At 40.6% G+C, this 144,179-nt stretch overlaps 2 protein-coding genes across 7 annotated transcripts; both read right to left on the bottom strand.

Moving 5' to 3' along the window:
• Nucleotides 1-46,913: 46,913 nt before the first annotated feature.
• On the bottom strand, nt 46,914-135,935 carry GPBP1 (GC-rich promoter binding protein 1). Of its 6 annotated transcripts, none has more exons than XM_033179612.1 (13): nt 135,835-135,935; nt 133,363-134,316; nt 95,944-96,063; nt 78,704-78,827; nt 78,349-78,572; nt 74,076-74,142; nt 72,951-73,010; nt 63,999-64,183; nt 63,266-63,406; nt 61,161-61,328; nt 59,762-59,949; nt 49,236-49,338; nt 46,916-47,900 (listed from the first exon to the last, which is right to left on the bottom strand). In XM_033179612.1, the coding sequence occupies exons 3-13, from the start codon at nt 96,004-96,006 to the stop codon at nt 47,742-47,744; spliced, it is 1,482 nt and encodes a 493-aa protein (XP_033035503.1). In that variant the 5' UTR covers nt 96,007-96,063; nt 133,363-134,316; nt 135,835-135,935; the 3' UTR covers nt 46,916-47,741. The 6 variants fall into 6 exon arrangements, with proteins under 6 accessions (XP_033035507.1, XP_033035503.1, XP_033035505.1 ...); XM_033179614.1 differs by lacking the exon at nt 135,835-135,935 and adding an exon at nt 135,554-135,807 and having other exon boundaries at nt 133,348-134,316; XM_033179610.1 differs by lacking the exon at nt 135,835-135,935 and adding an exon at nt 135,554-135,807.
• Nucleotides 109,826-110,695, bottom strand: LOC117065152 (60S ribosomal protein L7a-like). Its single transcript, XM_033179617.1, has one exon. The coding sequence runs from the start codon at nt 110,678-110,680 to the stop codon at nt 109,880-109,882; it is 801 nt and encodes a 266-aa protein (XP_033035508.1). The 5' UTR covers nt 110,681-110,695; the 3' UTR covers nt 109,826-109,879.
• Nucleotides 135,936-144,179: the final 8,244 nt, after the last annotated feature.

Below are 144,179 nucleotides of genomic sequence, written 5' to 3'. Positions count from 1 at the left end.
AGTATGGGGTAAACTACCCCCCATGATTCAAATTATCTCCCACCGGGTCCCTCCCACAACATGTGGGAATTATGGGAGTACAATTCAAGATGAGATTTAGGTGGGGACACAGAGCCAAACCATATCATTCCACTCCTGGCCCCTCCAAATCTCATGTCCTCACATTTCAAAACCAATCACGCCTTCCCAACAGTCCCCCAAAGTCTTAACTCATTTCACCATTAATCCAAAAGTCCAAAGTCTCATCTGAGGCAAGACAAGTCCCTTCTGCCTATGAGTCTGTAAAATCAAAAACAAGCTAGTTACTTCCTAGATACAATGGGGATACAGGTATTGGGTAAATACAGCCATTCCAAATGGGAGAAATTGGCCAAAACAAAAGGATTACAGAGCCCATGCAAGTCCAAAATCCAGTGGGATGTCAAATTTTAAAGCTCCAAAATTATCTCCTTTGACTCTGGGTCTCACAACCAGGTCACACTGCTGCAAGAGGTGGGTTCCCATGGCCTTGGACAGCTCTGCCCTGTGGCTTTTCAGGGTACAGTCTCCATCCCAGCTGCTTTCATGGGCTAGTGTTGAGTGTCTGTGGCTTTTCCAGGTGCACAGTGCAAGTTGTAGGTGGATCTACCATTCTGGGGTCTGGAGGATGGTGGCCCTCTTCTCACAGCTTCACTACATGGTGCCCCAGTAGGGACTCTGTGTAGGGGTTCCAACCCCACATTTCCCTTCTGCATTGTCATAGCAGAGGTTCTCCATGATGGCCCTGCCCCTGCAGCAAACTTCTGCCTGGGTATTCAGGCATTTCCATACATCTTCTGAAATCTAGGTGGAGGTTCCCAAACCCCGATTCTTGACTTCTTTGCAACCCCAGGCTCAACACCATGTGGAAGCTACCAAGGGTTGGGGCTTGTACCCTCTGAAGCCATGGCCCAAGCTCTATGTTGGCCCCTTTCAGCCATAGCTGGATCAGCTGAGACACAGGACACCAAATCCCTAGACTGCATGCAGCATGGGTATCCTGGAACCTGCCCTCAAAACCATTTTTTCCTCCTAGACCTCCAGGCCTGTGATGGGAGAGGCTGCCACAAAGGTCTCTGATATGCCCTGGAGACATTTTTCCCATTGTCTTGGGGATTAACATTCAGCTCCTTGTTACTTATGCAAATATCTGCAGTCAGTTTGAATTTCTACTCAGAAAATGGAATTTTATTTTCTATCACATTGTCAGACTGCAAATTCTCCAAACTTTTATGCTCTGCTTCCCTTTTAAAACTGAATGCTTTTAATAACATGCAAGTCACCTCTTGAATACTTTGCTGCTTAGAAATTTCTTCTGCCAGATACCCTAAATCATCTCTCAAGTTCAAGTTCCACAAGTCTCTAGGGTACAGGCAAAATGTCTCTTTGATAAAACGTAACAAGAGTCACCTTTGCTCCAGTTCCCAACAAGTTTCTCATTTCCATCTGAGGCCACCTCAGCCTGGATTTCATTATCTATATCATTATCAGTATTTTTGTCAAAGCCATTCAACAAGTCTCTAGGAAGTTCCAAACTTTCCCACATTTTCCTGTCTTCTTCTGAACCCTCTAAACTGTCCCAACTGTTGCCTTTTGCCCAGTTCCAAACTCACTTCCACATTTTCAGGTATCTTTTCAGCAATGCTCCACTCTACTGGTACCAATTTACTGTATTTGTCTGTTTTCACACTGCTAATAAAGACATACCCAAGACTGAGAATTAAAAGAGGTTTAATTGGACTTACAGTTCCACATGACTGGGGAGGCCTCAAAATCATGGTAGGAGGTGAAAGGCACTTCTTACATGGTGGCGGCAAGAGAAAATGAGGAAGACGCAAAATCAGAAATCCCTGATAAAACCATCAGATTTCATGAGATCTATTCACTACCAGGAGAACAGGTTGGGGGAAACTGCCCCCATGATTCAAATTATCTTCCACCAGGTCCCTCCCACAACATGTGGGAATTATGGCAGTACAATTCACAGTGAAGTTTGGGTGAGGACGCAGAGCCAAACCATATCAGATTATTACATTAAAAGGTCCTACGTGGATCATAGTACTGAGTTAGCTGGTAAGAGAGACCAAGGAGGATGAGTTACAGTCCCTACCTAAGTCTTACAGTCCAATGAATGGAGTAGACAGAGGATTCTCAATTCGGTTTCTCAATTCTCAAAATGTGGTTTCCAACCAGCAGCATCACATGGAAACTTGGGAGAGATACAAATTTGCAGACTCCAGGCAAGATTTACCAAATTGAAAACTCAGGGTATAGTCAGCAATCTGTGTTGTAACAAGCTCTTCTAAAACTCTCATACATGCTAAATTTTGAAAGCTAGTGCAGTTGACACTTGAAAAAAAATGAGAAACTATCATACAAATGCACAGTCTATATTACAAGGCAGTGCAAAAGTAGGCACTTGCTTTGCCTGAGCTACAGCTCACGTCTGGAGAGCATCGTTTTGTTGTCTTATCTTAGCCACCAGGTGCTTTCCTCACATTTCTCAGGCTTGGGATGTTGGCAACAGAGTGAGACTGTAATGGCTAATACTGTGCAAGACTCATGCAAGTTTTATTTTGCCTGGCTATGTGATATCAAATCACAGGGCCACAGGACCTCAGGCAATTTGCTTTATTTGTTGCACCTGAGGGCTCTGGTGGGCTCAGAGCTGACTTCTGATGGGCTTTGGAGCAGAAAGCAAGCAGCTGGAAATTTTTCTCTTTGAAGACAGGCACTAGCCAGCCTTTACAGATCTGTTCCCATATTCTATTTCCATTAAAGATAGACTGGATAATTCAAACCAACTCTTCTGCTGAATTGAATTTTTAAAAGCCAGATGAAATATACAAAAAAATTGTAAAGGATCAAACAGCTAACAAGAGAGTGAGGAATTATTTGGCCATGATCTAGTAAAAAATAAAAATTCAGAGAGAGGGACCCATACCTGGGCTACCTTTGTCCTGAAGAGACAGATAAAAGGCAGAGCAGGACTTCTGACACCTTATGAGAATAGCGGGGGAAAAGGCAGCATCTAGACCCTGTTAAAAGGAGACTTCAGTGCTTGGGGTTGGTATGCTGAGGGCTGCATCCTAGAAATAAGTGCAAACTGCAATTAAACCTGTTCTCATTTGCAATCTGACTGCAAGTCATTTGTGTGGCCCACAAAGTCTCAAGCCCTGCAATTAAATTAATGTGATCCTGGATTGCACTTCCAGGTACCTCTAACACCTAGCAGAAGCAAAAGAAAATTCTCCTTGGGAAAATATATATTCTAGGCCTCAAATTATTTCTGCAAGAAATGTTTTCAAAGACAATGGTCCAACACCCAGTAAAATATAATCAGTCCTCAAAGAGAAAGGGCAACATGAACAACAACCAGCACAAATGGCAACAGAATTGTACACACAGGTGTCCAGATAATGAAATTATGAGACACAAACTATAAAACTACTATAATTAATGTGCTCAAAGAGATCAAAACAAAAACTAAATGATTTCAGCAAAGAACTGGAAAAGGTAGAAAGTTATGTTGCAGATTTGAAAAGGAAACAAGTTGAAATTCAGGAACTAAAGAATACAATAACCAAAATTTAAAACATTGTACTGAGTTATCAGCAGTGTAGAAGAAGCTGAAGAAAGAATTAGTGAACTGGAAGATATGTCACAAGAAATAGAATGAAACACAGAGAGCAAAAGGAATGGAATGTAGAAAGAGGATAAGAGACATAAAGGCCACAGTGAGACGATCAAATGTAGGTTAAATTGGAGACCCAGAAAAGAGAAGAGACAATGGGCCAGAGCAGATATGCTCAGGTGACTTCCCTTTTCTGTCAGACAAGATGATCACTTTCATGGGGCTCTTGGAAGTGATTCCACACTCTACCACTTAGTGGTAGACATTGTGCCTGAAAGGGTTAGAGAGGGACCAATAGTATTTATCCATTTCAAATAAATATTTCTTCAATCAATACAGTTGAAATGCTTCAAATATTTACATTATTTTCTCATGACTACTTCAAATAATAAATTTGACAGCAGTGGTTAGTTACCAGATTATCCAAAAAGAAACACTCTAATCAAATGTATCATGCAGGGCTGGGCACAGTAGCTTACACCTGTGATCCCAGCACTTTGGGAGGCCAAGGTGGGAGGATCACTTGAACCCAGGAGGTTGAGACCAGCCTGGGCAACATAGTAAGACTTCATCTCTACAAAAAATACACAAAATTAACCAGGTGTGGTAGCAGACACCAATGGTCCAAGCTACTCTGGAGGCTAAGGTGGAAGGATCACTTGAGCCCTGGAGGTCAAGGCTGCAGTGAGCTGATATACATATAATATAATATATATTATTATATATTATATAAAATAATACATATGTATATAAATTCATCATGTACATTTATATACTATGTCTGAATAAATCCAGAAGATTGGGAGAAGGGTTTACAAGAGTTGATTTGAATTGGGCATTATCAGCCGAATGAGTACAGTTAAGGAATCTTAGGTGGCTGTGCCTAAAGGGAAAGACAAAAGAGGAGTCAACAGCACAGTCTGTCCATTGTCCTCACAATCAAGCACCCAAGACTCAGGACTGGACTCCATCCTGAGATGGCCTTCTGGCAGAAGCTATAGGAACTGCAGACTGCTTTGCTACACATGAGACAGAGGATAGTTCAGAGTCGGCAGTTGGCAGCCCCCAGTTCATCGAGGAACACAGCTTGGCAATTGTTCAGTCAAGATTTTAAGGAATGAAGCAATCAGTCAGCAACTCCGGAGGAGCAAGCAAGGAACCCTGGGCACACCTTTTAAGGACAGCCTGAAGCAGAGGCAGGAGCCATTGTGAAGCAGGTGCCCATTAGCACTTGAAGTGGATACCCAACCCTGTGCGTAGTGAATTATTATTGTGCATTTAGCTTCTTCATAACTCATGAGCAGGTGAGTCCTAGGAACACACAGGTGAGGTATTTAGGAATCACCATAGAAAACTGAGATCCCTGGGAATGATGTTACTGTAGTGTATTTACTCTGCACAGAGACACAAAGATCAATTGTTCATCTGACCAACTTTTCCCTCCAGAATTGAATGCAACATTAGAATACAGAAATACTGCACAGCCTTTATTTTGTGCTCAAATCAAAACACTGTGAAAGGCAACTCCTAAACAAAACAGAAGCCTGTGGAGAAATAGGATTCACAATGTAAGTAGAAATTTCTCACTCGGTTGTATTTTTTGAAAATACAATTGGTTGTGTTTTAGAAAAAGTCTAATGCAAACATGAAGCTAAGTTCTGGTGAAATACAGTAAAAGAGTCATTTTAGCATGTTTATGCTATAGATTTCAGTTTTAGATCAATGACTTGATAAGAATGATTTAGTTGTTTAAAACATCGCACTAATGTGTTCTGCCTTTAGGGCATGTAAAAACCTAAAACATCACCAGAAATAAGATATTCTATACTAATTAAAAGGAATAGTGCTCTTAGTCTAAAAGAAAATTTGTGATTCCTAAAGGAAAAGGTACATGGATTAAACGAGTTCTTGTTGTTTTTTAGCTTTGACAAAACAGTTTATTTTAGATCTAAACATCCCCCTGCCATACTATGAGTCTAAAAATTTTTGTATATTTTAACTAGAAAGAGAAACTAACCAGAAATAAAGAAGATAAACAGATTCGCTCAATAAAGTCTCCTTTTCCAAGCAAAAATACAGGCAAACTGTAAAAAAAAAGGAGAAAAACCAAAAGCCTAAAATGTTTGCAGTTCCAACAGTTGCAATGTGCCTAAATGGGTATTTGTAAGAAAAGGAAAGTCTTGCTATCCAACAAGAAGAGCACAAGTCAGGTGGCTCAAAACCTCAGGAGGCTCAGCTCCTATCCCAGTGATACAAACAGCCTCCAGCCTAAGGAGCTGATTGTAAATGAAGACTGATCACATTTGGCTCACACCTGAGCACAGTAGCCATGTTCTATTAAGAGGCACACGTACTAACCCATTTCATCTTCACAACAGCATCTCTATGAGGGAGGCACTGTCACCACCCCTGTTCTACAGGTAAAGAAGCCAAGGCACCGGGAGTGCGCCCTCTGCCTGTCACATGGTGGTGGGCCCCAGACAGGAGAGCAGGGCTTCCCAAAGTGTGGTCAACGCACCTGCCCCAGAGGGGAGAAACATTTGTTACTGAATTGTTTCCTGTAGTAATGTAAAGTCTCTTTTTTTAAAAGCAGGTGTCAAAGTTTATTTAAAAGCTTTAGAACCGTAAGGAAAGAAAAAAAAGAAGAAAAGTACAACTTGGAAGAGGGCCAAGTGGGCAGCTTGAGAAACCAAGTGTGCCAGTAATGGAAAGTCTTCTAAAGCTTTGATAGCAATTTGACAGACTATTATATCTGTTAAAAATCAAATAATTTTTTAAGTGGGGCTTGTATTGGGTTTCTTCATTTCATTTTTTACAAAGGCAAAAATTTCTTTTTACACAAATATCAGTCTGTGATGGATTGGGGATTTTGTTAAAGCTGTTCTTCCACCACAGAGAGTGTGAGGAGCCCTGATCCCAAAGCTCAGAGACTGCCCAAGTTCAGTGCTGACAAGAAGGACCCGATATCCCACCTGTCTTCAGTAGGAACCACTGCTAATGGCAGAGCATGTGTCCCGGGACAGAGCCACTGCCCCACAGAGAAGGTATAGGGGCTACAGGAGTTAGTGGTGCAGGGTACGAGGTTGGCCATCTCTTAAGTCATCTTTGGTAATCCCAAAATTTCCCCCACTAGTGTGTATGTAAAGTTACAAATAAATTGTGCTTCAGCTGCTCAAAGAGCCTTCATTCGAGCATGAATACTAAGAGTGACCCTGACAAGGTCATCTAATGCCTCCCCTTTCCCTTGGGGAGGAGAAACATGAGGAGACAAGGCACCACATTCCCCAGGAACCATAGCATCCTGCTGTGTGCACCTCCAGACCCATTGCATTAGTCTATCTCACATCAAAATGCATCTCTCAGTAAATATGCTGTTTGTGTTCATCCCTCTTGTAAGGCAGGACACAAATGCACCAACCCTTCTTCTCAATCCAGAAAGGAAGAGGGAGCACGATGAGGACCCTCAACATATGAAGCAGGAAAGGCTTAATTTGAGGCCCAAAATGGGGCTGCAAAAGTCCTCCATGTCTCAGGGAAGGGATAAGGAGGACAATGCACAAACACACTGAAGCCAGCATCTCTCCCATTCTGCTTTGTTTTCCTAGAAAGCCAGTCCCAAATAAACCACGATGCAGATTTTGTATCTCCACGGCCACAGCTCACCACAAGGCCTTACATTTACAGAACCATAGTGGAAAAGGCTTCAGCTGAGGCACTGGGGACCACAAGGTGCATTTTTTAGTGGATGAGGCTGGAGGAAGCTTTGGAGAGGTGTCAGTTAAGGCCAATAATATGAAGACATGGGTTGTTACACTTCATGGAAAGTGACAGAAAACCCAGAGAGATTATTCACCACTTAAAAACTAAAACCAAGATCAACTATTGCTACTTTTAAGAGTCATAACCTGAAAGGAAAATACCACTGCCCCTGCTTGATAGAGTAGTGATAGCAATAAGGCAAGATTAATATTAAGGGTTATAGCTCTTTATAATTCACAGCTATGCTGAACTGTAAGTCAATTAAATCTCTTTCCTTTATAAATTACCTAGTTTCAAGCATGTCTTTATTAGCAGCATGAGAATGGACTAGTACAGCTACTTAATTCAATTTTACTTATTTCTTGGTTTATGTGTCCTAGGAGGTCTCATTTTGTCAACTACGGTGAAGTCACTCTGACTTGGAAAATAAATAATGATATTAATGTAACCTAACCAAGTACTTATTACCATATTAAGTGGAACATACCAAAAATTGTGTGTGTGTGCCTGTGTGTGTGTGTGTGTAGGTGTGCTTGGCATAGTCTGTATAATCTATCTGGCAACTTTTTACTGTATCAGAATTCAAAATTGTCTCATAAAGACCTTTATATCAACATATTTTGATGAATATCTGATGAATGAATGAATGTCAGAAGGAATACTAGCAATGATCTAGCCTGGATGTTCACATCCTGGGGAGCAAACCAGAATTACCTGGGGGTCCCCCCACTATTACCACCACCACCACATGCAAATGCACACCAGGGGCCCACCACTAGAGACTGTGAAACTACCTTTGCAAAAGTTATAACATTGAGAAAATCATGACAGTGCAAGACACCTGAACTAACAAACTCCATCTTGCCTTTAACCTCCAAACAGCCGTTGGTCATTCCTGAGCATGGGCTGAACTAACTTTGGGAGAAATTTACTTTATAGTTTAAATGATAATAGTGCTTCCCAAAATTATACTACCTTTGTTAAACTAATAAAAGGTCAAGAGTTTAGGATTATGAGAGGGGCCTACATTCTGCTAAATGTAGGCATAAATGATTACCAGTCATTGTTTCAAAGGTCACAAGAATTACAGTTTCCCCAATTATTAGAACCTAAGATTGGCCTTTTAAGATGTCTTCTCAGCCTTTTGCATTTCTGACAACTGATGACTCCACCTGGACTAGCACCTCCTCTGGGGTCCCCACCCAGAAGTGGACTCAGTGCATGAGAACTGATTTACCCACTCCCCTGATTGCATCCCCAACCAATCAGCATAGCTCACCCTACTCACCAAACTATCCTTGAAAAACCTTAGCCTCCAAATTTTCAGGAAGGCTGATTCTGGTCTCCCGTTTAGCTGGTTCTATGTGTATTAAACTCTCTCTCTATCATAATTATCCTGTCTGAGTAAATCAATTCATCTGGGCAGTGAGCAAGAAGAACCCATTGAGCAGTGTAATTAGTCAGGGCTCTCTGGAGAGACAGGACTAATAGGATAGATGTATATATGAAAGAGAGTTTATTAAGGAATATTGACTCACACAATCACAAGATGAAGTCCCACAATAGGCTGTCTGCAAGCTGGGGAGCAAGGAAGCCAGTCCAAGTCCCAAAACCTCAAAACTAGGGAAGCTGACAGTGCAGCCTTCAGTGTGTGACCCAAGGTCCAAGAGCCCCTGGCAAACCACTGATGTAAGTCAAACAGTCCAAAAGTTGAAGAACGTGGAGTCCGATGTTCGAAGGCAGGCAGCCTCCAGCACTGGAGAAAGATGAAGAATGGAAAACTCTGCCAGTCTAGTCCTTCCACATTCTTCTGCCTGCTTCAATCTAGCCACGCTGGCAGCTGGTTAGATTGTGCCCACCCACATTGAGAGTGGGCCTGCCTCTCCTGGTCCACTGACTCAAATGTTCATCTCCTTTGGCACAGACACAGCCAAGAACAATACTTTGCATCCTTTAATCCAGTCAAGTTGACACTCAATATTAACCATCACAGGCAGTTACAAATGTGATCCTGTAAAAGAATATGGGGCATAGGGATCTACTTGCTTCAAATCAGATTCAGAGGTGCCCTTCTAGGCTCACTTCCAGGCTCACTTCTTCATTTTACAAATGAGGAAACAGAGGTTCCATGGTCTGTTCAAGGCCACACAGCTCACGGATAATGACACCATAACCCAATATTCTGGACTCTGATGGCACCTTAGCAGCACTTACCAGAAAACATCACATGGTACCAAGGCCCATATGAGTCCTAGCTGAAAAGCGCCTTCCTCTTGCCAATAACAGCTATATTTGATCACTTCATACAAGCAAAAGGCAATGTGCCTTCTTCCCCCGCCCCCCACCAACTTAGATAAATTGTGCAAAGTTTTAATTTGAAAAAGAAAATAAGAATTTAATTATGCAAAGGTATCCTGTAAAGAAAATGTGGTACATATACACCACAGAATACTACACAGCCATATAAGAGAAGTATATCATATCCTTTGCAGCAACATGGATGAAGCTGGAGGCCATAATCCTAAGTGAATTAACACAGGAACAGAAAATCAAATGCTGCATAGTCTCACTTATAAGTGGGAGCTAAACACTGAGCACACATGCATATAACATGAGAAAAACAGACTGTTAGAGTGGGGAGGGAAGAAGAGGGGCACGGGTTGAAAAACTATCTACTGGGTACTATATTCACTACAGGGGTGCAATATACCCATGTAGAAACCTGCAGAGGTACCCTCTGAATCTAAAGTAAAAATTGAAATTAAAAATGAATAATTAACTAAAATTAATATATATTATATAATATATATATCCTGGGACTAATTCCCAGAGTCCGCAGAGGAAATAGGCTTAGGTGATTTAGAATAAAATATCTAGCCAAACACAATGTAGCCTTTGCCTATATGGAACGTCCCTCAGGACAGTGCAAGGTCACCCCTGTGAACATGCTTACTTGAATAGGACCCCTAGAGTTCTCCTATCACCTGGGGGCCAGGAGGAGGTCTTGGCGAATCTGTATTAACTTAGAGACTGACACGGTTTGGAAGTGTCCCACCCAAATCTCATCTTGAATTATAGCTTCCGTAATTCCCACATGTTGTGGGAGGGACCCGGTGGGAGATAATTGGATCATGGGGGCAGTTTCCCCCATAGTGTTCTTGTGGTAGTGAATAAGTCTGGGGAGATCTGTTGGTTTTAAAAGGGGAAATCCCTTTTACTTGGTTCTCTTTTCTCTCTTGTGTGCCTTTCACCTTCCGCCATGATTGTGAGGCCTCCCCAGCCACGTGGAACTGTGAGTCCATTAAACCTCTTTTTCTTTATAAATTACCCAGTCTCTGATATGTCTTTATCAGCATTGTGAAAACAGACTAATACAGAGACCCAGCGGGTGGAGGCCTCCAGCTCCTCATCCCACAAGATGCAGGAAGTGAGCTGTTCAAGCCTCCTGTTCCCCCACGAGGTGCGTGGTTTTGGAGGATCAGTGGTAGCCGTCTTTGTGGGAGGCCCTAGGAGGGCTCCCTGTAAGAAGCCCAGTGTGCGGCAACACTGAGTATGGCATGTGAATGTGCTCCATGAGAAGATGGCAGATAACATGTGGAGGAAAATGAAAAGTAAAGACAGCGTAAAAGCAGCCTGACAGCAGACATCTCTTTTTAGATCATGTTTAACAAACACATCACGTGTTCAGGAAAACAATCTTTCCGCCTTACTAAATTTTGTGCAGACGCTCCTCCGAACAATGGTTTGCTGTCCCCTAGTGTTCGTTTATTTAAACAGTTTAACACACCCTGATAGGAGTCTCTCCTTTTCTTCTCAGCCTCTCCAAAGAAAATCGTCTCTTGACTGTCACTGCAATAGCCAAATTAAACCACAAATTATGTTAAAAGCATGGGTGTTTTTATCAACACAGAGCCCCTACATGACAGTTGTTTAGAACAGAAACATGCTCTTTCTGCCTCTCCTCCAGCCACCACCCACTCCACTGCCATGATCACTAAGGTGGGAAGGAATCCAAAGGGCCATAGGACAAAGCCAGAACCACAAAAGTCACATTTTCTGTCCCTCCAGCAGGGACTTTTTAAGGAGAGGACAACTCCCTACCTAAGGGAAGCTATTAGCTACCCTGGAGGTTTCCAAACTGGTTATTGGGGGAGCTGTGTCTAAAATACAGAGTTCTGAGCCTTAGCCCCAGGGCTGCCTTTTAAAACATTTTATGTTTTTATATACAAAAAGCCTTCTTGCATTAATTCTTTGTATTTGCAGTTTGACAATGTGCGTATGTCATTCTATATATAAGTTAAAATTACTTCTTTAAGAAAATGACCGCTATGGCATTTCTTGTTGGACACCAAATTTAAACATTTTTATATATGCTGCACTGTTAGGCAAAGGTGATACTGATGCTTTCTCTGACGCCAGGGAGTTTCCAAACCGTAGAAAGCTCTTTGGCCCCCTCTGCTGGTGAGTGATACACTTGTAAAAGAATATCGAAGTCCACTACTGGTGCCTTATAAGAACCTCACCTAAGCTGAGGAACATTTGTTGAGGAGTTTCATTTCTAGGAAAGATCCCATTAAGCTCTCCGGGTGTGTTCTACATTCACTGCCGAAGTCAGAGGAAGAGTCATTTCCATTTCATGTTTCTGTAAATTCCAAAGGCCTTTTCTTTCTTCAGCCAATATTTTCATATGCTCAACCAAAATCTTTTCTGAAACTCAGAAATGCCTTTCTCTCATGCTGGAGCTATAAATAAAACACCAAATGCAGGTTGAGCATCCTTTAGTCGAAATTCCTGGGACTGCTTGGGACCAGAAGTATTTAGCATTTCAAAACCTTTTGGGTTCTGGAATTCTTACATTATGCTGGCAAAGCATCCCCAGTGGGAAAATCTGAAATGCCCCAAGGAGCATTTATTTTATGCCGGTCAGCATTTTGGGGCCTTTGGGACTTCAGATTTTGAGACTAGGCATACTCAATATGTAGTAAATTTGTGACTTTTTCTTGCTTGTCAGGTAAGTTCCAGGGGACAGAAACAAGCTCTCTGAAGACTCTCATTAATCTTTGCTGTCTGAAGCTACCTTCTCCATCTCCTGCTCACCTGGGAGGACTCCCTGGAGGAAGCCAGGAAAGGTGAAAATCCACGTATCTCTTCTACACATTTGGAGAACAAAGGGAATTCAAGAACAATTTTATGGATTTTCTTTGTTTTTTATTACATAAGACATGCCTGCTTTAAATTAGACAATAATGTTTAAAATATCCTTCAGATTATAAAATATAAACTGTCATGGCCTCTTTTAAAGGCAGTTCTACAGAATATGCTGTAGTCTCTTTTGTTTTAAGTTTTTGTAGAAATGAACTCTCACTATGTTTCCCAGGCTGGTCACAAACTCCTGGCCTTAGCAATCCTCCTGCCTCGCCCTCCTAAAGTGCTGGGATTACAGACAAGAGACACCACACTGGGCCTGAATCTACTTTAAAACTATTTTTCAAATGTCATACACTATTACCCAGCAATTTTACTACTGGTGTCTCTCCTAGAGAAACGTAAACATGAGTTCAAGGAGGCTTGTACACGAGTGGCCCCTGTGGCACTGTCTCTAATAGCTAAAAAATGTAAACAGTCTAACTGCCCACCAGTAGAGGGATAGCTAAATAGATGGTTATTTGCTAAGGCATCCTATGCAGCAATTAAAAAGGGATTAGAGAGTTTACATGTACTAACATGGACACATAACAACAACAAAAAAAAAACCACTGTGGAGTGAAAAGGTGTATTATAGAAAGATCCATACAACGTGGTATCATGTATTTTTAAAAATTCTAAATTCTCCCCATGTACATATATACCCAGGCAAATACACAGAAAATCTCAGGAAACCCACATATAACAAGGGAGGAAAGAGGGCCAGGAGTGCATTTAATAGGGCCAGCCTTGGCTCTAAAGTTTTGTTTTCAAACATAATGGCTTTGTTAATTCCTTGAGTAATTTAAAAAGGTAACGACCTCTCCACCCCCATCCAATCACACCTTCCCAAAAGTGATCACTTTTAAGAGGCTTTCATAACTTTCTCTATGCTCATACAAAGATACACAAATACAGATGTGTTAGCAGCAGCGAACCCATATGGGTCTGCAGCAACTCAACTCTTGCCTCCTCAGAGCAAAGAATACATCCAAGGGGCATAAGGCAAGTTTTTTGAGCAGGAGTGAGACTCTATTATGAAAGTTTTAGAGCAGGAATGAAAGGAAGTAAAATACACTTGGAAGAGGGCCAAATGGGCAACTTGAAAGATCCAAGTGCCCTGTCTGACCTTTGACATGGGGTTTTATATATTGTCATGTGTGTCTCCTCTAATTTTTCCTTGGGCTGGGCTGTCTGCATGTGCAATGGCCTGCCAGCACTTGGGAGGGGCTGCATGTGCAGCGCACTTACTGAAGTTGTACACATGCTCATTTGAGGCATTTTTCCCTTACCAGTCAGTTGTTCCTAGGGGAAGGTCATATACCAGTTAAACTCTGCCATTTTGCTTCTTAGTGCACATGCTTGAGCCCACTCTTCCAACTCCCAAGATCTTATTAGGAAGCTGCTGATCACTAGCTTCAGGTATTTTCCATCTGTTGGAGATTGCCTTCCCCTGGCACCGCTGTGATCAATTATTGTAGAAAGACAGTTTAACAACCACCTGGTCATCACATGATGGTCGCCTGACATTCCTTTTGGGGGCTCTCTTGCCCTGCTCATGTCTGCCTAGCTACCTACCCTAATATATGCACATATACTTTTTTCTCTTTTGTTTTTTAATTTTCTAAAATAGGATCAGACTATACATAATATTCTACAATTTTCTTTTTTTACCTAATAAAATTTCAAAGTAATTTGAACTAATATATAGACATATTGGATTCTTTTGTTTTTTGTTTTTTGCTTTTGAGATGGAGTCTCCTTCTATCGCCCAGGCTGGAGTGCAATGACATGATCTCAGCTCACTGCATCCTCTGCCTCCCAGGTTCAAGTGATTCTCCTGGCCTCAGCCTCCCAAGTAGCTGGGACTATGGGCACAAGCCACCACACCCAGCTAATTTTTGTATTTTTAGTAGAGACAGGGTTTCACGATATTGGCCAGGGTGGTCTCAAACTCCTGACCTCAAGTGATCTGCCCACCACAGCCTCCCAAAGTACTGGGATTACAGGTGTGAGCCACTGCACCCAGCCAGATATATCATAATTTATTCTAAATTTCCTTATTTTTGAACCTTTCCATTGTAGAAACAACTGAAGAAACAAGTGATTTTTTTGCTATCATGATACATGTATATGATAGATATACATGTGTCTTTTTTTTTTTTTTTTTTTTGTTGAGACAGGGTCTCACTTTGTCACCCAGGCTAGAGTGCCATGGCATGGCTCACTGCAGCCTTGAGCTCCCTGGCTCAAATGATCTGCCCACCTCAGCCTACCAACTAGCTGGGACCACAAGCACATGCCATCATGCCAAGCTAATTTTCTTTTTAAAGACAGAGTCTCACTCTGTTGCCCAGGCCGGATTCCTGGGCTTAAATGATCCTCCTTACTCAACCTCCCAAAGTGCTGGGATTACAGATGTGAGCTACTGTGACATACATGTGTCATATATACATAACATGGCTACAAAGATTCAGATATATATAGAGAAATATATACTTATATGAAATAGCAAACAGAAAAAATAGAACTAATTATCTTTATATTCTGGCAGTTTTTTTCTGGGGGTGCTGGATCAAAGGTGTACAAATTTATGATTTGATTAGATAATGAGGCTGTATTCCCAAAAGATGCACATTCCCACCACCAGTGCATGAAGTTCTCATTCCACCATACGCTCACCAGCTTTGGATGCTACCCATCTATTACCAAATGTGAGATATGGGAGGGAGTCTAAGCAAGATTTCCCATTACAACTTCCTTGTTTTACAAGTGGGAAAGCTAAAACCTAAAAAGATTAAGTTATTTACCTAAATTATGCAGCTACCAAAATAACTGAATTGGAAACTAGCCTGCAGGTTCACCTGCCTAAGAATCTGATCCCCGCTTCACCTAGTAACAGCTACCTGATTTAAGGGATGTGGAAGGCAGAATCATGACCTCCCAAAGATGCCCACTTCCAAATGGCTGGAATCTGAATATGCCACCTTACATGACAAAAGGACTTTTCAGATGTGATTAAGTTAAGGGTCTTGGAACAGGGAGATTATCCAGGTGAGCTCAATGTAATCACAAGGATCCTAATAAGTGAAAGAGGAGGAGGAGTCGGGGGAGGAGAGGTGAGGGCAGAAGCAAAGATTGGAGCGAAGCGAATGCTGGCTTCCCAGGGAGAAGAAAACCATGAGCCAAGAAATGCAAGTGGCCTCTAGAAGCCACAGAAGGCAAAGAAACAGACTGTCCTGAGAGCCTCCTGAAAGAGCGCAGCCCTGCCAACACCTTGATTTTTGTCCAGTAGAACCCATTTCAGATTTCCGACCTCCAGAACTGTAAGATTAACCAATCTGTGTTGTTTTAAGCCACTCAGTTTGTAGCAAACAGTTACAGCAGCAATTAGAAACTAACATGGGAGGAAACACCGCTGCCCACTCCCATCTCTGTAGCTTGGATGGGGATTACAGAAAAGGCAGCCAAGGGCAAATGGCCCGGGCTCTGGTGATCAGCATATACACCATCTCAGGCCTCTGTGACTGGAAGATCTTCAGTATTGACCCATGAAAGTCAGACTCAGAACTTGTATTGGAACTCACTGGAAAACAGAATTTCTATTTTTCACTGGGCTTTGCTGGCAAAAATGTAAGCTTGGGGCTGCCTGGGGCCACCATGGGTGGACAACCTGTCTGAGAACAGAGTGATACAGAAATGGACAGAGCTGAGAGAAGGCAGAAGCAGGCCCCTCCCCTACATGTTATTTTAGAATTCGATCCATCTGAATGTGAAGACAATTTCAGCTTGTTTTTTATCATTTGTAGCCTAAAAAATTTTTACATCAACAAATTCCCAGTCATGTGCTTTCGTCGTTATGATTCTTTCTGAAGATCATCTTAAGTTTTATTTCGTTTTGAGATGGAGTCTTGCTCTGTCGCCCAGGTTGGAGTGCAGTGGCGCCACCTCAGCTCACTGAAACCTCCGCCTCCCGGGTTCAAGTGATTCTCTTGCCTCAGCCTCCTGAGTAGCTGGGATTACAGGCGCCCACCACCACACCCAGCTAATTTTTGTATTTTAGTAGAGACAGGGCTTCGCTATGTTGGCCAGGCTGGTCTTGAACTCCTGACATCAGGTGATCCGCCCATCTCAGCATCCCAAAGTACTGGGATTACACATGTGAGGCACTGTGCCCAGCCTTATTTTGTTTTTTTGAAACAGTCTCTCACTCTGTTGCTCAGGCTGGAGGGCAATGGTGTGATCACAGCTCACTGCAGCCTCAACCTCCCAGTTTAAGTGGTCCTCCCACCTCAGCCTCCCAAGTAGCTGGTATGATATGTACATACCACCACACCTGGCTAATTTTTTTTTTTTTTTTTTTTGTAGGGACGAGGTCTCCTGTATTGCCCAGGCTGTTTTTGTTTTTTGAATTCCTAGGCTTAATCACCTCACTTCGGACTCCCAAAGCACTGGGATTACAGGCATGAGCCCCCATACCTGGCCAGTTGTTTTTAACTACATTGATATGCTAGAAAACTATACAAAACAAAGAACTACCTGAAAGCATAAGAGAAGTAACTATTTGATAAAGTAATACCCAGGCTCCCAGGCTGGTGGACTCCTTTCCTTGAGTAGAATAAGAAGGATCATGTTTAAGTTAAAAGCAGAATGAATTTAAGTTTGACAGGAAAAAAAAAAAATCAAATGCATAGTTGGTAAGATATAAGCATATTCTAAAAGTACAATGTTCTGTAGAAATTTTCAAGATTATGCAGGTCATTTAGAGATAAATAAATACCAGGATGAATAGTACCTCTGGCTCTTTGTTCTGACCCTGGAAAAAAAGTTCATATTATGGCTGGGCGCGGTGGCTCATGCCTGTAATCCTAGCACTTTGGGAGGCCGAAGATCACCTTGAGGTCAGGAGTTCGAGACCAGCTTGGCCAACATGGTGAAACCCCCGTCTCTACTAAAATACAAAATTAGCCAGGCATTGTGGTATGTCTGTAATCCCAGCTACCTGGGAGGCTGAGCCAAATGGCTGGTTCATAACGTGAACCAGTTATCAGCCTGGTGATCCACAGCAAGAGTGACCACTTGTTTTGGTAAATAAAGTTTTATTCGAGCATGTCCATACCTACTTGTTTATATATTGCCTATGGCTGCTTTCTCACTACAAAGGTAAAGTCAATTCACTGCAACAGAGATCAAATGGCCCACAAAGCCAGAAATATTTAGTATTTGGTCCTTTACAGAAGTTTGGCAATCCTTGCTCTAAAGGGTTTCCTTATTCCGGGTCAGGCTAGAGAATACCGACTTTATCAGAAGTATAGTTAGGCCAGCGTTGAGGCCCATACAGATATCCTCACATCAAACCAAACATGCCACAATGCTTGCGTGGAGTGGACTCCCTTAATATACAAATAGAGTATGAGTACCCACTATGTGCAGGCACTATGCCAAGTGCTGGGAAGTGTAAAGATGAAGAGCTTCTAGTCCCTGACTTCTGTGAGCTCTCTGTCTTTTGGGAGAGAGATCAACAAACACAGCACAACATAAAGGACTGGGGAGCTATCCTTTTAAATGAAACAACGCGTGCTTGGCATGTGAAACAGCCACAGGCACTTTTGAAACCTGGTGAAGGAGAAGTTGAATCAGAGACACATTTAGTTTGGGTTTAGGTTTTAGTGGGACATAGTTATGTTAGTTTGGGTTTAAGGGACATATTTATGTTGTTCACTGCCAGTTATGTATATAGGAAAGTTACTGCTAGCAAGTTACTCCTGCTGCCATAGGTTAGCAAGTGACAGGGTCAGGATTCAGACCAGAGTTTTTCCAACTCTGCTGTTAATGACCTTAATATTTCCATGATGTTCTTCAACTGGTTAGGAGTCCATCTTGGGCCTTTGGGTTGTTTAACTTAAAACATGATCTCTCTTCAGCACAAACAGCACCTGGCTCCAATATACTTTTTTAGTCTCATTACCCACCTGCTGCCCTGCAGGTTCACTCTTCTCAGGCCCCCTGTAGCCCCTGTTTTGCCAGCCCACCCCTCTGCACAGGCTCCTCCTCTGCCCGACTCCATCTATGCATTTCTTGTTAATTTATTGCTGATTTTTAAAATGAAATACCTACTTAAAGAAAATACATAATTTATAACATATTCCTACAAGAACAGTGGCAATAAACTGGTTAATAAGTGTCATCATTTCAAAGATTATTTAACATTATTAACTGAACAAGAAAACTTTAAATGCCTAAGACCTAACAGCTCACTTATATGTGGAACACACTTGATAGAGGGTATCTCAAAGTTAACAGTTCTAAAAGTTTACAAGTCATTAAACCAAAAGAAACTTTTCTTAACTATCAATAATTAAAGAGGGAAGAGTGGATTATCTTTTTATTCTCTCTATTTAAAAAACACTAGGTTTTATTCATTCTAAGTATTTTTTTATACCCATTAACCATCCCACTCCTCTCCCCCATCCCACTACCCTTCCCAGCCCTGGTAACCATCCTTCTGCTCTCTAGCCCCATGAGTTCAATTGTTTTGATTTTCAGATGCCACAAATAAGTGAGAATATGTGATGTTTGTCTTTCTGTGCCTGGCTTATTTCACTTAGCATAATGACCCCCAGTCCCATCCATGTTGTTGCAAATGACAGAATCTCATTCTTTTTTGTGGCTGAATAGTACTTCATTGTATATAAGTACTACCACATTTTCTTTATTCATACGATGATAAGACACTTAGGTTGCTTCCAAATCTTGGCTATTGTGCTGCAACAATCATGGGAATGTTGATGTCTCTTCAATACGCTGATTTCTTTTCTTTGGAGTATATACCCAGCAGTAGAATTGCTGGATCACATGATAGTTCTGTTTTCAGGGGTTTTGTCTGGTTGTTTGAGATGGAGTTTTGCTCTTGTTGCCCAGGCTGGAGTCCAATGGCACGATCTTGGCTCATTGCAACCTCTGCCTCCTGGATTCAAGTGATTCTCCTGCCTCAGCCTCCCGAGTAGCTGGGATTATAGGCATGCACCACCACCACCAGTTAATTGTTGTATTACTAGAAGAGACAGGGTTTTAGCATGTTGACCAGGCTGATCTCGAACTCCTGACCTTAGGTGATCCACCCACCTCAGCCTCCCAAGTGCTGGGATTACAGGCATGAGCCACCGCACCTGATCCTATTTTTAGTTTTTTGAGGAACCTCTGAACTGTTCTCCATAGTAGTTGTACTAATTTACATTCTCACCAGCCGTTTACAAGGGTTCCCTTTTCTCCACATCCTTGCCGGCATTTGTTATTGCCTGTCTTTTGGATATAAGCCATTTTAATTGGGATGAGATGATATCTCATTATAGTTTTGATTTGCATTTCTCTGATGATCAGTGATGTTGAGAACCTTTTCATATGCCTGTTTGCCATTTGTATATCTTCTTTTGAGAAATTCAGACCTTTTGCCCATTTTTTAATCAGATTATTAGATTTTTTCCTATAGAATTGTTTGAACTCCTTATATATTCTGGTTATTAATCCCTTGTCAGATGGGTAGTTTGCAAACATTTTCTTCCATTCTCTGGGTTGTCTCTTCATTTTGTTGATTACTTCCTTTAGTGTGCAGAAGCCTTTTAATTTGATGTGATCCCATTTGTCCATTTTTGGTTTGATTGCCTGTACTTGTGAGGTATTAGCTCAAGAAATTTTTGGAGAGTTTCCACAATGTTTTTCTGTAATAGTTTCACAGTATGAGGTCTTAGATTTAGGTCTTTAACCCATTTTGATTTAATTTTTGTATATGGTGATAGTTAGGGGACTAGTTTCATTCTTTTACATATGGATATCCAGCTTTCCCAACACTATGTATTGAAGAGATTGTCTTTTCCCCAGCATGTTATTAGCACCTTTGTTGAAAATGAGTTCACTGTAGCTGTGTGTATTTGTTTCTGGGTTCCCTATTCTGTTCCCTTGGTCTATGTGTCTGTTTTTATGCCAGTACCATGCTGTTTTGGTGACTATAGCTCTGTAATATAATTTGATGTTAGGTAATGTGATTCCTCCAGTTTTGTTCTTTTTGCTTAGGATAGCTTTGGCTACTCTGGGACTTTTGTTGATCCATATAAATTTTAGGATTTTTTTTTATTCTGTGAAGAATGTCATAAGTATTTTTATAAGAATTGCACTGAATCTGGAGACGGCTATGGGTAGTATGAACATTTTAACAATGTTGATTCCTCCAATCAATGAACGTAGAATAGCTTTTCCTTTCTTCATGTATTCTTCAATTTCTTGTATTAGTAGTAGTGTTTTATAGTTTTCATTATAGTGCTCTTTTACTTTGGTTAATTTCTAGGTATTGAATTTTATTTATGGCTACTGTAAATGGGACTACTTCTTTTTTAATGCTACTGATTTTCATATGTTGATTTTGTATCCTGCAACTTTACTGAATTAGTTTTTTAGCAGAGTGTTTAGGTTTCCCCAAATATAAGATCATATCATGTGCAAACAAGGATAATTTGACTTCTTCTTTTCTAATTTGGATATACTTTATTTCTTTCCCCTTTCTGATTTCTCTAGCTAGGACTTCCAGTACTGTTGAATAACAGTGGTAAAAATGGGCATCCTTGTCATGTTCCAGATCTTAAAGGAAAGGCTTTCAGTTTTCCCCCATTCAGTATGATACTAACTGTGGGTCTGTCATATCTGGCTTTTATTATGTTAAGATATGCTTAGTCTATACTCAGTTTTTTAAGGATTTAAATTTTGAGGATTTAAAAGGATGTTGAATTTTATCAAATGGTTTTTTTAGCATCTATCAAAATGATCATATGGCTTTTGTCCTTCATTCTGTTGATATGATGTATTGCACTGATTGATGTGTGTATGTTTAACCATCCTTGTATCCCAGAGATAAACCCCACTTGGTCATAATAAATGATCTTTTAAGTGTATTATTAAATTCAGTTTTCTAGTACTTTGTTGAGGATTTTTGTATCAATATTCATCAAAGATATCAGCCTGTAGTTTTGTTGTCATTGTTGTTGTTGTTATGTCTTTGTCTGGGTTTGGTATCAGGGTAACCCTGGCCTTGTAGAATGAGTTTGGAAGTGTTCCTTCCTCCTCTGTTTTTCAGAATAGTTTGAGTAGGATTAGTATTATTTTTTATTTAAATGTTTGGTGAAACTCAGCAGTGAAGCCATCAGGTCCCAGGCTTTTCTTTACTGGGAGACTTTTTTTATAGCTTCCATCTTGTTACTTGTTATTGGTCTGTTCAGCTTTTGGATTTCTTCATGGTTCAATCTTGGTAAGCCGTATGTGTCTAGAAATTTGTCCATTTCTTCTAGATTTTCCAATTTATTGGCATATAGTTGCACATGATAGACAATAACGATCCTTTGAATTTCTGCACTATTGGTTGTAATGTCTTCTTTTTCATCTCTGACTTTATTTATTTAGATCTTCTCTCTTTTTTTTCAGTTAGTTGGGCTAAAACTTTGTCAATTTTGTTTAACTTTCAAAAAACCAACTGTTTGTTTCATTGATCTTTTGTATTTTCTTCATTTCAATTTCATTTATTTCTGCTCTATTCTTTATTACTTCTTTTCTTCTACTAATTTGGAGTTTTCTTTGTTCGTGCTTTTTAGTTCTTTAAGATGCATTGTTAGATTGTTTATTTGAAGTTTTTCTTCTTTTGATGTAGGTATTTAAATAGCTATAAATGGCCCCCTTAGTAACTTCTTAGCACAGCTTCTGCCATGCTATATATCCTATAGATATTGGTATGTTGTGTTTCCATTATCATTTGTTTCAAGAAATTTTCCAATTTTCTTCTTAATTTGTTACTTGACCCACTGGTCATTAGGAGCATATTGTTTAATATCCATATGTTTGTATAGTTCTCATAATTCCTCTTGTCATTAATTTCTAGTTTTATTCCACTGTGGTCAGAGAGAAAATGCTTAAAATTAGTTTAATTTTGGCTGGGCACAGCGGCTCACGCCTGTAATCCCAGCATTTTGGGAGGTCGAGATGGGCGGATTGCCTGAGGTTGGGAGTTCAAGACCAGCCTGGCCAATGTGATGAAACCCTGCCTCAACCAAAAATACAAAATATTAGCTGGGTGTGGTGGCAGGCACCTATAATCCCAGTTACTTGGGAGGCTGACGCAGGGAAAATCACTTGAACCTGAGATGTAGAGGTTGCAGTGAGCTGAGATCGCGCCATTGCACTCCAGCCTGGACAACAGAGAAGACTCCGTCTCAAAAAAAAAAAAAAAAATTAGTTTAATCTCCTTGGATGTTTTAAGACTTGTTTTGTGCCAGGCACAGTGGCTAGTGCCTGTAATCCTAACACTGTGGGAGGCTGAGGCAGGCGGATGACTTGAGGTCAGGAGTTTGAGACCAGCCTGGCCAACATGGTGAAACCCCATCTCTACTAAAAGTACAAAAATTAGCCAAGCATGGTGGCATATGCCCGTAGTCCCAGCTACTTGGGAGGCTGAGGCAGGAGACTCGCTTGAACCCAGGAGGTGGAGGTTGCAGTGAGCCAAGATCGCACCACTGCACTCCAGCCTGGGTGACAGGGTGAGACTCCGTCTCGGAAAAAAAAAAAAAAATTGTTTTGTGGCCTAATATATGGTCTATCCTTGGGAATGATCCATGTGCTTAGGAAAAGAAAGTGTATTCTGCAGCGATTGGATGAAACATTTTGTAAATAACTATTAGATCCATTTGATCCATAGTGCAGATTAAGTCCAATGTTTGTTGATTTTCTGTCTGGAAGATGTATCCAATGCTGAAAGCGGGGAGTTGAAGTCTCCAGCTATTATTGTAATGGGGCCTATCTCTGTCTTTAGCTCTAATAATATTTGCTTTATATATCTGGGTGCTCCAGCGTTCAGTGCATATAGATTTAAAATTGTTACATCCTCTTGCTAAATTGGCCTCTTTATCATTATATAGTGACCTTCTTTGTCTCTTCTTCTAATTTTGCCTTAAAATCTATTTTATCTGATGTATGTATAGCTGCTCTCTTTTTTGATTTCCATTGGCATGGAATATCTTTTTACATTCCTTTATTTCAGGCTATTTGTGTCTTTATAGGTAAAGTGTGTTTCTTGTAGGCAAGAGATCACTGGGTCTTTTTTTTTTTATATCAATTCATCTATTCTATGTCTTTTAATTGTTGAGTTTAGTCCATTTACATGCAATGTTATTATTGATAAGTAAGGACTTACTCCTGCCATTTTGTTATTTGTCTTGTGGTTGTTTTGCAGTCTTCTCTTCCTTTTTTCTTTCCTTTCTGTCTTCCTTTTAATGAAGGTGATTTTCTCTGGTGATATGATTTAGTTTCCTGCTTTTTATTTTTCGTGTCTCCATTGTATGTTTTTTGGCTTAAGGTTAACAAGAGGCTTGCAAATACTATCTCATAAACAATTATTTTTAAGCTAACAACTTAACACTGTTTGCATAAACAAACAAGCAAGCAAAAAGAAAACTAATAAAGACTGATGCCTTAACTTCATCATCCCACCTTTTTTTGTTGTTTGTATTTACATCTTATTGTACTGCCTATATTGAACAATTGCCATAGTTATTTTTGGTTGGTTCATTGTTCAGTCTTTCTACCTAAGTGTAGTTTATACACCACAATTACAGTATTATAATATTATGTGTTTTTCTGTGTAGTCACAATTACCTCTGAGTTTAGTACCTTCAGAGGATTTCTTATTGATCATTAGTATTTCTTTCTTTCTGATTGAAGTACTCCCTTTAGCATTTCTTGTAGGACAGGTCTGGTGTTGATCCAATCTCTCAGCTTTTGTTTATCTGGGAAAGTCTTTATTTCTCCTTCATGTTTGAAGGATATTTTCCCCAGATATATTATTCTAGGATAAAAGGCTTTTTTTCCTTCAGCACTTTGAATATGTCATGCCACTCTCTCCTGGCCTGTAAGGTTTCCACTGAAAAGTCTGCCATCAGACATATTGGATTTTGATTTTATGTTATTTGTTTCTTTTCCCTTCTTGCTTTTAGAATCCTTTCTTTATCCTTGACCTTTGGGAGTTTCATTTTTAAATGAAGGTAGTCTTCCTTGTGTTAAATCTGTTTGGTGTTCTATAACCTTCTTGTACTTGGATATTGATATTTTTCTCTAGGTTTGGAAGGTTCTCTGTTACTATATTTTTAAATAAACTTTCTACCCTGGTGCCTTATTTAGTTCACTTGGTGAGGGGGTCATATTTTCCTGGATGGTGTTGATGCTGGCAGATGTTCTTCAGTGTCTTGGCATTGAAGAGTTAGGTATTTATTGTAGTCTTTGTAGTCTGGGCTTGTTTGTACCTATCCTTCTTGGGAAGGCTCTCCAGGTATTTTAAAGGACTTGAGTGTTGTGATCTAAGCTGTATCTGCTTTAGGGGGCACCCCAAGCCCAGTAACACTGTGGTTCTTGCAGATTCATAGAGATACTGCCTTGATGGTCTTGGAAAAGATCCAGAATAATTATCTGGATTACCAGAGACTCTTATTCTGTTATCTTGCTTTCTTCAAAATGAATAGAATCTCTCTCCTTTTGCTCTGAGCCACCTGCAGCTGGGGGTGATGTGACACAACACCCCTGTGGCCACCACCATTAGTACTGCACTGGGTCAGACCTAAAGACAGCTAGGTCTCACCCAAGGCCTGCTGTAACCACTCCCTGGCTATGGCCCATGTTCAGAGCCCTGGAGCTCAAGGCCCTAGGGCTCTACAATCAGCAGATGGCAAAGCCAGACAGGCCTATGCTCTCTTCAAGGCAGCGAATTCCCTCAGGCCCCAAGTAGGTCCAGAGGTTCCCATCTGGGAGCCAGGGACTAGAGTCAAAAACTTTAGGTGTCTACCTGGTATTTTACTGTACTGTGGCTGAGCTGGCACTCAAACCACAAGATGCAGTTATTTCTTCCCTTCCCTCCGCTTTCCAAAGGTAAGGGAACCTCCCCCAATGATTACCACCAACACTGGCCCACAGGGAATACTGCCACGCCACCACCAATGTCCCCTTAAGGTCCAAGTGCCGTTCAGTCAGCTTGTGGTGAATGCTACCTGGCCTGGGACTCACCTTCATGGCAGTGGCTCCTCTCTGGTCAAGGGCAGTTCCAGAAATCCCATCCAAGGGTCAAGTCCTGGAATCAGAGACCTCCAAGAACTCGTTTGTGTTCTACTCCCCCATGGCTGAGCTGGTATGTAAGGTGCAAGACAACATCCCCTTTGCTTTTCCCTACCCTTTTCTCAGGTGGAAGGAATCTTGCCCTGCAGCAACCATAGCTGGAAGTGTTGCTCAGTCTTGCCTGAAGTCAGCAAGTCTCAGAGGCTCACCCAAGGCCCTTGACGTAGTATCTGGGTATTGCTGCTGGTAATTCAGGGCCCAATGGCTCTTCAGTTAGCAGATGATAAATCCTTCCAGAACTAGGTCGTCCTCTTCAAGGCAACAGGTTCCCTTCTAGCCCAGGATGTGTCTAGAAATGTCATCCAGGAACTAAGGTCTGGAAAGGAGACCTCACAGTTCTGACTGGTACCCTATCCTCCTGTGGCTGAGCTGGTATCCACGATGCAAGACAAAGTCCTCCCCATTCTTCCCTCTCCTTTCCTCAAGTGGAGGGAAGTGGTCACTTTTGGAACTGCAAACTGTGCAGCCTGGGGTTAGGGCAGGGGTGAGACCAACACTCCCTTGACTGCCCAGGTTGGGCTCTCAGTAGATCACATGCCCCCTTAGTCCACTGTCTCGGCCCAGTTCAGCACTAGAACTCACTTAGGAGTTTCAGTCCTTGTGGCCTCGACTGCCTTTCAAGTTTATTTAGGGCCCCAGAACACTTTAGCCCACAGTGGCTAGGCTTGTAGGAACTCAAGTTCAGATCACTGGAATCAGCAATTCCCCTCTGGTTAGGGCTGATTTAAATTCTGCCTCTATGGTGGGCATCAGCTGAGTTTGGTCCAGTTTTGTTTTCTGTTATAATAGGGCAGCACTGAGTTCAATGCCTCACAAATGCTGCAATCTCTCTCTCCCAAGAACATCAAAACACTTGCCACACCATGCCACAACTGCCAGGGGTTGGGGGAGGAGTGGCTGTATTAGTCTGTTCTTACATTGCTATGAAGAACTACCTGAGACTGGGTAATTTATAAGAAAAAATGTTTAATTGACTTAAAAGGTTCTGCAGGCTGTACAGGAAGTATGACTGGGGAGGCCTCAGGAAACTTACAATCATGGTGGAAGAAAAAGGAGAAGCGGACACATTTTACATGCCAAAAGAGGAGGAATAGAGTGAAGGGGGAGGTGTTACACTTTTTTTTTTTTTTTTTTTGAGATGGAGTTTTGCTCTTCTTGCCCAGGCTGGTGTGCAATGGCACAATCTCGGCTCACCACAACCTCGGCCTCCCAGGTTCAAGCGATTCTCCTGCCTCAGCCTCCTGAGTAGCTGGGATTACAGGCATGCGCCTCTATGCCCGGCTAATTTTGTATTTTTAGTAGAGACAGGGTTTCTCTATGTTGGTCAGGCTGATCTCAAACTCCCAACCTCAGATGATGTTGCCCGCCTCGGCCTCCCAAAGTGCTGGGATTACAGGCTTGAGCCACTGCGCCTGGCCTGCTACACACTTTTAAACAACCAAATACCATGAGAACTCTATCCGAAACAGCACTAGTGGAATGATGCTAAATCATTAGAAACCACCCCCATAATCCAATCACCTTTCACCAGGCCCCACCTCCAACACTGGGGATTACAATTCAACATGAGATTTGTGTGGGCACACAGATGCCAGTAATATCAGTGGCACTAATGATTCAAGACTGTTTTTTCTATGTCTTCAGTGCTTCTTTCAGTGATAAGTTAAAACCCGGTATTGTGAGTGCTCACCTAATTTTTTGTTCTTATGAAGGTGTTTTTTTACATAGATAGTTGTTAAACTGTTGCCCTTGTTGGGGGAATGATAGGTGGAGCCATCTATTCTTCGTTCTTGCCTGTCATCTTTTTAAATTTTGCAATTTTTTGTGATCTTTCTTATTCTAAATATTCTCTTTTGTGATTTTGAATTTTCCTTAAAGAGAGACCCCCAAAATGCATACATTTTAGGCTCCACAAAACACATATCACCCCAACAAAACTGGGATGGCATATTCGTTGTATATAGTTGCTTTAACAAACTACCACAACTTAGAGGCTTAAACAATACATATGTATTGTCTCATAGTTGTGTAGATCACAAGTCCAACATGGGTCTCACTAGGCTAAAATCAGTGGCAGGGCTGCATTCCTTCTGGAGGCTCTAGAGGAAAATTGGTTTCCTTGCTTTTTCCAGATTCTAGAGATTTCCCCCATTCCTTGGCTCATGGCCCCTTTCTCCATCTTCAAAGCCAGCCACAGCAGTCGAGTCCTCACATCATATCACTCTGGCCTTTTGTGGTCATATTTCCCTCTGACTCTCTCCTGCCTCCCTCTTCTGCTTCTAAGGACCCTAGTGATAACATTTAGCTAACCTAGCTAATCCAGGATAATCTCTCTATTTTAAAGTCAGCTGGTTAACCATTTTAATTTCATCTGCAGTCTTAATTCCCTTTTGCTATGTAAGGAAACATATTTACAGGTTTCTGAGATTAAGAAATTAGCTCATTTGAGGGCTTTTCTTCTGCTTATCATTGAGGGTGTAATTCTGGATCAGGCATCTCCACACCCACACCTACACTTGTACCCACACCCATTCCCAAAGGAGGAGGCCATCCACAGAAGTGAAGGATAAACTTCAGGAGATAAGGCAAGGTGTGACTGGGTGAGAGAGAGAGACCTGATGACACTGAGACCCTGACTCCGCCTCCTGTTCTACCTTGCCATTGATCAACTTCCTTTGCCACTTAAGCAAGCTCGAGTTCAGTTCCTGTCACTTGCCACTAGCGGGGTCCTGATTAATACAGCAGTCATTTATTGAGAGTCAGCTATGTGGCAAGACTGTGTTAAATATCTTAAAAGTACTTGTTTTTACTGCTCATAACTACTCTAAAAAATATTATTTTTTGCATTTTAAAAATGAAGAAACTAAGGGTGAAGTACCTTGCCCCAGGTCATCTACTAAGGCTCAAACCTAAGTCTTCCCAATGGATATTGGCAGAGTTTATACAGTTGGTCCTCTATATCCTTGGGTTCTGCATCTGCTAACTCAGCCAACCATGGATCAAAAATCTTATTTAAAAACCAATGAAGAAACAATAAAAAATAATATAAGTTAAAAAATATAACATAACTATTTACATAGCATTTATATTGTATTAAGTATTACAAGTAATCCAGAGGTGATATAAAGTATATGGGAGGATTATATATGTTATATGCAAATCCTACGCCATTTTACATTAGTTACTTGAGCATCTTTGGATCTTGGTATCCGTGGGGGTCCTGGAACCAATCTCCCATGGATATCAAGGAAGGACATTGAAAATGAACCTCCTCCTCTGTAGATTTCTTATTTCTAGAAGTCCTCCAGTAAAGTTCCAGCAACTGTGGTTGCCTCAAGGTCTGTTCTGTGCTTCTTTAAGCCAAAAAGATTGCAGGTTTTCTATTGGAGTTTTAGCTGTTCCTGATTAAGGCTTGACTTCAAGGCCTTTAGGCCATGAAAAGAGGAAACTCAGCCAATGCCATTCATTTCTTCCAGGGCTAACTCCCTGCCTGATTTTGCTAGGTAGTCTCCCTCCAGTACACCACTTGTGACTTCTCAAACTGTATGACAAACTGCAATTTGAATGTCTTAAATTCAACATTCAAAGCTGAACTCTTTTCCCCTGCCCCTCAAAAATACTCTTCTTTTTGAATTTCTCATCATAATGGATGGCACAACCATATAAGCCAAGTACAGCGCAGGCATCCTTATCATCTTCACTCCCTTACCAACCAAACCCTATTGATCTGTCTCCTTAACATCTCAATTTACTCCCACTACAATAACCTTACTTCTTTTTCATTCCTTTCTAGTAGTATTACAACATTTTAACTGCCTCCCTATTTCTTAGTTTACCCCTTCCAATCTTTTCCTTTTTTAATTTTTTAAAATAATAGAGATGAGGTCTCGCTATGTTGGCCAGGTTGGTCTTGAACTCTTGGCCTCAAACAGTCCTCCCACTTTGACCTCCCAAAGTGCTAGAAGTCCATGTGTTAGCCACAGTGCCCGGCCCAATCTTTTCTTTATACTGTGGCCAAAGTGTAACCTGCAGTATTTCCTTGGCCTCCAGGAAATCATTGCAGATGTTTAGAGTCTCAAGATTTCTACCTGCCTTTCTAGCCTTTTTTTAAATTCTATATTTTTTGTTTTGTTTTGTTTTTTGAGACAGAGTCTCACTCTGTCACCCAGGCTAGAGTGCAGGGGTGCAAGCTCAGCTCACTGCAACCACTGCTCCCAAGGTTCAATTCTTATGCCTCAGCCTCCTGAGTAGCTGGGGCTACAGGCCTGTACCACCATGCCTAGCTAATAATTGTATTTTCAATAGCGACATGATTTTGCCATGTTGGCCAGGCTGGTCTTGAACTGCTGGCCTCAAGTGATTCTCTCACCTTGGCCTCCCAAAGTGTTAGGATTACAGGTGTGAGCCAACGCAACCAGCCTTTCTAGCCTTCATCTATTCCTCCACATGCACTCCTCCAATGCCGTTCACACACTAGCCCCTCTATTGAAACACCCTTTTTTCAACCATACAGCTAATTTGGTTGTAATTGTTCTTCAAAACAAAGATCGGATTATTTCCTTTCCCTTCCCTCCCCACCCCTCCCCTCCCCTCCCCTCCCCTCCCCCATCCCTCCCCTCCCCTTCCCCACCCCTCCCCTCCCCTTCCCCTCCCCTTCCCCCCCCTCCCCTCCCCTTCCCCTCCCCTTCCCCTCCCCTCCCCTTTTTTGTTTTTAAGACAGGGTCTCACTCTATTACCCAGGTTGGAGTGCAGTGGTGCAATCATAGTGAGAGGTGAAGCCCCTTGGGCTTCTGGGTCAGGTGGGGACTTGGAGAAGTTTTCTAACTAAAGGATTGTAAATGCACCAATCAGCGCTCTGTGTCTAGCTAAACGTTTGTAAACATACCAATCAGCACTCTGTAAAAACACACCAATCAGCGCTCGGTGTCTAGCTAAAGGTTTGTAAACGCACCAAACAGCACACTGTAAAAACGGACCAATCAGCACTCTGTAAAATGGACCAATCAGCACTCTGTAAAATGAACCAATCAGCAGGATGTGGGTGGGGCCAAATAAGGCAATAAAAGCTGGCCACCACAGCAACCAGTGAAAACCCACACCGGTGTCCTTCCGTGATGTGCCAGTTTTGTTCTTTTGGTCCTCACAATAAATCTTGCTGCTGCTTACTCTTTGGGTCTGCACTACCTTTATGAACTGTAACACTCACTGTGAAGGTCTGAGGCTTTGAGGCTGAAGTCAGCGAGACTACAAACCCATCGCGGGGAACAACTCTGGATGCGCCTCTTTTAAGGAATGTAACACTCACTGCGAAGGTCTGTGGCTTCACTCCTGAAGTCAGGGAGGCCATGAACCCACTGGAAAGAAGAAACTCCAGACACATCTGAATATCTGAAAGAACAAACTCCAGACACACCATCTTTAAGAACTGTAACACTCACCATGAGAGTCCACGGCTTCATTCTTGAAGTCAGTGAGACCAAGAACCCACCGGAAGGAACCAATTCCAGACACAATAGCTTACTGTAGCCTCTAACTCAAGCAATCCTCTCACCTCAGCCTCCGAGGTAGCTGGGACGACAAGTGCATGCCACTGTACCAGCTTGAATCAGATTCTCCTATTAACTTGCTTTTATGCTTGTCATAGCGCTCATGATGCTGCCTAGTTAACCTCTCTGTCTCCTTACTAGAGGAAGAGCTCCATGAAGGACAGGCCTCCTTTTTCAATATCTGTGTTTCCAAATACAAAAATATTTCTAGATACACAACAGTTGAAATTACGTATTAGAGTCCATAACTATTGGTTGAGCAAATGAGTGAAACAAACGTTTAAATAATGGAAGGTGGCCATATTGTAAATGTACTTCCTTGGTGAATGTCTCTACCCCGGACTTTTCTTTGGTTACAGAATTTTAGTTCTCCCAACCTTCAGTTTGATGAACCTCTAAAATACATATATATGTGTGTGTTCGTGTATGTGTATATATATGTGTGTGTGTATATACACACACACATATATCCAGGTTCTTCACATATCCTTGAACCCGAATCAAACATCCCTAAAGCAAGTGTCTCACTCATGGTTCATTCCAATATAGTGGCCATTGATTGAATGATCTGAAAGACCTTTTTTTTTTTTTTTTTTTTGAGACAGAGTCCTACTCTGTCACCTAGGCTGGACTGCAGTGTGACAATCTTGACTCACTTTAACCTTCACCTACCAGGTTCAAATGATTCTCCTGCCTCAGCTTCCCAAGTACGTGGTATTACAGGTGCCCACCACCATGCCCAGCTAATTTTTGTATTTTTAGTAGAAACAGGGTTTCACCATGATGGCCAGGCTGGTCTTAAACTCCTGACTTCAAGTGGTCTGCCTTTCTCAGCCTCCCAAAGTGCTGGAATTACAGACGTGAGCCACCATGCCTGGCCTGAAAGACTTTTAACAGTTTGGAGAGTAAAAGGAACTCAATACATCTGCAGTATGTCATCCAATTTGCCAAATTCCTAATCATAATTTGGAAGAGCACCGACATTTTTCATATATCTCAGAGTTCCCTTTGAATATGGCCACTCTCACTCTTTTGATTACAAGTACATGCACCTACAAATTCACAAAGTAAGAAAAAAATTCATATATTTTGGAAGAGGCATAACAAGAAAAAACATAGTAAAACTAAATGAAAATAGAAAATATAAAAATATGCTTGACATTCCTAATACGAAATAAGTATCTGCTCTCAAAAGAAATGCAGATCCATAAGGAAGTAAAGTATGTAAAGACTTGAGTTAAAGGCTGGAGCTAGCTCAAGAACCCTGCCAGGTATATAACTCATTTCTCTTATCTAAAAACTAACTAATAATGAGAAGCACTCAACATTTTATGGCAATGGGAAAGAAATGAAAGACTATGATAGATTGGTCAGCTCAATGAATCTAGTGAAAAATTATATAATGAATAGAACAATTTCAACCTGTATCAAAATAAAATAGGAGATGGAGATGGAATTAATTCAAATAATTTGTTTGACATGTGCAAGATAATTTGAATCAGAAGAAAAGTGTTTTTAATACAGAATGGCAACCAAAATCCAAACTGGGCTCAAGATTTTTAACTAACACATGCAGTACTTTATCTAAATTGCTTTGCAATCAGATGCCACCTGAGGGCACCAAAGGATTAAAAATCTTTTTACCATATTTTCTGCTGAAGTAAAAAGTTCAAATTCTTTCAATGAACATTTTTAAAGCAGTTATACATTTTTTTGGTTTTGTAGAAACAAGGTCTCGCTATGTTGCCTAGACTGGTCATGAACTCCTGACCTCAAGTAATCCTCCTGCCTCAGCTTCCCAAAAAGCTGGAATTAAAGGCATGAGACACCGCACCCAGCCACTGTTATATGCTTCATGGACAAGGATCTGTAATAAGGACACAGAGATAAATGAAACATGATCGCTGGCCTTGGTCAGTGAGCTCAACATGTGAAGGGGGTGGCTTAGTGCTACAGAGGAGAATGTCATGGTTTGAGTTACTTATTGTCGTCAGGTATAAGCACATCCAATGTCATTGACAGTGGTTCTCTAAGTAGGGCCCAGACTCCTAGGAGTCTCTGAGATCCTCTTGGGGTTAAGGTCAAAAAAAAATTCATTATAATAGTAAAATGTTTTTGCTTTCAATTTTTTAATGCATGTAGAGTGGTATTTTCCAAAGGCTATATGACATGTGACGATGTCGTTGCTATGCTGATGATATGGTTTGGCTTTGTGTCCCCACCCAAATCTCATCTTGAATTGTAATCTTGTAATCCCCACGTGTCATGGGAGGGATCTGGTGGGAGGTAATTGAATCATGGGGGCAGTTTCCCCCCATGCTGTTTTTGTGATAGTGAGTTCTCATGAGATCTGATGATTTCATAAGGGGCTTCCCCCTTTGCTGGGCACTGATTCTGTTGCCGCCCTATGAAAAGGTGCCTTCTGCCATGATCGTAAGTTTCCCGAGGCTTCCCCAGCCATGCGGAACGGAGTCAATTCAACCTCTTTTGTTTATAAATTACCCAGTCTTTGGTATTTCTTCACAGCAGCGTGAGAACACACTAATACAGCTGACTAATGGAATGTATGCTTCTAAATTGTGTTTTTAAAGAAATCTCCAAGAGAGTAAGTTTAGCGTATAAATTTGTACACTTTCAGAGATTAACTCAGTTTGTTTTCTGTACTTCCATAGGGCTCTTACAAACTATCTTTAGTAATATCACTATGATCCCTATAACCTTTTTGTCCAACAAATTGTTATTTTGAAACTCAGAAATTTTTCTGAGTTTCTGTAGAAATAACACTATTTAATATACTTTGATGTCTTATTTTGCAAAATTTTAAAATTCTTTAGAACTTTTCTAAATTTTTAATTTTTACCTAAAATATTTCAGTTTAATATGTTATACTAAAATTAGCAGCCAGGTGCCGTGGCTCATACCTGTAATCCCAGCACTTTGAGAGGCCAAGGCAGGTGGATCACTTGAGGTCAGGAGTTCAGGACCAGCCTGGCCCACATGATGAAACCCATCTCTGTTAAAAATACAAAACTTAGCCGGGCCTGGTGGCATGTACCTGTAGTTCCAGCTACTCGGGAGGCTGAGGCAGGGGAATCACTTGAACCTGGGAGGCGGAGGTTGCAGTGAGCCAAGATTGTGCCACTATACTCCAGCCTGGGTGACAGAGCAAGACTCCATCTCAAAAAAATAAAAAATAAAAAGTTAATTAGCAAAAATAGATTTTATTTTTATTATAATTAAGAAGATAAGTTAGCTAAAAATAATAAAAGAAGAGGCCGGATGCAGTGGCTCACGCCTGTAATCCCAGCACTTTGGGAGGCCGAGGTGGGTGGATCGCCTGAGGTTGGGAGTTCAAGACCACCCTGACCAACATGGAGAAACCCCATCTCTGCAGAAAATACAAAATTGTCCAGGCATGGTGGTGCAGGCCTGTAATCCCAGCTACTCAGGAGGCTAAGGCAGGAGAATTGCTTGAACTCAGGAGGCAGAGTTTGCAGTAAGCTGAGATCACACCATTGCACTCCAGCCTGGGCAACAGGAGTGAAACTCCATGTCAAAAAAAGAAGAAGACGACTTGTTTTCTCAATCAATAGCTGCACCATCAATATCTAAAAATGTTCAAAGAATGAAATTGACACCAAAGTGTTTTCTAACTCATGGAAGAAGGGAATTTACTTCAAATAAACTGGGCAAAACTATATATAAACAAAAAGTGTGAGGAAAGCTATTGTGATGGTCAATTTTAGATAACTTGTCAAATTAAAAATTTAGTTGCAAACATGAAGACTCAGTTAATAGCTCATCTGCAGAACTGTACTTGCTTTACAAATGGGCAAATCTACATATGTGGCTGAACTTGCTGTTTTACTTGTATTCATGTGATGTCAGCACCAACCAATTATCAAAGAATATCTTCTTTTATGTGAATACTTGCCAACAAACATAAGTGATGCTTAAATAATCAAAGCACTAAATAACCTTTTTTGAATCACACGGTGTTTTACTGAAAAAATTGTGTCAAACATTTGCACTGATGTGCATAAGAAATGGATAAAACTGCTGGTGTCTTAACATGAATCAAGAATATTCATGATGGCACCAAAGAATATTAGTAGTCATTGTATTTCTTAGTGCCCAGGTATTTAATAGTAAAGGGGAAAAAATGCCAGCTTCACTTACAGATGTTCTGTATAAAACAGTAAAAATTATTAATTTTATTAAGTTTCAAACCTTGAGAACATCTTTTTCATATTCTGTGTGATGCAATGGGACATACACCTAAAGCTAAATATTCCAGGTCATATTACTCTAGAACATCTAAGGGAGAAGTAGTTTACATGACTTGTGACATTTTATGACAATCTTAAAAGTATGAGTAAACATGGCCAGGCACAGTCTCTCACACCTGTAATCCCAGCACTTTGGGAGGCCGAGGCAGGCGGATCACCTGAGACCAGGAGTTGGAGACCAGCCTGGCCAATGTAGTGAGACCCCATCCCTACTAAAAATACATAAAAATTAGCTGGGTGTGGTGGCACACACCTGTAATCCCAGCTACTCAGGAGGCTAAGGCACAAGGATTACTTGAACCCAGGAGGTGGAGGTTGCAGTGAGCTGAGATCATGCCACTGCACTCCAGCCTGGGTGACAGAGCAAGACCCTGTCTCAAAAAAAAAGTATGAGTCAACAAATTTCATGTACTTAAAACTATAAAACCAAAATTTAAAAGGCCATTACAATCATCTTGGTCAAAATTTTCCCAAGTGCAAGATCCTCCACCATATCTAGGAAGATTGGTCACACATCTCCTGCTCAAACACCACCACTACTCATTTCCTTTTAAGAAAATCATTTTTTTTAAGAATTCTGGTAGAAAGATTATTTTTCCCTCAGTGAAGTGGAATCTGCATCCTTTCAACATGCTTGGATCAGCCCTCATTACATTCCTCTTCAATGCAACCCACCCTGCTTTGAGAACTATGCAGAGAATGTAACTTCTCCCTATAACAACCCCCAAGTCAGAACTTCTCGATTTGATACAGTGGAAAGAACATTGCTATATTTGGAAGCAGAGCCTTTGAGAGGTGATTAGTGCCTTTGAGAGGTGATCACTTTGAGAGGGATTAGTGCCTTTTTAATAAAGGAGACTTTGGAGTCTAGCAAGTGAGTCTTCTTCAGATGCTAAATCTGCTGACATCTTGATATTAGACTTCCCAGCCTCCAGAACTGTGAGAAATAAAGTTCTGTTGTTTATAAGACACAGACGTTACAGAATTTTTGTTATAGCAGACTGAATGGACTAAGACAAACACTGAATTGGGAAATTAGACCTCATTCAAATTCCAGTGCACTCACACCTGCAAGGTAACTTTGAGCAAATTACTAACTTCCTTGAGTTTCAGTTTATGAAAATGGAGAATAATTCTTTCAACCACACCCCAGCAGTTGGTGCAAAGATCACTGGAGAATATGTTTAAAACTTCTACGTAAACATAAAAATAGTGTTCATCCATGCAACATACATTTATTTAGAAAGACACCTTGCTAGATTTCTTTCCATGGAGCCATACAGAATTTTAAAGAGCTACTATTGCTGGGCGCAGTGGCTCATGCCTGTAATCCCAGCACTTTGGGAGGCCGAGGCGGGCGGATCATGAGGTCAGTAGATCGAGACCATCCTGGCTAACATAGTGATACCCCGTCTCTACTAAAACTAAAAACGATCAGCCGGGTGTGGTGGCAGGCACCTGTAGTCCCAGCTACTCAGGAGGGCGAGACAGGAGAATCGCTTGAACCCAGGAGGCGGGGGTTGCAGCGAGCCAAGATCGCACCACTGCACTCCGGCTTGGGCGACAGAGCGAGACTCGGTCTCAAATAAATAAATAAATAAATAAATAAAAAGCTACTATTGCTGAACATTGACTATGTGCCAATGGTTCATCCATGGTTTCACCCCTTTTATAAAAAATTCTTTCAAACAATTTAATGGCATAGCTCAAAATAGTATACCATTTTATACCTAAGGAAATTGAGGCACATACAAGCCAGGTAACTTAACCCAAGTCACACAAAAACAACCTAGTTAGTTCCTCTTTTCCTAACAACCCTTCAAATACTGGAAGACAGTTTTCCTACCTACTGTCTACTTGCTTTATCTTTGGGGATCCCTGCACACACATTTGTCTTTTGCTCAGAAGAGCCTGGCCAGAGGCCTGGCTCAGAATCCTGGAGTCAATTGGTCACTGGACCTTTTGAGACCCAAGGAAGCCTATGCTAATCAGGTTCAGCAAGACAAACATCTGTGAAGTAAATGCAACCCAGCCTACATTGAGAAATACGCTAGCAGAATCTAACCTCTCTTCATAACTAACTCCAAGTCAAAAAGAACGGCTTGAAAATTTATCAAAGTTAGCAACTGCAATTTCAGCAGAACACTTGTACACCAAATAGCTAAATCCTAAGGCTAACAACCAGTGTTACTTTTTTTTTTTTTTTTTTTTGGAGTCTCACTCTGTCGCCCAGGCTGGAATGCAGTGGCACAATCTCGACTCACTGCAACCTCCACCTCCCTGGTTCAAACGATTCTCCTGCCTCAGCCTCCCAAGTAGGTGGGACTACAGGCTCCTGCCACCACGCCCAGCTAATTTTTGTATTTTTAGTAGAGGCAGGGTTTCACTCTATTGGCCAGGCTGGTCTCAAACTCCTGACCTCAGGTGATCCACCCGCCTCAGCCTCCCGAATTCCTGGGATTACAGGCATGAGCTGCTGCACCCAGCCTCAGTGTTAGAGTGTTTATTTCTCACTAACGTCACGTCGTAATAAACAAATGTGATTTTTATTTTTTCACACACAAAAACTGGATCATCCAAATGACTATTGGATGACTACCTTCATAGTAATCACTTTGGTGGGCTCTGCACTTATTTAATAACACTCATCATAGTACCAGGCGCACAGAAGGCATTCAGTCAATGTAGGAATTGTTCTGGTAATGCTGCCATTGCTTACAGCATTTTTGGAATTATTCTTCTGATGTGTCTTCTGAAGTCAAAACATATTTTAAGCATCTTGTTTGTTTTTTGGGTTTTTAGTTTATTATTTTTTTCTTTTGTTATATCTTAAATATCTTTAATAGTAGCAATTCTTGGCCTTAGAGGACATAGCTTAGCAAACTGTAAAATTAATTTTCTCCCATTGTGAAACAAACCACAGAAAACTACATTAAACATATAAATTGATTACATTTTTAGAAATGCCAAAAGCACCTATTCAAAAAGAAGTATTTTGTTTTTCTGGACACAAATTTTCAGGTACTGAGAATGTGCCTAGCTATACAGAAAAATCCAAGGCTTGTCTTCCCTAGATTTATTTATATATGGAAACAGATGTAGATAAAATAGAGAACGTTTCTTGAGGTAGGACCACATTTTTTATATTTTTGGGTCTCTTCCTCCACTAGCACTACATTTTGTTTATAGTAATTGCTCAATAATTACTCAATTAATTTTCAGTAAAAATTACTTTGGACAGGGAATAGAGAATAGGCTTATAAAAAGAGATAGAAATTACTTATTAGAACCTCATCTTTATTTGTAAGATCTAAAATTATGTGATAGAGTATTATTGAGGGACTGCCTTAGGCCATTTCTCTAATTCAGGTCAGATCCTTGGTCAACCTTTCCCCCATCCCAACATGCCAGGAAGTTTGCCTCTTTCATTACTAACATATCCTCCTCTAGATGACTCCTCACTTTAAGTGACACCTGAATGAAGTATTTACAAGTTTTCTCTCCTCCTTTACCCTGCAGTTTTAAGCAATCATATGTATGGATCTTAGTGTTACTTAAGGATCTTTAAACAGAAGAAACATTAAGTCTGATATTCCAGTTTTAACATCTTTGATGGCTCCCCACTGCTTGCAGGATAAAATCAAAATTTGGTCAAAATGGTAGAGGGTCATTCATGACCTGGCTCCTGCTGTGGCACCAGACTCATTTCCCTTTCCTCCCTTTACGCTTATACTGAACTCCGAAAGGTTTCCTGAACCCAACGGGCTATAGTGTGCCTATTGTTAATCAATTGTTAAAACCAAACGATGACATCCTCTGGAAAGCTTTCCCTGAGCTCTCCTACTATGCTCTATGCTCTGTACACAGCACATACTGAAAAACTCATTTGCAGTGGTCTGTCCTACAAGGTTGTGATCAATTTCAGCACAAGGGTTATCTTTATTCTTTGTACCCTCGGTACAAGGCCTAGCTTAGCAGGTCCCTATTTACTGACTTTATTGCTTTAATTTGGTAAAATGAGAAAGATTTATACAATCTAAAGAGAAAGCAGAATATTGTTTTAATCTGGAAAGTTGCAGTTACAAGAAATATTTACTATCAAAGAAATCATTGATCACATTTTAATGTAACTAGTGAAGTCCTTCTCTACTTACTTATCATCATGGTCCCTTCTCGTGGAGGTTAGATAGACTGGGCTATTTGAACTTCCTTTAGCCCTGCCTCTAGCTAGGTCTAGGAGGGTTCTCAGTGCTTCCTGCAGCAACTTGTTCTTTGTTCTTTTCTATGGATTTAGATATCATGTTGTACCTCTGGGGTGGTTTCACTGGCTGAGGACAGTGTTTCCTAATTCCTAGATTTCAGGTCCAGTATACTGACTTCACATCTTTGCCCCATCACAGAAATCTTTCCCTCATCTCCACCCTAGAAAGAATTTGAGTATTGCCCTCTGTGCCTAGTTGTTAGTCTGAAGCATGTGTTACTGATAAGATACTAACTTCATCACCTATAGCTTTCTGCTGAGCTATTATGTCTCACCAGCATCTACTCAACTTTAGTACAAACCCCAAAATTATGGCAACCTGATGCCTTATCACAGCAACTTCAATACCAAACCTTGGCCTCTTGTTTCAAAACTCTTATCCTATTTTATGATTTCCTGTTGCTAGTAAAGTGATGCCTCTAGTTCTCAATTCACATTCATAACAAAGTGATGAAATACTCTTCGCCAACAATGTCTCCACTTTGGAGAAAAATAAGCTATACTTTCCACCAAAGGAAGGCAAGGGTCTTCTGTTAAAATAAACGGTCCTTACTATTGTTGGCACAATCCAATCAAGGAAAAAAGAGTTTTTATCTTCATACTCAAAGATACTCAAAGCAGAGAATGCTGGCAGAGTGACAGTAGAAATTACCTCACTTTTGGAGGAGAAAGGGAAGCAGGTCTGTCCTTTGAAAATTATCTCCATGTTTCACAAGTTTTCCCACTCTTTGTAAAAGTCTCTATGTTGCACTGATATATTTGCACTTCTTTCCTTGTAATTTAGGACATACTATATTTTATCCTGTGTGGACACATTACAATCATGTTTTACAAGTGGGAAATAATTGTCTTAAAAGTTAAGCTCTGTACATTCAGAATGTCTGTGTTAAAAGAAAAAGTTAGGCTTTCAAATATTGCCCCAGAACTGGGCAGGACAGGGGGAAGCATTTTGCAAGACTGAAAAATCACACAGGTAATGGTGTAAAGATCAAATATGACAACCCAACTTTCACTTTCCTTAAGTTTCCAAAGGCCTAGTTTTTAATATTTATAACGAGGACCAGCAAACTATTGTCCCTACCCAGCTGGTTTTATTGGAAAAGACACACCTACCTGTTTACTGTCTGTGGCTGCACTGGTACTATTAGTTGAGTAACTGGAACAAAAATCACATGGTCTAAAATATTTACCCTATAGCCCTTTACAGAAAAAGTTTGCCAACACTCAATTTAGAAAATAATCTTCAAAAAAGAAATTTGCAGACATCTTAATAGATGGCATGAGCCTCTATGTCTCTATCTGGGGATACAGAATTTCCTAGACGCACTTCTTAGTAGCCAGGTTCTTCTCATTCTGTAAAATGATTCACTCTAATATTCAATAAACCAAAATAACTTTTAAAAAGCTAAACAATGTCAGGACATTAAGTCCAGATTTGAGGGGGAAAATAAGTATTTCTTCACCTCACCAACTTCTCATAACGCGACTGTACCTGCTTATTACAGTATCCAGATTGACATTTCATTGTTTTCCCTTCTGCTAGTTTCTGCGTCTCTCCAGCCATTAAAGAAAACCACATTAGGGTCAAGCGTGGTGGCTCACGTCTGTAATCTTAGCACTTTGGGAGGCTGAGGTGGATGGATCACTTGAGGCCAGGAGTTCGAGACCAGCCTGGCCAACATGGCAATACCCCCATCTCTATTAAAAATACAAAAGTTAGCCGGGTATGGTGGCACATGCCTGCAATCCCAGCTACTCAGGAGGCTGAGGAATAAGAATCGCTTGAACCCGGGAGGTGGAGGTTGCAGTGAGCCACATTCATGCTAGTGCTGCAGCCTGAGCAACAGAGTAAAACTATCTCAAAAAAAAAAAAAAAAAAAATTCAAATTGCATTAAGACTACAACAAAATTATATTCCCTACTGAGGAAAGGTACATTCTGGCATCTCAGTAAAAATTACATACATAATCATAAACCTCTTACACAAAAGCTGACACAAACATACAATTTCATTTTCTCAACATATCAATGTCTACCAGACAACTAGTTTTAGGATATCAAGTGCCCAATTTTAAAAAGGTTAAGTAACCGAAGTAAGGCAAAAGAGTTATATATTCTTGCCAGACACGGTGGCTCACGCCTGTAATCCCAGCATTTTGGGATGCTGAGACAGGAGGATCGCTTGAGCCCAGGAGAGTTTGAGACCAGCCTGGGCAACATAGCAAGACCCCGTCTCTTTAATAAAATTAAAAAGTGAGGGGAAACAGTTATATACTGTTGTCACAATTCTCCAGTCCATTATCGTTCACCTTTAGCATTCCAGAAAATGAGGGAAAACCTTGAGAGAAATGGAGTGCAAGTATCAAGTTAAACTCTTGCTTAATTATGTGCTTACCTACCTTATTTCCACAAAAAGTTTAAAGTGGTATGACTAACAAAGGCAATTCTATTTTGAAAGATTTGAAAGCATGGAAACCCATTCTTGCAAGTAGTTCACAGGACTATGACTTACCATTAAAGTTCAATGATTACATTTCAGATCTCTGATAAAACTCATTGTAACGGCTGAATAAAATCAAGCTTAGGTCATGAATGAACATAATACCAAATAAAGCAGAGATAAAACAGTTGTAATTTGCTGTGAGAACTCAGATGTTTCACACTATTTACAACCACTTAGAATAGGACCTGCCTATTTAACAACAGTTAATTTTTTAAAAATAGGTACTGCCTGCTACTGGGAAACGTCCAGTTGAATTGTCACTAGTAGTGAATTAACAGCTAAATTTATGGAACACCTACTGTGAACCAGGATTTACACCAGGTGGTTTTCATTATTGTTTTCATCCTCACAATAACACTATCGAATACATATTAAGTTGCCTACCTGGATTAAAGTCACAGCTAAAGCTGTGCATGGCAGCTCATGACTAATCCCAGCACTTTGGGAGGCCAAGGAGGGCGGATCATGTGTGGCCAAGTTTGAGACCAACCAGGCCAACATGGTGAAACCCGTCTCTACTAAAAATACAAAACTTACCTGGGCGTGGTGATCGCTCCTATAATCCCAGCTACTTGAAAGGCTGAAGCATGAGAATCTCTTGAACCCACGAAGCAGAGGTTGCAGTGAGCAAAGATCGCGCCACTGCACTCTAGCCTGGGTGACAGAGCAAACCTGTGTCTTTAAAAAATAAAAATAAAATAAAAAAAGGCACAACTAAAAAGGGGCAAAGTGTAGTTTCAAACCCAGGTGTGACTACTTCCACCATACTGTATGTTAATACATTATAACTGGTTGCTGGGCGCGGTGTCTCATGCCTGTAAATCCTAGGACTATGGGAGGCCTAGGCGGGCGGATCACTTGAGGTCAGGAGTTCGAGACCAACCTGTCCAACGTGGCGAAATTCCATCTCTAAAAATATGAAATTTAGCCGGGCATGGTGGTAAGCACCTGTAACCCCAGCTACTTGGGAAGCTGAGGCATGAGAATCACTGGAACCCAGGAGGCAGAGGTTGCAGTGAGCCAAGATCATACCACTTACACTCCAGCCTGGGTGACAGAGTATGGCTCCATCTCCAAAAAAAAAAAAAAGGGTTTTGGGGGACAGGATTTTAAAAATATTCTAAAGCCCAGGCCACGCCCCAGTCCAATTAAACCACAATCTGGGGTGTTGGTGGGGGCGGGGGATGGTTGACACATTGGGGAAGCTCCCCAATGATACCAATGGTGTAAGTAAGTTTGGGCCCCACCACTACACATGCTCTTATATACTGCAAGTTAGGACACTGCTGCATTGAACATGCTTCAGCAGTGTCCTTCAACCAGACCTAATGATGTAATGCACTGTACCTTCAATCACTGTGCCAGAGTAGTTCTACAAAACAAATATTCCAGAAGGGTAGGCAGAATGAATTTAAAGTGTAAGTTAACTGTACAAGTGAACAAAAATTCACAATTACAAAACCTCTTAAACTAGATAATTACAACACATTCTCAAGTCCTGAACTACAAGTTTTTCAGGTCCACATGTCCCATAATTATATATATATATATATATATAAATGTATCTATGTATAAATATGTATATGTGTGTGCATATGTATACACATATACATATATATTTTTTTGAGAGACAAGAGTCCTGCTCTATCACCCAGGCTGGAGTGCAGTGATACAATCTTGGCTCACAGCCTCTGCCTCCCAGGTTCAAGCAATTCTCCTGTCTCAGCCTCCCGAGTAGCTGGGATCAGAGGCATGCACCACCACACCCAGCTAATTTTTGTATTTTTACTACAGACTGGGTCAGACGGGTTTCACCATGTTGGTCAGGGTGGTCTTGAACTCCTGACCTTAGGTGATCCTCCCGCCTCAGCCTCCCAAAGTGCTGGGATTACAGGTGTGAGCCACCATGCCCCGCCCCCCAGTTAAATATTAAAACAATCACAGTTCTCCTGAGTCCCATCATTTTAAGTTCAAGCATTCAGCCCTGCCTAAAGAAAGGAAATACAAAACAAACAAAAACCAGCATCTGAAGCATCTCTGCAGCATCTGGAGGCTTTCAGGGATTTTTCTATTGCTTGAAATGTCCCGTCATTCTCCTAACAGCCAAATCACTTTTATAACTTCAGGAAACATATCTAAAAGTTAAAATATCCAACTCTTAGTGATAATCATTTAAAAGCCCTAGTAACACATCCCTTATTGTGTAAGCCAAAACAAAAATCTCACTTTATAGAAATATTTCACAAGTGTGTATCCTTTCTTCCTTTCTACCCTAGTTATCTATTCCGTTTTTTTGTTTGCTTTTTTTTTTTGAGACATAGTCTCACTCTGTTGCCCAGGCTGGAGTACAGTGGCATGATCTCAACTTACTGAAACCTCCGACTCCTGGGTTCAAGCGATTCTCCTGCCTCAGGATGCTGAGAGTAGCTGGGATTACATGTGTACGCCACCACACCCGGCTAATGTTTGTATTTTTTTTTTTAAGTACAGACAGGGTTTCACCACATTGGCCAGGCTGGTCTCCTGTCCTCAGGTGATCCGCTGGCCTTGGCCTCCCAAAGTCCTGGGATTACAGGTATGAGATACCGCACCCGGCCTACCCTCATCATCTATATTCAACTTGGTTTGCATGATTATGGAGCATGTATGTAGAATCTAATATCAGATTAGGGAGGATGACGGATGAGGTGTTAAAACAAGTTATTTAACAGATTCTTAAAAGGTTTGCATAACCACATTTTAACAGTATACATAAACACTAGCAAAAAAGGACACAGTGTTTTGGGGGGAACCAGATCCTTTAACATACTGAATTTTGTTTATATAAATCTGATTTTATTGTCAATCTGATTTTTAGATTAACACACTATTTCAATTTTAATATAAATTATCTGCGGAAATTAATATTCTAATCCTTATACTAAAATCAAGCAAATAGTTTTTGAAATGCTATTTTAAATCATCACCTTAAGAATTTTGCTCATGAATTACATTTTATAACAAAATAAGGGGGGGTAGAGAATTAGTAGTGATAAGGACTTAAAAGGAACCAAGAAATTCGAGGGAACAGATTATGTTCACTTAGTTGTATGTCAAAACACTGTAAACTGTATGCTTTATCTGTGTGTTCAAGTCAATTTATACCTCAATAAAGTGTTAAAAAACAAAAATAAAAAAGCTGCAGAAAAAATGAGTTTGAAACGGCCAAATTTGCTTTTCAGACTTCCATAGCCTAGTTCTGAGTTCAGCAATTCCACCTTAGATCTATAACTAGTTTCTGTGTTTGTAGGCTGTCTTTACAACAATATGGTCCAAGCTGTTTACCAGCTGCCCATTATTTAGACAGCAAGCTAAAACTATGTTTAACTGTTCTCTTAAATTATGTGTATGGCTCCAACCCCTCATAACCAAGCTTATTAATGTCATTAACTTAATGCATACAATAACCATACCACTGTACTTTACCATTTTTATAAAGAGTAAATTACTAAACACATTCCATATCACAATGCATTAAAGCACAATAAACATGAGTTAACTGCTGGTAAATGGGAATTAAGGCAGAAAAAATTGTCTGAGTATAAGACAGATGCCAAAAAACCAAAATTACAGAATCTTTTCTGAAAGTAGAAAACACAGTAAGGTAGATCTCAAATGTAAACCACGTTCCTCAGGTTCCTTCTAGCTTGTTTTTGAAAATACAGGTTGTATCTGACAGATTTCATTGATCTATTAAGCAAATAGTACAATCTAAGAGTCTCAAAGACATCAATATGTGATACCGATAGCTTTGTCAAAGCATGCTTTACATTCTCCTGTGGCTAATTCTAACTACATTTAACTTTAGCTGATTAGATTGAATTGTGACAAATCATATAGTAAAACCTGATTTTAAGTATAAAGTCTATTTAATATTTTATTACCATTCTAACTTCCTCAAGTTTTGTGGGAGTGTGCTAGTGTGTTAATTTCCCCGTCACCACCAGTCTCAGTGGGGAAAAAAAAAATACAGTTTCTGGTGAAAGCTGGGGAGTCCGGGTAGAGTATTTATGTAGAAATAGCAAAATACTGCAGCCATCTGAGAAAATACCGTTTTAAAAAACAACAAACACTTAGGAATAGATCTGACATAAAACCCCAAATATTTTTGCTCTAAGATTATGCTCTTTACAATTAGAATATATTTAAACATGAGGGGGAGCTAAAACGAAATGGGGGTAAACAAAACCAGAAAAATCAAAATACAAATATACAGAGCCAAAATACTTTCAGTCAGCAGCAAAACAGAAACAATTCCAAAGTTAATGTGCAAATGAAAATAAAGTAGTTAACAGTCATTCATTTAATAAGCTTGTGTATTTGATAATGAAAAGGCTTAGCTTTCCTTTTCTCACCTCAGAAAGTAATAATCATCATCTTTAGTAAGGTATTATTTTTAAAAGTCTGACTTTAACAAGTGGATAAAGCATGTTTAGAGTATGTTTATGTTTAGAAACAATACCTTGAACACTACAGAAAACAACAATATTCTGAAAATCCAGTTTATTTTCCATGTTGTGGACAGATCCAGTCAGTGTGATCAGTTTTTCTGCGTGTGTAATAATTTATCAAAATAAGTTTTCCCACAAGACTCTTTTCCATCAACTCTGAAAACCCTGGTCTAACAACATACCCCAATAAAGCTTTTGAAAATCACCTCTTAAAATTTGGAAGAAAATGTGGCAAGTCTTTTCCTGTAACATTTACTGCACTACAAATGGCTAAAGAGCAATATATGTTTTAAAAGGTGAATAGTACAACAGCTGAGTTCAGGAAATTGTTTTAGTGCACTTTGCTCCAGTTTTAGCCAACATGCTACATTTTCCTTTTTGGTTTTTTTGTTTGTTTTTTGCGGGGAGGAGAGGGGGACCGCACAAAGTGGACTTAAGGATTTCCATTGTACGAAAAAGATATGACTCTGCAAGCAAAACAGTGTAAGCTGCCTTTTTTCTTAAGACCTGGACATTTTAAGACAGAAGCTTTGCAAAACATTACACAATTTTTTATTATTAAATGAGAAAATCTCATTTGTTACATCGTCACATTGCTAGTCAGAGAAATGTTGCAGTGATGAAGAAAGTCAATGTTGGACCAACCCAAGTCCTCATTCCTACAACATTCATTTACAAAGAAATAATGTTCAACACAGCCCAACAAAACATTCTTGGTTTTCTTCGTATTGAAGTCCCCCAAAAAATCCTCTTCTAAATGGGGTATTTCACTACATAAATTATAGTTCTTCATTTTTACAATTCACCCCAAACTGTATGAGAGATGTATCACACTAAGATTTCTAAAGCTGTTAGGAAATCCTTCACACATCATCGTCATCTGATGTGTCACTGCTACTTGTCTCTGTGTCATCATTCTCAGTTGTGGGTTTGAAAGTGCTGTTCTTCCAAGGTCCAAACTTGAAGTCACAGATCAGGCCGTTTTTCAAAATACCATTTTTTCTCAGACCATTCTTCTGTAACTAAAATGTTAAAGGCAAAATAAATTATCCCTCAAGAGTTACAAACCTACTGTAATAAATATAAGCATGAATATAATAAAATTGTATCCTATCCTCAAAACCCCACAAGTAATGGTATGTCTGAAAAAATCCTGGATCCAGACAAAGTAGATGTTAAGTAATAATTGTCACATTGATTAAGGTACTAAACTTTTCCACATTTTTACTGCCTCAAGTGACAACTGTGATAAATACCTTCAGGGACTTCCCAGAATATAATCAGAAACTATTAAGCTATATCTGTTATTCTTATTATTCTAACCTAAATTAATACACACCCCCACAATCTGCTTTGTTCATAGTTTGTAAAGTAGAATGAGGTATATAAAGTTACAAGATCATCTCTTGCTTAACCAGAGATGAAGATACTAGAAAAAATATAGTTCTCTATTTCTGAAAATGAGAAATCATAACTAAAAGGTTAGTTGGTAATAAATAAGAATTGGGTCAAGAGATAATCAAAGAAGAAAAAAGATAGTTGGCCCAAATTAGAAACAATTTAAAGACAGAAAATAAGCCCAGTGTAGCGGCACAAGCCAGTAGTCCCAGCTGCTCAGGAAGCTGAGACAAGAGTATTGCTTGAGCCCAGAAATTTGGGGATGCAGTGAACTGTAACTGGCCACTGCACTCCAGTCTGGATGACAGAGTGAGACCCCCAACTCTTTAAATAAACAAATAATGGATTTGAAAAAAGCATCTCAACTTTCCGATGCTCTAACAAAAATTCCCTAATACTCTTTCAGAAAGGTAACTAACTAGGGAGACATTAAGCAAGATGTTTTAGAATATGAAATACTCTTGTGCAAGAAAAGGATAAAAAGTGAAGTTACTTAGGAAGCTACTAACACTCTCTACTTCTTATCACTCTTGCTCCTCTCCAAAAAAGTCAAACAAAACAAAACAAAAAAGGTCGGGAAAATGACTAATCATAGACATCACTTACACTAATTCCTAACTGTTGCACACCCAATAGTTTAAAGAAGCCACTATTGCAGATTTCTACAAAGTCAATTCAACCAGGTGCAGTGGTTCCTGCCTGTAGTCCCAGTTACTCCAGAGGTGAAGGTTGGAGGACCACTTGGAACCCAGGAGTTCTAGAGGCCAGCTGGACAACACAGCAAAAGCCTGTCTCCCTCTCTCTCCTTTTTTTGTTTGTTTTAAAAGCAATTCTGACCTATCGTGATAAATTCCTAAATAAAACTTTTAAAATCTCCCCCACTCCATGCTTGCATATAATTATATTGTTCTAAATAAGGGCAATTTAAAAGTGAAGTTGTATGATTCAGGTTTTCTCACCTGTTCACTAATAACTTGGAATTCTCTCATTTCATCCTCAGTTAAGGGAGCACATGTTTCATCATTTTCACTGTCTTCCTGCCAGCCCATTTCCTTTAACAATCTGAAAAGGAGAGGAAAGGAAGTTTAATTTAAAGCTTACCCTGTGCAGGACAGTTTCATTTATATTAGGTATAAGAAAACATGATCTAGGATCCATTATACAAAGACCCCAAGACACATCAAAAGGATTTTTGAATATCTTTCTGAAAATGAATAAACAGGTAAGATTAATAAACTGATATTAAAATTAGAATGAACTCCGTGACTGCTTCATCTTTGGTGTCAAAGGCTCTTCAGGCTGAAAACTTTCAACAGACGTGAAGCAAATCTGCTAAATTCTTATACTAAAAGTAACAGCAATATCACTCCTCTTTTTCTTCAGTACCACCATATTTCTGACTACTCATTAGGTTTTCTACTTGGGCAATCATAAACACTGTAGCAATAGCTACAGAATTTGATTGGGAAATCTCCAAGCTTGTTTCTTATATGGCCACATATCTTGTATTGATATGAAAGGGTTTTTACAAAATGAAACCCCTAAGTACCTCTGTTACTCCTACAAGGAGTCTTCAAAAAGTTTATAAAAAAATGTATATCATGGAAAAACTATGCAAGAATTTCAAGAAAAAAAACTCTGCACCAAAATAAACTTGTGCTAACTTGTGATGACATGTTTCAACAGAATCTTGTTTAAGGTGCCACAAAGGGTAAGACATCAGTTTGGGAAAAGCCCCTATCAGATCAACATGAATTCTGCTAAAATTGAAGCAAAAACAAATACCAAATTTATGGTGAAACTTGGGTAGAAGAATAATGAAATCACTGATGCTTTACGAAAAGTTTATGGGGACAATACCCAATGGAAACCAGCAATTTCAAATAGATAACTCGTTTTAAGAAGAGATGAGGTGATTCTGAAGATGAAGCCCTCACAGAAGCAGCAGCAGACCATCCCCATCAATTGACAAGGAAAAAATTAATCCTGTTAGTGCCCTAACTGAAGAGGACTGATGATTAACAACAGAAACAGCCAACATCACAGACATCTCACTTGGTTCAGCTTACTTAATTCTGTATGAAAAATAAAGTTGAATAAACTTTCCACTCAATGTGTGCCCAGATCATCTGCAGACAAAAACAGAGCTTTCAATGGAAAGTTTAAACAAGTGGGATCAAGATTCTGAAGCATTTCTTCAAAGAAGTGCACACGGCTTTACCAGTATGATCCAGAAGACAAATCACAATCAAAGCACTAGCTACCAATAAGTGGAAGTGATCCGCTCAAAGCAAAAGAGGACCAGTCAAGAGCAAAGGTCACGGCAACAGTTGTTTGGAAGGGATAAAGAACAGTAACAACTGCTTATTATGAGTGTTTTGAGAAGGAAACCTAAAGCTTTAGCAGAAAAATGCCTGGGAAAGCTTCACCAGAGAGTCCTTAAACACAACAATACTCCTGCTCATTCCTCTCATCAAACAAGGGCACTTTTGCAAAGTTTCAATGGGAAATCATTAGGCATCCACCTTTCAGTCCTGATTTGGCTCCTTCCGACTTCCTCATTTCCTAATCTTAAATTTTAGAGGGGGCCCATTTTTCTTCGGTTATTGTAAAAAAGACAGCACTGACACCGTTAAACTGCCAGGGCCCTCAGTTCTTCAGGGATGGTCTAAAATGGCTGGTATCACTGCTTACAAAAGGGTCTTGAACTTGATGTAGTTATGTTGAAAAGCAGAGTTAACAGTTTTTATCATTTAATTACATTGTTCCACAAACTTTTAAGTCCCCTCTTATTTACACCTACTCATCTTTAACTGGCGCCTGCTACACATTAGCTGCTTATAGACTTTTAGACCTTTTTTCAAAGAGTCTCACAGAATATCTGAGACCTTGAATAAAACGTAATATGATATCCACATTTGCAGATGAACAATAAAGATCACATAAGTAAAGTAACTTGCTTACTTGATGGCAAAGACAAATAGAATTTTGGTTTTCTGTCTCCCAAATGAGTATGTATTGCACAGCACCTTGTTGCTTTTGAACAAAAACGTCACAATCAGCATTAATCATTTCTTCTTTCATTCCTTTTAGCCACGACTTCTTCCAGTGCACTGTCTTTACTCTTTAATTTGGATGGCCTCCTTTTGAAATAGCATTTCCACTCACTTTTACCATTCAATGTCACCTAATACAGAAGCTATTAAATCTAGACTAGCAAAACAATCTAACTGCTCTTTTGCTGGATCCAAACTTTTACCTGTTTTACTTTTAAAAACTGAATCGTAACTAAGCAATGCAGGTGGAAAAAACTATCAACATTATGAAAGAGAATATAACAGAAGGCAAGTATTTCTACTTCTCCACTAGAGGCTGTAGTTTTTAACTGTTCTTGAAATAGCTTTCAAAATAATCTAGCCGGGCGTGGTAGCTCATGCCTGTAATTCCAGCACTATGAGAGACCAAGGTGGGAGGATCATTTGAGCCCAGGAGTAAGACCAGGCTGGGCAACAAAGTGAGACTCCATTTCTACAAAAAATAATAAGAAAAAATAAGAACAATCTGTGTTTCCCTTTCCCCCATAAACATACAAACATATGCCACATAACTATATTTTGGTCAGATAACTGCACATATGATGCATAATCCCGAGACTGTAATACCATTTTCTTACTGTACCTTTGTATATGTTTAGATATGCTTAGATATACAAATACATACCACTGTATTATAATTACAAATACTGTACAATATTCAGTACAGTAATATGCTATACAGGTTTCTAGCCTAGAAATAAGAGTCTATACCATACAGCCTAGGTAGGTAGCAGGTTATACCATCTAGTTTGTGTAAGTACACTCTATGAGTTTCACGCCATGACAGAATCACCTAACGACACATTTCTCAGAATATATCCCTGTCATTAAGCAAAGCACGACTGACTGTATTACCGTAACCCTCATCTGTACTTTGCTTTTTAAAGAAATTTAAATTATTCCTTCCCACTCTCCTTCAAACTATTGCCAAATCATCCTGATACCAGTTTCACAATTACCATCTCTGATAAATATTTTCAGTGGTTTCTCACTTTCTAAAGAACAAACTCCTTAACTGTGTTTGTGTCATAGCCACAAATTCAAATTCCTCAGTAGAGGAAATCTAGGATTAGAAGTTAGAAGACCTGGGTCACAGTTCCTACTTTATCACAAACCAAGTATAAGACATCTCTAAAGTCCTGCCTTTTCAATATGATCGTTAACTTCAGTGAGTAAATTTCCCATTCCTGTCAAAATATTCCACTGAACACCCTTAAAACAAACTAGGTATATACACCATTCTAACCATGTCTTTACATCCCTTCTTTTTCCAAACTACTATCTAGCACGCTTGCCCTTATTTATGTCTAACCCTTTCAAGATTTAATTTAGGTCCCAATTAAAACTTCCTGACTAGGGCCAGGCGTGATGGTTCATGCCTGTAATCCCATCAATTCAAGAGGCCAGCTAGGAGTTCAAGACCAGCCTGGGATATAGTGAGACCATGTCTCAAAAAAATTAATTTTTATACAAATAACTATTTTAAAAAGAAAGGAAAGGAAAGGAAGAGGAAAGGAAAAGAAAAAGAAACCTTTGACTGGTACCCAAGTTATAATGATCTCTATCCCCAAACCCTCTGAATTTCTTTGGCATTTACTTCCACTAATTCATTTGGTGCATGCTTAAACAAATTGACAACTGTATCCCTTTGATGTTGAGGCTACCCTCAATACTCTGATAAAGTTGCTAAAACTTGACAATAAAACTAAGAATGATCTACGTGCCTGGGTATTTAATATTTCTTATTTTAATATTTGAAAAGTATTATTAAAAAACCTGTCACTGGCCAGGCGCAGTGGCTCACACCTGTAATCCCAGCACTTTGGGAGGCCAAGGCAGTGGATCACCTGAGTCAGGAGTTCGAGACCAGCCTGGCCAACATGGTGAAACCCCGTCTCTACTAAAAAAAAACAAAAAATCAGCCCGGCGTTGTGGCGGGTGCCTGTAATCCCAGCTATTCTGGGAGGTCGAGGCAGGAGAATCACTTGAACCCGGGAGGTGGAGGCTGCAGTGAGCAGAGGTCGTGCCACTGTACTCCAGCCTGTGTGACAAGAGTGAAACTCCATCTCAAAAAAAAAAAAAAACACATACAAAACTATCACTGCCCCATGATTATTAAATTCAACTGAGTATTTATATGTATAAAACTTAAGAAGTCACAAAGTTTACAGAAAATATGAAGCAATGGAAAAGAAGTATCATTCCACTTTTGACAGGAAAAAATAACCCTAAAATCTGAAAGAAGCCATTAACTCTATTAGCTTAGAATGAGCAAAAAGGTATTGATATATGTCTTTGAAAAATTTACAAACACATATTCTACTTAAACAGTCAAGAAAACTGAAGCTAAGAAATTTAAATAGAAACAGTTCCATATCAACTAGCACCTTTACTCTTCCTCCCTTTTCTGTCTTAGGATCTTTTTCGGCATGTGCAACATTTCTATAAAACTATCCGGCCGGGCGTGGTGGCTCAAGCCTGTAATCCCAGCACTTTGGGAGGCTGAGATGGGCGGATCACGAGGTCAGGAGATCGAGACCATCCTGGCTAACACAGTGAAAGCCCGTCTCCACTAAAAAATACAAAAAACTAGCCGGGCGTGGTGGCGGGCGCCTGTAGTCCCAGCTACTCGGGAGGCTGAGGCAGGAGAATGGGGTAAACCCGGGAGGCAGAGCTTGCAGTGAGCTGAGATCCGGCCACTGCACTCCAGCCTGGGCGACAGAGCAAGACTCCGTCTCAAAAAAAAAAAAAAAAAAAAAAAAAAAAAAAAAAAAAAAAAACAACCATCCCTCCATTCCAACTAGCTGCTACCAAATCTGATATCTTGAATCCACAATTTTATCATATTCTTTGCAAATAACAAAATGTTCTTATTGTTTGCCCCCTTCACCTTCATGTCCACACTAGAAAATGGTATTCCTATGCAAAACTAATTCTTTTTATAGTTTAAACTATATGGTTTAGGGGAAAAAAACTTGGTTAAAACTTTTATAGTAACCTAAATATAAAAGAAAAGTATCCATTGTTTTAAGAAGACAAAAACAATGTAATCTATAAAGTCTCAAAAAAAAAATTAAAACATATATACCAATCATTCAAGTAGTAATCATCCAGTCATTCACTGATACGATCTTTTCATGCAGTATGGGGTTTTTTCTTTCCCTCCCTCTACAGCTTACTTCAATTTAGGATGTTTTTGTCTTTTTTATTTTTTATTTTTTGAGATAGAGTCTTGCTCTGTCATCCAGACTAGAGTGCAGTGGTACGATCTCAACTCACTGCCATCTCACCTCCTGGGTTCCAGAGATTCCTGTGCTTCAGCCTCCTCAGCAGTTGAGAATATAGGCACACGACACAACGCCTGGCTAATTTTTGTATTTTTAGTAGAGATGGGGTTTCGCCATGTTGGCCAGGCTAGTCTCAAACTCCTGGCCTCAAGTGACCCACCTGCCTCAGTCTCCCAAAGTGCTGGGATTACAGGCGTGAGTCCCTGTCCCTGGCCGAATGTTTTTATCTTGATTTGCCTTAGTTTCTAAATCTCATCCTCTCCATTTTCTCCTGTTAGTAGTCACAGAGAACCAAATTCTGTCAAGTTATGAAACGAAAGTCTCTCTTCCGTAAGTCTTCCTAAATGGAACAAGAAGCCACCAAAATGCTTCCTACACTAAATATCTGCTCTACAGATTAAAAAATAAAATAGTTAAAACATTCAATATGTCTATTAGGGGTTATGAGAAATACTTTCTAAAGGTATGGGCCAACTTTTTTTTTTGCTACTAAAGGACTGAAGGGAAATCGGAAGACAAGATATTAGGTGACAACTTTCTCACTATGGCCTTAATGAATAGATTCTGTGAGTTAAAAAATCTTTTATCTGTATTCTTTTACTGCCTATGCTCTATCTCCTTAAGAGGTAACTCATCTTTTACAATCATTAGAATATCTGATATGTTTGTGTCATTATTCTCCTTTCTACACACAGGCCTCCTCCTTTTCTACCAATTGCGTGACTAGAAATATTTCAATCATTATTGGTGAGAGTGTAAATTACCAGAATGTTTTGGGATAACATGGCAGTAGCTGATTATTTTAAATATGTTTGCCATCTGACCAATCAAATTCACTCCTAGTACCTACACATTTATACAAATATTTAAGAATATAAATACAAGGATGCTGATAACAGCATTATGTGGAATAAGGGGGGGAAGAGGAAAGAAGAGAGAGGAAGGAGGGAGGAGAGGAAAAGGTAGAGAAAGGGAAAGACAAGGGGAGACAAAAGAGAGAGGGGATGTGAACACACATAAATCTGGATCACAGGAAAATAGTTTCACAATTTATATCCATACTATAGAATAGTGGCTTCAAATGGCAGCAGGGGAAAAACAAGGTGATTCATTAGAATGATGGGAAAAAATCCTGAAATATCTATTTATATCTTTTTTAAAAAGAATTCATATTTCCTAAATTTTTTCTATATTTGACATTTCAGCCAACACTCAAGCCTATCAGTCACAAGTCGTAAACCGTATAGCGTGAAATTCCACAATTTGGGAGGCAATAAAAAGAGTGTGGTGACTTATTCATCCATTCACATTAAATGTACAATAAATTATATTTTGTCTAAACAGGTGAATTTAAAGATATTATCTGGCTAAGTTAGTTATAAATTAATCTAGCTAAATTAATTCTCAAATGCAATTATCAGCCCAATAAATTATTTACAAATACAAAAATTACTGGGTTTTTTTTTTTTTTTTTTTTTTTTTTGACAGTCTCGCTCTGTCGCCCAGGCTGGAGTGCAGTGGCACGATCTTGGCTCACTGCAACCTCTGCCTCCTGGACTCAAGTGATTCTCACGCCTCAGCCATCCAAATAGCTGGGATTACAGGCAGGCACCACCATGCCCGGCTAATTTTTGTATTTTCAGTAGACACAGGGTTTCACCCTGTTGGCCAAGCTGGTCTTCCATTCCTGACCTCAAGTGACCCACTCACCTTGGCCTTCCAAAGGGCCGGGATTACAGGCATGAGCCACCATGCCCAGCCTACAAAATTAAATGCCTACACATTCACATACAATAGTTACAGCCACATTTAAGAAGCGAAACAGGACATGATTTGGAGCAGAGAAACAAAAATAATCACGAAGATAAAATAATAATGTATGATTAAAGACAGAAAGATAAAGATTTATTCTGAAGGAGCAATCTAAGGGAAAAAAAGCGGGAGGCGTCGGGCAAGGCTGGGCATGATGGCTGTAATCCCAGCACTTCGGGAGGCCAAGGCAGGAGGATCGCTTGAGCCCAAGAGTTTGAGACCAGCCTGGGCAACACGGCAAAACCCCATCTCTACAAAAAAACACAAAAGTTAGCCAGGCACGGTGGTATGCACCCGTGGCTGAGGCAGGAGCATCACCGGAGTGGTATCAGTGAACCGTCACTGTGCCACTACACTCCAGGCTGGACAACAGAATAAGACCCTGCCTCAAAAAAAGAAAGAAAAGAACAAAAGACAATCCAGCCAGGTGTGGTGGCTCACACCTCTACTCCCAGCACTCTGGGAGGCCAAGGCAGGAGTATCACTTGAGTCCAGGACTTTAAGAAAAGCCTGGGAAACACAGTGACATAGTGAGAGCTCATCTCTACGTTTTTCTTCTTTTAAGGGGGCGGGTATAACCTTTGGCAGGAGAAATATAAACTAAACTATTAAACATCTGAAAAAATTAGAAATAAAAAAATTAAAAGTATTCCTCAAAATAAGTACAGATTTACAAAACAGATAGAAAAATACTGCAATATTTACTTACTCACTCATTTGACAAATTCAAGCAAAGTAATGTGCCAAGCACCATTCTAGGTGCTAGATACCATAGTGAACAAAATGGACAAAATGTTTGGCCTCATGTAGCTTATGTTCTTAATTGAAATACAAGTTGAAATTACAAATAAATTCTACAAAAGTTATTCAAGAGGAGATATAACCCAGTTTTTTCCACTGTCTTAGAATTAAATGAGGTTCTAGAAGAAACTGGGAAAAAGTAAAGTCAATCAACTGGGCTGTTAATAAATGTAACTTAGCCCCAAGCTTGTCTTAGAAGGTATTTTTAAGTTAAAAAAAAAAAAAAATCAGTTTATACAAAGCAATTACAGAATAATAATATGATCATCTAAGGGTATAAACTATTAACTTTCTTTGCTTTCGTAGTTTTTAAATCCTTTAGTTATGCTGAACCATGTGGTTATTTAAGGAATATAGTAAGGGTGTGTCATTTCTGCAAAAACACCTGCTTTGAACTACAAAAAACAAAAGTAAATTCTAGATATAAAGACTCTTCAATTCTAAGACTAAACCACTTAAGAGGTTGCTATTTTTTAAAATGCTTAAGACTATACTGATGGAAGCAAAAAGTGCTGTTAAAAGTTTACAACAGGCTCGGAGCAGTGGCTCACACCTGTAATCCTAACACTTTGGGAGGCTGAGGCAGGTGGATCACTTGAGGTTAGGAATTCGAGACCAGCCTGGCCAACATGGTGAAACCCCATTTCCGCTAAAAGACAAAAATTAGCCAGGTGTGGTGGCATGTGCCTGTATTCTCAACTACTGAGGAGGCTGAAGCACAAGAATCTCTGGAACCCAGGAGGTGAGGTGGCAGTGAGCCAAGATCACGCCACTGCACTCCAGCCTGGGCGACAAAGCGAGACGTGTCCAAAAAAAAAAAGGTTTACAATAAAAACTAAATTACAGGCCTGGCACTGTGGCTCATGCCTGTACTCTTAGCACTTTGGGAGGGCGAGGCAGGAGAATCACTTCAGCTCAGGAGTTTGAGACTAGCCTATGCAACATAGTAAACCTTCATCTCTACAAAAAATACAAAAATTAGCTGGGTATGGTGGTGCACACCTGTGGTCCCAGCTACTTGGTAGGCTGAAGTAGGGGGATCACTTGAGCCTGGGAGACAGAGGTTACAGTGAGCTAGTATCGCACCACTGCACTCTAACCTGGGTGACAGTGTGAGACACTGTCTCAAAAAATAAATCACATATTTTTTTGGACAATTCGCTATCCATGTGGGAAAGGATGAATTTGGACTCCCACCTCACATTATCCAGAAAACCTGCGTAAACCACGAGAGGAAAAAAATGAACTAGACTTCATCAAAATTAAAACTTTCTGCCCTTAAATAGGTACCACTGATGCCGTGCGTGGTGGTGCAAGCCTGTAATCCCAGCTACTCAGTAGGATCACTTGAGACCAGTCTGGGCAACACAGAAAGACCTCATCTCAAAAGGTGCCTGTGGGGTGGGGTGGGGGCGGGGCAGAGGTGGGTGGGAGGTGGCTGTATACTGAGAGAATGAAAAAACTCACAGGAGAAATTATCTGCCAATCATATATAAGAGACTTATACACAAATATATAAAGAACTCTTACAACTTAGTAAGAAAATGTAATTTTTAAATGAGCAAAGTATTTATACAGTTATTTCTCTCCAAAGAGGATAAATGGCCAATAAGCACATAAAAAGATACTCAACACTATTAGTCATTAGGGAAATCATACTTCACACCCGCTAAAATGACTTAATCAAAGAGAGATGGTACCAAGTGTTATTAAGAAATCATACCACAAAAAGAAATCATACTTCAAACACACTAGAATGACTGTAATCAAAGATAGATGGTACCAAGTGTTGGTAAGAATGTGGAGAAACTAGAACCTTCTATATTGCTGATGAGGAAGTAAAATGACATAGCCATTTTGTAAAATAGTTTGACAGTTTCTAAAAATGTGAAACACAGAGCTATCATATGTCCCAGCAATTCAACTCCTAGGTATCTACCCAACAGAAATAAAAACATATCCACACAATAACTTATATATGAATGTTCACAGCAGCATTATCCAAAACAAGTCAAAAAGTAGACTGGACTAGAGCCTACCGTTTAAAAAAAAAAAAAAGAGGTAGAAACAACTAATATTCATCAACTGATGAACAAAAAAGCAGTATAGTCATATAGTGTACTATTCAGCACTAAAAAAGGAATAAAGTACTGACGTGCTTACAATGCAAATAAACCTTGAAAATATTATACTTAGTGAAAGAAGTTAGACATCAAAAATCACATACTATATTATTCCACTTATATAAAATACCTACACAAGGCAAATCTATAGAAAGAATAGTAGCTGCCTAGGACAGAGTGCAAATGAAAAGTAAATGCAAATGAACAAAGGGCTACTTTGAATATATTAAAAATCATCTGTATATCATAATGGGTGAAATTTATGGCATTAGTTGTATCTCAAACCTGTTAAATCACACAAAAACTCTATAGTATTGAAATCTTGAATACAGAAAATGCTGAGGAAAAAGTAAAAACAAATACTAGCCTGTGTTCTGCCTCAAGTGAACTTGAAAGAACATCAGTTTGTGGGAAGGTTGAAGACCGAATGATCTGCTGGGAAATCACGGAGGCATTGCCATTCTCTTGAGGAATTTCATTTTCATCGAAGTTTCGGTTTATATCCCTTTCTTGGTGAGTACTATTGCTGTTATGTAAATTAAATGAGTCGTCATCCTGATTTTCAGAGAGTTAAAAAAAAAAAAAAAGATTGAGTTCTAAAGAATACAGTTATTAAAAACTTTTAATAGATCCTAACTAAGCTTCCACTGAAAATACATCAATGTGGCCGGGCGCAGTGGCTCACCCCTGTAATCCCAGCACTTTGGAAGGCCAAGGCAGGCGGATCATCTAAGGTCAGGAGTTCCAGACCAGCCTAGCCAAAATGGTGAAACCCTGTCTCTACTAAAAATACAAAAAAAATTAGCTGGGCGTGGTGATACACGCCTGTAGTCCCAGCTGCTTGGGAGGCTGTGGCAGGAGGATCGCTTGAACCTAAGAGGCGAAGGTTGCAGTGGGCCGAGATCATGCCATTGTACTCCAGACAAGAGCAAAACTATCTCAAAAAAAAAAAAAAACCAACAACCATAAATGTAATACTTATTAAATTAGGAAAGAAAAATTAAGCCAGGATGGATATCCAAAGCTTTCTTACCCTAAGTATTCCTATCTATACAACAAAGGTAAAACTAAAAGCATGAAGTCAGGCAAGATGGGGGAAGCACAAGAAAGCAGATATAAACAAGAACGCTTTTTAAATGTATTTTTCCACAGGAACTACAGAATGAAGTAAGTCTACTTTAGAAATGAAGTCATGGCCGGGCACAGTAGCCCACGCCTGTAATCCCAACACTTTGGGAGGTCAAGGCAGGCGGATCACCCGAAGTCAGGAGTTCAAGACCAATCTGGCCAACATGGTGAAACCGCGTCTCTACAAAAAATGAAAAAATTAGCCAGACGTACAAAAAATACAAAAATTAGCTAGGTGTGTGGCACACACCTATAGTCCAGCTACTAGGAAGGCTGAGGAACAAGAATCGCTTGAACCTGGGAAATGGAGGTTGCAGTAGCTCAAGATGATGCCATGGCACTCCAGCTTGGGTGACAAAGACTTCATCTCAAAGAAAGGGAGGAGGGAGGAGGGATGGGGGGAAGGAGAGAAGAGGAGGGGGAAGAGAAGGAGAGAAGAGGAGGGGGAAGAGAAGGAGAGAAGAGGAGGGGGAAGAGGAGGAGGAAGGGGCGGGGAGAGGGGAGAAGTTATTATTTATGCACATGGCTTTCCAAGTTACTTTCCAAGGAGATGATTCAAATGTATTCCAAGGTCCTAATACATGCTCAAATATTTCAATGACACATCAATGTCAAATTAAGTATTGCTATTCAATTACCTTCTCTGAGCCAGCACGGCTTTCATCTTCATGTTCCTCTTCTACTCTGTCTCTTTTCAATGCTTTCAAAAATTCACTCTTCTTATCAGTGCGCATTCGTGTCAGTTTGGTTAGACGAGGCTGCTGATTAAGTTTGTCAACAGGAGAAGAGGAATTTGAGCGATTACACTAAGAGGAAATTCAGAAATACTAATAAATACGTAGCCAAGGAATCAATGTCAACATAAAATTCATTACTACCACAGCTTCCTATTTTACCTTTATTCACAGAAAACAAAATTGATTATAATGTCTATGTTAAAGTCTAGTTCTCTCTATCCCTGTATTTTCCCCTACTCAATGAGTCAACAAAAGATTTTTCTTGTCCCACAAACAATGAAGGTCTAATAATACTCAGAACTATGATTCTAAATTAGGCGTCTAAATATTATTTTATAAATGCATCCTAGAATTGTTTAAACTTTTCTATAATACACAGAAGAGCAGCTTTTCAAACTGTGTTACAGTTACAGAGCTCTACAGTTCAGTAATAGCTCCAGCAAGATCTATCTTATAATTATTTATACACATACGTAAGGTTTATCAGAGTGAATTTCACCTGGGAAAATGTTTGAAAGACAGCAGGGAGGAGAGGAGAAAGAATACTTTTGTTTTTGGTTCTTTGGTGTTTTGACAGTGGAACACAAAACAGAATGTTAAAACTCTGTGTCATATGGATTATCAGTCACGGAAACAAACCATAATAATGCTTACTTGTTGGCATTAATGTTTGTATAGCTAATCTTAGCAGAATTAACTAGCTAGGAATGATAGTCCTTCCCTCAAAGCTCAAAAATTCTGTGTCTGAGATCATAAATAATAGTATATGAGGGGTTCCAACAGTACACAAAGTAGTTTCAGGTATAATAATGTAAGTGTTATGGGTGTCCTTTGACACTAGACTGGTCAGAGAACTCCCTGTTCTGGGAGTTTCAAAACCTCGATCAAATGAGAAAGAAATAACTGAACTACCAGGTACTCACAGTCAGTACAGTAACAATACATACCTTTCTCTCTTGTTCCTCCTTTCGCCCCACTCAGTATTAACAGTAATAAAATGTCCATCATCCCCAAAAGAAGACATTATACAATACAAATCCTCATTATTAGTTAAGTTCAATCCTACAACATAACTATCACAAGTATCAAATAACACTGCAATTTTCATAATTATTTTCTTAAAAACTACTCTTGGTCCAGGTGTGGTGGCTCATGCCTGTAATCCCAGGAACTGTGGGAAGCTGAGGAGAGAGGATCACTTGATGCCAGGAGTTTGAGACCAGCCTGGACAACATAACTAGATCCTCATCTCTACAAAAAGTAAAAAATTAGCTGGCCCAGTGGGAAGCACCTGTAGCTGTAGTCCTAGACAATCAGGAGACTAAGATGGGAGGATTGCCTGAGCCCAGGAGGTCAAGGCTGCAGTGAGCCACAAATGAGTCACTGTACTCCAGCCTGAGCAACAGAGACCCTGTCCCTCCCACCACCCCCCAAAAAATTATTCTTTGTTTTTTAGGATGTTTGGAATTCCCCGCCCCCCCATCTCCAACCTGCCACCACCACTTTTGAGACAGGGTCTCACTCTGTTGCCCGGACTTGAGTGCAGTGGCACAATCACAGCTTGCTGCAGCCTTGATATTCCCAGGCCCGGGTGTTCCTCCCACCTTAGCCTCCCAAGATCTGGGATCACAGGCACATACCACCATGACCAGCTATTTTTTTTTTTTTTTTTTTTTTTTTTAAGTAGAGACAGGGTTTCACCATACTGCCCAGGCTGGTCTGAAATTCCTGAGCTCAAGTGATCCTCCTGTCCCACTTCCCAAAGTATTGGGATTATAGGCATGAGCTACCACACCCAGCCGGGAATTTTCATTTAAAATATTTTAAATGATTCCTACTTTCCCAAAGTGCAAAACTGGTTAACAAATGAAGTATATGAATCCAGTTTTCTGAAGGAATGAAACTCATTTTAATGTATTCATTTAATGAATGTCTACCTTTTATTCACTGTTAAACTACCAAAATTAAAATGTTACATTCCTCAAGAGTAATTTTTAATGTCATACCTCTTTCACTGAATTTGTTGATGGACTAAAATTCTTGGCAGTTGATTTAAAAGCATTAAAGTTGCCAACACCATATGTGGACTCATGAGGGAAAGAAGTTCCAACTTTATTTTCTTTTGTTTGGCTTTTCCATTGTGTAGGCTAAAGAAAAACACACAAACATTAACGGCTATCAAAAACAGGTTATAGGAGAAAAGACAAAAACTATGAATATTATAAAACAAAAAAGATTACACTAGGCTCATAAAAACAACTATTTTTGTATCACACTGCATTATTCCTACACAGTTCTCTGTCCCTTTTTCTACAAATAAAATCAAAACTGAGCATTTAGGTATCTAACTAATTTGCTATTTTTCCAAAGTTACATAAATATAAAGTTGGGTTTCTTTCTCCTGAGAATAAGAAAACATGTAAGTTTCCAAAACCTAAAACTGAGCACCAGGTAAAACAGCATTACATACTATCATTAAGCAAATATATCACAAATACATCTAGCAAAAAAAAAAAATTTTTGAAAGTTTCACTTACTATTGCTAAAATAATAAAACCACACAAACGCACACACCACATCAAAGATAATTAAGAGCACATATGGGTCAACTCTTGCCACCTAGAACTCAGCACCCCATGAAGTACCTTCATACACATTTTAAATTCTTTAACATTTTCCCCCATAGTATGTAAATTGGTTATCACTCAAAATTTACATTTGTGGTAATTTAGAACTTACTTTTGTAGGTGGAGCAGCAGGTTTAGGGACTAAACCTTTATAAACACTTGGACCAGTTCCATTCTTAACTGGCTGCGACGGAAGATTTCCTACTACTGGGAATCCAGATAGCTGTAAGTCTTTTGTATTACCTTTCTTAATGACCAGCATCCTTGGAGCTCTAGATTTAGGATTCGGAGGGTATTCTGCATAAATAAAGCACGAACAACAGTCACTCACAATTTCAAATTTTAGTATAGAATAAAACCACCAAAAGAACAGTATATTCCAAACTTTTTTTTTTTAAACTAACAGCTACCTCCTGGGTAAAATAACTAAACTAAGTAAGTATAAACTATATCCCAACTTAAGAAGTAAAGCTAAAACATTATCCCACAAAATACAGAAAGAATTGGGCAATGTCAAGTAATACAGATAAATTTTGCTAGATAGTGGCTCAGAATGTTAAAACCAAGACAAATTATATTCTAACATGTCTTGCATTAACTATAAAAAACTGCAAATTTCAACCTAATGACTCTTAAGATTTAGAATATAAAATACACTTCTATTTTCCCTTACCCATTTGAAAAAAGAATTAAAATTTCAATTTTTTCATTCTTTTTACTCCACTTACAAAATTATTACCAATAAGAAATTACATTCCTTTTATTTCTAAATACTTCAGTTATGACTAAGAATTATATTTCACAATATCAATTCATGTATTTATTGATCATTTCTCTACATTCAATGCATTATATGAATGCAGAACAACCAACTCAATCCTGATTTCTGAAAATAAGTACTACGAATAATTGCTAAGGGCAGACTTTTCTCAAGACTACTGCAGCTGCTAAAAATAAATATTATTTCTATAATTTAATCAATGTGTGTGTATAATCAAACAGACGTTGCAGTGAAGTCTCTCTATCCTTACAAAAACTTTGAAAACATCAGTTTCAAAGCTGCAAAGTTTAGAATAAATAAAAATTAGTTCTGTACATTAAATAAGATCATGTGAATTAGTGAGTTGGGCAGATATTTGTAATGATTCCCTCCTCAAAAACTAAATCAAGCTTCCTCATGGATCATCTCAAAACCCAAAACTAAATATGGACTCCTAGGGAAACCCAGAGGGACTCTTCAGTTCATGGGAGGGTTCAAGCTCTCCAAAAGATAAAGCCGGTATGGTGCTTCACCTATTGAAACACTAAAGGATAAAAAGAACAAGGGCTTACAATAATCTGAGAAAAGGTTCATCTTTCCAAAAATTAAACATGTTGACTTACTAGGGTAAACATTCGAACTTCCTGACAGTCTAAAAAAAGCCCAATATGATGGGTTTTTTTTCTTATGGCGCACAAAAACACACAAAGTATTATCACCAAAGTATAGCTTTTCTGATATGACACAATAAAGGTAACAGAACAAAAACAAATAAAGATCTCAAACAGGCCAGGCGTGGTGGCTTAAGCCTGTAATCCCTGTACTTTGGGAGGCCAAGGCGGGGAGACCATGATGTCAGGAGTTCAAGACCAGCCTTGCCAGCATGGCGAAACCCAGTCTCTACTAAAAATACAAAAAAAATTAGCCGGGCATGTTGGCACACGCCTATAATCCCAGCTACTCGGGATGCTGAGGCAGGAGAATCTCTTGACCCCGGGAAGCAGAGGTTACAGTAAGCCGTGCCACTGCACTCCAGCCTGGGCGACAAGCAAGACTCCATCTCAAAGGAAAAAAAAGATCTCAAACAAAGAACAGTAAATAATATTAGGAGTGTACTAACAATGTAAGATTTCCAATTATTTTTGGTAAGCAGATGATAATGGCATGGATAAAGGATAAAAAAAGATTCTTGCTATTAATAAAATGTCAGAGAAAATCTTAGCATATAACTCGAAATCTAAGTTAAGTAAAGCCCAGGAATCTGAGGAATGATCAGTGCTACAAAATGTAAAAGGTAATCTCATCTGAGAGGAATCCAAGTGTTAAAGCAGAAGGCAGTTCTATCACTATACCACAACTAAGTAAGTTTAAACATGGCTAACACAGACTTCTAGTTCAATGTGGCTAAGCACGTAAGTTTATTATCTTCTTCTAGATTCTTACATTAAAATTACTATAAGGGAGGAAATCAAACACAACTATATAAAATAGGAATAGAGTCATCAGCAAGAAAATGATTTCCACACATTTCTAGAGAAGTAAATAAAAAGTTTCAATTTAGAGTGTACACAAAAGAACCTAACAGCCGAGGAGGACCTAATCTACCACGTAGAGCCTCAACGAGATCGGGACTTGAAAATGCCAGATATGGCAGAGGGCAGAAATGCAACTTTTGACAAAAATAAAATAATTCAAGAAAAGATCCTTACTAATTCTAAAGAATGTACTTTAGGCAGACGGAAAATGATCCGATGTGGAAGGCTGAAGATATTAGAAGAAATAAAAATTTTTATAAATATGAATGTATCAGATCCAGGAAGTAGGCTGGGTATGGTAGCTCATGGCTGTAATCCCAGCACTTTGGAAGACCAGGGTGGGAGGACTGCTTGAGTCCAGGAGTCCAGGACCAGCTTGGGCAATACAATGAGTGAAACTACATCTCTACAAAAAGTTTTTTTAAATTAGTCAGACATAGTGATGAGCACCGGTAGTCTCAGCTACTTGGGGGGCTAACATAGGAGGATCCCTTGAGCCCAGGAGGTTGAGGCTGCAGTGAGCTGTGATGGCACCACTGTACTCCAGTCTGGGCCACAGAGTAGGACCCTGTCTCAAAACAAAAACAAGGAAGCAGAAGAGATAACAACTAGATAGGCAAGTAGATATACTGTCTTTAAGCCTCAATATAGTTCCTGAATACAAATTTCACCTTTCCCAAAACTGGATTCCTAGACACCTAGGAGTAAGAAATACTCTGGCTAGCTCCTCAATGAGGTCTTCAGTGCAAAGAATGATGAAATATCCTAAAAAGAAGAAAAGTGAAAGCTAAGAAATCACTCACAAAAGAGTAGGTGACAGAGTAAGAGATGACAAAAGTCCCTGAAGAAAGACGATACGGACTGAGAGGGAAGGGGAGGGATATACCATTATTGTGCTAAGAAATTGTATTAGGCCAGGCGCAGTGACTCATGCCTATAATCCCAGCACTTTTGGGAAGCCGAGGAGGGTGGATCACGAGGTCAGGAGTTCAAGGTCAGCCTGGCCAACATGGTGAAACCTTGTCTTTCCTAAAAATACAAAAAATTAGCAGGTGTGGTGGTGGGCCCCTGTAATCCCAGCTACTCGGGAGGCCAAGGCAGGAGAATCACTTGAACCCGGGAGGCAGAGGTGGCAGTGAGATGAGATCACGCCATTTCACTCCAGTCCGGGTGACAGTGGGAGACTCCATTTAAAAAAAATAGTAATAATTCATATTTAGGCCAGGCATGGTGGCTCAAATCTGTAATCCCAGCACTTTCAGAGGCCACGGTGGGATGGATCACTTGAGCACAGGAGTTCAAGACCAGGCTGGGCAACATAATGAGACATCATCTCACGAAAAAATTTTAAAATGAGGCAGGAAGATCGCCTGAGCATAGAAGGTTGTGGCTGCAATGAGCCATGATCGCACCACTGCACTCTCGCCTGGGGGAGAGAGCAAGACCCTGACTCGAAAACCACAAAAAGAATTCACATTTAAATATTACACAAGAATATGTACTTTTGTACCAGATTTATCAGAATTTGAATACTAGTTCCAACCTTACCAGTTGTATCATCTTATATAAGTTACTTAATCTGTCACCTATAAAACGAAAAACAACAGCTCTTGTCTGGGATTTACTGTGAAATGTTTCATATTCAAATAACTACTAGAAAAAAATACAGAAAAGCTATATACACTATCACTAGCACAGGATTCCAATTACAATTCAAATTAAAGGTGCCCTTTTGCAAGAATTTCAGGTTGCTTAACCTGCAATTAGACAGCAGGGGGAAAAAAGAATTTTAAGTTGACACGTAAGAGTAAGAAAAAGAAAAACTTAAGATAGACATGATAAAATCAATCTATGTCCTGTGTAACAACTCTGAATAATCGACATAAACCTGCTCATTTAACAAAAAGAAGTGTTCTTAATGGTAACTATAACCTGTAAGTAATGGAAGAAGTGAAGTGGCACTAAAAGGCAAGAATTAATTTGCATCATGTATCCCCATTTTGTATTATTTAAAAATTGGCTCATCTATTCATAGATTTTATCCACAAATTCTCCTAGGAAACCCCTGCCAAGTAGTTAAGCTCTTAGAGTCAAACATTATCCAATGTTTGCTTTGTGACTTGGTTAACTATATGAAGAAGACCCCAAATATTTACATTTTAAAAGAGAAAACATATACTGACGAAAAACCTTAACACCTATACAAAAGAATGAGAAAGTAAGTGACTACCTTCTGTAAGTTTCATGTGCTTATTAACTCAACCTCATCTACACAGGTATTCTCATGTTCAAATTTAAGTTCAGAACAACTGAAGGCAAATATGACCTCTGGATTTTTTTAAACATTATTTCCCTCTATCCTCGCAAATAACTGTAGCCTGACAATAACTGACCATTTTATTTTTATTTTTGTAGAGACAAGGTCTCACTATGCTGCCCAGGCTGGTCTCAATTCCTTGGCTTCAAGTGATCTTGCCACCTTAGCCTCCCAAAGTGTTAGGATTACAGACCTGAGCCATGAATCCTGGCCCTATAATTGACTTTATCATTTTTACTGTCTTATTCATGCTCTCCCCATACCTATGAATGTAAGAACTAGTCTTCTATAAATGCAGTGATGACGGGGAACTGACCCAATTCTCAGGAAGACAAATTAGAACCAAAATACTGCCACATATAATACAAAGTAAACTGGCCACACAGATAATTCAAAGCTGACGTTTCAATTCCTCACCTCTTTTCTTTCACTACAATCTCCATATAGCTACTTTCTACATACATGAGGTTTCTGACTCAATGACTACATTTAACTACTTCATTCTTTGGCCCACTACCTAGAAATTCATTTTTGCCTTCTAACAAACCTACAACGAGAATCTCCTTCATTTATTGGATTTGAACAACATAAATTAGCTGACATTTATTAAACACCTGTGACATGACCAAAGATTTTTACACAGTAGACAATTTAACCTTAACAATGCTTTTCTTTCTTTTTTTAGGGGGGAGACAGAGTTTCGCTCTTGTTGCCCAGGCTGGAGTGCAATGGCGCGATTTTAGCTCACCACAACCTCCGCCTGCCTCAGCCTCCCGAGTAGCAGGAATTACAGGCATGCGCCACCACACCCAGCTAAATTTGTATTTTTAGTAGAGACAGGGTTTCTCCATGTTGGTCAGGCTGGTCTTGAACTCCCTACCTCAGGTGATCCACCTGCCTCGGCCTCCCAAAGTGCTGGGATTACAGGTGCGAGCCACTGTGCCCAGCCTAACAGTGCTTTTCTCATTATAATTTTTGTGGTCATCCTTACCTCACAGATGAATAAATTCAATCTGATTAAGAAATCTGCCCAAAATCTAAATAATCAATAAGCAAAAGATCTAATGTTAGGGCCACATCTGATTCTGAACTCAATACTCTCCCACCATTATCTTAATGAAGAAAATGGAAATTGTTCCTGTGGCAGATATTTCAAAATGTTTACCATTCCAACTCCAATAGTAAACCTACACTGAATGGTTGGGATAAGAGGCTTGTAAGTGTGCACTATACCAAGTGACGTCAAAAGTCATTATCACATTGATGCCAGTTAATAATTTGGTTTCCTATTATTTTGACAGAAGAGGCAAATTTAATGTATAAACAAAAGCATGTAGCCAAGTGAAGGGTAATTAGTATCTGAATTAATCAAGTTTTCTTTTTGTTTCTTTCTTTGGAGAAAGGGTCTTGCTCCGCTGCCCAGGCTGAAGTGCAGTGGCACAATCATAGCTCACTGCAACCTGGAAATCATGGGCTCAAGCAATCCTCCCATCTCAGCCTCCCAAGTAGCTAAGACTACAGGCACACAAAACCACGTCTGGTTTATTTATTTTTTATTTTTTTGTAGAGACAAGGGTCTCTTCTGTGCGAGCTCCCGGCCTCAAGTGATCCCCCCCATCCTATGCTCCAAAAATGCTGGGATTACAGGCATGAGCCACTGCACCCAGTAAGCTTTCCAATTAACTTGAAGAGAAAACTTGATCACTAAGACAACAGTATATACACAGACCAAATGCAAAGACTCTATAACACAGCAATTTCAACAAATTCCTATTGTGAACACTAATTTCAATACCAAAAAAAAAATGTTAAAGATCATTTTTATAACAATTGGTGCTGTTTGAATTTTGTTGGTTTTTAATGTTTGTTTATTTGGAGATGCAGTGTCTCTTTGTTGCCCAGGCTGAAGTGCAGTGGTGTGATCTTGGCTCACTGCAACCTCTGCCTCCCCGGTTCAAGCAAATTCTCATGCCTCAGCCTCCCAAGTAGCTGGGATTGCAGGCACACAGCACCACGCCCAGCTAATTTTTGTATTTTTAGTAGAAACGGGTTTCACCATTTTGGCCATGCTGGTCTTGAACTCCTGACCTCTGATGATCAGCCCACCTTGGCCTCCCAAAGTGCTGGGATTAAAGGCATGAGCAACCACACCCAGCTGGTTAACATCTTTATTAACAAATCTATTTCCGTTTACAATACTATGAGTTTTAGTCAAATGAGTTTCACTAACTGTGATAACTTATATCAACACCAACCGATATGATATTTTCCCTTTAATGGGGGCTCTCAACATTGTTCATATAAAGAACATGCTTCAAGGTATGCACTTTACAAATATCAACAATTTCCATGGTGAACAAGTAATTCAGACCAAATAAAATGTACTTGGGCCAAGCTGTATCAAGCTGTCTACTCAAATCCTATTAATTTTCCCTTTTCAACCTTGAACACATGTTGCACTACTTTTTCTTAAAATACTATAATTGTAACAACTGTTTTCATGTAAGACAGATACTCAAAAGTCATTTCAACATACAAAGCAATTCATCAACAGAATACTGTCAAAAAAACTCAGTGAAGAATTTTCCCTTCCCTTAATTCTGTTTATCAAAGTTCCTATTAATAAAATCAATCCCGTTGGCTTTCATCATAATTTACCTCACTGAATGCAATGATGTCAATCTGTATGCTTGTGGCAAATATTGGAATTCTCTAGAAAACAACCCATTTATATTAACCGGTCACTAATTAGCTTTGATTTAGAATGCTCAACAAACCAAAAGAATTCTGAGCAATGAACCTTTATGTTCTTAACTAGTATATCAAATATGAGCTAAAATCAAGAAAGCTCATCAAACTACCAAGGAGCTGAAAAAATATATAAATGCTGAGTTAGAAGAAGACCATGCTTAAGCTAATTACTAGTCACTGAAATTTCTCATTATTTAATATCTTAAGTAAATGTTAAGCTCTGCCAATAATATGTTGCTGACATAGTCACTGACACAAAAACAGTCCTCCATAGAACTTCTGAAAACACACGATCAGTAGCCACTAACTTTAATATTATTTTTATTTTTCGGACAGAGTTTCACTCTTTGTTGCTCAGGCTAGAGTGCAATGGCGTGACCTCAGCTCACTGCAACTGCTGCCTCCCAGGTTCAAGCAATTCTCCTGCCTCAGCCTCCCGAGTAGCTGGGATTACAGGCATGCGCCACCGCACCCGGCTAATTCTTTATATTTAGTAGAGACAGGGTTTCTCCATGTTGGTCAGGTTGGTCTCGAACTATCGACCTCAGATGATACGCCCACCTTGGCCTCCCAAAGTGCTGGGATTACAGGAATGAGCCATTGTGCCTGGTCGCCACTAATTATTAATGCAACTCAACTCAACTGCACACTAACACTTGAATATACACCACTCTTTCTTCCTCACTCACCAAAGAAATCAAACAATTGTATTATTTTTAAATTCTCACAGGCAACTTGAATTCCTGTTTTACTTTTAAATTATTAAGAGCATGGAGATGGACTATTTAATAACCACGATCCTGGTTAAGATAAAAACACTACTGAAGTCACAGATATAAGCTGCATGAAGGTGTTTCCAGTAAAGCCAACTAGGTTCTAAGCAGAATTCAATTTATGTAGTTATATTATAAATGGCTTAATTACCTTCCCCGCAGGGTATCCCTCAAATTGGGGCATCATGTTTAAGTCTGCCAGTTTTTGATCTACAAAATTATAGTTTCAGGGACAAATTGCTTTTTCTTTTTATAAATATTATATTTTCGTTAGTAAATTTTTACTTACCTGGAAGGAAGTAGCACTAGAAAAGTTCTATTGAAGTCTTTCCTAAAATTCTCTTGTCTTCCTCAGGAACATAGCTATTTTAAGTGTTGCAATAGGGAAAACAATACTTGGGAACCCAGGGGGGAAAGTGAGAGAGGAATAGTAAAGTGTGATACAATGAGAGTTTCATTGTATTCCTATGGGAAGTACTGGGAATTTAACAATTAACCATTCCACAATTAACCATTTTCTTTTTTTGTTTATGCAGACACATTTTCTTAGTTTACCTAAACACAGTAAAGAGTACATCTTCCTTTTGAACATCTTTTCAACTAGTACTCAAAATCCTTAGACCAACCCTGAAACAGTAGAACCAAAATCTTTATATTAATACATTTTACTCTCATTATTTTCAAATATGTCTTTGTCTCTAAATCATTTCTAAGATTATTAAATCAACCCAGGATCAGTACCAATAGTATCTATAGTTTTATATGACAAACGCTCACTGGCATTCTTGACTTTTTAAATTTACTTTCATTCTAATCAAATCCAAATTATTCCTAACTTCTTAGAGATTCTATTTAACACCTTCCAGGTGGTTCTATATTCTTATGCAATCAGTTGTTCCCAGAAAAACTGAATAATAAGGAAACATACCTAAGAGAGGAGCTTGGGAGATTTTTTTGGTTGGGTATGTGTGTGTCTGGGCGTGTAGGCCTGGGGAGAGTGGTAGAAATACTAATTTGCAATACAGAAAAAACAATGCCATTCACATGGTTCTAACAAAAGTGTCTGACCACCCCCACCCCCACCCTCAAAAAGCCCTTAAATAAAGAGGGAGATCAAAAGAAAACAAAATAATTCCCGAGTTTCACCTCATACATACAATATAGCACAGGAAGTGGCAAAGTTTAAAATAATGCCTTTACTGTTAGGACTAGTATGCTGTCATAAGCCACAATCCTTTTGTTTTAGTGAGTTGATTTTCAATAGAAAAATACAAATGAACATGTGTTTAAGTTCCAACATGGATTGAGCACCTCTGAATTTAGTATCAAATAATTAAATTTATTTTTCAGATGTCAAATCTTAGTATTATAAAATTTTCCATTATTTTAAACTTCACTTGAATCTTCAAAAAAGCTGTCTAAATTGTACTATACGAGTTCAGTTTAATCTTCTGTAAAATGCTATCAAATTGAACTGTCAGCAGTCTTTTAAAAAAAAAATTGGGGGCTGGGTTATTACTAGAACTCTCATTAAGCTTTGAAAATCAGAAATCAGAGACAAATAATTTCAAATATAGACTAGCTCCACAAGCAAATTTATACAATTATCTGTGACAGTCTATACATATATATATATATAACCATTTTCATAGGTAAAAATATTAACTTCATGTCACACTATCAGAAGTACTTTCACAGTTAACTTTGAACAACTAAAAATTAATTTAAACTGAGTTTTTGTTTATTTACATTATCCAGCTGCTCTCAAAATTGTTTCAATTCATTACACTATTATCAGTTAAGTCATATTCAAGTTGAGTATGTTTAATGATACTAGCATGTGCAAATCAACTACTTCAAATCAAACTCTTCTATTCCAAAACTCCTTTTTAAAGATGAGTGTTACCTTTTCTGTAGCTAAGCACATCAAATACAAATATTTTAAAAAGAAAGTTTTATTCTAGCCTGCTCTCTATTTTAAAAAATGCAAAAAGTGAAACCTATAAATATCAACATTTTTGTGCCCCTCAAATATAGATAAAAAATTACTTACCCCACACACCTGCAGCTAAAGATTTATTGTGGTTTGGTTCTCTCTCATATTCAGGATTTAAAGATGGCTGGAAGAAAGTTGGAATAAACATTTCACATTTTAAAAATAAATCCTTTGAAAGCAATCTCAGAATCATATATGTTGTAACTGATGAATCAAATATGACCAACTCTTAGCTACAGGTTGAATAACCCTAATCTGAAAAGCTATAAAATCTGAAACTTTTTGAGTGCCAGTGTAATGCTCTGTCTACTCATTGAAGCACTTGGACTTTGGATTTTCAGAAAAAGGATGCTGAACTACTAAATGTAAAACCCGAAAAAACCCAAAATCCAAAACACTTCCGGTCCCAAGCATTTCAGATAAAGGACATTGAGCCTGTATTAAAGATGAATTACTCATAAACCTTACTCTCAGCTTACTCTGCTAGCCATTAAAATAGTTACTATCTATACTAATTGCTGGTCAGAGAAAACAAGAGTGTGTTTAAGTTTCATTATCTATAACTAAGAAAAAAGTCAGGATTAAAAAACGGGCTACTCTGCCTATGGAGTAGTCATTCTCTTATTCCTTTACTTTCTTAATAAACTTGCTTTCATTTAAAACAAAACAAAAAAAGAAAAACTCAAGAGAATGTCTTTGCATCAATCTAAGAAATAATCCCTCCTTAGCATAAGGTTGAGATCAGAGAAGAGGAAAATCAGACCAATTTTTAAAAAAAAAATTTAATCTTTTTTTGTTTTGTTTTGTTTTTTGAGATACAGTCTTGTTTTATCACCCAGGCTGGAGTGAAGTGGTAAGAGCTCACTGGAACCTCCGTCTCCAGGGTTCAAGTGATTCTCCTGTCTCAGCCTCCCAAGTAGCTGGGATTTCAGGTGAGCAGCACCATGACCAGCTAATTTTTGTATTTTTAGTAGAGATGGAGTTTCACCATGTTGACCAGGCTGATCTCGAACTCTTGGCCTCAAGTGATCCACCTGCCTCAGCCTCCCAAAGTGCTGGGATTACAGGAGTGAGCCATCACATCTGGACTAATAGTAATTTTAACTTTTTAATAAAAACTTTGTAAATAATGGGTCTTGTTATGTTGCCCAGGTTGGTCTCAAATTCGTGGCCTCACTTGAATCTCCCACTTCAGCCTCCCAAAGTGCTGGGAAAACAGGCATAAGCCACTGAACCCAGCCTCCAATTCTTAAAGTTGTCATCACTAGTTAACATACTCACTATCAAAGCCAAGTTCAAATCTGTACTTCAACAAGTAATATTCAGGATTATTAAAAACAAAACTGAGATAAGCATTGAATGAGTACTCTAAAGCTAATCTTGGTAGATGCATTTATCCTCCAAAATCCTAAATTTCCAGTATTCTTTCAGGTATTTTTCATATTCCTAGCACACAAACTGCCTCATTTAAAGAAAGTACTTAATATATATTAAATAAAATGAATTGTAATATAAATATTTTAATCACCTAAAAAAATGGATGATTACTAACATTGTACTGAGATTACTGTAAAGCAAATATGCATGCATAGCACCATGATTCCTTCAGAGATACAAACTAAGCAGAATTAAGATTTTGGCGGTGGTTACATGTGCATAGCATCTTTAAAGTATACTATTAGAAATAATACTCTGCCAAATCTAGGATTATAATAGTCAATGACAACCACATCGTGAGAATGGGGGTGGGATATGAAAATAAGAGCAGCAATTAATTTTTATTGAGTGCTTACTATGTGTCACACACAGTTTTAAGTAATTTAATTGTATTACTAATTTAACCCTCACAACACTATGAGAGTACTATTACCATTCCCAGAGTTTGTTTATACAGTTGATCCTTGAACAACACAGGTTTCAACTATGCAAATCCATTTATATCTAGATTTTCTTCCATCTGTGCCACCTGAGACAGCAAGATCAACCCCTTCTCTTCCTCTTCAGCCAACTCAACATGAAGACAAGAATCAAGACTTTTATGATGACCCACTTCCACTTAATAGTAAATATATTTCCTCTTCCTTATGACTTTAGTAGCAGTTTTTCTCTAGCTTATTGTAAGAACACAGTATACAATACATATACAAAATATGTGTTAACTGTTTCTATTATCATCAAGAGTTTGGTCAGCAGTAGGCTACTAGTAGTTAAGTTTTTGGGGAAGTCAAAAGTTATAAACAAATTTGACATCAAGGGGGGATCAGTACTACTAACCTCTGTGTTATTCAAGGGTCAACTATACTGTAAAATTTCAATGTTATGATTATTAAGTGGAAAAAACAGATCACCAACATGAGAATACAGAGTAATTACAAAGTTAACTTGGTAACAGGACCTAAGAGTAATCTTTTATTTTTCTATTTCCCTCACCACTCCCTGCCCTAAATCCAATCTATCAAAGTCTTCCTCCTACTGAAACCTTCCATCCAAAATACTTCCATATCATATCCAAAAACTATTTTCATTTATCTCAACTACCCAGTTCAAGCCATTATTTTCTCCTGAACTATTCTCTTTTGCTATAATCTGTTCAAGACCTAAGAAGTGTAAAAACTAACATCGCATCACATGACTCCTCTCTAAACAAGCTTCTCATTAACCTTGTAATTAAACCAAAATTCTGTACTTGACCTGCAAAAATTCCATTTGACTTAAATCCTTTCCTCTCTCTCTAACCCTAATACTAACTACTCTTTACCCATACTAGCCTAACTTTTATCCCTTAAACATAACAAGATTGGCTGGGTATGATGACTCATGCCTATGTTAGAAATGCTTCTTCTTTGGTGCCGTAAAGAAATAGCACTTGAACATAAATTTAATTTCCTCAGCAAGGAAATTTTTACTTTCTGCAGAAAGGGTACACTCGCCAGCAGTTTTGCCATGAGAGTACACTGAACAAAGGAGACAGAGTCATTTACAACTTGACACATCTATTTTACTGCTGTGTCCAGTTTCTATTGGCTGAAACAGGACTTCATATTCTGTATTTGTCCTGATTGGCTAGCAACTTAAAACTTTTTAAAAGAGGCAAAGGCAGAGGAGAACAAAGGAAGGAGGAAGTAACTTGTAGAATGCTGAGAAAGGTAAAAACACCTCCAAATAAGGAAGAACAGGCTATGACTTAACGCCTGCTTGGACTAGTATAAGCATGCCAAGGCAAATATTTAGGCTAAATTGTAGGAGCTAAGAACATAAAGTACATTGATTTATTACGGCTAGCAGATAAATTAAGAATGTTAGCACAAGTGTTTGAATAAATTCTGCTTCTAAGAGAAGTTACTAATTATTCTTAATTAGACAAGGAAGAAAGTCTCTTTGAAGAACCTCTACTTTACTTTTTACACCTATAATCCCAGCCCTTCGGGAGGCTGAGGTCAGAGGATTACTTGAGGCCAGAAGTTCAAGACCAACCAGGCCAACATAGTAAGCTGGGTATGGTGGTGTGCATCTGTAGTCCTAGAGCTAGCTACTCAAGAGGGTGAGACAAAAGAGGACTGCCTGAGCCCAGAAGTTTGAAGATGCAGTGAGATACGATCGGGCAACTGCACTCCCGTCTAGGCAGAAGAGTGAGGCCCTGTCCCAATACCACCACCAACCCCCACCGTGAAACACATGAACATGAAAAAAATAAGATAAACCAAGGATGATCGCATCTTGGCATGAGCTCTCCCTCTCTTCCTTTCAGTCTTAACAAAAGTTCGCTTCTTATCAAGTATGTCCCAAATTAAATGTCACTTCCTATCTAAACTCACTACAAAATATTACTTGCTTAGAGAACAGAAACTTGGTAAGAGTAAGGGCTTTGCCTATCTCAATCCAGTACGTATTGTGTGTGCAAAGAACACCAGCTGACTCAGTGACTCATATATACTGAATAAGAATTGACAATGAATATATAAAAAGGTAAAGTGCAGATTCTACCTAGCTTTTAAATTATCAAGAATGAATCACAAGAACTAGATAAATGTGACTGTACACTAGGTCAGTTTTTCTGTAATTTAAGAAATACAGTATTTTGGCCGGGTGCAGTGGCTCACACCTGTAATCCCAGCACTTTGGGAGGCCGAGGCAGGCGGATCACCTGAGGTCAAGAGTTCAAACCAGCCTGGCCAACGTAGTGAAACCCCATCTCTACAAAAATATAAAAATTAGCCGGGCCTGGTGGTGGGTGCCTGTAATCCCAGCTACTGGGAAGGATGAGGCAGGAGAATCACTTAAAATAGCACTTATAGAAGCTTCATTTGTATAAAAGTTATAAAAAACTTACAAAATCCTCAGCTTCAAACTGTTTACGTTCTCTCTTGTCCTCTTTCCTCCCAGTTTCATTGTCAGGTATGTTGTTTTCATGTAGTCCTTGGCTTTTTCCAGAATGGAAAATACTGCTACGAGAACGGGAACTTCCACCATGGTATCCACCTCGATGATTTATGTTTTCTGTACCATTTCTTCCATGTGTACGCCACCCATTTTTTTCTTTCCTTCCAAAGTTACCTTTATTTGATAATAGTAAAATAATATAAATTCAAAGAAGAGAGTTAGGCTTAAAAACCGAATCACATCAAAATGTTCTTTAAAAATCATAAAGAAAATTAGCCATAACATCATTCCTCAGCAAATTTTACCTCCATTAGGACGTCCAATAGCAGAATCAAAGCCATCTGAAGAGTTGTGTCGTCGACGATTCACATCATAACGATTCTCTGTCCATGCAAAGTTTTCAGAATGCTTCTCAAAATTCAATGACGACTAAAACAAATTATAAAAATACAGGTAAATATTTATGAAACCTAAATATAACTTAAAAACTAGTAATACTCCAACTTATTCCCAAGAATTTTAAATGGTTAAGAAACACATATTGCAGTTATTTTCAAGATTTTTCAAGGTATTTGATAATTGGGTAACTCTATAATGGATTCACTGATGGTCCATTTTCTTCTATCTAATGGAAACAAGCACACATTCTTAGAGTTCAACATCTTTTTTTCCAGAAAATATAAAGGTAAAATGCTATTGTATGGAAAACAAGTTAAAATATGATATGTTTCTTGTATAATGAAACGTTAAGTCTGTATCATACACTACCTGGTATGTTTTCACTACAGCTCAAAGTTTCCTTCTACATCAGAGAAAAACTGTCAAATGAATCTTCAGTTTTAAGTCCCTTAAATTTATTTCCATATTCCTCTTCCCCAAACCAAGTGTTTTTTTAAAAGATCAAAATAAAAGAATGTACCATAACTATTCCAAAAAATTAGAAACACAGAAAAGTTCTAACAATGTATAAAAGTCACTAACCCCAAATATATTAATCTACTGATCTGATAAAACCACAATCAAAACTTCCAACAGTTTTTTTTAAATAATTTAATTTTAGGCCAGGTGCGGTGGCTCACACCTGTAATCTCCAGCACTTTCGGAGGCTGAGGCAAGAGGATCATCTGAGGTTGGGAGTTCGAGACCAGCCTGACCAACATGGAGAAACCCCCGTCTCTACTAAAAATACAAAAAAATTAGCCAGGCATGGTGGCACATGTTTGTAATCCCAGCTACTCGGGAGGCTGAGGCAAGAGAATCGCTTGAACCCAGGAGGTGGAGGTTGCGGTGAACCGAGATCACGCCATTGCACATGAAGAGAAGAGAGAGGAGAGAGGAGAGGGGAGAGGGGAGAGAGGAGAGGGGAGAGAGGGGAGAGGGGAGAAAGGAGAGAGGAGAGGAGAGAGGAGAGAGGAGAGAGGGGAGAGGGGAGAGAGGGGAGAGGGGAGAGAGGAGAGAGGAGAGGGGAGAGGGGAGAGAGGAGAGGGGAGAGGGGAGAGAGGAAAGAGGAAAGAGGAAAGAGGAGAGAGGAGAGAGGAGAGGAGAGAGGAGGAGAGAGGAGAGAGGAGAGAGAGGAGAGAGAGAGAGAGGAGAGAGGAGAGAGAGAGAGGAGAGAGGGAGAGGGGAGAGGGGAGAGGGGAGAAGGGAGGGGGGAGGGGAGAGGGGAGAGGGCAGAGAATTTTAACAGGTGGTCTCAGTAATCTAAAAAGAAAATGTATGAAAATTATCAAAAAATGTTTGGTGAAAAAGGCCAGGCATGGTGGCTCACACCTGTAATCCCAGCACTTTGGGGTACCAAGGTGGGCAGATCACCTGAGATCAGGAGTTCGAGACCAGCCTGGCCAACATAGTGAAACCCCATCTCTACAAAAAATACAAACTTAGCTGTGTGTGGTGGCACACGCCTGTAGTCCCAGCTACTTGGGAGAATGAGTCAGGATAACTGCTTGAACCCGGGAGGCAGAGGTTGCAGTTGCAGTGAGCCGAGATCTCACAACTGTACTCCAGCCTGGACGAGACAGAGTGAGACTGCATCTCAAAAAAAAAAAAAGAAAAAGAAATAGAGCTCTATAAATCAATATAAATAAGGATAACCCAATGGGGGAAAAATAAGCAAAAAGCCAGTTCTCAAAAACATGAAGAGCCACAAATCACATGAAAACACAGCCAGGTTCTCTTGTAATCAAAATGGAAGATTAGAATGAAATTGACACTTCTTGCCCATTGGCCAAAATATAATGACAGTTAGGGTTGAGAAGACAGACAACTCTTTTTTTTTCTTTTTTCTTTTGAGATGGAGTCTCGTTCTGTTGCTCAGGCTGGAGTGCAGTGGCACGATCTTGGCTCACTACAACCTTCACCTCCTGGGTTCCAGTGATTATCCTGCCTCAGCCTCGTGAGCAGCTGGGATTACAGGCACCCAACATCATGCCCGGTTAATTTTTATAATTTTAGTAGAAACAGGGTTTGACCATATTGGCCAGGCTGGTCTTCAACTCCTGACTTCAAGTGATCCACCTGCCTTGGTCTCCCAAAGTGCTGAGATTATAGGTGTGAGCCACTGCACCTGGCCCAGACAATTATTCATTACTGGGTTAGAAAATATACACATATATATATGCTTACTTATTTATCTCAGTAGGGAGAGAAATGCACATGTATATCTGTACTTATATTTGTCATCTTTTAAGTCTTTATAGTTTTTTTAGTCTTGCATGTATTTCAATAGATTTATTCTAGCACCTTACAGTATTTTTAACTTTTTTTGTATTATGCCCCAGAACTGAGCAGATGCCATTTATACTGCAAATATTTTCCTAGAGCTTGAATTTTTTTTTTTAATTTCCTTAAAAAAAATTTCCCCCACTGAAATCTGGGTAATATAAAAAACGGGGGGATCTTTTTCCCCCTTAGAGACAGGATCTATGTTGCCCAGGCCAGACTCGAACCCCTGGCCTCAAATGAAGCTCCTGTCTCAGTCTCCTGAGTAGCTGAGACTGTTCACCACTGTGCCCAGCTTTGAGATACAGATATAGATATAGTTGTTTTTTTTTTTTTTTTGAGACAGAGTCTCATTCTGTCACCCAGGCTGCAGTGCAATGGTGCAATCTCAGCTCACTGCAACCTCTGTCTCCAAGGTTCAAGTGATTCTCCTGCCTCAGCCTCCCGAGTAGCTAGGACTACAGGCGCCCACCACCACACCTGGCTAATTTTTGTATTTTCAGTAGAGACATATTGGCCAGGCTGGTCTCGAACTCTCGACCTTGTGATCTGCCCACCTTGGGTTCTCAAAGTGCTGGGATTACAGGTGTGAGCCACCGCACCAAACCAGCTTTGATAGTCTTAAAAAGACTATATTGGTGGTTTTAATGAAGTATTTAAACATACAAAGAAATAAACAGGTCAAGTGCTTGTTACTATTTTAAATTATATTTTTTAAAGACTTCTTAAGTCTTTGTTGCACTTATAATTCTATCTTGTATTAGTCTTTTATCTAGCAACTTTATTTCTAGTAACCTTAATTCTTACTTTGTAGCATATCTGTTGGGATTTTTTTTTTATATGGACAGTTACTGTTCATAAATAATACCAATTTTCTATCTTGCCCTTTAGTCCTGTTACCTGTATTTCTTACTCATATTTTACTGTGCTGGCTATATGTCAGAGTCTTTCAAGAGTCTGGGATTTCATCATCTCTGCAAGTTATGAGCTAGCCTGGATACTGTTTCATGTATGCTGGCAAAAGAAATGAGACAAAAAGACTTTACTACTCATGGCACTGCAAGCAGCATAAGCATGATGTTAGCACTGGTTCTGTACAGCCCCCTAAGACCTCTGGGGCTTGACAGGGAGGGGCCTAGGTGGATGCTGCCCTTGCACTGAGTTTGGCAAATCAACCACATTTATAAAGAGCTTGGTCTTTGTCCCTCAATGTTGCTTACTACAAACAACCAAGAAATGGCCCATGCAAAGTGTAGTCAAGATCTTGCATACAAGCAAGAAGGTGCAGGAGGCTGGGTGCAGTGGCTCATGGCCAAAATCCCAGCACTTTGGGAGGCTGAGGCAGGTGGATCACCTGAGGTCAGGAGCTCGAAACCAGCCTGGTCAATACAGTGAAACTCCATCTCTACAAAAAATACAAAAATTAGTCCAGGCGTGGTGGTTCACGCCTGTAATCCCACTACTTTGGGAGGGTGAGGTGGGCAGATCACCTGAGGTCAGGAGTTCGAGACCAGCCTGGCCAAAATGGTGAAATGGCTCACTAAATACACTAAATTCACTAAAAGTACAAAATTTAGCAGGGTGTGGTGGCGGTGCCTGTAATCCCAGCTACTCGGGAGGCTGAGGTAGGAGAACTGCTTAAACCTGGGAGGTGGAGGTTGTGGTGAGCCAAGATTGCACCACTGCACTCCAGTCTGGGCAACAGAACAAGACTCCATCTCCAAAAGTTAAAGAATAATTTCAGAAGAATACAGGCCGGGTGCGGTGGCTCACACCTGTAATCCCAGCACTTTGGGATTTTGGGAGGCCGAGGCGGAAGGATCACGAGGTCAGGAGATCGAGACCATCCTGGCTAACATGGTGAAACCCTGTCTCTACTAAAAATACAAAAAATTAGCCGGGTGCAGTGGTGGGCGCCTGTAGTCCCAGCTACTTGGGAGGTTGAGGCAGGACAATGGCGTGAACCCAGGAGGCAGAACTTGCAGTGAGTGGAGATTGCGCCACCGCACTCTAGCGTGGGCGACAGAGCAAAACTCTGTCCCCCCCCCCAAAAAAAAAAAATTAGCCAGGCATGGTGGCGCACACCTGTAATCCCAGTGATTTGGGAGGCTGAAGCATGAGAATTGCCTGAACCCGGGAGGCAGAGGCTGCAGTGTCCTGAGATCGCGCCACTGCACTCTGGCCTGACAGAGCAAGACTCAATCTCAAAAAAAAAAAAAAGCAAAAATGCTCAGAGCCCAGGATGAATTGCCTCTCTCAATGATCTACGCATCAACCCTATACATTCTTGGCTGAATTTGAATTTTCCCATCATTATCCCACTGTCAGTAACTCATATTAATCTTCCTGACAGAGACTAGAAACAAATTAATTTAACTGGTCTTATACAGCGTTTCATTAAGTCTACTATCAACATCTCAAGTGAGGTCAGGATCCAGCCAACTGAATAAACCCTGGAAGGAGGAACGCTGGTGAACATTGGGGACCACCAATAAGTAATTTTGCCAGGATATGGTCTATGGCCATGATTATCCATTACAGTTCATTAACAGGAATTTAAACTGACCTGATTGTTGGTGTCACTCTAACAATTACAGGGACAACAAATGGGCCAAAAGTTACCCCTCACTGTCAATAGAGACCTCCTGTATCTCATTCTCTCTCACATAAAAACCAGCCACCCCAAGGGACACAGGTCACTCCAAGATCTGTTGTTAAACTTGATTTGGATTACTGTTAATAGCTTAGTTTAGAAACATGAACGATGTCTCAAAGTAACTGGAGCCTCAGTTGCTACACATGTCGTAACTATTTAGGTATCTAGATAAGTATATGAATTGTTATTGATCATACTGAAACAAGGTTGTATGGATCTGAGTGTTCAAATGCAGATTCAGGAGCTACCATTGATGGCATCAGGAATAGCAGGATAGTTGACTGCCCATGTCCACATGAATTTTCCCAAGTTCAAAGTATGTGGACAGAGGTGGCAAATCTAGCAGTGTGTCAGTGTCATCTCCTCCAGCTACTGTTTGACTCAGGCAGCGATGCTGGTTCAGGGTACAGAGAGGGCATTAATTGTTCATCTTTCTGCATCTCCTGGGGTAACATGTTCCTCAAGTGTTGGGGTTGTTTGCTCTCCTCCATAGCCATGAAACTGGTTAGTCTTGTGTCTAGCAATCTTAATTCTTACTTTGGAGAATCTGTTGGTTTTATTTTTTTTAATATGGACAGTTAATTGTTCACAGAGAATATCACTTTTCTTTCCTTTTTTTTGTTTTTTTTTGAGACGGAGTCTCGCTGTCTCCCAGGCTGCAGTGCAATGGAGCGATCTCTGCTCACTGCAAGCTCCGCCTCCCGGGTTCACGCCATTCTCCTGCCTCAGCCTCCTGAGTAGCTGGGAGTACAGGCGCCCGCCACCACGCCTGGCTAATTTTTTGTATTTTTAGTAGAGACAGGGTTTCACCATGTTAGTCTGACCTCGTGACCCACCTGCCTCGGCCTCCTAAAGTGCTGGGAGTACAGGTGTGAGCCACTGCTCCTGGCCAAATAATACCAGTTTTCTATCTTCCTTTTTAGTACTATTGTATTTCTTACTCATATTTTACTGTGCTGGCTATATGTCAGTCTTTAAAGTACAAGAGCTGTGACTTCACGTAAGAAAAAAAGAAAATCTCCTACTTGAACCTAGACTTTTCACCTGGGGGGGTAAGATGTTAATGAGATGGGGGCATTTTTATGTAATTTGTAGTGATCCATTGTGTCCCCTACCTTGGTCCTCAATGGATACTGTAGGGGGAGACTAGGTGAGCAGTTCACTCAAGCAAATGGTCATTGTCTTCATGATCTAGGATGTCAACCCAAGAGAATCTAATAAGTTAGAATTACTTAGATTCCATTTTGGCCAAGTTATCACCTTGGGGTATGGCCTGGACTTTACTCTTAGGGGAAAGCAATGCCATGTCCAAGGATGGTCAGGTCATAATCCCAAATTTTAAAACTATAAACTGGGTGTGGTGGCTCTTGCCTATAATCCCAGTGCTTTGGGAGGCCAGGAGTTCAAGACCAGTCTTGGCAACATAGCAAGACCCCATCTCTACCAAAAAATTAGCTGGGCATGGTGGTGCACACCTTTAGTCCCAGCTACTTGGAAGGCTGACTAGAGATGATCACTTAAGGACGGGCACGGTGACTCACATCTGTAAACCCAGCACTTTGGGAGGCTGAGGCAGGTGGATCGCCTGAGGTCAGGAGCTCGAGATCAGCCTGACCAATATGGTGAAATCCCGTCTCTACTAAAAATACAAAAATTAGCGGGGCGTGGTGGCGTGTGACTGTAGTCCCAGCTACTTGGGAGGCTGGAACAGAAATGCTTGAACCTGGGAGGCAAAGGTTGCAGTGAGCCGAGATTGTGCCACTGCACTCCAGCCTGGGCAAGAGAGAGAGACTTAGTCTCAAAAAAAACAAAAACAAAAAAAAAGAGGATCACTTGTGCCCAGGAGTTCCAGGTTGCACCAAGCTATGATCACACCACTGTACTCCAGCCTGGGCCATAGTCTGAGACCCTGTCTCTAGAAAAAAAAATTTTTTTTAATTACAATATAATTTTAAAAATATATATATAATTAAAATGCCTACATTCTCACAATTTCTCATTTATTTTACACCAATTATACCCAGGAAGTGACTATGAAGAGGTTTTAGTTATGCTGCATTCAATGACCAAACAGCCTCACGGAGGTGTGAAGAGGTAAGGAAGGCAGAGTTTTAACTTGTTTTGAGCTGAATTTTGAGGATGTTCTTCTAGTACTTCACAATACCAGATGTCAGTGGATGGTAGAGAGCATGGAATGTCCATTGATTATACTGAATATTGACCCTGCAAGGCATTCTTGAAAAAGTTTCAACCGTAGTAAGGTACCATTGATAGCACCAAGAATTGGAGCTCATCTGACAAACTTCTGGCAAGAGTATAAAGAAAATAGTTATAGAGGCCGGGCATGTTGGCTCATGCGTGTAATCCCAGCACTTTGGGAGGCTGAGGTGGGAGGATCAAGGGGTCAAGAGATAGAGACCATCCTGGCTAACACAGTGAAACCTGTCTCTACTAAAAACACAAAAAATTAGCTGGGCATGGTGGCACACGAGTGTAGTCCTGGCTACTCAGGAAGCCGAGGCAGGAAAATCGCTTGAACCTGGGAGGCGGAGGTTGCAGTGAGCCAAGATGGCGCCACTGCACTCCAGCCTGGGTGACAGAGTGAGACTCCATCTCAAAAAAAAAAAAAAAGAAAAGAAAAAAAGAAAATAGTTACAGATAGCATATAGGGTAAAAATTAGACCACCACAAGGGAAAGAATGTGGCAATATCTAATCAAGTCCCAGCAATTTTACTTCTAACTATAGCTTAGAGTATTGCTATTCATAAAGTAGTCCACAGATGGGCAGCGTCAGCATCACTTGGAGGTTTATTAGAATTTGGGACCCTACCAAAGACTTATTGAATCAGAAACTTAATTTTAACAAAATCCCAGGTTGTCTTAATACCTATAAAAAGTTTTGAGAAGCAGTAGCCTTAAAAATTCTTACACATGTGGACAAGGAGAACTTACAAAAGCATTCAATGCAGTACTCTGTCATAGCCAAAAGTTATAAACAATCTAAAGCTAAATAGACAAACAAAATGTGGTGAGTGGACACAAAATAGAATACTAGTCAAAGTTCAAGATAACTACACTAAACCTATAGATATCAACATGAAAAAAATTTCAGACATAATGAATATAAAAGCAACATGTAGACATTTAAATAATCATTTATGTAAATTTTAAAACATACAATACTATCTATTGGCATTTACACATATAGTAATAAGAATATGCATTGAGAATACCCGTGGGAAAAAAATGAAAATGGAAACAGGATTGTGAGGTAAATAGTGGACTCTGTATATGTAATACTCTATTTCCAAAAAGAAATATAAAGCAAATATGGTGAAATGTTTTAAGAAATAACTATGTTGAGTGGTAAAATTTTTTTGGTTTTTTTTTTTTGAGACGGAGTCTCGCTCTGTTGCCCAGACTGGAGTGCAGTGGTACGATTCCGGCTCACTACAATCTCTTCCTCCCGGGTTTGAGTGATTCTCCTGCCTCAGCCTCCTGAGTAGCTGGGAAGCTAATTTTTGTATTTTTAGTAGAAACAGGGTTTCACCATGTTAGCCAGGCTGTTCTTGAACTCCTGACCTCAGCTGATCCGCCTGCCTCAGCCTCCCAAAGTGCTGGGATTACAGGCATGAGCTACCTACCATACCTGACCTAAATTTTTTTGTTTGTTTGTTTGAGACAGGGCTTTACTCTGTTGTCCAGCTCTACTAGCACACTCATAGCTCAATGCAGCCTCAAACAACTTCTGGGCTCAAATGATCCTACTATCTTATCCTCCAGAGTAGCTGGGACTACAGGTGCAAGCCACCATGCCTGGCTAATCGTTTTTAATTATTTTGTATAGACGAGATCTCATCAGGTTGCCAAGACTGGTCTTGAATTTCTACCCTCAAGCGATCCTCCTACCTCAGCCTCCCAAAGTGCTGAGATTACAGAAGCAAGCCATTGTACCTGGCCTACTTAATTACCAGGGTGGTTAATAAGTGTTTACTTACTTCTTTGTACATTTAAATACTTCATTAAAACCTTCTACATAGTCTTTTTAAGAGTATCAAACACAACTGGGTGCAGTAGTGTGCACCTCTAGTGCCAGCTACTCAGGAAGCTGAGACAGGAGCATCACTCGAGGTCAGGAGTTCAAGACCAGACAACACAGTGAGACCCTGTCTCTAAAGGAGAAAAAATTTTAAGGAAATTTTTAAAATATCAAACAAGCTGTAGAAAAACATTTGCAATATAAATGGCATCTGCTTAGTTCTAGGGTGCTATACGAAAAAAAATTTTAAATAAAAAATATAGTCAAACATAACCCAATATGAAAGGAGCTATAAGTCACTAAGAAATAGACTACGTAAGCAATTCTGAGAAAAAATTTCTAACACAAAAGTATGCTCAATCGTAATTAAGTGATGCAAATCAAAACGAAGTATTACCTTTTCGTCTAATTTCACAAAAATGTAAAAATGAAAACATCCAGTATCTCCGAGACTGAAAAGCTGCCCCACTTCCCATAAAACTGTAACGGGATTATAAGTAGATGCAAACTTTTTGGAGAGCAGTTAGGCATTATCTACCAAAATGTACAAACCTTCTGACCTAGCAATTCTGCTAGAAATTTACCTTACCATTATATTCAAGAAATGCCCAGGTATTTCTTCAGTCTAATCCATTAATAGGTAATTAATTACATAATTCACGTAGATCCACTCAACAAAAGTTTATACAGCCAAAAGAGATGAATTTCCTATGACTGACTATAGAAAGATACTAGAGATGGTATCCTTGAAAAAAAGGGAAAAAACAGTTATTTCATGTTTCTCCAAACTGGGATAAAAATGTATTTTGGTGTATGCATAAAAGTATCCTAGCATTTCTCTTCTGAAAACTAGTCTACTATCCTAATAATCAAGAAAAGAAAGTTATTAAACGGATGAATTTTAAAGTCTGATACATACGGCTTCCTATTCCAGCTCTAGTACATCTCAGCAAATTAATCTCTCAACCTGAGTGCCTTCATCTGTAAATTGTGGGGCAGGGGGAGATAAGAGTGTCTACCATCTTCAGATTGTTGTTACCTTTATATAAAGTGTTTTATTACAACAAGTAAGGCAGAGACCATCTCCATCCATTTCTTCTTACACTGCCTTTCTTTCTGGACTGTTTTTAAAAATAGTTTTAAGGCCAGGTACAGTGGCTCAAGCCTATAATCCCAGCAATGATTTCAAGACCAGTCCGGGCAACATAGTGAGACCCTGTCTCTAGAAAAATTAAAAATAAATAAATAAATAAATAAATAATTTTTTTTAAAGTTTCATTTAAAATTTTCTCTAAAGCCCAGAATACCTAAATAAACAATAAACCAAAAAATCTACACAGTAAACCTTCTCCATAGAAGTTTCAACAAACTGTGCCTATGTGCCTTCAGAACAGCAAAAATCAAAATAAAAGTTTCAATGAACTCGACTAGCAGTCTGATTGAATTTTCTGATCCTTTCAGCCTAAAAGTATAAATAGCCTACATTTTCATCGCAAGCTGACATTGCTTACGTTGTCAAAGGAAAGTTTTGGTACAGTAATACTAATCTTTTTAACACTGCCAGAAAAGAATCAAAATTATACATTAGTTATAGAGATAACTACAGATTATTGAATAAAGATATGAAAATGTATTCATCATAGTAAAGTTCCACCATAACACATTTTTTTATTTTGTTTAAAAAGAAAAAAATTCTCCAACTTTCTGTTTCTATTTCATACCATTCATCTACCCTTTTAATACCACAGCCCTGAAATCTTTCATCAAACAATTATGAAGATACAGCATCCTGTATACAGGGATTATTTTGTCATCCTTCCTAGCATAAGAAACAGAATTTGCTAGTTATCTAAATTTTTCAGTATCTGTTCAACATTCTTCCAGTAATACTTTCAAACTGCTGGTCAAGACCTACTAACAAATGATGAGATCAGTCACAATTAGCATTTTTTAATGGAATTTTTAAAAAACCAGAAAACTACAGAAGAAAACATTAGTACACCATAGATATATGAAATTTATTTGTTATATCTACGTGGAAATGAAAAGAGTGTGTAAAATATCCTTCTCACTACAGGTCACAACTAACAGTCTAAAAGTCACTACCCTAAATAAGAGAGTTATACTCAGCCACATGCAGTTTAAATTTTTACCACATGATGGGGCTAAAGTTCTACACATTTCAAAACTACTGCCATACAGTTCTGAAAACATTTTTACCCTTAATTTAAATCTTCATGTCATCTTTTCAAACAAAAAATACTGCCATTTAATTTAAATAGAGAATGCAATACTAAACGTATGTTCCAATTACTCAGAACAATATTAAAAAGAGAGAAATGATGTGGGTAAACAAAAGACAATGGCAGAAAACAAGAGGTTAATTACAAATAGAATTCATAAATGAGGATCTGACAGAGGGAAGAATAAGACAGAGAAGGTATAACAGAAGTATCACTAGAAGGTATTTTGTTTGTCAAAACCACTTTGGGCAAAGAAACAAATCTCAAATACTGCTAGGTGAGAGTTTAAATTGGGTGGGGTGCAGTGGCTCATGCCTGTAATCCCAGCACTTTGGGAGGCCAAGTCAGGTGGATTACCTGAGGTCAGGAGTTTGAGGCCAGCCTGGACAATATGGTGAAACCCCATCTCCACTAAAAATACAAAAATCAGCTGGGTGTGTTGGCAGGAACCTATAGTCCCAACTACTCAGGAGGCTGAGGCAGGAGAATCGTTTGAATCCAGGAGGTGGGGTTGCAGTGAGCAGAGATCACACGACTGCATTCCAGCTTGGGTGACAGAGCGAGACTCCATCCCAAAAAAAAAAAGGTTAAATTGTCAACTATTTTCTAAAGCTAATTTTCAATTAGAAGAATTCAGAATTTAGAATTGGCATTCCAAATTCTAAAAATCAAAATCATCATCATTATGAGGGCCTATACAAATTAATCCAGAGTCACGTCCCAAAACAATGCATGTTAACAATTATCAGCCAGGCTCAATGGCTCACATCTTTAATCACACTTCGGGAGGCCAAGACAGAGGATCTCCTGAGCTCAGCAGTTCAAGACCAGCCTGGGCGAGATGGTGAGACCCTGTCTCTATTTTTTTAATTTTTTAAAGTACCAATCTTAACTTCAAGTTAACATTTAAATGAAGACAAAAAATATTTACAAGTTTTTTTTTTTTTAATGTCTTGTGTATCTTTCCAGATTTTTTTTTTTTTTGAGATGGGGTCTCACTCTTGTTGCCCAGGCTGGAGTGCAATGGCACAATCCCAGCTCGCCACAACCTCCACCTTCCGGGTTCAAGCGAGTCTCCTGCCTGAAGCCTCCCGAGTAGCTGGGATTACAGCCATGCGCCACCAAGCCCAGCTAATTTTGTATTTTTAGTAGAGACGGGGTTTTTCCACGTTGGCCAGGCTGGTCTCGAACTCCTGACCTCAGGTGATCCACCAGCCTTGGCCTCCTAAAATGCTGAGATTATAGGTGTGAGCCACCACACCCGGCCTCAAGTCCCTTTTTTACAGTCAATTAAATTTTTACTCATTTTACAGAATTCCAAAATGAGTCCTATAGAAAGACCACAGAATAGCAGATGCATCCTGGATTCCAATCTAGGCTCACACTAATCAGCAATGTGAAAGCAATTCAATTAACCTTCCAAAATCTGTATAAGGTTTAGATGATCACTAAGATCCATCTTCAAACCCCAAAATTGCATTCTATAGGAAAATTCTGTAATTTCAATGTATCTTTTTCAATACATATAGCCAAATTTATTAAGACCTGGTAAGTCCTTATGGGAGAAGAAAATTCCAAATTATAAAATTGTTTCTGGGCCGAGTGTGGTGGCTCATGCCTGTTACCCAGCACTCTGGGAGGCAGAGGCAGGCGGATCACTTGAGGTGAAACCAAGTTATCGGGTCCCTGTGATAACTCAAGTTTATGTTAATGGTCACTTAGACTGGGGCCCCCCAACAGTCTCAGCATAGGGCAACAGCAAAAATCAAGTGATTAGAGAGTATGAACTTTCAGCCCCACCCACAGACCAACAATTGCTGAACACATGAAAGTGCTAGGAGGGTAGCATACCCAGACAGGACATCAAAGCTCCACACACCACCTCTCCATACTTCACCATTATCAATCTATTCACCTGTATCCTTTATAATAAATCAGCAAATGTGTTCCCCTGAATTCTTTGAGCCATCCTAGGAAATGGTTCAGACCCGACGGGAGTGGTTGCAGAAACCCTGCTTTGTAATCAGTGAGAAGCACTGGTGACTGGGACTGGTTATTGGCATCTGAAGTGAAGGCAGTCTTGTGGGACTGAACACTCAACCTGTGGTATCTGACACTATCCCAAGCAGACAGTGTCAGAACTGAAATGCATTATAGGACACCCAGGTAGTGCCTGCTAGAGAACTGCTTTGAGGGGGAGAATCCAAAATATGTGATTATAGAAAGTGTTCTGTGTTGAGAGTAGAAAGGAAAAACAGTTTTTGTTTTTGTTTTGTTTTGTTTTCTTTTACACAGATCTTCTAGTCTAGAAAAGCCACAACACCTAAAGGAATTACTTTCCACCAAAATGAACACAACTTGGCTGAACCAAAAGTATACATTACTATAAAAAATTTCATAAGTGATAAGAAATTAACTAGTATTCACAAGAAAGATATTTTTAAATAAACTCAATCTGTGTGAAAATTTTCATTTATTTAATTTATTTACTTTTGTAGAGAGGCAGGGTTTCACCATGTTGCCCAGGCTGCTCTCAAACTCCTGGCCTCAAGAGATTCTCCAGCCTCAGCCCCACATAGTGCTGGGATTATAGGTGTGAGCCACCACGTCTGGCCCAAGAGAATCAACATGCTTTTTCTAAAAATGGTTATATTCTTAATTATACCAGCTCTTTGCATTTGCATTGTCTCATTATTTAGAGGCAAGTATTTAGACAGTTACAGGTGGATCTTTGACCACTTACAGTTTTTTGTGTGTGTTTGTTTTGAGACAGCATTTCACTCTTCTTGCCCAGGCTGGAGTGCAACGGCACAATCTCGGCTTACCGCAACCTCCGTCTCCCGGTTCAAGGGATTCTCCAGCCTCAGCCTGGATTAAGGCATGCATCACCACACCCTGCTAATTTTGTATTTTTAGTAAAGACGGGGTTTCTCCATGTTGGTCAGATTGCTCTCAAACTCCTGACCTCAGGTGATCCACCTGCCTCAGCCTCCCAAAGTGCTGGGATTGTAGGCGTGAGCCACCGCACCCGGGCCATAGTTGTTTTATGTCTACACACTAGATCGTGCTGGAAGAAAGGCCCATCAAAAAGCTCCCCTAACAAAATAACTTGACCAAAAAAATTGTATTACAACTTTTTGTCAGAATACGCCACTATTTTCCACTTTGCAGACTATTAAATCACTATCTTTTTTTTTACATAATCTATCAAAAAAGCCCATTTCTAGCATCTGCTTCAAAAATTTATTCTTAGCACATCTTAATAGACAATTTTAATAATTTGCAATCTCCTTAAATGTCTGTAAATGTTATCTGTAAAAAACTATTCTATTTCTATTTATATAAGTTAAATGAACATTCCTTAGTGAGTCCTAATGTATAATGATATTGCAAAGTTCACATTATTCCTGAAATTTTAGTCATGAGCCATTCAAAAGTTATATTTATGTGGGAAAAAAAAGGGTTCCAAATATATGAAAAGGCTTTGAAAAAATGTTTATAAGGAAAAAGCAGGTTATCAGAAGAATAGTACAGAAACACAAAGTTTTCAGATTTTCTTGAATAAATGTTTCTTCATTTGCTATGTGCCCTTAGAATAATTTTCACACTTTTAGTGTTTTGTTTTGTTTTGTTTTTAAGACAGAGTCTCGCTCCTTCACCCAGGCTGGACTGCAGTGGCGTGATCTCAGCTCCCCGCAACCTCATGCCACCACACCTGGCTAATTTTTGTATTTTTAGTAGAGACGGGGTTTGGCCATGTTGGCTAGGCTGATCTTGAATTCTTGACCTCAACTGATCTGCCCACCTGTGCCTCCCAAAGTGCTGGGATTACAGGTGTGAGCCACCACACCCAGCCACAGTGTTTTGTTTTTTAATCGTTTTCCTCAGTTATACTTGTTCAAACTAAAACTCAATTATAAGAGTCCGCAGGACTTGAGCTACAACCAGCTACCCCTCCTGCATCCAATCTGGGCAGCTATAATCAAGAGAAGACAGGTTTCTTCCCCCGTCTCATCTCCTAAACAAGGGGTACACTTTACTGGGAGAGGCAGACTGCCAACATTTCTCACCCACTCCAACTCGAATTGAAAAAGTTAAATTCCTGATAACTACAGTCAAGAAATCTGAGGCTCCTTTATTCCACCCAACCCCCACTCACAGAATGAAGGCTCTAACCCAGGTTCATCAGCCCAAGAAAACTGAGCCCTAATTGCTCTTGCTCCAACTATCTAACAGGGCAGTAGTTTCACTCTGGAAAAACAAATTGAGAAGATTCAGGCTATTGCTCCACCTAGCACGAGGAGTAATGACTCAAAGATTTTGCCAAGGGTAAGAAGCAGTCTCTCAAAGGAACTAACTTTATTCAACACTAACAGCCCTCTCAGAAACAATGGAGATACTGGTAGTAATAAGAGGCTGGTAGTTCCTCTCCATGAAGAGCAATAAGCTGAATCACAGGCCAGTTAGTTCTGAATGAATCTGAGAAAGAGATAAGCAAGGAGAGCCCTACTACGGTCAGAACCAACCTCAGGAGGCTGGGCCTCAAAACTACACCAGCCATAACTAAATTGGCATGGATCAAATGTAGGCCCCCACAGGCATTAATGAAAACAATAGAGCAATTAGCTGGGAATTAATGGAGCCTGACAGATGGGTTTGATACCAAATGAGACAAACAGTTTTACAGAAAGATGGGGAAAGACATAGAGAACTCAGATAAATCGCCCTCATCCCAAAGTGACTGTGCACAAACCCTTTTCTCTGCACCTCAATGATTTTACTTTCCCTCATAGAAAAAGGAGATCAATATTTAAAATGAGTACAGCATAATAGAATAATTCTAAATCACCACATTCATGGAATTATGAACAAATTACATAATGTTCAGAAAAGCACTTTGCAAACTGAAGTACACCATTTCTGGTGGGTATCATTATGAACAAGTCAACCCATATAAGAGTAAAAAACAGTATAGAAAAAGGTAAGATGCTCTCTCTGTTCAACGTATCTGACTAGTAAGAATCAAAATTTTTGAAACTGATTACTACAAAAGACAAATTTGAAATAAATGGCTTAGTGCGCTGATGGTATAATAAAAACTGACTTGTTAACAGAACAGGCAGGGCATGGTGGCACACGCCTGTAATCCCAGCAATTTGGGAGACTGAGGCGGGCAGATCACTTGACGTCAGGCATTAGAGACCAGCCTAGCCAACATGGCAAAAACCTCACCTCTACTATTAATAAAAATACAGAAATTAGTCAGGCATAGTGACCCACTCCTGTAATCCCAAATACTCAGGAGGCTGAGGCAGAAGAATCGCTTGAACCCAGGAAGCGTAGACTGCAATAAACCAAGATCATGCCACTGCAATCCAGCCTGGGTGACAGAGCAATGCTCCGTCTCAAAAAAAAAAAAATTTAATACAGCCAACAAATTAAATAACTTAGATGGTAATATAAATGTTTTGGGTTTTTTGTTTTTGTTTTGTTTTGAGACAGTTTTGTTCTTGTTGCCCAGGCTGGAGTGCAATGGTGCAATCTCGGCTCACCACAACCTCCACCTCCTGGGTTCAAGCAATTCTCCTGCCTCAGTCTCTTGAGTAAATGGGATTACAGGCATGCACTACCACGCCTAGCTAATTTTGTATTTTCAGTAGAGACAGGGTTTCTCCATGTTGGTCAGGCTGGTCTCGAACTCCCGACCTCAGGTGATCCACCCACCTCTGCCTCCCAAAGTGCTGAGATTACAGGGGTGAGCCACCGTGCCCAGCCACAAATGTACTTCTCTGCAAAGATATTATTACTTCTCCATGACTTAATTACATTTGTGTAAAAAACGAATGCAAGAGAAGCAGACAGAAAGAGAGATGCAGAAAGAATACCTTTGTTGATGATGGTGGAGTAGGGAAATTAAGCCAGGCTGGAGCAAAGTCATGCTGCGCCATTTAGGTCCAGTCTCTCCAACTCAGTGAAACAAGGCTTCAACACCTCATGGCAAGTCCCTGTCATATAAAAATGGAAGGAATTAGACCTGCAGCTCCTGGCCAAAATTTATCGCCTTTATATTACAATGATCTTACTACTTACTACTATAGGAGTCTATTTATAATGAAAATCCAGAAAAGACAAAACTATGGTGACAGAAAATAGATCAACTTGGAAGGGGGATGACTGCAAGAAACAAGAGGGAATTTTCTGGGTAACTGAGTATTATCTTGATTATGGTGGTTATTACTATAGTACACATTTGTCAAACCTCAAATTATAAACTTAAAACTGGTTTTTTCATAAAGTATACCTCAGTATAGCTTTTTTTAAAAAATCAAATAGATAACTAGACATCAAGTGTTTCCTGACATAACCCAAAATGGAATACGGAGTACCATCTATGACATAGTCTTGTGCCCACCTAAAATAAAATTAGAAATCTGATTTAACTATCAATTAGCAGGACATTCAAGATGGAGAACAAGTTAAAGGACATCTGGGGGAAGTAATAAGCCAAATTCAGATCACGGGATAATTTAAAGGTTAAATGAGCTGGTTTCTACAACAAACAGTGGCTTTTAACGGGCAGATGAACTAAGAATCCTTTATGTGAACAAATCAACCTTAAAAAAAAAATTATGAAACAATCAAAACTTTGAACACAAGCTGGATATTATTAAATGGCACTAAGGAATAATCACTTTAGATGTGATAATGGTATGGTGGTTATGTTTTAGAAGAAAGACAGGCCAGGCGCAGTGGCTCATGCCTGTCATCCCAGCAGTCTGGAAAGCCGAGGTGGGAGATCACCTGAAGTCAGGAGTTCGGAACCAGCCTAGACAACATAGTGAAACCCCATCTCTACTAAAATAAAAAATTAGCTGGGCATGATGGCGGGTGCCTGTAATCCCAGCTACCTGAGAGGCTAAGGCGGGAAAACCACTTGAACCTGGGAGGCAGAGGTTGCAGTGAGCTGAGATCACGCCACTGCACTCCAGCCTGGGCAACACAGCAAGGCTCCCTCTCAAAATAATAATAAATAAAAAAGACATATACTCAAATCTTTACAACTAAATTGATGATACATCTGGACTGTTTTTAAACCAGGGAATGGGCCTGGCACAGGGGCTCACGTCTATAATCCCATCACTTTGTGGTGCTGAGGCGGGCAGGTGGATCACTTGAGGTCAGGAGTTCAAGACCAGCCTGGCCAGCATAGAGAAACCTGTCTCTACCAAAAATACAAAAAAAATTAGCTGGGTGTGGTGGCGTGCGCCTGTAATCCCAGCTGCTCAGGAGGCTGAGGCAAAAGAATTGCTTGAACCCGGGAGATAGAGATTGCAGTGAGCCGAGACAGTCACTGCACTCCAGCCTGTGCAACAAAAGCAAAACTGTCTCAAAAAAGAAAAGAAAAGAAAAGAAAGGTTAAGAGTAACCAGATATAAAAAGCAAATACAACTAGTTAAAACTGACAATGTAAGTGAAAATGTTTAAATGCTTATATTGGCTGAGGGAGAAAAACTCTGATACAACTTGAAAACCTTAAGAGGAATTCCAATAAAACACTCATGAAACAAAATACAGGTTTTGAGACTATGTCTAACCAAAATATACTGCACATCCCAAAAATCCAGGTAGTCAGAGTCCTATTTATTTCTATTTGCATTAAATTTCAAAGTCTTGTGGAATAACAATGAAAACTAACGTGTTTTAAAATTTATAAAAGATTTTTATCTTTTAACATGAAGTTAAATGCTAAACGGTGCTTTGTGATACACACTTTTCCAACAACTCTGTTGAAAACTCTTAAAATTGTAGTTTCAGTAACTCAGTGGGAATGAAAAGCTTGTACCAAATAAAAATTCATAAGAAACTTCAGGCCGGGCGCGGTGGCTCAAGCCTGTAATCCCAGCACTTTGGGAGGCCGAGACAGGCGGATCACGAGGTCAGGAGATCGAGACCATCCTGGCTAACACGGTGAAACCCCGTCTCTACTAAAAATACAAAAACTAGCCGGTGAGGTGGCGGGCGCCTGTAGTCCCAGCTACTTGGGAGGCTGAGGCAGGAGAATGGCGTAAACCGGGAGGCGGAGCTTGCAGTGAGCTGAGATCCGGATCCGGCCACTGCACTCCAGTCTGGGCGACAGAGCGAGACTCCGCCTCAAAAAAAAAAAAAAAAAAAAAAAAAAAAGAAACTTCAGAGAACTGAACCAAAAACTGGCAGGGCTCACGCCTATAATCCCAACACTTTGGGAGGCTGAGGTGCGTGAATCACAAGGTCAGGAGTTCGAGACCAGCCTGGTCAAAATCGTGAAACCTCGTCTCTACTAAAAAAACAAAAATTAGCAGGGCACAGTGGTGGGCAACTGTAATTCCAGGTTCTCAGGAGGCAGAGGCAGGAAAATCGCTTGAACCTGGGAGGCGGAGGTTGCAGAGAGCTGAGATCGCGCCACTGCCCTCCAGCCTGGATGACAGAGCAAGACTATCTCAAAAAAAAAAAAAAAAAATTAAAATTGATAATTTTTCAAAAAGGCATATCCATACAAAATGGTAAAAAGTTACGTAATGGCCAAGCACAATGGCTCACGCCTGTAATCCCAGCACTTTGGGAGGCCGAGGTGGGCAGATCACCTGAGGTTGGGAGTTTGAGACCAGCCTGACCAACACGGAGAAACCTCGTCTCTACTAAAAATACAAAATTAGCTGGGCGTGGTGGTGCACGCCTGTAATCCCAGCTAGTCGAGAGGCTGAGGCAGGAAAATTGCTTGAACCCAGGGGGTGGAGGTTGCAATAAGCTGAAATTACGCCACTGTACTCCAGCCTGGGCAAGGAGGAAACTCCGTCACCCAAAAAAAAAAAAAAAAAATCCCTAGAGGCAAACCACTAAAATCACCTATTCATTTCTGCAATGTCTTTATATTAACTTTAATTTAAATCTAGTTCTTAAAGTATGGGCCTGGTGCGGCGGCTCACGCCTGTAATCCCAGCACTCTGGGAGGTGAAGTGGGAGGATTCCTTGAGCCCAGGAGTTTGAGGCCAGCCTAGGCAACATGGTAAGACTCCTGTCTCTACAAAAAAAATTTAAAAATAGCTGAGTGTGGTGGTCTATGACTGTAGTTCCAGCTACTAGGGAGCCTGAGGGAAGAGGATTGCTTGAGACCAGAAGTTTGAGGCCGCAGTGAGCTATGATCATGCCACGGTACTTCAGCCCAGGTGACAGAGAAGATCCTATCTTAAAAAAAAGACGTTAACTCATGTTCTGAAAAAAGATTTTTAAAAAACCAAAAAACAGTATTGTTATGGCAGTTACACAAGTATATAAAGGTTAATTAAAGTTTCACAAGTTCCACACCACTCATCTTAACTGCATTGTGCCATCTGATTTTGTCTCATCTTCCTTTCCCTGTGTATGTTATGGGTTGAACTGTGTCCCCCCAACCAACAAGACATATGCTGAAGTCATAGCCCCCAATACCTCAAATGTAGCAATATTTGAAGATAAGGTCTTTAAAGAAGTGACTAACTGCAAATGAGGCAATTAGAGTGGGTTCTATTCCCATCAGACTGTGCCCTTATAAGAAATTTGGACACATGCACAGATAAAAGGACCACGTGAAGAGGCAGCAAGCAGACAGTCATTTGCAAACCAAGGAGAGAGGTCTCAGAAGCAACCAACCCTCTGCTGATGCCTCTATCCTGAACTTAGAACTCCCAAAACTGAGAAAATAATTTTCTGTTGTTTAAGCCACCCAATCTGCGGTATGCCCTAGTAAACTAATGGCAGCCGTGGTAAACTAATACAAACAACTTTAGAAATAGACCAACGAAAATGCTTATGTATTAAGTATTTCCTTTACACATACACAATAACCAGGTACATACAGAAGACAACTACCCTCCCCCCCAAAAAAGGCAAATCAACAGTCCTACTAACAACCCAGGAGTCAGCATTCCACAACTCATTAGAAATCTTCCACTGGCCCCACACTAGTAAATTTGATTGGCTTAAGAAAAAAATATTTTTTAAGAAATCTACTGGATTCTGTTATATCTGAAGGTCCCATGAGGGCATAGAGAGTTTAAGATACACAAACAGGCCTGGCGCGATAGATCCCGCCTGTAATCCCAGCACTTTGGGAGGCCGAGACGGGCGGATCACGAGGTCAGGAGATCAAGACCATCCTGGTTAACATGGTGAAACCCCATCTCTACTAAAAATACAAAAAAATTAGCCGGGCGTGGTGGTGGGCGCCTGTAGTCCCAGCTACTCAGGCGGCAGAGGCAGGAGAATGGAGTGAACCTGGGAGGCGGAGTTTGCAGTGAACCCAGATTGCGCCACTGCACTCCAGCCTGGGCTACAGAGTGGGGCTACAGAGCGAGACTCCGTCTCAAAAAAAAAAAAAAAAAAAAAAGATACACAAATACTGCTAGTATGAAAACCCTAATTTTTTTTTTCTCTGTCACCAAATTTACCATTTATTCAAGACATCCATGGAGAATACAAATTTCCCCAGGAGAAAGCTGGTACTGAAAAAAATAAAACCTAAGTGTACATCTTTAAGTGCACATGCCTTTTTTTAATTTTTAAAAAAAGATTATTCTTCAGACTGAAAAATAATACACTTTGGCAAAAAATACACAAATAGATGAAACTTTTTCTCTTTTTTGTTATGTTTTATTTCTGACCCTACCAAATTTGTGCCGTTTTCAAAGAAAAACTTACTCAAATTGATTCCGTCAGAATAACAAACTTAAGTCTTTAAAATGATTTCAGAAAACTTTAAGCTTTAAAATCACAAAGACGATCAAAAACACCCAAAATCAACCAATAGCTAAGGAATTCTAACTACAACCAGAGTACAGAGTAAAAATCCTCAACAAAATACCAGTAAACCAAATCTAGCAGCATATAAAAAGGATCAAACACCGTACAAAGTAGTATTTTCCCAGGAATGCAAGAGTGACTCAACATACAAAAATCAATCAAGAATACACCACACTAATAACATGAAAGAAAAATACCAAATGATCATCTTAATTGATGCAGAAAAAGCATTTGACAAAATCTAGCACCCTTTAATTATAAAAATACTCAACAAACTAGAAACAAGAAGGAAACTTGCTCAACCTGATAAACAGCATCTATTAAAAAAAACCCACAGCAAAGCATCCTCAACTGTGAAAGACTGAAAGCTTTCCCCTTAACATCAGGAACAAGATAAGAATGCCCTGCTTTCACAAGCTCTATTCAACACTGTAGTAGACATTCTAACCATAGCAACTAGGCAAGAAAAGAAATGAAAGGCATCCTGAGCCAGCACAGTGCAAAGCACCTTTAATCCCAGATACCTGGGAGCCTGGGACGGGAGAAGTGCCAGAGCCCCGCAGTTCGAGGCTGTAGAGTGCTATAATGGCACCTGTGAAAAACACTACACTGCAGCCTGGGGAACATAGTGAGACAGTGTCATATTTTTTTAAAAGCATCCAAATTGGGAAGGAAGAAGTAAAATTATTCCTATTCACACATTACATGATCTTATATAAATTCTAAACAGTCCAAAAAATATGTATTAGAGCTAACTAAATTCAGAAACCCTGCAAGATACAAGACCAACACACAAAAACAGCTGTGTGTATATACACTATTAACAATCCAAAAAAGAAATTAAGAAAACTCAATTCGCAGTAAAATCCAAAAGCATAAAATACCTATAATAAATAAACATAATGAAGAAAATGTAACACTTGTACAACAAAAACTATTAAGACAATGCTGAAAGAAATGTTAAAAGACCTAAACAGAAAGACATTCCTGGCCGAGCACAGTGGCTCAAGCCTGTAATCCCAGCACTTTGGGAGGCTGAGGCAGGTGGGTCACGTGAGATCAGGAGTTTGAGACAAGGCTGACCAACATGGTGAAACCCCGTCTCTACCACAAAAACCAACAAACAAAAAAATTAGCTGGGTGTGGACGCAGGCGCCTGTAATCCCAGCTACTTAGAAGGCTGAGGTAGGAGAATCGCTAGAACCCAGGAGGTGGAGGTTACAGTGAGCCGAGATCACACCATTGCACTCCAGCCTGGGCGACAGGGCGAGACTCTGCGTCTCAACAAAATAAAAAGAAAAAAAGAAAAAGACAAGACAGACAGACAGCCCTGAGGAATGGGAAACTTAACATTGTTAAGATAGCAATACTACCCAATCATCATCTACAGATTCAATGCAATCGATATTAAAATTCCAACACTCAGCCAGGCACAGTGGTTCACGCCTATAATCCCAGCACTTTGGGAGGACGAGGGGAGCAGACTGCTTGAGCTCAGTGGCTCAGAACCAGCCTGGGCAACAAGGCAAACCCCGTCTCTACCACAAATAAAAAAATTAGCCAGGCATGGCGGCTCGTACCTGTGGTCCCAGCTACTTCAGACAATGAGGCGGAAGGATCGCTTGAGCTCGGGAAGCAGAGGATGCAGTGAGCCAAGATCACACCACTGCACTCCAGCCTGAGCGACAAAGTGAGACCCTATTGATACCGAAGGAGGAAAGGAAGTGCTGGGAAGAAAAGGGCATGGTCCCTGGCTAGGGCTCCACCTCCATGAGATCCCTGGCTAGGGCTTCACCCCCCCGAGAAAGAGTAAGACCACATTGATACGGAAGTGGGCAGACAAGTGCTGGAAATTTGGTCCCTTGCTAGGGCTCCATCCCCGGGTCTATGCCCACGGCATTTCTGTTTTCCTGCCCAAATGCTGCATTTCCCAAGACCACTCTGCCAGTCACACCCCCATCGTATGCCTATAAAACCCTCAGAGACTAGTAGGCACACAAGTGCTGGACGTCATTAAGAGAGACATATCGGTGGAAGAACACACAAACAGCTGGATGCTGAGGGGAGCATGCCAGTGGAAGACCACACGTTGGTGGAAGACGACACGCCGGTGGAAGATCACACTGACAGAGAGCAGGCTGGCAGGCCATCGACCAGTGGAAGGGAGCGAAGTTTCGCTGAGTTTGACAGGTGTGGTCAGAGGAGAGCCCAGGTCGCTGAGCTGCAGGACTCCAGGGGAAAACCACCCTTTCACTCCATCTCCCTCCTGGCTTCCCATCCATCTGCTGAAAACTTCCACTCAATAAAACCTTGCACTCGTTCTCCAAGCCCACGTGTGATTCGATTCTTCCCATACACCAAGGCAAGAAAGCCCTCTGTCCTTGCGATAAAGCAGGGCATCTAACTGAGCTAATACAAGCCGCCTACGGATGGCTAGACTGAAAGGGCACCCTGTAACACATGCCCACTGAGGCTTCAGGAACTGTAAACGTTCACCCCTAGGTGCTGTAGTGGGGTCGGAGTCCCACAGCCTGCCCTGTCTGCATGCTCTCCCTAGAGATTTGAGCAGCGGGGTGCCAAAGAAGCAAGCCACACCCCCATTACACGCCCTGCAAGGGGGATAAGAGAACTTTTCCGTAAGTTTCACTATTTCAAAAAAGAAAAAATCCAACACACTCTTCCGTGCAGAAATAGAAAGGCCATTCTCAACTTCCTTTGGAAGTGCAAGGGGCCCTAAACATCCAAAAACTATGCAGAAAAAGAATAAAGTTACAGAACTCACACTTCCCTATTTCGAAACTTACTGCAAAGTAATAGTGAGCTGGCCATTTGTAGATCTTCTTAGGAAAAATATTCAAGTCCTTTGCCCATTTTGATTATTTTTTGAGACGAAGTCTCACTCTATCACCAAGGCTGGAGTACAGTGGCACTACCATGACTCAATGCAGCCTCCACTGCCTGGGTGCAAACAACCCTACCACCTCAGCCTCCCAAGTGGCTTGGAATATAGGCATGCCCCAACACACCCAACTAATTTTAAAAATATTTTTCATAGAGATGGGGTCTCACTATGTTGCCCAGGTTGGTATCCAACTCCTGGAATCAAGCAATCCTCCCACCTTGGCCATAGTGATCAAAGCAGTGTACTACGGCCTAAGAAAAGACATATAAACCAAAAATAAGCCCACACATCTATACCCAAGTTATTTTCAACAAGAGTGCTAAGATCATTCAATACGGAACTGTCTTTTCAAAACAGACTGGGACAACTAAATAGCCACTGGACCCCCCCTACCCAAACCACATACAAAAATAAACTCAGCTGGGTGCAGTAGCTCACGTCTGTAATCCCAGCACTTTGGGAGGCCAAAGCAAGTGGATCGCTTGAGGTCAGGAGTTCAAGACCAGCCTGGCCAACCTACGGCAAAATCCAACATGGCACAGTGGTAGGTGCCTGTAATCCCAGCTCCTTGGGAGGCTGAGGCAGGACAACAGCTTGAACCCGGGAGGCGGAGGTTGTAGTGAGCTGGGATCGCACCACTACACTCCAGCCTGGGCAACAGAGCAAGACTCTGTCTCAAAAATAAATAAAATAAAATAAATCAAATACCTAAATATAAAAGCAGAAACTATAAAACTCTTAGAAGAAAACAGGGAGATAAAGCTTCCTGACCTTGGATTTAGCAATGAATTCTTAAATATGACACCAAAACCAAGAGTAACAATTAAAAAAAAAAAAAACTGAACTTCATGAAAATTTAAAACACGTGCAAAGAATATTATCTATAAAGTAAAAAGACAACTGACAGAATAGAAGAAAATATATGCACCTCATATCTAATAAGTTCTAGTATCCAGAATATATAAAGAATTCTTCCAACTCAACAACAAAAAGACAACTCAATGTTAAAATGTACAAAGGACCAAATGCAGTGGCTTGTGCCTGTAATCCCAGCACTTTGGGAGGCCAAGGCAGGAGGATCACTTGACCCAGGAGTTTGAGACTAACAAGGGCAACAGAGTCCTCATCTCTACAAAAAATTTATTAAAACTTAGCCAGGTGTGGTGGGACACACCTGTATTCCCAGCCACTCAACAGGCTGAGGTGGGAGGACTGCCTGTGACCAGGAGGTGAGGACTACAGTGAGCCTTGATAGTGCCAGTGCACTACAGCCTGGGTAGCACAACAAGATCCTGTCTCAAAAAATAAATAAATAAAATAAATAACAAAATAAAAATGGGCAAAGCACTTGAATATTTTCCCAAGATAAACAAATGACCAAATGACCAATAAGCACATAAAATATACCGAATATTATTACGGAAATGCAAACCAAAACCACAATGAAATACTACTTTGCTCCCACTAGAATGGCTATACTCAAAAAAAAGAAAAAAACAGAAAATAAATGTTAGCAAAGACATGGAAAAACTAGAACCCCTGTATATTGTTGGCGTGAAGGTAAAAGGGGTTCAACAACTGTGAAAGTTTGGCAATTCCTTAAAAAGTCAAACACACAATTACCACATGACTTAGCAATACCATTACTAGGTATATATACAGAAGAACTGAAAAAGGGTGCTCAAAATCTTGTACACCAGTGTTCAAAACAGCACTATTCACGGTAGTCAAAAGGAAGAAACATCCCAAATGTCCATCAATAGACAAATGAACAAAATGTGGCATATACAATGAAATCGTAACAATAAAAAGGAATGAATTACTAATACATGCTGAGTATAAACGTCAAAAACAAAGAGAAGCCAGACACAAAAGATCACGTTGTATGCCTCAAGTCATAAGAAGTACCCACAACAGGTAAATTCATAGAGGCAAAAAGCAGATTAGTGTTACCAGAGACTGTTGGGAGGGTGGAATGGGGGTGACTGCTTAGAGACAGTTCTCCTTCGGGTTGATGAAAACATTCCAGAACTTTACAGAGGTGGAGGTTTGAAAACACTATGAATGTACTAAATGCCAACGAACTGTATACTTTAAATGATTAACTTTATGTGATGTTATTTTTACTTTAATAAAAATAAGTAGAGTACTATATTATAATCTCTTGAATAAATTTAAAAATCATAAGTCCAATAAATACAAATAAACGTATGTAAATTTAGGAAACAGGTTATTCTATAATTTCTAAGTACCTCATCCCCCCAAAAAATTAACTGCAGCTTTGCAGTGAAATAGCCTGGCAAATGCGCCCTTAATTGACACATCAACATCAGTGACAGAACAAACTGATATTGTGTGCCTGAACAAGCACCACTTACTTCTGTAATATTCTAGACCAAATAACCTGAATATAAACATAAGAAAACCCAAACCTGAGAGACATACTAATATAACTGCCCCAAAATTTTCAAAAGTGTCAGGTTTAAATTCAAGGAAAATAATTTTTAAAAATCAATCAAGTCAGGCAAAGTGGCTCATGTCTACAATCCCAGCACTTTGGGAGGCCCAGGTCGGGGGATCGCCTGAGCCCAGGAGTGTGAGACCAGCCTGGTCAACGTGGCAAAATCTGATCTCTACCAAAAAAATACAAAAATTAGCCAGGTGTGGTGGTGCAGGCCTGTTGTCCCAGCTACTCAGGAGGCTGAGGCGGGAGGATGGATGGTTTGGGCCTGGGAAGCGAAGTCGCAGTGAGCCAAGATTAAACCACTGTACTCCGGCCGGGCGCGGTGGCTCAAGCCTGTAATCCCAGCACTTTGGGAGGCCGAGACGGGCGGATCACGAGGTCGGGAAATGGAGACCATCCTGGCTAACACGGTGAAACCCCGTCTCTACTAAAAAATACAAAAAAACTAGCCGGGCGAGGTGGCGGGCGTCTGTGGTCCCAGCTACTAGGGAGGCTGAGGCAGGAGAATGGCATAAACCCGGGAGGCGGAGCTTGCAGTGAGCTGAGATCCGGCCACTGCACTCCAGCCTGGGCGACAGAGCGAGACTCTGTCTCAAAAAAAAAAAAAAAAAAAACCACTGTACTCCAGCCTGGGCAACAGAGCCAGACAGATCAAAAAAAAAAAAAAAAAAAAAGTGCAAAACATGTTTATTCTATTTTTGAGTCATGGTTTTAAGTTTAAAAAACTATGACATTTTTATTCCACTGAACTGTTTGCTTCGGTTTTAACATAACGAAATTTTATTATTTATATTATTATTTATATTTAGTAGACATCTACTGCAAGCACAGTCATCTACAGACTTCCCTTGTTGATTCTGATTCAATGGTACTTAAGCATTGCACAGAACTCTTTTAAATAAATAGTAAGAGTTACGGGTCATCAGATAAGGATAGTAAATGCCCTACTACTCACAGAAGAAAACACCTAAGGAACGTGGCCTCTACAGGTAGCAAAAATTACTGCTTCCCTATTTTTTAGATGTTTGGTCCTGAAAGAAGTATCCAGTGTCTTATCTGTTATCAAGCTATCTGTTTACAGATCAGATCAGATGATCGGAAACATGAAACTGCATTCATAAATTTTTAAGAAATCTGGGTTATTAGAAAGTCCCAACATTTGAAAACTTTCATTTTAATGTTCCTCTTATCTGAAATTTGTTAGACTCCATCCTCTTCAGTTTACCTCTTAAGCTGTCAGCACCTTTATATGCTTTTTCTTTTTTGTTGTTGTTGTTGAGACAGAATCTGCTCTGTCACCCAGGCTGGAGTACAGCAGTACAATCTTGGGTCACTGCAACATCCCCCTCCTGGGTTCAAGCAGTTCTCATATCTCAGCCTCCCAAGTAGCTGGGATTACAGGTGTGTACCACCACGTGGGCCTGGATAATTTTTTTTTTTTTTTTTTTTTGTATTTTTAGTAAAGACAAGGTTTTGCCATGTTGCCCAGGCTGGTCTCGAAATTCTGCCCTCAAGTGATCTGCCCGCCTCAGCCTCCCAAAGTACGAGGAGTACAGGTGTGAGCCACAGCGCCAGACCCTTTCTATGCTTTACTTGCATTTTTATCATAAAAATCAAAACAGGAAGTTATAAAAATTATTCTATTTGTTAAATTATTCCACATGAAAATTGCTATACATGTATTTAAGTACATACATATACATAAATATGGTGTGTTCAGCCTCCTAAAAAAAAATAAGGTGAAAAAAGCATTATATTCTGGAAACAAGATGCTTTTAATTCTCAATTTTTGGGACATACTAAAGATGCAACACACAAAATATAATTGAACTTGAAAACTTACAAAGAACTTTCATATAAACTTCACTACCACAAGAAAATAAGCTTCACTCTCCATAAGGTAAACAAATTTCTACTTACTGAGCTCCTCTTTCCTCACAAACTGAAACCAACTGAGTAATCACTGAAATTTATTCTAACAGCCTATGGAATCCTTTTTTGTTTTAAAGATTGGTAAGTTTTAATTTGGGGACAAAATTTAATTTAAATCAACTCATTTATTGAACAGCTATTAATAATATGAGCAATATGGCCTAAGCACTGGAAGATACGAGGCATAAGAGAGGGCAGTCCTGCCTCTAACAGCTTACAATCTAATAGCATTAACAAATAACTAACACAAGGTTGCTGCCTCAAATCCTCTTAGAAGTGTAGACACAAGCAATTTTTTCTCTGAAATATTTACCAAAAAGTGTCATCACTTCAAGTGTTCAAATGATAGATAAGCTTTTTTAAAAAAAATATGCTGCTGGGCATGGTGGCTTACGCCTGCAATCCCAGCACTTTGGGAGGCCGAGGAGGCTGATCACTGCAGGTCAGGAGTTCGAGACCAGCCTGGCCAACATGGTGAAACCCCATCTCTACTAAAAATACAAAAATTAGCCAAGCATGGTGGCATGCACCTATAACCCCAGCTATACTCAGGACGCTGAGGCAGGTGAATCACTTCAACCTGGGAGGTGAAGGTTGCAGTGAGCCAAGATCAGGCCATTTGCACTCCAGCCTGGTGACAAGAGTGAAACTCCAACTCAAAAAATAAAAACAAAAACAAAGCTGGAGCCAGGCCCAGTGGTTCACGCCTACAATCCTAGCCCTTTGGGAGGCCAAGGCAGACCAACTGCTTGGGCCCAGGAGTCTGAGACCAGCCTGGTCAACATGGTGAAACCTCGCCTCTACAAAAACTAGTCAAGCGTAATGGCATGCACCAGTAGTCCCAGCTACTACGGAGGCTGAGGTGGCAAGATTACCTGAGCCTGGGAAGTCAAGGCTACAGTGAGCAATGATCGCTCCACTACATCCCAGTCTAAGCAACCAAGTGAGACTCCATCTCAAAAAAAAAAAAAGCCAGATTAACTTAAATGAAAAAAAAGGCAGAATTATAAAAGATTTAAGTAATTTGCCCCTAGGCTACAAGAGCCAATAAATGACAGAAGCTAGGCAATGTGAACCCAGGTCCCCCTGCCTCAAAACCCCACTTTTTCACTACAGTATCGCTCTCTAACTTTCCCACAGCAATTATTGAATGTTAACAAACCCATTCTCCTAAGACATTTTTCAGAAAGTAACCAAATAACCTGTCTTCAAGACCTGTTTAACAAGTTAATGAAATGTCTGCATTGCACTACAATATCCATGTGTTTTAATATAAAAAAGAACGTTTACTGTCAAGTAAAATAACCTTACAGCAAGCGGCTACCTTAGGTGTCGGCTACCCTAGGTGTTTCTTAAGCAATTTATATTAAAAAACACTGCTAAACTATGTAAAATCCTAGAGATGGCTTAGTCCAACATGGACAAAAATAAGGCTACATGACTATGGTATTATCAAAAAGAACTATCTGGCCAGATGCAGTGGCTCACGTCTGTAATCCCAGCACTTAGAAGTTCAAGACCAGCCTGGGTGACACAGTGAAATATCATCTCTACTAAAAAATTTTTTAAATTAGGAGATCGATTTGAGTAATAACTCCATCTCCCACGTGGCATGGGCAGCAATGCATCAATTAAAGTCTTTTTTTTTTTTTGAAAGAAAATTTGTATTTTAATTATTTTTATGTACAGAAAGCTTAACAGTGTACATTTAACCCTGCTTAGTGGCAAGTTCTTTAGCCTTTGCCTTTTCGAGCTTGGCGATACGAGCCACAGACTTGGGACCCAGGACATTGCCGCCCCAGTGACGGCGGATCTCATCGTATCTGTCGTTGTAATTGGTCCTGATAGCTTCCACCAGCTTAGCCAAAGCGCCTTTGTCTTCCGAGTTCACCTGTGTGAAGGCGACAGTGGTGCAGGTCTTCCTGTGGACTAGACGGCCCAGTCTGGCCTTCCCCTTGATAATGCAGTAAGGGACCCCCATTTTACGACACAGGGCAGGCAAGAAGACAACCAGCTCGATGGGATCCACGTCATGTGCAATCACTACCAGCTGAGCTTTCCTGTTCTCCACCAAGGTGGTGACGGTGTTAACTCCTGCTCGAAGGACAGGTGGTCTCTTAGTGGAGACATCCCCTTTGCCAGCAGCTTTCTTCTCGGCCCGGGCCAACAGCCTCTGCTTCTTCTCTTGCTTTGTCTCTGGTCTGTACTTGTGGGCCAGCTTAAGCAGCTGAGTAGCTGTTTGGCGGTCCAGGGCCTGGGTGAACTGGTTAATTGCAGGAGGCACTTTCAGTCGCTTATAGAGGATGGCTCTCTGCCGCTGCAACCTGATATAGCGAGGCCATTTCACAAAGCGGTTGAGGTATCTTTTGGGCTGGATGTCCTGTCCAATGCCAAAATTCTTAGGTCTCTTCTCAAACAGGGGATTCGCCACTTTCTTGGCCTCCTGCTTTTTCACGACAGCAGGGGCCGGAGCCACCTTCTTTCCCTTGGCCTTCTTTCCTTTCGGCATTTTGGGTGGCGGGAGGAGCTAAAGTCTTTCCTTACTGGGAAAAAATTAGCTGCACATGGTAGCACACACTTGTAGTCCCAGTTTCTCAGGAGGCTGAGGCAGAAGGATCGCGAGCTTGAGATACAGAATTTAACTTTTTAAAAAATAAGGTTCATGGCCAAGCGCAGTGGCTCATGCCTGTAATCCCAGCACTTTGGGAAGCCGAGGAGGGAAGATTACCCGAGATCAGGAGTTCGAGACCAGCCTGGCCAAGATGGTGAAACCCCGTCTCTACTAAAAATACAAAAATTAGCCAGGCATGGTGGTGGCCACCTGTAATCCCAGCTACTCAGCAACAAGAGTGAGACTCCATCTCAAAAATACAAAACAAAAAACAGGGTTCATACACTAGAATCAATAATTACCAAGGAGTTGCTAATGTACCATACCTTAAAATACAAAGGTAGGTTTTGTTATTTAAAGTTTTCAGGCCAGGCGCAGTGGCTCACGCCTGTAATCTCAGCACTCTGGGAGGCCGAGGTAGGCGAATCACAAGGTCAGGAGTTCAAGGCCAGCCTGGCCAACTTGGTGAAACCCTGTCTCTACTAAAGATACAAAAAATTAGCCAGTCATGGTGGCGCATGCCTGTAATCCCAGCTACTCGGGAGGCTGAGGCAGGAGAATCACTTGAACCCAGGAGGCAGAGGTGGCAGTGAGCACAGATTATGCCACTGCACTCCAGTCTGGGAGACAGTATGATACTCTGTCTTAAAAAAAAAAAAAAAAAAAACTTATTTACTCAAAATACAAACACTACAATGCTTTCTATTTTGTTTTAATTGCGCAGAAAATGAAATTACCTTCTCAAGCACTAACACAGAAAGAACATGGAATTTATCCGTTTCTCCCTGCCTGCATCCATGCCTTGGCCAGCAGCATAATTCTAAGACGAAAGAAAGAAAAGGAAGGAGAGGAAGGAAAGGGAAGGAAGCGGGGCGAGGTGGAGGCAAGGCAATAAAGTCACTTTAAGAATTTCAAGTAAGGGCTGGGAGCAGTGGCTCACGCCTGTAATCCCAGCACTTTGCGGTGGGTAAATCACTTGAAGTCAAGAGTTACAAAAAAAAAAAATTCTGTTACAAATGTATCTGGAATCACCAGGTCTAGTCGACCAAACACCACTTAATATATTCCAGGTATATCTAAATTCAAGTAGTATGGGGACGGTAGGGGGTCTTGAACAGCACATAGCAGTATGAGAAATCAGAACTTAATCCAGCAGGTAAGGGAAGTATTAAAAGCAAGTTTTAAAGTGACAATTACATGTCTGGAAGTATGCTTTCAGAAAATAAATCTCGTAGCAACGTGTAAAAGGAAGGGGAAGGTCACCTTTCAATTCTTATCTCCTTCAGCCACCTTCCTTTCCAGGGCTAACCCAATACACCACATTACTGGTTTCCCCTGTATTCCTATGGCTACTCCTCCTCAGTCTCATCAGGTTCCACCCATCCCTAATGTTCATATATCCCAATGTCTAGCCCTAGTTCTAATATCAGTAATATAAAACTATAAGTTAAAAACTATAAAAAATAGAAACTAAATACTATGACACTGCTGACTTTTGTTGTATCTACCAAACAGGAATATCACTAGTTTTACTTCACAGGAGTGTGATTATATACAAGTATTTTGTATGTTAAAAGAACATAAATATTGTGGAACTGATACAGTATTCTGAAAGAACACAGAAAACTGTACTAAGCGTACCCTGCCATTGTAAATGTACTCTTTGATTTTATTTGAGAAATATTTATTGGAGTCCAAATCATGATTAATTCATATTAAATCCCACTTTATCATGAGATATAGTAAGATTTTTCCTGTTTAACAGACGCCTATTACCTGAAGAAACAAATACTTTTAAGCATAAAATTATTGCAACTGCAAAGCCAAACAATATATTCATAACTGGAAAAAAACAAAATGTGAAGCAAATGACATTTGGAGTACCAAAAAGTTAAATAATTACTAATAAACATTTATTTAGAGACAGTCTCACTCTGTCACCCAGGCTGCAACCTCCGCCTCGCAGGTTCAAGCAATTCTCCTGCCTCAGCCTCCCAAGTAGCTGGATTATAGGCATGTGCCACCATGCCTGGCTAATATTTGTATTTTTAATAGAGACAAGGTTGCACCATGTTGGCCAGGCTGGTCTCGAACTCCTGACCTCAAGCAATCTGCCTGTCTCGGCCTCCCAAAGTGCTGAGAATACAGGCGTGACCACGCCCGGCCTAATAAATATTTATAAAGAACAATAGAAAACTAAGAAAACTATGATAATCACTACCATAAGAGAAATATAAAAATACTCAATTTACACAAGATACTGAACTTGTTTATTCTGTTCATTAGTATCCATTACAAATACAACAGGATTTCAAATTCATGATGGCATCGTGACTTCAAAGATCCTATTTAAAAGGCAAAAAAGAACAAAGGAATTAAAGAATAATAAAGGAATAAAACTATGATAACGAAAAGGCCATGAGCCACTTCATGAAATTTTTGGAATGACATAAATGCAAGCATAATAACTGATGAAACAAGACAATGAAAGCCAAGGCCTAGAAGATATGTGGAAGGTAGAATACAGTAGGAAGCTGATTTGCTCCCTAGAATGCTGAAGTGATTTAGGATTACAAAACTGCAGATACAAAGGAGGGCAGAGCGGGAAACGGGATTAAAAAGAAGTAGCTGAAAAACCTGAATGCACAATTGTCTACATGAATATAAGCAAACACAATAACATAACGATGACACCGAAACAAAAAGGAAAGGTAGATTCTCTCAAACACAAATAAGGAGCTAATATGGGTTCTGGCACCAAAAGATATTTGGCTTTTCAGGGTCCTACAACATTGACAGCTGTTCAATAAGCACTGCTAACATACACATTAACTCTCAAACAACTTTTTATTGCCTCATTCTTAAACATGCACTAATAATCATCAAACATTTTAAGCAAAGTAGCAAATGAAAGAGATCATTAAAAAAAACTATGAACAAAAAAGAAACAAAGAATTTAAGAAATAACTAGCAAGATAAATGAATTTTTCAGAACCAAGGACAAAGAACAACTTCCAGAAAGAAAACAATACCTGCCTGCAAATGAAGAAAAAAATGAGACATTAAGCAAAAAAATTTTTAAAGCAAAAAAAACTGAAGCAGGCCGGGCATGATGGCTCACGCCTGTAATCCCAGCACTTGGAGAGGCTGCCATGGGTAGACCACCTGAGGTCAGGAGTTCTAGACCAGCCTGGCCAACATGGCAAAACCCCATCTCTACTAAAAATACAAAAACTTAGCTGGGCATGGTGGCGGGAGACTGTAATCCCAGTTACTTGGGAGGCCAAGGCAGGAGAACTGCTTAAACCAGGAGGTGGAGGTTGCAGTGAGCTGAAATCACGCCACTGCACTCCAGCACGAGCGACAGAGCGAGACTCTGTCAAAAAAAAAAAAAAATTCTTTGTAGGTTCTGGATATCAGCCCTTTGTCAGATGGGTAGATTGCAAAAATTTTCTCCCATTCTGTAGGTTGCCTGTTCACTCTGATGGTAGTTTCTTTTGCTGTGCAGAAGCTCTTTAGTTTAATGAGATCCCATTTGTCAATTTTGGCTTTTGTTGCCGTTGCTTTTGGTGTTTTAGACATGAAGTCCTTGCCCATGCCTATGTCCTGAATGGTACTACCTAGGTTTTCTTCTAGGGTTTTTATGGTATTAGGTCTAACATTTAAGTCTCTAATCCATCTTGAATTAATTTTCGTATAAGGAGTAAGGAAAGGATCCAGTTTCAGCTTTCTACTTATGGCTAGCCAATTTTCCACCACCATTTATTAAATAGGAAATCCTTTCCCCATTTCTTGATTCTCTCAGGTTTGTCAAAGATCAGATGGCTGTAGTTGTGTGGTATTATTTCTGAGGACTCTGTTCTGTTCCATTGGTCTATATCTCTGTTTTGGTACCAGTACCATGCTGTTAAGGATATGAACAGACATTTCTCAAAAGAAGACATTCATACAGCCAACAGACACATGAAAAAATGCTCATCATCACTCGCCATCAGAGAAATGCAAATCAAAACCACAATGAGATATCATCTCACACCAGTTAAAATGGCAATCATTAAAAAGTCAGGAAACAACAGGTGCTGGAGAGGATGTGGAGAAATAGGAACACTTTTACACTGTTGGTGGGATTGTAAACTAGTTCAACCATTATGGAAAACAGTATGGCGATTCCTCAAGGATCTAGAACTAGATGTATCACATGACCCAGCCATCCCACTACTGGGTATATACCCAAAGGATTATAAATCATGCTGCTATAAAGACACATGCACACGTATGTTTATTGCGGCACTATTCACAATAGCAAAGACTTGAAATTAACCCAAATGTCCATCAGTGACAGACTGGATTAAGAAAATGTGGCACATATACACCATGGAATACTATGCAGCCATAAAAAAGGATGAGTTTGCATCCTTTGTAGGGACATGGATGCAGCTGGAAACCATCATTCTTAGCAAACTATCACAACAGAAAACCAAACACCGCATGTTCTCACTCATAGGTGGGAACTGAGCAATGAGATCACTTGGACTCGGGAAGGGGAACATCACACACTGGGGCCTATCATGGGGAGGGGGGAGGGGGGAGGGATTGCATTGGGAGTTATACCTGATATAAATGACGAATTGATGGGTGCTGACGAGTTGATGGGTGCAGCACACCAACATGGCACAAGTATACATATGTAACAAACCTGCACGTTATGCACATGTACCCTAGAACTTAAAGTATAATAAAAAATAATAATAAATAAATAAACATATTTGTTTTATATAAAAAAAAAAGAAGCAAAAGATTTTCTTTTACAATTCTGGGAAGCCTAGGGACTGCTTCACGAGAGTTCCTGCTCTGAGCATGGAAATAAAGATTCTATAACGATTCTTCTCCTCAAATGGAGGAGGAGAATATGTAGGAAAGTTTTGTAAACTGTAAACTACTATATAAATTACTTAAAAAAAAAAAAAAAATGGGCTAGGCGTGATGGCCAGGCAGGAGGATCACTCGAGGTAAGGAATTTAAGATCAGCCCGGGCAACATAGAGAAACCCCGTCTCTACTAAAATTCAAAACAGGACAGATGTGGTGGTTCACACCTATATCCCAGCACTGTGGGAGGCTGAGGCGGGTGAATCACTTGAGGCCTGGAGTTCGAGACCAGCCTAGCCAACGGGTGAAATCCCATCTCTACTAAAAATAAAAAAAATTAGCCAGGTGTGGTGGTGCACACCTGTAATCCCAGCTACTTGGGAAGCTGAGGCAGGAGAATTGGATGAACCCAGGAGGCAGAGGTTGCAGTGAGCCAATATCGTGCCACTGCACTCCAGCATGGGCAACACAGCAAGATTCCGTCTCAAAAAAATATATAAAATAATAAAATAAAATTCAAAACAATTAACCAGGCTTGGTGGCACACACCTGTGGTCCCAGCTACTTGTGGGGGGGGGGGGGGGGGGGGGGCGGTGCTGAGGCAGGACAATGGCTTGAGCCCAGCAAGTCGAGGTTGCAGTGAGCCCTGATTGTTCCACTGCACCACTCCAGCCTGGGCAACAGAGCGAGACCTTGTCTCCAAAAATAAAAATAAATAAATAAAAAGATTATGACAATTTTATTTAAATCCTAGTTCTTCTAGCACCATGAAAGCAAATTTGTTCAGTGGTTATTTGCCATTTATAGCATCTAATGCTATACAACACAAAATAGGTGGAAAACAAAGGTCCAGTAAGGTAATGCTTATCCTGAAATTACCAAATGTGAAATCCACCAGACTAAATTTCTCTACTATGAATTTGATAACAAATTAACTTCATATCTGGTTACTTTGTGTTGAAACTCCACATAAGTAAAGAACAGTCTAAAGAAGTCTTGACTCTGAGGCCACACATGGTGGCTTACACCTGTAATCTCAGCACTTCTGGGGAAGTCAAGACGGGAGGATCTCTTGAGGCCAGGAGTTCCAGACCAGCCTGGGCAAAAAGAATCTAGCCGTTGGCTCTACAAAATATTAAGAAAATAAAAAAACAAATCTTGACTTTAAAAACTGAAAGTAACTAGGCAGAGATAGAAAACGCTGACAAAAAGTAACCATCATATAGAAGGAAAAGGAAATACTGAGAGACTATGTGCAGATATCATACTGACTTTTACATATCTCAACCACTGAAAAAAAAAAAAAAAATTTTTTTTTTTTTTGGAGACGGAGTCTTGCTCTGTCGCCCGGGCTGGAGTGCAGTGGCCGGATCTCAGCTCACTGCAAGCTCCGCCTCCCGGGTTTACGCCATTCTCCTGCCTCAGCCTCCCCAGTAGCTGGGACTACAGGCGGCCGCCACCTCGCCCGGCTAGTTTTTTGTATTTTTTTAGTAGAGACGGGGTTAGGAGATAGAGTTTCACTCTGTCACCCAGGCTGGAGTGCAGTGGCGCAATCTCAGCTCACTACAACCTCCACCTCTCCAGTTCAAGAGACTCTTCTGCCTCAGCTTCCCAAGTAGCTGGGACTACAGGTGCACGCCACCACACCCAGCTAATTTTTGTATTTTTAGGAGAGACGGGGTTTCACCACATTGGCCAGGAGGGTCACGAACTCCTGACTTCAGGTGATTCGCCTGCCTCGGCCACCCCAAGTGTTGGGATTACAGGTCCTCATGAGCCACTGCACCCAACCGAAAAACTTATTTTAATATTCATTTCACAAATAAAAAACTTTTGGGCTTAAAGAGGTTGTCCCTAAGTCATCACAGCTAGCTCCTAATGAGCTTCAAATACAAGCAAATACATCTTACTCCAATGTTTTTTCATCTACATTATGGTACAGAAATCAGTTTCAAAACTGTAACTTCGGTAACTACAACAAAATAGGCTTTATAATTTGCATGTTTCAGGCTAATCAACTTCCTAGAATTAGAAAGTAAATAATTAAACAAAATGTTAAGAATAAAATTTCTAGGTCAGACGTGGTACACTTTGGCAAGTCAAGGCAGAAAGACCATTTACGCCCAGGAATTGGAGACCAGCCTGGGCAACACAGGAAGACCCCATCTCCACAAAATATACAGGCATGGTGGCATGTGCCTGTAGTCCCAGCTACTTAAGAGGCTGACATGGGAAGATCACTTGGGCCCGGGAGGTCAAAGGTGAGCTGTGATTGTGCCACTGCACTCTAGCCTGGGCAATAAACTCTGTCTCAAAAAGAAAAAAGAACTCAATAGAAAAATCAGCAAAGGATATAAACAAAGTTCAAAGAAACTAATCTTATACATGGAAAATTTTTATTCTCATTGCACAAAAAAAAAAAAAAACCCATCCTCAAAAACCTAAAACCAGAAGTACCATATGATCCAGCAAGCCCACTGCTGGGGATGTATCCAAAAGAAAGGAAATCAGTACATGGAAAAGGTATCTGTATTCCTATGTTTACTGCAGTAATATTCACAACAGCCAAGATACGGAATCAACCTTACTGTCAATCAACGAATGAATGGATATAGAAAACATGGTATGTACATGGCTATGGAATATTATTCAGCCATAAAAAAAGAACAAAATCCCGTCATTTGCAACAAGGATGGAACCAGAGGATAGCATGTTAAATGAAATAACAGAAAAACAAATACTGCCACATTCTCTTATGTGGGAGGTTAAAATGAACTCACAGAGATAAAGGAGAATGATGGTTACTAGAGGCTGGGGAGTGGGAAGGTTGGGGAGATAAAGAGCGGATGGTTAGTGGGTACAAAAATAGGAGGAGTAAGATCCAGTATTTGGTAGCACAACAGGGCAACCACAGTTAACAATAATTATATATTTCAAAATAACTAAAATGGAGTTGGAATGTTCCTAAGACAAAAAATTACGAATGCTTGAAGTGGTATCCCCACTACCTTGATTTGATCATTACACACTGTATATACCAAAATATCATGAGCTCCTTAAATATGTATAACTATTATGTATCCATAAGCAGAAATATATATATATTTTTTACACAAGGCAAAAATGCCAAAGAAAAAAGTCTGATACACTTCATTAACACTAGAAATTTACATTGGTACACTTATATGGAGAACTGGGCATTATCCCAAATTACACTCAGAAATCCCCTTACAGGAATTTGCCTTATATTTACGAGAACTATTCACTAGTGCTACTCATAATAGCAAAAAAGAAACAAAAACAAGAACCAGCCTAATGTACATTAATAGAGGTCTAGTTATACTACCATGCAGCCAATAAAAAGAATGAGGTAACTTTACACATATTAATATGGAATAATGTTCTAAGTTCATTAAGTAAAAAAAGACTGCACAGCAGGGTAGACATGATGCTACTCCTTGTATCAGAAAGCAAAAGAATGTGGTTTTATATACATCTCTAAAATACGTAAGAAACAGCGGTTTCCCCAGAGGGAAACTGCTGAGAAACAGGATTCAAGGGGTGATTTTCCACTAAACCTCTTGTGGTACACCTTTTGTAATTTGTGTGCATAAATTCAAAACAATTTAAAATCTTTTTTAGTCTGACTCAATTTTACTGTTTCCTGAATAAACTTCTTTTTTTAAGTCCTTAAACTCTTAATCCTTTTTTTTTTTTTTCCGAAACTGAGTTAGGCTGAAGACCAATCATCCCAAGCACAGGAAACAAGTTCCAACAAATTAATTTTTTAAATGAGCCTAACCCTATGAACCAGACAGCACTAACAAAGAATACTTTTCATATATATACTTTTTCGACACAGGGTCTCACTCTATTGCCCAGGCTTGAGTGCAGTGGCATGATCTTGGCTCACTGCAACCTCCACCTCCTGGGCTCAAGCGATCTTCCCACCTCAGCCCCCCAAATAGGTGGGACTACAGGTGCAAGTCACCATGCCCAGGTAGTTTTTGTATTTTTTTGTGGAGATGGGGTTTCACCATGTTGCCCAAGCTGGTCTCAAATTCCTGAACTCAAGTGATCTCCTACCTCGACCTCCCAAAGTGCTGGATTACAGAGTGAGCCACGGCACTCGGCCTAAGCAGTTTCTTTTTGAGGCGGAGTTTCACTCTTGTCACCCAGGCTAGAGCACAATGGCTCGATCTCAGCTCACTGCAACCTCAGCCTCCCAGTTCAAGCAATTCTCCTGCCTCAGCCTCCTGAGTATCTGGGATTACAGGCACCCTCCACCAAGCCCAGCTAATTTTTGTATTTTTAGTCGAGACAGAGTTTCACCATGTTGGCCAGGCTGGTCTTGAACTCCTGACCTTAGGGGATCCACCCGCCTTGACCTCCCAAAGTGCTGGGACTACAGGCATGAATCACCATGCCTGGCCAGCAGTTTCTTTAGAATTCATCTCATTTAGTCCTCATCCCATCCCCTGGAGGCTGGTGTTACCTTCTTTTCAAAACAAGAAAAATAAGTGTTTATATAGATGAGAAGTCCATTTTAAAGTTCCCAAGGTCATAATACTAGACAGTAATAGCTGAATTAATCACTCTGGATACGCATACATACTATAAGTAACATAGGATACATCAAGCAGAGATCTTACCTAATACAAAACATTAGCCTTCACAATAGACATAAGTAACTCCTTTTTTTTTTTTTTTTTTGAAATGGAGTTTCGCTCTTCTTGCCCAGACTGGAGTGCTATGGCGTGATCTCAGCTCACCGCAACCTCTGCCTCCGGGTTGAAGCGATTCTCCCGCCGCAGCCTCCTGAGTAGCTGGGCTTACAGGCATTCACCATCACGCTGGACTAATTTTGTATTTTTAGTAGAGATGGAGCTTCTCCATGGTGGTCAAGCTGGTCTTGAACTCCCGACCTTACGTAATCCACCTACCTCAACCTCCCAAAGTGCTGGGATTACAGGCGTGAGCCACCACGCCCAGGCAACTCCTAAATTTTAAGTTTTACTCAGGCACTGTCTTACTACTGCTATATCAAAAAGTACAAAATACAGATGTTGATCACCTAGACAAGTAAAAGATGAGCAGTTTGAGCTACCACTGCAATCTAGCGCCATCCCCAGACTACTGTCCTCTTAGCAAATTAAGTACTCACAAGTACTGAACAGGAAGGACCAAAGTGAAAACATTTTCATTCACTTTTCACCATTTCCATTTGTCCTTACAAAAGGAACTCATTTCAACCAGAGACACAAGAATAACTCATGTAAAAAATGTGAAACTACCAGTCAAGTTAAAAGAAAAAAATTAAGGAACCCTGCTCAGATGAGTGCATTTTTCAAGTAGTTTTCAAGCCAGTGTTCCAGAAACAATTTCATCACTCTCCTGAGGATACTCACCTGTAACAGCCTCAAGTTTAGCATCCTTTTTTTTTTTTTTTTTTTTTTGAGACGGAGTCTCGCTCTGTCGCCCAGGCTGGAGCGCTGTGGCCGGATCTCAGCTCACTGCAAGCTCCGCCTCCTGGGTTTACGCCATTCTCCTGCCTCAGCCTCCCGAGTAGCTGGGACTACAGGCGCCCACCACCTCGCCCGGCTAGTTTTTTTGTATTTTTTAGTAGAGACGGGGTTTCACCATGTTAGTCAGGATGGTCTCGATCTCCTGACCTCGTGATCCGCCCGTCTCGACCTCCCAAAGTGCTGGGATTACAGGCTTGAGCCACCGCGCCCGGCCGAGTTTAGCATCCTTCTAAGAGCTTTAGTAAACAAGGTCCTTGCAAGGGATCTATAACATGCTTTTCTTACATAGAACGAAAACAAGATCACACAGGTAAACTTTGTAATGACAAAAATAATTAAAGTTCTGCGGATATTTATCTGCACTAGTTTCCTTCTCAAATAAAGACACACTACAAATGAACTATCATGGCCTGATTTCTGAAAATGAGAAGTCTTAAATTCTGCTTAAATTTCAAAGCCACTTCTTAAAACCTAGATAGGCTGGTGTGGTGGCTCATGCCCGTAATCCTAGCACTTTGGGAGGCAGAGGCGGGCGGATCGCGAGGTCAAGAGATTGAGACCATCCTGGCCAACACGGTGAAACCCCGTCTCTACTAAAAATACAAAAATTAGCTGGGTGTGGTAGTGTGCGCCTGCTCAATCGCTTGAACTCAGGACCCGGAGGATGCAGTGAGCCGAGATCACACTACTGCACTCCAGGCTGGTGACAGAAAGACACTGGGTCTCAAACAAATAAAAAAAAACCCTAAAGATAAATGTATTTTGTTTCTTTGAACCTGAGAGCAAAAATTACCTAGGTTTCAAGACTTCTGACTCAACAGTTCAAAATTGGGGCAATTTTTAAAGGCAAGGGTCACAGTAAACAAATCTTGATGAGATGAGGCAGTCCCTTCAAAAAGCTAAGAGCAAGGCTGGGCGCAGCGGCTCACACATGTAATTCAAGCACTTTGGACAGCAGAAGCAGGCAGATCACTTGAGGTCTAGAGTTCAAGACCAGCCTGGCCAACATGGCGAAACCCACCTCTACTAAAAATACAAAAATTAGCTGAATTAGCTGGTCATGACAGCAAGTGCCTGTAATTCCAGCTACTTGGGAGCTTGAGGTACAAGAATCACTTGAACCAAGGCGGAGGCTGCAGTAAGCCAAGGTCGTGCCATTGCACTCCAGCCTGGGTGACAAAGTGAGAATGTCACAAAAAAAAAAAAAAAAGAAAAGAAAAGAAAAAATAGCTAAGACCAGCCAGGCACAATGGCTCACACCTGTAACCCCAGCACTTGGGGAGGCCAAGGCGGGCAGATCACTTGAACTCCAGAGTTCGAGACCAGTCTAGGCAACATGGCAAGACCCTGTCTCTACCAAAAAATACAAAAATTAGCCAGAGATGGGGTACGCACCTGTAGTCCCAGCTACTCGGAAGGCTGAGGCGGAAAGACTGCTTGAGCCCAGGAGGTCAAGGCTGCAGTGAGCTGCAATCATCGACCACACTCTAGCCTGGGTGACAGAGCAAGACCTTGTCTCAGGGGGAAAAAAAGGCTAATAATAGCAAATCCAAAGCCAGTCTTGAATCTAGTAGACAAAAATCTCATATAACAAATTATTTTAGTTTGAATAAACAGGTAGCTGGTGGAGCCATACTGAAACAAGAAATAGAGTATGAGGCTAGGAAGTAAGACTGTAGTTTTTGCCTTTTATTTTTGGAGACGGAGTCTCGCTCTGTCACCCAGGCTGGAGTGCAGTGCCACAATCTTGGCTCACTACAACCTCTGCCTGCCGTGTTTAAGCGATTCTCATGCCTCAGCCTCCCGAGTAGCTGGGATTACAAGCACCCACCACCATGCCCGGCTAATTTCTGTATTTCTTTTAGTAGAGACAGAATTTTGCCATGCTGCCTGGGCTAGTCTCAAACTCCCAAGCCATCCACCTGCCTCAGCTTTCCAAAGTGCTTAGATTACAGGCATGTGCCTCCATGTCCAGCCTGAGTGTAGCTTTGAATGTTAAACTTGACATGTAGAGAAGTCAAGGTGGCAGTTAAGTTATAAGCCTAGAATACGGGGAGAAGATCTGAACTGGAAATTTAAACTTGGGATCATTTGCATAAATATACCTTTTAAAGCTATGATATCGTATCACAAATTACACAAATATTATCCCAAGAGTGGAATGCATGTGCTTCAACAATTTTTTTTTTTTTTTTTTTTGAGACAGAGTCTTGCTCTGTCGCCCAGGCTGGAGCAGTGGTGCAATCTCAGCTCACTGCAACGTCCACTTCCTGAGTTCATGCGAACCTTCCTAAGATCTCTCACCTTAGCCTCCTGAGTAGCTGGGACTACAGGCATGCACAATCATGCCCGGCTAATTTTTGTACTTTTTGGTAGAGACGGGGTTTCACTATGTTGACCAGGCTGGTTTCAAACTCCTGACCTCAAGTGATCCACCTGCCTCAGCCTCCCAAAGTGCTGAGATTACAGGCGTGAGCCACCGAGCCCAGCCTCAGTAATTTTAAATGTCATATATACACGTGTTACATATACACAAATACATTATATGTACACAGATATATATATATATATAAATCTGTGTTGTGTGTATACATGTGTGTATCTGGTTTCTGCTTCTTCTGTCCCTTCAATGTATACTTACCTATGTCCTCCAATTCACAATCTCTCCCTCCTGGTTGATCATACAGTCTTCAACCACTACCACCTGTGACCAGCCACACCACCATTGTCTATATTTTACAATTTCAAAGCATTTAGCATTCATTTTTTCACTTGACTTTAATAGCAACAACTCTGTGAGGCACTATTTTATACAGCAAGAATTAAGTCATAAAGACTATGTTGGTCAATATCACATACCTATTATATAATGTAACAGATGGCATGAAACCATAATTCAAATGCAAGGACTCTTTTTATCCTGTATTCACAGAACTTCACAGCAAACTACATGGACAGAGGAATCTTACATTTTTGCCTTGTTCACTAGAAAATCCCAGCACCAACGATACCATAGGCATTCAAACATTTCCTGAGGCAAAGGAAATCTCCAGCACATAATTAGCACTCAAGAGAGAAGAGTCCCAAATCCACTGTTGAGATAATATATTATAGTAAATAAGTTGATACTTTTACATTCTACTTTCTTATTTCCAGTATAGAAGTGTTGTCATTTTCTAAGTATGGTCAAGTATGAATTAGATACCTAACATTTCAAGCCACTTAAAAGAAGATTGATACACGAATTCAAAATGTCATTATTTTGCAACAGGTTTTACTTCACACACCCACAAAAACAATTTCCTTATTACTCCAAATTTCCTATAAAAGATTTTTTAAAATGTAAGACATCCAATGTTAAAGCAGAAAGAAAAATCAAATACTATTTTATTTAGGGACTAGTATTCCATGGAATTAGCATCATACATACATACATACACACACACACACACACACACACATCTCCCTCTCAATGAGTCCAGAAATAGACACACATAATTTGATTTTCATCATAGAAATTTCAAGGTGATTCAATGGGAAACAAAATCTTTTCAACAAATGAAACTTGCACAACTGGACATTTATATGGAAAAAAAATGGGGGGTGGTCACAGTAGCTCTCGCCTGTAATCCCAATACTTTGGGAGGCCAATGCAGGAGGATCCCATGAGTCCAGGAATTTGAGACCAGTCTGGGCAACACAGTGCGACTCCGTTTCCACAAAAAAATTTAAAAATTAGCCAGGTGTGGTGGCACACACCTGTAGTCTCAACTACTCAGAAGGTTGAGGAAGGAGGATTCAGTCCAGGAAGTCAAGGTTGCAGGGAGCTGTAATTACGCCACTGCACTCCAGCCTGGGCTACAGAGCAAGATCCTGTGTACCCCACCCCCCAAAAATTGAACATTTTTTTATCACACCACATGCAAAAAATTCAAAATGAATCAAAGACCTAAAACGTTAAGAACGAAATTACAAAACTTCTACAAGATGGGAGAAAACCCTATGACCTTGGGTTAGGCAATGATTTCTTAGGACACAAAAGCACAAACCATGAAAGAAAAAAAAATTTTTTTTTTTTCTCTCAAGTAGCTGAGGTATGCCACCATGCCCACTTGATTTAAATTGTTTGGAGAATAAGCACCTTAGTATGTTGCCCAGGCTGGTCTTGAACTTCCAGCATAAAAGGATTCCCCAGTCTCAGCCTCCTAAAGTACTAAGACTAAAGGCATGAGCTACCAGGAATTTTATTTCAGTATTTAAAATTTTTGCTCTTCAGAAGACACTGTATTAAGAAAATGAAAACAAACCACAGTCTGAGAGAAATTATTTGCAAAACATGTATCCAAAATACATAAAGAATTCTTACAATTCATTAAGACAACCCAATTTTTTTTTTTTTTAAGACAAGGTTCACTCTCATCGCCCAGGCTGGAGTGTAATGGCTTCATCTCCACTCACTGCAACCTCTACCTCCTGGGCTCAAGCCTCCAGAGTAGCTGGGACTGCAGGGCACACACCACTGTGCCAGGCTTACTTTTATACTTTTTGTAGTATATTACATCTATGATTTTGGAAACACTTTTTGTTGTGCCAACATGTTGCCCAGGCTGGTCTCAAATCCCTGGGCTCAAGCGGTTCACCCACCTTGGCCTCCCAAAGTGCTGGCATTACAGGCATGAGGACTGTGCTTGGGCCCCAGTTTTTGTTTAAACAGGCAAAATATTTGAACAGACACTTCACCAAAACACACAAAAAGATGCTACCATTATTAGGGAAGTGCAAATTAAAGACACAATACTAATTCCAACTATACACAATGGTTAAAATTTAAAAGACATAACCAGCCAGGCGTAGTGGCTCATGCCTGTAATTCAAACACTTTGGGACGCTGAGGTGGGCGGATCACCTGAGGTCAGGAGTTCCAGACCAGCCTGACCAATATGATGAAACTCCGTTTCTACTAAAAATACAAAAATTAGCCAGGCATGGTGGCATGTGCCTGTAATCTGAGCTACTCAGATGCTGAGACAGGAGAATCACTTGAACCCGGTAGGTGGAGGCTGCGGTGAGCCAAGATCATGCCATTGCATTCCAGCCTGGGTAACAAGAGCAAAACTCTTGTCTTACAAAAAAAAAAAAAAAAAAAAAAAAAAAAACAGACCTAACCAAAGATGGTTGCCAAAACAAATTTTACAGGATGCTGGTGATAACAACATGCATTGCTAGTCGGAAGGCACACAATTCACATGACCCGGGCAGTTCTGCTAGGGATTTTCATACGAGAAATTAAAATTTTCATATGAGAATAAAAAGTCCACACCCCATATCAAAAATAAGAATTAAAAAGAAGAAGCCGGGTGCGGTGGCTCACGCCTGTAATCCCAGCACTTTGGGAGGCCAAGGAGGGTGGATCACAAGGTCAGGGGTTCAAGACCAGCCTGGCCAACATGGTAAAACCTCGTCTCTACTAAAAACACAAAAATCAGCTGGGTATGGTGCCAGGTACCTGTAATCCCACCTACTCGGGAGGCTGAGGCAGAAGAATCGCTCAAACCTGGGAGTTGGAGGTTGTAGTGAGTCGAGATCGAGCCACTGCACCCCAGCCTGGGCAACAGTGTGAGACTCCATCTCACCAAAAAAAAAAAGGCCAAGCACAGAGGCTCATGGCTGTAATCCCAGCACTTTGGGAGGCTGAGGCAGGCAGACAGCTTCAGGTCAGGAGTTCAAGACTAGCCTGGCCAACATGGTGAAACCCCATCTCTATAAAAATACAAAACTTGGCCAGGTCTGACTGATGGCAGTTGCCTCTAATCTCAGCTACTAGGGAGGCTGAGGCAAAAGAAGCGCTTGAACCCGGGAGGCAGAGGTTGCAGTGAGCCGATATCATGCCACTGCACTCCAGCCTGGGCAAGAGGGAGACTCCATTTCAAAAAATAAAATAATTAAAGGGAAGAAAATGGAAAGATCAAAAACACTACACCCACCACGCTGAGAACAAAAGAATAACTAAAGAACAAGAAACTAAATGATATATCTTGTACACAGAAAGATGCAGAAACTAGCAATTATTTGCAGGGTTATACAGCAAATCTGTTAACTATTCTGATGGGTGGGACAGCTGACAAAATGGGAAAAGCAAGCAGGTAAAACTGAAATACAGAGTCACAACCACAAAACAGTTTACCAATAACTATGAACATTTTGTTTTTCAACATTTCTGTTGAAGGTAATGGACCTACTTTCCAGAAAAATGCACTGAAATGCCCACAGAAGTATCAATTTTGGAGAATTCTCAGAAACCACTGTCTTGGCCTGGCATGGTGGCTCACATCTGTAATTCCAGCACTTTGGGTGGCCAAGGTGGGTGGATCACCTGAGATCAGAATTTTGAAAAGAGATGTATTTATTCCCTGGTCCCCCAACACCCAACTTTTTACTTTTTTTTTTTATGTTCCCTAGGCTGGTTTCAAACTCCTGGGCTCCAGTGAGCCTTGTGCCGCAGGCTCCCAAAGTGTTAGGATAACAGGCATGAGCTACCATGCCCTGCCCCCTCACCCCTTTTTTAAATAGTATTTTATGTCAGAGGTCTTTTTTTGAGATAGTCTTGTTCTGTCGCCCCGGGCTGGAGTGCAGTGGCGAGGAAAAACGAGGCGCCTGGCCTCTTCTCTTTAATTCTCATTCATTTAAGAGACAGGGTGTCACTCTGCCACCCAGGTTGGAGTGCAGTGGTGCAATCACGGCTCTCTGGCGTCTCAACCTCCTAGGCTCGCGCAGTCCTCCTGCCTCAGCCTCCCAAGTAGCTGGGACTATAGGCGCATGTCACCATGCTTGGCTAATTTTTTTTATGTTTTGTAGAGAGAGAGTCTTGTTATGTTTCCCAGGCTAGTCTCGAACTCCTAGTCTCAAATGTTCCTCCTGCCTTGGCCTCCCAAACTGTTGGGGTTACAGGCATGAGACACTGCGCCCTGCCCCCTTTAATTCTTAATTCAGTTTTCAAATTATATTTTAAAGACATAAATTTCTGTCGAGGTATGTGGATCACCTGAGGTCAGGAGCCTTGCAGACCAGCCTAACCAACATGGGGAAACCCCATCTCCACTAAAAACACAAAAATTAGCTGGGCATGGTGGTGGGCACCTGTAATCCCAGCTACTTGATGAGGCTGAGGCAGGAGAATCGCTTGGACCCACGAGGCGGAGATTGCAGTGAGATGAGATTGCGCCATTGCATTCCAGCATGAGCGACAAAGTGAGACTGTCTCAAAACAAAAAAAAAAATCTTTACATCTCTACTACACTTCACAATTTACAAAAACCCTCCATACACATTTCCATCAGTTTAATGAACAAACTATGGCCAAAAACAGTTAGGTGAACATACAGTCACACAGGCATTTTTCCAGGTATTCCATAACCTAAACCAAGTTCCCTATCAAACTCTCAGCCATGACCCTTTTTCTACATCACCACCTTACCTGGATCTAAGCTGTTACCTAAACACTGATAGATCTAAATATTGTTACCTAAACATTTTTATCAAAAAAGAAACAGAAAAGATGGTTTGGCTAAACAAAGTTAAATAATCTGACCAGGCGGCCAGGCGCGGTGGCTCAAGCCTGTAATCCCAGCACTTTGGGAGGCCGAGACGGGCGGACCACAAGGTCAGGAGATCGAGACCATCCTGGCTAATACGGTGAAACCCTGTCTCTACTAAAGAATACAAAAAACTAGCCGGGCAATGAGGCGGGCACCTGTAGTCCCAGCTACTTGGGAGGCGGAGGCAGGAGAATGGTGTAAACCTGGGAGGTGGAGCTTGCAGTGAGCTGAGATCCGGCCACCGCACTCCAGCCTGGGCGACAGAGCCAGACTCCGTCTCAAAGAAAAAGAAAAAATAATCTGACCAGGTGCAGTGGCTCACGCCTATAATCCCAGCACTTCAGGAGGCTGAGCCAGGTGATCACCTGAGGTCAGGAGTTCCAGACCAGACTGGCCAACATGACGAAACCCCATCTCTACTAAAAATACAAAAAATTAGCTGGACATTGCGGCAGGGACCTGTAATCCCAGCTACTCGGGAGGCTGAGGCATAAGAATCACTTGAACCCGGGATGCGGATGTCACAGTGAGCAGAGATTGTGCCACTGCATTCCAGCCTGGGTGACAGCAAGACTCTATCTCAAAAAAAAAAAGAAGTTAAATAATCTGGTCTGATTTTAAGATCTATCCTCACTTGCTTATTTTACTTTCAGATTAGAAGTCCTCCTCAATTATCCCTTTCTTGAAACTCTCCCCAATTTTTTTTCTGTTCACTCTTCCTGTTCTTTCTCCATTACTCTTCTCCCTTCCTCAATTTTAATGTATCAGCAGCTTCGAGCATAAAAATCCATGTAACTATTTCAATTCAAAAACAAAGACAAGGGGCTGGGCCCAGTGGCTCACACCCATAATCCTAGCACTCTGGGAGAGGGAGGCAAGCAGACATCTGAGGTCAGGAGTTCGAGAACAGTCTGACCAACATGGTGAAATCCCATCTTCTAAAAATACAGTATCAGCCAGGCCTGGTGGCACATGCCTGTTATCCCAGCTACTCAGGAGGCTGAGGCAGGAGAATCGCTTGAACTGGGGAGGCAGAGGTTGCAGTGAGCTGAGATCATGCCATTGCACTCCAGCCTGGGCAACAAGTACAAAACTCTGTCTCAAAAAAACCCAAAAAACAAAAAAAAAAAGGAGACTAGGTAAAACAAAGCTATGCATTTAGCTCCATGCCTGTGGAAAGAGGTTACGGGTGAAAGAAAAATACAACAAGGCCAGACACTTGTGGCTCACGCCTATAAACCCAGCACTTTGAGAGGCCAAGACAGGAGGAACCCTTGACCCCAGGAGTTCGAGGTTGCCTGAGCTACAATCCCACCATTACACTCCAATCTGGGTGAGAGAGTGAGACCCTGTCTCAAACACACACACACAATTTAATTTTAGCTAAACAAAGGTATCACCCAAATAGTTACTAGCAAATAGCAAACAGTAGTATCTCTTAGTTTATTACCAAACTCCATTAGTAGTCTGTAATCAATATCAACCAGAGAGAAGCAGTACATGAAAAGAAAAACAAAAATATCAAAGATAATGTTCAAATAAATGAATTAGTAAAGTAAAATCCCCAAGAAAGCAGTGTAAGTATGGCATACTGCTGAGTATGTGCTCTGGAGTCAGACTGCTTGAACATTTATTTGGTCAAGATTACAATTCTAACAAAGTAACTTTCTCCCAGTCTCAGCCTCCCTAAATCCTAATATTCTCGTCAGTACCACAGTGACTATAATAGTACTTTCCTTACGGGATTAAGAATTAAAATATGCTACATAAATTACACAGCAAAACATATGACACCATCATCATCTACAAATGTTAGCCACTATGATTATTATTTTTAGAACTACAGTTTACAAAGAGAGAAAAAAGGAAAATATAAAGAGTAGGAAAGAAAAGTAAAAGTGGTGTAACTTCTGGGGAAAAACAGCAGTCCAGCAATAGTTCCAATTACCAACAGGTGGCATTATTTATTTCAATCTCCAGAAAATAACATACTGAAAATATCTGTCAAAACGTTCAAGTAAATCTGTCCTTGAAGAACTGCCGTAAGCCAAGTTCACAAATGTTAGACTATTCACAGATTAAAGTTAATTGTTAAAAACTCTGATCTCTGGAGTAATCTTTATTCTGACACTACTGCTTAGGGGTAACAATACCAGTAACGGCAATTTAGAAGAAAGCAAGGCTGGACACAGTGGTTCACACCTGTAATTCCAGCACTTTGGGAGGTGGACGTGGGCGAATCAACTGAGGTCAGGAGTTAAAGGCCAGCCTGACCAACATGGTGAAACCCTGTCCCTACTAAAAATACAAAAAATTAGCCGGGCGTGGTGGTGGGCGCCTGTAATCCAAGCTAGTTGGGAGGCTGAGGCAGAATCGCTTGAACCCAGGAGCGGAGGTTGCAGTGAGCTGAGATTGCGCCACTGCACTCCAGCCTGGGCACACGACAGAGCAAGACTCTGTCTCAAAAAAAAAAAGAAAAAAATAATCACGAATAAATATTATACAGTTTTCTAGGAATAATGATCGCTTGACTCCAGTTCAACTTCTTAATCATATTTAAGATATATATTCTTAAGTAACTTGAAAAGTCACTGAATTGAGGAATGAACAAAATACAGGCTCTCCCAAGTGAAAAGGTGTGGAAAGTTCTCACCAATTTTATAAATCAAGGTAGACAATTAGAATTACTACACACAGGTCTGACCGAAAACACATATAACCTAACCTACTATGACAAAAGGAATTACTGAACTCTCTAATTCAGAGGAAAAAAAACTGTGCATTTTTTACCACCACTTTCGCTCTATGGGGGCTAGCAGGATTCAACAGTTTAAGCAAAAAAAAAAATTCACGGCATGGTGCGTGGGTTCAGGCCTGTAATCCCAGCACTTTGGGAGGCCAAGGCACAAGGATCACCTGAGGTCAGGGGTTCGAGGCCAGCCTGACCAACATGGTGATAACCTGTCTCTACTTAAAAAAAAAAAAAAAAATTAGTCGAGCGTGGTGGCAGGCTTCTAAATTGCCGTTACTGATATTGTTACCCCTAAGCAGTAGTGTCAGAATAATCCCAGCTACTTGGGAGGCTGAGGCAGGAGAATCACTTGAACCCAGGAGGCGGAGGCTGCAGTGAGCCAAGACCTTGCCATTGCACTCCATCCTTGGTAACAAGAGCCAAACTCGGTCTCAAAAAAAAAAAAAAAAAAAAAAAACGGCCGGGCGCGGTGGCTCAAGCCTGTAATCCCAGCACTTTGGGAGGCCGAGACGGGCGGATCACGAGGTCAGGAGATCGAGACCATCCTGGCTAACACGGTGAAACCCCGTCTCTACTAAAAAATACAAAAAATTAGCCGGGCGAGGTGGCAGGCGCCTGTAGTCCCAGCTACTCGGGAGGCTGAGGCAGGAGAATGGCGTAAACCCAGGAGGCGGAGCTTGCAGTGAGCTGAGATCCGGCCACTGCACTCCAGCCTGGGCGGCAGAGCGAGACTCCGTCTCAAAAAAAAAAAAAAAAAAAATTACAGTCTTTCGTCTCAGAAAGACAACTGAAATAACCCTCTAATTTGAGTTATACTCATGTGTTCACTAATATTAATTGCCTAAAAATTAAATTTTGTCAGTAAAGAGGAAAAAAATTAAATTTTAGTGTATCTCTTTAAAAAACACTAAATGCCTGTGATTCACTGAAAAATTAAATGTAGTAACTAATGGTAACTAAAAACACCATTTAATCCTGAAAAATACAAACATTAAAAGATAACTCTCCCACCTGTCAAAACAATTTCTATTATAGCAATTAATATTCACAACTTTTTTTTAAAAAAAGCTTTGTTTATAAACTTAGGCCAGCATAACCTCGAGTGAAAAAAAATGTATACTCATATTTTCTTAAGTTATTTAAAGGTTCTTAATTCAGCTTGCTCGGTTCCTCTGAGCTTCTGGTCCTGGTAATACCCTCCTTTTTTGAAAGTCTTAATTAAGAAATAATTTGAAATACAAAACCATTTCAACAAAACTATTTCAAAAACTTAATTTCTATAACGGATTAATATGTTAGGAACAGTTATGCCTTAAAACAAGCTAGTTCATGACATACATTAAAAACTACTACCTGTAATATAACCAAACTATGTAACCCCAAATGCAACACTAAACTGCAGTTCGAATGCAGTCTAAACTCACATTTGGAAAGTAAACTGGCTATCAAGGCACATGCATTTAGAATGCAAACTGGCTAAGAAGGCACGTGGTGAATTATTTGTTGCATTTTTTCCTACCTTTTTACCACTATGAATGAATCCTCAAAGCCTAAGGCAATATACACTGGCCAGACGAACTTAGCTTTTTACTTAAAAAGCACAAAAACCTGTAGCTTAGGACTGTTTGAATCTGAAAAGTTCCTAAGCTTTAAACATTTTTTCTGAATTTCAGTTTACTCAGACAATGGTTAATAGCTGTTTTCAGACTGTCAAGGAAACTGAAACCAAGCACTATTACTGCAAGAAACTGAAAGGCTTCCAAGAATAACATAGGATAAACTCGACTCCCATTACAGTTTACAAATGAACATTTGATTTGCTCACCATAAAAGTACTTACAAATTCCAACAGGACTGCACAGGAAGGTGTTGGTTTTTTCTTTGTAATCTTTGTTTTCCAGTTTGTATTTTTATTTTGTATCCTCTGAAATAATATCGAAGTTCTTTGAAGATACTTAACCTATGACTATTTGACATAGAGTTACTTCAAGTCAGCTACCCATACTTCTGTTTTAAAGTTTTCATATGGCTGTCTCCCGAATTAGCCAAGTTCTTTAGATTTAAGATCAGTCTTCTTTATTATTCCATGTACTTGCCACTGTTGTACTTGTCCACTCCAGATGAAATATCCAATTTACGAGCCAAAAAGCAAAAACAAAAAGAAAATTTCACATCTGAAGAGCATTCCTAAATATCAGCATATACAGAGACACACACAGCTATCTCAATACTACCATGCTGCCGGGAAACTGCAACATCTTAAATTTCTACGTAAATAAAAGATAAAAGGAAAAAAAATCGGTATTCTTTCAATGTCTTCATTTAGAAAAAGTGTCCCATTGTGACATGAAAGAGCTGAAGTCAAAAATTCCTAAAACTTTCAATAAAGGTAAAAATAAACCGCCATGAAACTTCAGCAATACTCAGTCATTTGAAACTGCTGAAACTACTCAGTACACAAATCAACGTCTGTCACAGTTTCGGCTGAAGAACCCCAACAACGGAGTGGGGGAGGGGGAAGGCAAAAATTACCACCAGCTGAAATACTGTAACCAGTTATATAATCCGTTTGAACCAAAATACTGAAGAAATGCTGCCTGGGTCTCTTTTTAAGTAGCTTGCTGAATTGTTCACTACTATCAATTCACTTCACAGACGATTCTTGTCAATTTTAATAAACTTCTGGGGCAAAATTATCCAAAAACATTGTAAATCCAAAATGGCCACTTAAAATATCCGGGGCCTTCTACACAAAACCTAGAAGATGATCTTCATATCTGAGTAATTCATTCACCTGTAAAAGTTACAAAAAAAAAAAATTTATATACTGAGTTTTGATTTCGAGCTAAAAAAATCAATCCCCAACTTAAAAAGTCAACCTCTGGAGAGAAAATCACTTCTGTATAACCCTATAAGCCTGGAAAAGGGCTTTTACCCAAGCAAGCACCCGATAAAAGTCTACTGAATGAAAAAGACATCGGAGTAGAGGGAGGTAAAAACGGTAGGTGACAGTATTATGGAGGGCAAGGGCAGATTTCACCTGGGAAGGGGTGCAGATCCAATATTGGGGAATTATATAAGCAAACCTTCTTATACTTCTTGAATACATTTGAAACTATGAAACTGTCACTTAATCTTATAAAAGATCTTCTCCAACCCTCTTTGATGTACCAAGGAAAACGAAGACAAGTGTGCTGCCACGGAGCATGAGCAAATGTAACTCATAAGAAATGTAAAGAAAAGGAGGCTCCCTCCAAATCAGAACGTCTACCAGAGGCATATTCCCCCAGTAAGGCCAGAAAGGTGAACTAGAAGTAGGGCAAACCCGCTCCTTAAATTCTCCCGAGGAGACTTCCCCACTTCTGAGGGAGCAGAGGGCTAGAAGGTGTAGGTTTCCACTTCCTCGAATTAAGAAAACAGGTTTCTCCCAAAACTGAGGGGGTGGAAGGTACAGGGCCCTTTTCGTAAACCACAGGAAGAATGGTTCTCTCCCAAAAAAGCACATGTCCCCTCAGATCCCACAAGACTCGGAGGAACAAAGTAGCCTTCGCCCCAGTCCACGGCAAGTGCCACGGACCTGGGAGAGGCGGGGAAAGCTGAGGCGCTGCTGAAGAAACCGCCGAAGGCCACAAATCGGCCTCGACTCCCTCAGCCCTGAGAGGAGTAGTGGTGCAAAAGCAGGCGGGCGTGTGCGGGAGGCCGGGGGAAGGCAGGCCGAGCACTGAAGGCGTCGGACCCGCTCCCAGCCTCCGCCAAACGGCAAACACCCCCCAGCCAAGCCGCCGGGGCTAAACCACCCACCCCCTCCTCACAACCGCCACCTCCGCTCCACCCGGGCCGAGTCAATAGCTACAGCGGCCTATCCGCGCCTCCCTCCCCTCTCACTCCTTGCTCCCCGCCGCCCCTCCGTCCGCGGGCAGCCTCTCACCTCGCGCCGCCAACGCCGTTCCCGACCCCTCAAACCCCAACACGGACACGGGCACTCCCCTTCTCCCCCGGACTCGAGCGTGGAGCCTAGAGGACGGTGTTACCTTCTGCCCCACCAGAGGTGCCCCTGGCCTGGGGGTGTCGATGCGCCTGATCCCGGGAGAAGGTTTTCGGTACTTTGAATAATCCCCTTTTGCCGCTTTTCCCTCCCCCACAACCAGTCTCAGTCCCAAAATGGCGCCGACCCGATCCGCAATGTTCTGGGCCAAGTCTCGCGAGATCGTGGACAGTGGTGAGGCGGGGAAAGAACTAGAGGGGTTGAGACGAGGGGAAGGCGGGGCGAGGAGGAGGGAGAAAGGGTGTAGAAGAAACGGTGCGAACGAACCTACTGGGCGGGACACCAGGAAGAGCGCCTCCACCAGAGAACCTTCTGGCCCAAGCAACCGCTCACGCCGCGGTCAAAGAAGCTCCGCCCTCTACGTCGGGCGCCTGGGGGGGAGGGGAAGAAGGCGTGGCTAAGCCTGGGGGCGGGGCTATGGGGAGGCCCCGGAGCAGGGGCGCGCGGGGGGCGGTGGCTCCACGCGGTGACGTCAGGAGCAGCTGGAGTCGGGGATTACCCCCTGCTGCTGACGTGAGGACGGTGAACAATCGGGAACGTTCGGTGGAAGGGGGAATTCCCCGCCGCTCTGTGAGGCGCCCCTCCTCCCGCATTCCCCCCCGCCCTGGGCTGCCTCGGAGTCCGGGCTGTTGGGGCCGCGGGGAGGGCAAGAGAGGAGTGCTGCGCTCGGAGGCGGCCGCGCAGGCTCGAGTGGCGCGCGGCGCGGCGTCTTCCCCAGTGCTAAGCTCCCGAAGCCGCGCTGCAGCTTCTCAGAGCTTCAAGCTGCGGAGACGCCGCGGCGCGCGCCCTTCGCCGGGTACCCAGCTCGGGCCTCGCGCTCGGGCCTGGGTGAATCGGCGCTCACACGGCGCCTATGCCCAGCCCTGCGCAGGCGGAACGTCTGCCGAGCCGGCGCCGGAGCGATAGGGCGCGCTGAGGGGATGCTCCATCGTGGCGTGCGAACGCGAACTGTGTCGGGCGTGAGAGGAGCACACGGGAGCCCTACGGCGGAGGAAAGCAGACGTGCGGGGAGCCAAGCCCAGACTCTCAGAGGGTAGAAATGGCTACTAGATGTAATTGTGCTAATTATTTTTCTTTCTACTAAATTTGCAGTAGGTGAATTATTCCAACAGTCAGAGTATCAGAACCACAGAGCCCATTCGAGATTTTAAAAAATCAGTATTATGGTGTTCACAGTCGTTTATCTAATTGTGACACCTTTTCGCCTTATAATCGTAGCCTCACTTTAACACCTGGGAGGTTGGCATTCCAGGACAAAAAGTCACATTTGTTTAGAGGGAAGGTGGGGGGAGGTTGTCTCAAAAAGGGAAAGTCTGGAAAATAAAAATATTTGGCTTTTCGCCCTCCCCTAAGCCACAAGGACTTCATAACGTAGAAACTTTATGGTACTTGTATGTGCTTTATTGGGTTTGTAGTTTAATGGAATGTTTCTAAAAAGATACCTAAAAAGCGGGCGGAGTGTAAACTCACCACAATTTGCCGTCGCCAACCTTTTGTTTTAATTTTTATCGGGAATTGGCCACTTTGAGCAATTAATAATGCCCCTCTGCGGGGCAAAGGAAAGGGAATTAACACTTGCTGGATGCCTTGCCCTTGCCAGGCATTTTAGTGCTTGTATCACCCTCTGGGGTGGGTACTATTTTGCAGATAAGGAAACAGGTTGAGATTGACGTGTTTAACAGTGCGGAATATGGAAGTTGGGCACCACGACTTGGCTGTACCACATTTAAACTCAAGTCTATTAGGGGCTTCCACTTTGTTTTCTCTACACCACGTTGTTTCCGTATAAGCAACTTATGTATTGGGAGAGGACCTGCTCGTGCTTTTATTTGTAAGCATGATATCAAACCAAGAAAAAGTAATCAAAAAAAGATAAAACTGATAACTTGGAAACACAATATGTGCCTTTCATGTGACAGAAGACACTATAAAGTCGAAGAATTAGTAGTGAAACAGAGAAACAAATGTAATAAATTACAAGCAAGTTGATATTTATATATATTCAGTTACTATCTTTAGCGTATGTTTTATTTGCATAATAAAATATAAAGAGCTCTACAAATTATTAAGAAAAAGGTAACACCCACTCTTAAAAAGTTAAGGGCGAACCGAATGTGGTGACTCATGCTTGTAATCCCAGCACTTCAGGAGGCTGAGGCTGTAGGATCACCTGATGTCAGATGAACACAGCGGAAACCCACTCTCTACTAAAAATACAAATATTACCTGGGCGTGGTGGCGGGCATCCCTAGTACCAGCTACTAGGGAGGGTGAGGTATGAGAATCGCTTGAACCCAGGAGGGAGAAGTTGCACGAGCCAAGATCGCGCCGCTGCACTCAAGCCTAGGCGACAGCGTGAGACCCTGTCTCAAAAAAATTAAAAATCACCCAGGCGTGGTGGCTCACACCTGTAATCCCAGCACTTTGGGAGGCCGAGGCGGGCGGATCACGAGGTCAGGAGATCGAGACCATCCTGTTTAACACGGTGAAACCCCGTCCCTACTAAAAATCCAAAAAAAATTAGCGGGGCGTGGTGGCCGGGTCTGTGGACCCAGCTACTGGAGAGGCTGAGGCGGGAGAAAGGCGTGAACCCGGGAGGCGGAGCTTGCCGTAAGCCGAGATGGCGCCACTGCACTCCAGCCTGGGGGACAGAAACTCCATCTCAAATAAATAAATAAACTAGGCCGGGCGCAGTGGCTCTGGTTCAGGCCTCTAGTCCCAGCACTTTGGGAGGCCAAGGTGGGCACATCACCTGAAGTGAGGAGTTCAAAACCAGTTTGACCAACATAGTGAAACCCCATCGCTACTAAAAATACAAAAAATAGCTGGGCTTGGTGGTGTATGCCTGTAATCCCAGCACTTTGGGAGACTGAGGCGGGCGGATCACTTGAGGTCAGGCGTTTGAGACCAGCCTGGCCAACATGGTGAAACCCCGGCTCTACTAAAAATACAGAAAATTAGGTTAGATACGGTGGCTCATGCCTGTAATCCCAGCACTTTGAGAGGCCTAGGCGGATGGATCACCTGAGGTCAGGAGTTCGAGACCAGCCTGCATAACACTGGCGAAACCCTGTCTCTACTAAAAATACAAAATTCGCCAGGCTTGGTGGTGAGCGCCTATAATCCCAGCTGCTTGGGAGGCTGACGCAGGAGAATCACTTGAACCCAGAAGATGGAGGTTGCAGTGAGCTTAAATCACGCCATTGCACTCCAACCTGGAATTGTGCTCCAGCCTGGGTGACAGAGCAAAAAAAAGAAATGCAAAAAATTAGCTGGGCATGGAGGTGGGTGCCTGTAATCCCAGATGCTTGGGAGGCAGGAGAATTGCTTGAACCTGAGAAGCGAAGGTGAAGGTTGCAGTGAGCCGAGATGGCGTCACTGCACTCCAGCCTGGGCAGCAGAGCAAGACTCTGTCTCAAAAAATAAAATAAATAAAAGTCGAGGGCATGAACAAGCTAGTCATATGTATGTGTATACATACATAACATACGGAGGGATTTAATAATTATATGACAAAATGTCCCACCTCACTAGAAATCAGAAAAACTGAAAATAAAATTAACAGTGATATACCAGTTTCACATAGCAGACTGACAAAGATTTTAAAAGACCAAAAACATAGATGAGGATATAAGGAATCGGCCAGGGGTAGTGGCTCACGCCTGTAATCCCAACACTTTGGGGAGGCCGAGGTGAGTGAATCATTTGAGGTCAGAAGTTCGAGACCAGCCTAAACAGCATGGTGAAACCCTGTCTCTACTGAAAATATAAAATTAGCCAGGCGTGATGGCGGGTGCCTGTAATCCCAGCTACTCCGGAGGTTGAGGCAGGAGAATCGCTTGAACCCAGGAGGCGAAGGTTGCAGTGAGCCGAAACTGGGCCGCTGCACTCTAGCCTGGGCAACAGGAGGGAAACGCTGACTCAAAAAAGAAAAAAGAAAGAAAAAGGATATAAGGAATAGGCATTTATTTGCATTAACCTTATCAAGAATGAAACTCTTGATATGTGCAAGCCTTTCTGGAAGATAGTTTGGCTTTCATAAAAATGTAAGAGCCTTTAAGATACCCTTTAAGCGGTTATTTTATGTCTTAGAATTTATTTTAAAAAAATAATAGGAGGCCAGGCGCGGTGGCTCACGCCTGTGATCCCAGCACTTTGGGAGGCCAAGGCGGGTGGATCACAAGGTCGGGAGTTGGAGACCAGCCTGACCAAGATGGTGAAACCCCATCTCTACTAAAACTACAAAAATTAGGGTGGGGGCGGTGGCTCACACCTGTAATACTAGCACTTTGGGAGGCCAAGCCAGGTGGATTACCTTAGGTCAGGAGTTCAAGACCAGCTTGGCCAACATGGTGAAACCCCATCTGTACTAAAAATACAAAAAATTAGCCGGGCATGGTTTTGGGCACCTGTCACCCCAGCTGCTCGGGAGGCTGAGGCAGGAGAATCGCTTGAACCCTGGAGGTGGAGGTTGCAGTGAGCCAAGATCAAGCCGTTGCACTCCAGCCTGGGCAACAAGAGCAAGACTCTGTCTCAAAAAACAAACAAATAAATAAACAAATAAAAATAAATTAAACTACAAAAATTAACTGGGCGTGGTGGTGGGCGCCTGTAATCCCAGCTACTTGGGAGGCTGAGGCAGGTGAATCAAATCGCTTGAACCCAGGCAGCAGAGGTTGCAGTGAGTCGAGATCACGCCACTGCACTCCAGCCTGGGCGACAGAGCAAGTCTCTATCTCAAAGAAAAATAGATAATAATAATAATAGGAAAGGTGTCCAACAATTTATGAAGCTGTTCATTGATAACTTGTTTAAAACTCCGCACAAAAAATAGGTTGGTCTGAGTGCAGTGGTGTGTTTAAATAATAATAATAGGAGAGGTGTCCAACAATTTATGAAGCTGTTCATGATAACTTGTTTAAAACTCCGCACAAAAAATAGGTTGGTCTGAGTGCAGTGGTGTGTTTAAATAATAATAATAGGAGAGGTGTCCAACAATTTATGAAGCTGTTCATTGATAACTTGTTTAAAACTCCGCACAAAAAATAGGTTGGTCTGAGTGCAGTGGTGTGTTTAAATAATAATAATAGGAGAGGTATCCAACAATTTATGAAGCTGTTCATTGATAACTTGTTTAAAATCCCCCACAAAAAAAATAGGCTGGCCCACAAGGCCGGGCATGGTGACTGACGCCTGTAATCCCAGCACTTTGGGAGGCCAAGGCGGGCGGATCACGAGGTCAGGAGATCGAGACCATCCTGGCTAACACGGTGAAACCCCGTCTCTACTAAAAATATAAAAAATTAGCTGGGCATGGTGGCGGGCGCTTGTAGTCCCAGCTACTCGGGAGGTTGAGGCAGGAGAATGGTGTGAACCCGGGAGGAGGAGGTTGCAGTGAGCCAAGATCATGCCACTGCACTCCAGTCTGGGAGGCAGAGTGAGACTCCCTCTCAAAAAAAAAAAAAATAGGCTGGTCCGACTGCAGTGATATTTTCAACTAATTGATGACAACTGGTTACAGATTTCTTTGTTCCTTCTCCACTCCCACTGCTTCACTTGACTAGCCTTAAAAAAAAAAAAAAAAAAAAAAAAAGAAAATGAAAGAAGAAAACCACATAAAAAAAAGAGAAACAACCTAAATGTCTATAATAAAGAATTGACAAAGTAAATTATATTACAATCATAGAGTGGAATATGAAACCATTAACAATGATATTTATAAAAAGATGGTCGCATGAAAAGATACTCACAGCATACTGTTAAGAAAAATGGGCTGGGCGCCTTGGCTCATGCCTGTAATCCCGGCACTTTGGGAGGCCAAGGCAGGCGGATCACAAGGTCAGGAGTTTGAGACCAGCCTAACCAACATAGTGAACCTCCATCTCTACTGAAAAGACAAAAATTAGCCAGGTGTGGTGGTGTGCACCTGTAATACCAGCTACTCAGGAGGCTGAGGGAGGAGAATAGCTTAAACCCAGGAGGCAGAGGTTGCAGTGAGCCAAGATTGAGCCACTGCACTCCGGCCTGGGTGACAGAGTGAGACTCAGTCTCAAAAAAAGAAAAAAGAAAAGGAAAATGAGAGGCAGATTACAAAAATGTATATGTAATATCCCATTTTTGTCAAATAAAAAAGTATAATCAAATGAAAAGTTTTGACAGACTAGAAACAAAATGTTAACAATGTTTATATCTATGTGGCAGACAAATAGAGGATCTTAATTCTTCATACTTGCTAAGAGCATATATTACTTTTCTTTGAGATGGAGTCTTTCTATCACCCAGTGCAGGGGCAGGATCTCAACTCACTGCAACCTCTGCCTCCTGGATTCAAGTGATTCTCCTGCCTCAGACTCCTGAGTAGCGGGGATTACAGGCATCTACCACCACGCCTGGCTAATTTTTGTATTTTTGGTAAAGACTGGGTTTCACCGTGTTGGCCAGGCTGGTCTCAAACTCCTGACCTCAGGTGATCCACCTACCACGTCCTATCAAAGTGCTGGGATTACAGGCGTGAGCCACTGCACCCGGCCTACTTTTCTAATTATAGAAGAAAAGAAAAAAGCTACATCTGTGCCCACTCTGAGGGGACTTAAAAAAAATTTTAAGAAAAATTTTTTAAAAAGCTACGGCAGGGCATAGTGGTTCATGCTTGTAATCCCAGCACTTTGGGAGCCTGAGGTGAGCAGATCACAAAGTCCGGAATTCGAGACCAGCCTGACCAACATGGTGAAACTCAGTCTCTACTAAAAATACAAAAATTAGCTGGGCATGGTGGCGTGCACCTGTAATCCCAGCTACTCAGGCTGAGGCAAGAGAATCTCTCGAACCCGGGAGGCGGAGGTTTCAGGAAACCAAGATGCCACTGCACTCCAGTCTGGGTTACAGAGGGAGACTTTGTCTAAAAATACACAAAAAACAAACAACCAAAAACAGGTGGGGCCTTAGGGGTTGATGTCACCATATTCTGCTTAGTTTTGAAATTTTTATCCTATTTTTTATTTTTATTTATTTATTATTTTGAGATAGGGTCTTACTCTGTTGCCCAGGCTGGAGTGCAGTATTGTGATCTCAGCTCACTGCAATCATCACCTCCCAGGCTCAAGGGATCCTCCTATCTCAGCCTCCTGATTATCTGGGCCTACAGGCCCATGCCACCACACTCAGCAAAGTTTTTTTGTATTTTTGGTAGAGATGAGTTTTTCCATATTTCCCAGGCTGGTCTCAAACTCCAGAGCTCAAGCAATCCACCCACCTCAGCCTACCAAAGTGCTGGAATTACAGTCATGAGCCACCACGTCTGGCCAAATTCTTACTTTGTTTTAGAGATGTAGGTCTCTCTCTGTTACCCAGGCTGGTCTGGAACTCCTGGCCTCATGCTGTCCTCCTGCCTTGGCCTCCCAAAGGGCTTGGATAATAGGTGTGAGCCACTGCATCCATCCCTTCAGGAGTTTTTATATTAACTGTTGGAGAATTTACTGCATATTTCTTTTCATTTTATTTATTTATTTATTTATTTATTTATTTTTGTAGAGACAGGGTCTTGCCCAGAGTGATCTCAAACTCCTGAGCTCAGGTAATCCTCCTGCCTCAGCCTCCCAAAATGCTAGGATTAAAGGCGTGACTCACCACACCCAGACTTACTACATGCTTTTTAATCCAAAGAGATGCATGGGTTGACAAATATTCCTCCCTGCTCCAGTTATGGGTGGCCCAGTTTCGCTAATTGGCACTTCCACCTCTCTGCCTCTCTCTCTGTACTAGGAGGTATGCAAGAACACACAACATGATCACAATTAACAGCAAAATTTTTAAATTTTTCTTTCTAATAAGTGACTTTCAAAATGCTGCCTCTATAAATGGCATTTATTATTTTAAACCTACAGCAAGAATGTAAACATGTAAATTCTTGTAGGTAAGGTGAAGAATGTATTTTGTAGTGTTTCAAAAGAGTGATCTGTTTCAATAGGGTGTATCCTGTGTCTCTAGAAATGGAAAAGAATATAGGGAACCCTGGAGGTGTAGTTGACTCCCTGCAACTACAGCTCTCTGCAACCTTGTCAAAGACTGGGTGACACAAGGAGGAACCCAGTCCAGCGCTGGGCTACTTTGCTTCTTCCTGATTCTATGTACAATGAACAGATGGGACCGTGGTTAGGAGTATTCTGTTTGTTATGTCCTCTAGATATGGCAACATATGCTGCAAACCCAACTTCCTGTTCCTGTTTAATACGCTCTGGAGTGAAAGGAATGAAGTATGGCCAATGAATGGTCGAAGAGAAGGGCAAACACAGGTGATGGAATTTCCCTATTATTTATCCTCTTAGGTTTGTTTCCAAGTTCATTTTTGCATAGCATCCTCCACTTTTAACTCTGGTTACCCATTTTAGGAAAGGAAATCCATCATATTTTTCCGAAACTTGATTGAATCTGTAGTTTCCCAGTGTAACTAAGTGGCAACCCTCCTAAACACTCTACTTGAATGAATTAATATTTCTCATAACATTGAGTCTAATTGTCTAATGATCATATAGGGATGCAGACAAGCTAAATGACATGGTCAAAAGCCAATCAAAGGAAATGGAGATAGAGTTAAAACTAAAGTTTTCTCATTT

The sequence above is a fragment of the Trachypithecus francoisi genome, unplaced genomic scaffold (assembly GCF_009764315.1).
Source record: "Trachypithecus francoisi isolate TF-2019V2 unplaced genomic scaffold, Tfra_2.0 Lachesis_group2, whole genome shotgun sequence".
NCBI lineage: Eukaryota > Metazoa > Chordata > Mammalia > Primates > Cercopithecidae > Trachypithecus > Trachypithecus francoisi.
This window is presented reverse-complemented; position numbering and strand designations above follow the sequence as displayed.

Bases quoted from the DNA above. Each gene is read 5' to 3' on its own strand.
- LOC117065152 (XM_033179617.1), bottom strand. From the start codon at position 110,680: ATGCCGAAAGGAAAGAAGGCCAAGGGAAAGAAGGTGGCTCCGGCCCCT.
- GPBP1 (XM_033179612.1), bottom strand. From the start codon at position 96,006: ATGGCGCAGCATGACTTTGCTCCAGCCTGGCTTAATTTCCCTACTCCA. The intron at 73,011-74,075 runs GTAAGTAATTTT...CACTCTCCCCAG, and splicing joins TTTAGCTGCAGGTGTGTGGG to GCCTACACGCCCAGACACAC. The intron at 61,329-63,265 runs GTATGACATTAA...ATTTCCTCTTAG, and splicing joins CAACAAATTCAGTGAAAGAG to TGTAATCGCTCAAATTCCTC.